The sequence below is a fragment of the Gymnoscopelus braueri genome (genome assembly GCF_963280865.1).
Source record: "Gymnoscopelus braueri genome assembly, chromosome: 23".
Lineage (NCBI taxonomy): Eukaryota > Metazoa > Chordata > Actinopteri > Myctophiformes > Myctophidae > Gymnoscopelus > Gymnoscopelus braueri.
In genome coordinates this window covers 30,667,407-30,811,585 of record NC_137625.1, presented here as the reverse complement: position 1 = coordinate 30,811,585, position 144,179 = coordinate 30,667,407, and positions in this window count along the sequence as shown.

The following is a 144,179-nucleotide window of genomic DNA, read 5'->3' as shown; positions in this document are numbered from 1 at the left end:
GTCCAGTCTCCTGGACACCCCCTGTGAGTTACGCCATGTGGGACCATCCATTCGAGGGGCGACAACCCTCCCCCCATCCACCAACTTGAATAGTCTAAGCATGGACTCCAGCTTTCTCACACTTGTGTCCCCCCCTCCCCCCAACTCACAATTGAAATCCCCCCCCACAATAATCGGTCTATTCGTCATAAGAAATGGGATCAAGACATCAAAACATTCCCCCCTCTCCACCACCCCCTGCGGACCATAGACCCCAAAAACCCTTAACTTCCACCCCCTGTACTCTATGTCCGCCCCCACCACCCTCCCCTGCACAACCACAAAAACCTCTTCCACCCTCACCTCCCTGCTCCCAAACAAAATCCCCACCCCAGAAGAATGCACCCCCCCAACACTCCAAACAGATTCCCCCCAAACCCACTCCCTGCCAAATGCCACCACATCTCCCCGGTCCTTCAGGTGCACCTCTTGCAAAAAACAAATCATACATTTTTGTTGCCCCACAAAATCAAACACCCCTCTTCTCTTCACGTTGCCTCTCAGTCCCCTCACATTAAAAGACCCCACTTTAAACTCCGCCATGAGTTCCACCACCAAATAGCATTGCCGACCCGCCCGACGCCTCTTCTGGCACGGGCGAATCTGCCCACTCCCCAATCCCCTCCACTTCACTGTCCGAGGGGTCTGGGGACAAGTCCAAATCTTCCCCAAGTGAAATGTCTGTCACCACCTCTCCCTGCCCCACAAAGTCCCCAACATCCCCACCGTCCCCCCTCCCCTTGCTACCCTCCACCCCCACCTCCATACCTCCCCCACCCTCAACCACCCCCTCCCCTCCTCCCCCTCCATTCTGAGACTCCCCCTTCACCACCTCCACCCCCTCCTCCACCCCCTCTACCTCCTCCTCCCCTACCTCCCTCGACCCCTGCACCCTGGCCCTCTTCAACGCCTCCCTTCCGTTCCCCTGTGTGTCCCCTGCGGCCCTCTCCGCCTTCCTCGCCTCGCTCACCGCCTTTTTCCGGGATTTCTTTGAACTCTTCGCGGCAGGTGGGGAGTGTGGTGGGGAGTTTGGCGCCGATGTGAAATGCTCCTCCTCCCCCCCCACACCCCCGACCCGTCCGCTCACCTCTACTGCAGGCTGCTCCCCTGTGTCCTCCACCACCTCTTCTGCGTCTGGTCCGGGTCTGGATACAGGTCCAGGCTCTCCTCCTTCCCCCGGTCCACTGCTCACGAACGTTGCAACCGCCTGGGCATAGGACCTCCTCCCCACCGTACAGTCCTTTCTCAGGTGCCCCACCTTCCCACAGGTGTCACATGACTTTGGGAAAGGGCAGGCCGCGGTTTCATGCCCGTAAGCCGTGCAGACTTGGCACCAAACAAAACCGCATGCTCCATCTTTATGGCCGTGCCGCTTACACTTTCGGCAGTAAGGCGGTTGTCTCGGATAAAACAGAAAGCCCCTGTCTGCCCCTAAGTTGAACTGGGCCGGAGGGTGTGCCAGTCCCTCAAACCCCTCTGGGTCCTCCTTCAACAGTACCTGAAATTGGGTCCTGCCCGTCCAAATTCCCAAAGTGTCCAACAATTTCCTATTCCCAGCCAGCACCTCCCCATAAACAGACAGGAAAGACATTATCTGGCCTTGTGCTACCCAGGGGTTATACATTTGCACAGTAACCACTCTAAAGCTAGGCCGGTCCAAGTTAATCACTTCAAAGTCTATTAGAGGCTTCTCACCCGCTTTCCTCCTTGCCAACTCCATCACTTCCTCTGCCACTGTTGCCGTAATGAAGCTAACATCGTAGCTCCTCTCCTGCATGTTCGCCTGGTTGCAGTACACGTGCTCCGCCCTCCGCTTCAGCAGCCCCATCAGGATGTTTCTGGTGAAAGACTCCCTCTGCAGTATTGGCACTGTCCTCCTTATCCATCGGAATCGAACCGTATTCCTCAGTCCTGCCTTCGGCGTATTTAATCCATCAATGGTAGCCATGGCCCAGCAGCCTGCAGGCTCCACTCCTCTCAAAACCGTTTTTTTTGCTTTTATAGCTTTTTTCGCTTTATGTTGTAACTGATAAGAACAGATACTACACTTGATCTTAGCCAAAAGGCCGAGAAGCGATAACCCCTCAGCTGACTGCCTGAACGATCGCAATCTCCGCTGATTCCATCCTCACCCGGCCTGACACCCACTAGTCCCCTCCTTTTGGACTCATGAAGCTGTGGGCGTGGCTTATCGGCTGGGGGCGGGGGGGGTGGTCCTTGAATCGATTTCATAGACATAAGTGTGGTTTGAAGCTGTGGGCGTGGCTCGTAGATCTGATATCTTCCCTGCTTGCCTTCCTGCGGCAAATCATACTTTGTCAGCTACTGTAAAGTAGCTACAACGAGACGATAAGGCCACATAGTGACACAAATGCGCTCGCGCCTGACTTGACCTCAAACGTGCCCACGTACCACCGCTCGCCTTCTCATTTCCTTCAACAGCTGAGTTGGCCTTGTCCAAAGGGCAAGAGCCTCCAAAAATATGCATAACTCATGAGTGTCCCTCTCCACGGAAGTCTTTAGTAAAAGGCGAAAGGCTTATTCGTCATGAAGAGAGACCCGAGTAATTCTGACCTCCCACCGCCGTGGCCGGCAAAGGCACCAGCCACGCCGATCAACCATTTAGCGGCGCACGCTCTTAGCTTTCTGGCAACATGGCAATATCCCCCCCCTCTGTGAGTCAAGTTATTCATTTCATTAGAAATAGGGGGAGTAGGCCTCGTTCAAATGTTCACAAAGTGAGTGCTCTTAAGTGCATCTGGTGATCTCACCTGTTTTTTTTTTTTTTTTTTCTCTCCTAAGGAAAGCATCCCTGAAAAAAAAAAAAAAAAAAAAAAGTTAAATATCGGACACTTTGGAGAAGCACCAGGGGGCGCTACAGCGTAGAAAGCTCAGGTGGGCTGCGGAACACGGAACTAGGCATGACTTTGGTTACACCTGGCAGAGTGCTGTCCTCTTAAGGGGCCCCGGTTTGGCGTGGGGGGCCCCGCAAAACTGCATCTTCTGCAGTTTCGACTTAGAAGAATTCGGGGATATAAATGGATTTGTACCCCCCTGTCCCCGGGCCGAAATTGGCTTATACTCCCCTGTCCCCGGGCAACTAGCGCCCGCGGCTGTGGGTCCAGACTCCGGGGGGGGTGCTTAAGAGTGGGTCCCCGGGTTCGGATGGAGAGCCAGGTAGAGGACTTAGCTGGGCTCTGGCTGGGCACCCCGGTGGGGGCCGGAGGCTCCCCGGGGCCGCGTGGAGAGCCGGGCAAAACCCCATCTTTTGCCGTTTTGACTTCTGGACATAGTCATTTTCACAGATTTTGACTTCTGGACATAGTCATTTGGAGACATTTTCCAGAATCCAAGCCATAGAGGCTGCATTGATCGATCGATCGATCGATTGATCGGTTTGATCGGTCGAACACTTAACCCCGCCCCCCGGGCCCTCCCCTCCCCGCTCTGTGGGCGTGGCCTATCGCTCCGGGGGGTGTGGTTTGAAGCCGGGGGCGTGGCCTATCGGTGAGGAGGGAGTGGTTTGGAGCTGTGGGCGTGTCCTATCACCCGGGGGGGGGGGTGGTTTGGAGCTGTGGGCGTGGCCTGTCGGCTTGGGGGCGTGGCCTATCACCTTGGATTGGGGTTTTAAGCCGTGTGCTTGTCCTCTATCGGCGAGGGGGGTGTGGTTTGAAGCTGGGGGCGTGGCCTATCACCATGGGGGCGTGTTTTGGAGCTGTGGGCGTGGCCTGTCGGCCTGGGGGCGTGGCCTATCACCTTGGATTGGGGTTTTAAGCCGTGTGCTTGTCCTCTATCGGCGAGGGGGGTGTGGTTTGAAGCTGGGGGCGTGGCCTATCACCATGGGGGCGTGTTTTGGAGCTGTGGGCGTGGCCTATCGGCCTGGGGGCGTGGCCTATCACCTTGGATTGTGGTTTAAAGCCGTGTGCTCGTCCTCTATCGGCGAGGGGGGTGTGGTTTGAAGCTGGGGGCGTGGCCTATCACCATGGGGGCGTGTTTTGGAGCTGTGGGCGTGGCTTATCGGCCTGGGGGCGTGGCCTATCACCTTGGATTGGGGTTTTAAGCCGTGTGCTTGTCCTCTATCGGCGAGGGGGGTGTGGTTTGAAGCTGGGGGCGTGGCCTAACACCATGGGGGCATGTTTTGGAGCTGTGGGCGTGGCCTATCGGCCTGGGGGCGTGGCCTATCACCTTGGATTGGGGTTTAAAGCCGTGTGCTCGTCCTCTATCGGCGAGGGGGGTGTGGTTTGAAGCTGGGGGCGTGGCCTATCACCATGGGGGCGTGGTTTGGAGCTGTGGGCGTGGCTTATCGGCCTGGGGGCGTGGCCTATCACCTTGGATTGTGGTTTAAAGCCGTGTGCTTGTCCTCTATCGGCGAGGGGGGTGTGGTTTGAAGCTGGGGGCGTGGCCTATCACCATGGGGGCGTGGTTTGGAGCTATGGGCGTGGCCTATCACCTTGGGGGGCCACTTGGGGGGACTTTGAAGCATTAAAAAATGTCTAAAAATAATTTTAAAAAATCTAAAATATTTTTTTTTTCTCTATTTCCTCAAAATAGTTAAAAATGAGGAACGCTTCACGAATTTGCGTGTCATCCTTGCGCAGGGGCCATGCTAATCTTCTCTGTATCGTTCCAATTTTAGTATATGTGCAGCAGAAGCTGACACAGGAGCACCCTGCCTTGACCACAGATATATAGGTCTCAGTTTAGCATCTTGGATTTACACGGTTGCGGTTTTATACGCGATAAAACACGTGCGTCAGAATATAAATGCTTGTAAAATGTCTGTGTGGATGCACAGTTTCATGCTGTTGTCGGCTTCTGTAAAGTAGCTACAACAACACGTTAAGGCCACAGCTTGTGCAAAACTCACTCACAGGTATTTGATTTTCAACACTTCATCGGGGGAGAGCGCGAACGCAGTCCCCCACTACCAGAAATTATGCAGTCGAGATTCCCACATTTGGGGAATTCGCACGGGTCAGCAAAGCACGGAGTGCAATGGCTGAGCCTCGCCGTGGGTGAACCACCTTCGTGATCATGGTGTCTCCCCTGCCAGGTAAGTATGCCTCGCCATCGCGTGGCGTGGAGGCAAGGACCCACACACGTACACGTCGCCTCGACGGTTCATACAACACACGCTCAACCACAAACTACTATGTTAACGTACACACATTTTATGAACCTCGTTGATGATAGCTAGCTGTTGATTGTTGGGTTGGAGGAAAATGGCTACGTTTTGACTTGTACATGCATTGTTTTTTGCAAGTGGAACCCTGTACTTTGGAAACACTTTGAAAAACAATGTGTCACCCACCTCTATACCAGGAGCAAAGTGTGGTTATTTACTCACGTGTTCTTTCGACAAGGCGATAGGAGGTGCACCGTTCCCGGCGGCACTGCAGTGCCGGGTCAATGCGCGGAGTGAACGGAGCAAGCCCCTGTTTCAACTCCCGAGTTCAAAAATCCGTTTAATATGTAGTCCCCATATAGGGGACATATCAGATATTAAACTGATAAGAACATATTTTTTTTTATTATTATTATAAACTTCAGAAATATTACATTTTACATTCTTTCTCTCAAAACATATATCTTCAAAACATCAACAACAAATGCCTCAAAAAATCATGTTCTAAACCTTTCAATACTACAACAAATGCCTCAATCTAATCAAATCATACATTTTCAAGTCCATTTCAATACAAATAAAAAAACACTAGTTACTTCGGTTCTCCATTTTCCACTCTCTCTGCCCATGTCGGTGTCCCACTTTCAGAGTCCGGCGCAACAGGGCCGAAAAGGCAGACGGGCAGGCCAGAGGCGAAACTCAATGCCGCCACCGCCTCCCCCTCTGTCCGATCCAACCCCCCACCAGTCATTTCCATTCCACTCCCTTGAGAGTCCATCTCCTCCACTCGCTCTCCTTCCTTCTTCTGTTTCTTTTCAATGACTACCCGAGTCGAGCCCCCTGCCCCGTTGAAAGCTTCAGAGCCCGTCCTCGCTCCTCCCTTTCCTTTTTCCAAATCCGTAGAGGCCTTTGGTGAGGCCTCCTGCCCCCCACCTTTCTGTGGGCCTTTCCCTTCTCCCCCAGGCCCGCCACCACCTGCTTTACCCCTCCCGGGGCAGTCCTTGGACAGGTGGTCCCTGGACGCGCAGGTGTGGCACGCCTTGGGTCGTGGACAGTTCTTTGCCACGTGATCTTTAGCCAGGCAGAATCTGCACCTTGTTCCGTAATCACACGTCTCCTCCTTGTGCCCATTCCCCCTGCACTTCTTGCAAAAAGGCGGCTGCCGATAATAATGCAGATAGCCTCTATCAGCACCTATTGCAAAGAAGGCAGGGGGTTGGACTAGTCCGTCATATCCTGTCGCATCTGGCCTCAAACGCAATGGGTAATGCCTCTTTCCTGTCCAATACCCAGATTCGTCCAACACTTTTGTGGGTTGAAGTATCACATTTGCATACAATTTCAAAAAATCCCTAATCACCACTTCAGTCACGTGTGGATTGTACAAATGCACTGTCACCAGCCTATAATTCATCTCGTGCAAATTCAGTACATTGAAGCTCTTCATGGGCTCCTCACCTTTCGCCCGGTTCCAAATCTTCTCCACCTTCAGGACCATTCCTGGTGCACGGAAAGTGACGTCATATGCATTCTCCACCGGATTGTCCTGCAGACAAAAAATCTCTTCCACTTTCAGTCCGAAAACCTTGACCAGTATTTCCTCCCCAAACTTCTTCCTCTCCATCAGCGGCAACTCTTTGTTCGTCCAAATAAATCTTGACGTGTCCTTTATTCCATTCTTCGGGATCCCCATTTTCTCGTCTTGATTGTCCTCCGTTCAATTTTCAATTACATCCACCACTCAGCCACTTGATCTTAGCCAAAAGGCCGAGAAGCGATAACCCCTCAGCTGACTGCCTGAACGATCGCAATCTCCGCTGATTCCATCCTCACCCGGCCTGACACCCACTAGTCCCCTCCTTTTGGACTCAGGAAGCTGTGGGCGTGGCTTATCGGCTGGGGGCGGGGGGGGTGGTCCTTGAATCGATTTCATAGACATAAGTGTGGTTTGAAGCTGTGGGCGTGGCTCGTAGATCTGATATCTTCCCTGCTTGCCTTCCTGCGGCAAATCATACTTTGTCAGCTACTGTAAAGTAGCTACAACGAGACGATAAGGCCACATAGTGACACAAATGCGCTCGCGCCTGACTTGACCTCAAACGTGCCCACGTACCACCGCTCGCCTTCTCATTTCCTTCAACAGCTGAGTTGGCCTTGTCCAAAGGGCAAGAGCCTCCAAAAATATGCATAACTCATGAGTGTCCCTCTCCACGGAAGTCTTTAGTAAAAGGCGAAAGGCTTATTCGTCATGAAGAGAGACCCGAGTAATTCTGACCTCCCACCGCCGTGGCCGGCAAAGGCACCAGCCACGCCGATCAACCATTTAGCGGCGCACGCTCTTAGCTTTCTGGCAACATGGCAATATCCCCCCCCTCTGTGAGTCAAGTTATTCATTTCATTAGAAATAGGGGGAGTAGGCCTCGTTCAAATGTTCACAAAGTGAGTGCTCTTAAGTGCATCTGGTGATCTCACCTGTTTTTTTTTTTTGTTTTTTTTCTCCTAAGGAAAGCATCCCTGAAAATTTATGTTTGAAAGCCTGGGGGCCTGGCTGAACAAGGGCAAAATAAAGTAATAGTGCTATGTGTTAATTCAAAAAGCAAGTCCACACGCACATACATAATGATCTATAACAATATGTCCCATCTAGTTGTTTCTGTGGCATTTCCCATGTGGATTTTATCCATCCTTATTTTTTTGGCTCCATCTAGACTAGAGGATGGCCAAGTGTATTCAACAGCCCCACATCCTCCACAGTACATGAACCTGGCTGAAATTCTGATCTGCACAGTAAATCCACTCTCCCAATATATATAATTTACCTTATAAACCCAGCCCGGCTAGCTCCTGCTCAGTCGCTATAGACTGAGCGTGAGACTCTTTTAATCTCAGGGTCGTGGGTTCGAACAAGAGCAGACTAAGTACAGAGTGATAGTTTACTAAGTATCGACGGTTTAAGTGGTTAAATGTGTTAAAATACACAGTAACATGAATCCAACATCTATGAAAAAGGTTTAATCTGCAACACAATTTGGTTTTGTATTTTGTTCAAATGTGTGTTTGTAATTCTGAGACAGGAGGAGCCACCTTCCGAGCCTTCTCTAGATGGGGCTGTTTACCACATGCAAGCAGCCCGGCTAGCTCAGTCGGTAGAGCATGAGACTCTTAATCTCAGGGTCGTGGGTTCGAGCCCCACGTTGGGCTCAACATTTATGTTTGAAAGCCAGAGAGACTGGGGACCTGGCTGAACAAGGGCAAAAGAAAGAATGGAATGCAGAAATGCTCGCTCTATCTCAATGATATCAGTTCCAAACATTGGAACTATAGCCCTTGTGGTCCGCTTTGCGGCGAGATCAAAGCGTGTCATAACTCTCTCTCTCTATGGGTGTGGGCCTATCATGGTATGGTTAACAGCCCCCCCTAGCAGTTAATGTAAGCTTCGTTTGAGTCCCAATCCAAGGTTGTTGTGTTGGTTTTGGGGGAAAGTCATTTTTTATCATGATCATTGTTGTTGTTTAGTTTAGTTTAGTTTAGTTTAGTTTGTTTGGTGGTTTTGTGTTTTGTTCAAATGTGTGTTTGTAATTCTGAGACCGGAGGAGCCACCTTCCGAGGCGGCTCTAGATGGGGCTGTTTACCACAGTCAGCCCGGCTAGCTCAGTCGGTAGAGCATGAGACTCTTAATCTCAGGGTCGTGGGTTCGAGCCCCACGTTGGGCGCAACATTTATGTTTGAAAGCCAGAGAGACTGGGGGCCTGGCTGAACAAGGGCAAAATAAAGTAATAGTGCTATGTGTTAATTCAAAAAGCAAGTCCACACGCACATACATAATGATCTATAACAATATGTCCCATCTAGTTGTTTCTGTGGCATTTCCCATGTGGATTTTATCCATCCTTATTTTTTTGGCTCCATCTAGACTAGAGGATGGCCAAGTGTATTCAACAGCCCCACATCCTCCACAGTACATGAACCTGGCTGAAATTCTGATCTGCACAGTAAATCCACTCTCCCAATATATATAATTTACCTTATAAACCCAGCCCGGCTAGCTCCTGCTCAGTCGCTATAGACTGAGCGTGAGACTCTTTTAATCTCAGGGTCGTGGGTTCGAACAAGAGCAGACTAAGTACAGAGTGATAGTTTACTAAGTATCGACGGTTTAAGTGGTTAAATGTGTGAAAATACACAGTAACATGAATCCAACATCTATGAAAAAGGTTTAATCTGCAACACAATTTGGTTTTGTATTTTGTTCAAATGTGTGTTTGTAATTCTGAGACAGGAGGAGCCACCTTCCGAGCCGCCTCTAGATGGGGCTGTTTACCATATGCAAGCAGCCCGGCTAGCTCAGTCGGTAGAGCATGAGACTCTTAATCTCAGGGTCGTGGGTTCGAGCCCCACGTTGGGCTCAACATTTGTGTTTGAAAGCCAGAGAGACTGGGGACCTGGCTGATCAAGGGCAAAAGAAAGAATGGAATGCAGAAATGCTCGCTTTATCTCAATGATATCAGTTCCAAACATTGGAACTATAGCCCTTGTGTTCCGCTTTGCGGCGAGATCAAAGCGTGTCATAACTCTCTCTCGCTATGGGTGTGGGCCTATCATGGTATGGTTAACAGCCCCCCCTACTAGTTAATGTAAGCTTCGTTTGAGTCCCAATCCAAGGTTGTTGTGTTGGTTTTGGGGGAAAGTCATTTTTTATCATGATCATTGTTGTTGTTTAGTTTAGTTTAGTTTAGTTTAGTTTAGTTTGTTTGGTGGTTTTGTGTTTTGTTCAAATGTGTGTTTGTAATTCTGAGACCGGAGGAGCCACCTTCCGAGGCGGCTCTAGATGGGGCTGTTTACCACAGTCAGCCCGGCTAGCTCAGTCGGTAGAGCATGAGACTCTTAATCTCAGGGTCGTGGGTTCGAGCCCCACGTTGGGCGCAACATTTATGTTTGAAAGCCAGAGAGACTGGGGGCCTGGCTGAACAAGGGCAAAATAAAGTAATAGTGCTATGTGTTAATTCAAAAAGCAAGTCCACACGCACATACATAATGATCTATAACAATATGTCCCATCTAGTTATTTCTGTGGCATTTCCCATGTGGATTTTATCCATCCTTATTTTTTTGGCTCCATCTAGACTAGAGGATGGCCAAGTGTATTCAACAGCCCCGCATCCTCCACAGTACATGAACCTGGCTGAAATTCTGATCTGCACAGTAAATCCACTCTCCCAATATATATAATTTACCTTATAAACCCAGCCCGGCTAGCTCCTGCTCAGTCGCTATAGACTGAGCGTGAGACTCTTTTAATCTCAGGGTCGTGGGTTCGAACAAGAGCAGACTAAGTACAGAGTGATAGTTTACTAAGTATCGACGGTTTAAGTGGTTAAATGTGTGAAAATACACAGTAACATGAATCCAACATCTATGAAAAAGGTTTAATCTGCAACACAATTTGGTTTTGTATTTTGTTCAAATGTGTGTTTGTAATTCTGAGACAGGAGGAGCCACCTTCCGAGGCAGCTCTAGATGGGGCTGTTTACCACAGTCAGCCCGGCTAGCTCAGTCGGTAGAGCATGAGACTCTTAATCTCAGGGTCGTGGGTTCGAGCCCCACGTTAGGCGCAACATTTATGTTTGAAAGCCAGAGAGACTGGGGGCCTGGCTGAACAAGGGCAAAATAAAGTAATAGTGCTATGTGTTAATTCAAAAAGCAAGTCCACACGCACATACATAATGATCTATAACAATATGTCCCATCTAGTTGTTTCTGTGGCATTTCCCATGTGGATTTTATCCATCCTTATTTTTTTGGCTCCATCTAGACTAGAGGATGGCCAAGTGTATTCAACAGCCCCACATCCTCCACAGTACATGAACCTGGCTGAAATTCTGATCTGCACAGTAAATCCACTCTCCCAATATATATAATTTACCTTATAAACCCAGCCCGGCTAGCTCCTGCTCAGTCGCTATAGACTGAGCGTGAGACTCTTTTAATCTCAGGGTCGTGGGTTCGAACAAGAGCAGACTAAGTACAGAGTGATAGTTTACTAAGTATCGACGGTTTAAGTGGTTAAATGTGTGAAAATACACAGTAACATGAATCCAACATCTATGAAAAAGGTTTAATCTGCAACACAATTTGGTTTTGTATTTTGTTCAAATGTGTGTTTGTAATTCTGAGACAGGAGGAGCCACCTTCCGAGGCGGCTCTAGATGGGGCTGTTTACCACAGTCAGCCCGGCTAGCTCAGTCGGTAGAGCATGAGACTCTTAATCTCAGGGTCGTGGGTTCGAGCCCCACGTTAGGCGCAACATTTATGTTTGAAAGCCAGAGAGACTGGGGGCCTGGCTGAACAAGGGCAAAATAAAGTAATACTGCTATGTGTTAATTCAAAAAGCAAGTCCACACGCACATACATAATGATCTATAACAATATGTCCCATCTAGTTGTTTCTGTGGCATTTCCCATGTGGATTTTATCCATCCTTATTTTTTTGGCTCCATCTAGACTAGAGGATGGCCAAGTGTATTCAACAGCCCCACATCCTCCACAGTACATGAACCTGGCTGAAATTCTGATCTGCACAGTAAATCCACTCTCCCAATATATATAATTTACCTTATAAACCCAGCCCGGCTAGCTCCTGCTCAGTCGCTATAGACTGAGCGTGAGACTCTTTTAATCTCAGGGTCGTGGGTTCGAACAAGAGCAGACTAAGTACAGAGTGATAGTTTACTAAGTATCGACGGTTTAAGTGGTTAAATGTGTGAAAATACACAGTAACATGAATCCAACATCTATGAAAAAGGTTTAATCTGCAACACAATTTGGTTTTGTATTTTGTTCAAATGTGTGTTTGTAATTCTGAGACAGGAGGAGCCACCTTCCGAGCCGCCTCTAGATGGGGCTGTTTACCACATGCAAGCAGCCCGGCTAGCTCAGTCGGTAGAGCATGAGACTCTTAATCTCAGGGTCGTGGGTTCGAGCCCCACGTTGGGCTCAACATTTGTGTTTGAAAGCCAGAGAGACTGGGGACCTGGCTGAACAAGGGCAAAAGAAAGAATGGAATGCAGAAATGCTCGCTCTATCTCAATGATATCAGTTCCAAACATTGGAACTATAGCCCTTGTGGTCCGCTTTGCGGCGAGATCAAAGCGTGTCATAACTCTCTCTCTCTATGGGTGTGGGCCTATCATGGTATGGTTAACAGCCCCCCCTAGCAGTTAATGTAAGCTTCGTTTGAGTCCCAATCCAAGGTTGTTGTGTTGGTTTTGGGGGAAAGTCATTTTTTATCATGATCATTGTTGTTGTTTAGTTTAGTTTAGTTTAGTTTAGTTTAGTTTAGTTTGTTTGGTGGTTTTGTGTTTTGTTCAAATGTGTGTTTGTAATTCTGAGACCGGAGGAGCCACCTTCCGAGGCGCCTCTAGATGGGGCTGTTTACCACAGTCAGCCCGGCTAGCTCAGTCGGTAGAGCATGAGACTCTTAATCTCAGGGTCGTGGGTTCGAGCCCCACGTTGGGCGCAACATTTATGTTTGAAAGCCAGAGAGACTGGGGGCCTGGCTGAACAAGGGCAAAATAAAGTAATAGTGCTACGTGTTCATTCAAAAAGCAAGTCCACACGCACATACATAATGATCTATAACAATATGTCCCATCTAGTTGTTTCTGTGGCATTTCCCATGTGGATTTTATCCATCCTTATTTTTTTGGCTCCATCTAGACTAGAGGATGGCCAAGTGTATTCAACAGCCCCACATCCTCCACAGTACATGAACCTGGCTGAAATTCTGATCTGCACAGTAAATCCACTCTCCCAATATATATAATTTACCTTATAAACCCAGCCCGGCTAGCTCCTGCTCAGTCGCTATAGACTGAGCGTGAGACTCTTTTAATCTCAGGGTCGTGGGTTCGAACAAGAGCAGACTAAGTACAGAGTGATAGTTTACTAAGTATCGACGGTTTAAGTGGTTAAATGTGTGAAAATACACAGTAACATGAATCCAACATCTATGAAAAAGGTTTAATCTGCAACACAATTTGGTTTTGTATTTTGTTCAAATGTGTGTTTGTAATTCTGAGACAGGAGGAGCCACCTTCCGAGCCGCCTCTAGATGGGGCTGTTTACCACATGCAAGCAGCCCGGCTAGCTCAGTCGGTAGAGCATGAGACTCTTAATCTCAGGGTCGTGGGTTCGAGCCCCACGTTGGGCTCAACATTTATGTTTGAAAGCCAGAGAGACTGGGGACCTGGCTGAACAAGGGCAAAAGAAAGAATGGAATGCAGAAATGCTCGCTCTATCTCAATGATATCAGTTCCAAACATTGGAACTATAGCCCTTGTGGTCCGCTTTGCGGCGAGATCAAAGCGTGTCATAACTCTCTCTCTCTATGGGTGTGGGCCTATCATGGTATGGTTAACAGCCCCCCCTAGCAGTTAATGTAAGCTTCGTTTGAGTCCCAATCCAAGGTTGTTGTGTTGGTTTTGGGGGAAAGTCATTTTTTATCATGATCATTGTTGTTGTTTAGTTTAGTTTAGTTTAGTTTAGTTTAGTTTAGTTTAGTTTGTTTGGTGGTTTTGTGTTTTGTTCAAATGTGTGTTTGTAATTCTGAGACCGGAGGAGCCACCTTCCGAGGCGCCTCTAGATGGGGCTGTTTACCACAGTCAGCCCGGCTAGCTCAGTCGGTAGAGCATGAGACTCTTAATCTCAGGGTCGTGGGTTCGAGCCCCACGTTGGGCGCAACATTTATGTTTGAAAGCCAGAGAGACTGGGGGCCTGGCTGAACAAGGGCAAAATAAAGTAATAGTGCTACGTGTTCATTCAAAAAGCAAGTCCACACGCACATACATAATGATCTATAACAATATGTCCCATCTAGTTGTTTCTGTGGCATTTCCCATGTGGATTTTATCCATCCTTATTTTTTTGGCTCCATCTAGACTAGAGGATGGCCAAGTGTATTCAACAGCCCCACATCCTCCACAGTACATGAACCTGGCTGAAATTCTGATCTGCACAGTAAATCCACTCTCCCAATATATATAATTTACCTTATAAACCCAGCCCGGCTAGCTCCTGCTCAGTCGCTATAGACTGAGCGTGAGACTCTTTTAATCTCAGGGTCGTGGGTTCGAACAAGAGCAGACTAAGTACAGAGTGATAGTTTACTAAGTATCGACGGTTTAAGTGGTTAAATGTGTGAAAATACACAGTAACATGAATCCAACATCTATGAAAAAGGTTTAATCTGCAACACAATTTGGTTTTGTATTTTGTTCAAATGTGTGTTTGTAATTCTGAGACAGGAGGAGCCACCTTCCGAGCCGCCTCTAGATGGGGCTGTTTACCACATGCAAGCAGCCCGGCTAGCTCAGTCGGTAGAGCATGAGACTCTTAATCTCAGGGTCGTGGGTTCGAGCCCCACGTTGGGCTCAACATTTGTGTTTGAAAGCCAGAGAGACTGGGGACCTGGCTGAACAAGGGCAAAAGAAAGAATGGAATGCATAAATGCTCGCTCTATCTCAATGATATCAGTTCCAAACATTGGAACTATAGCCCTTGTGGTCCGCTTTGCGGCGAGATCAAAGCGTGTCATAACTCTCTCTCTCTATGGGTGTGGGCCTATCATGGTATGGTTAACAGCCCCCCCTAGCAGTTAATGTAAGCTTCGTTTGAGTCCCAATCCAAGGTTGTTGTGTTGGTTTTGGGGGAAAGTCATTTTTTATCATGATCATTGTTTAGTTTAGTTTAGTTTAGTTTAGTTTAGTTTAGTTTAGTTTAGTTTAGTTTAGTTTAGTTTGTTTGGTGGTTTTGTGTTTTGTTCAAATGTGTGTTTGTAATTCTGAGACCGGAGGAGCCACCTTCCGAGGCGGCTCTAGATGGGGCTGTTTACCACAGTCAGCCCGGCTAGCTCAGTCGGTAGAGCATGAGACTCTTAATCTCAGGGTCGTGGGTTCGAGCCCCACGTTGGGCGCAACATTTATGTTTGAAAGCCAGAGAGACTGGGGGCCTGGCTGAACAAGGGCAAAATAAAGTAATAGTGCTATGTGTTAATTCAAAAAGCAAGTCCACACGCACATACATAATGATCTATAACAATATGTCCCATCTAGTTGTTTCTGTGGCATTTCCCATGTGGATTTTATCCATCCTTATTTTTTTGGCTCCATCTAGACTAGAGGATGGCCAAGTGTATTCAACAGCCCCACATCCTCCACAGTACATGAACCTGGCTGAAATTCTGATCTGCACAGTAAATCCACTCTCCCAATATATATAATTTACCTTATAAACCCAGCCCGGCTAGCTCCTGCTCAGTCGCTATAGACTGAGCGTGAGACTCTTTTAATCTCAGGGTCGTGGGTTCGAACAAGAGCAGACTAAGTACAGAGTGATAGTTTACTAAGTATCGACGGTTTAAGTGGTTAAATGTGTGAAAATACACAGTAACATGAATCCAACATCTATGAAAAAGGTTTAATCTGCAACACAATTTGGTTTTGTATTTTGTTCAAATGTGTGTTTGTAATTCTGAGACAGGAGGAGCCACCTTCCGAGCCGCCTCTAGATGGGGCTGTTTACCACATGCAAGCAGCCCGGCTAGCTCAGTCGGTAGAGCATGAGACTCTTAATCTCAGGGTCGTGGGTTCGAGCCCCACGTTGGGCTCAACATTTGTGTTTGAAAGCCAGAGAGACTGGGGACCTGGCTGAACAAGGGCAAAAGAAAGAATGGAATGCAGAAATGCTCGCTCTATCTCAATGATATCAGTTCCAAACATTGGAACTATAGCCCTTGTGGTCCGCTTTGCGGCGAGATCAAAGCGTGTCATAACTCTCTCTCTCTATGGGTGTGGGCCTATCATGGTATGGTTAACAGCCCCCCCTAGCAGTTAATGTAAGCTTCGTTTGAGTCCCAATCCAAGGTTGTTGTGTTGGTTTTGGGGGAAAGTCATTTTTTATCATGATCATTGTTGTTGTTTAGTTTAGTTTAGTTTAGTTTAGTTTAGTTTAGTTTGTTTGGTGGTTTTGTGTTTTGTTCAAATGTGTGTTTGTAATTCTGAGACCGGAGGAGCCACCTTCCGAGGCGCCTCTAGATGGGGCTGTTTACCACAGTCAGCCCGGCTAGCTCAGTCGGTAGAGCATGAGACTCTTAATCTCAGGGTCGTGGGTTCGAGCCCCACGTTGGGCGCAACATTTATGTTTGAAAGCCAGAGAGACTGGGGGCCTGGCTGAACAAGGGCAAAATAAAGTAATAGTGCTACGTGTTCATTCAAAAAGCAAGTCCACACGCACATACATAATGATCTATAACAATATGTCCCATCTAGTTGTTTCTGTGGCATTTCCCATGTGGATTTTATCCATCCTTATTTTTTTGGCTCCATCTAGACTAGAGGATGGCCAAGTGTATTCAACAGCCCCACATCCTCCACAGTACATGAACCTGGCTGAAATTCTGATCTGCACAGTAAATCCACTCTCCCAATATATATAATTTACCTTATAAACCCAGCCCGGCTAGCTCCTGCTCAGTCGCTATAGACTGAGCGTGAGACTCTTTTAATCTCAGGGTCGTGGGTTCGAACAAGAGCAGACTAAGTACAGAGTGATAGTTTACTAAGTATCGACGGTTTAAGTGGTTAAATGTGTGAAAATACACAGTAACATGAATCCAACATCTATGAAAAAGGTTTAATCTGCAACACAATTTGGTTTTGTATTTTGTTCAAATGTGTGTTTGTAATTCTGAGACAGGAGGAGCCACCTTCCGAGGCGGCTCTAGATGGGGCTGTTTACCACAGTCAGCCCGGCTAGCTCAGTCGGTAGAGCATGAGACTCTTAATCTCAGGGTCGTGGGTTCGAGCCCCACGTTAGGCGCAACATTTATGTTTGAAAGCCAGAGAGACTGGGGGCCTGGCTGAACAAGGGCAAAATAAAGTAATAGTGCTATGTGTTAATTCAAAAAGCAAGTCCACACGCACATACATAATGATCTATAACAATATGTCCCATCTAGTTGTTTCTGTGGCATTTCCCATGTGGATTTTATCCATCCTTATTTTTTTGGCTCCATCTAGACTAGAGGATGGCCAAGTGTATTCAACAGCCCCACATCCTCCACAGTACATGAACCTGGCTGAAATTCTGATCTGCACAGTAAATCCACTCTCCCAATATATATAATTTACCTTATAAACCCAGCCCGGCTAGCTCCTGCTCAGTCGCTATAGACTGAGCGTGAGACTCTTTTAATCTCAGGGTCGTGGGTTCGAACAAGAGCAGACTAAGTACAGAGTGATAGTTTACTAAGTATCGACGGTTTAAGTGGTTAAATGTGTGAAAATACACAGTAACATGAATCCAACATCTATGAAAAAGGTTTAATCTGCAACACAATTTGGTTTTGTATTTTGTTCAAATGTGTGTTTGTAATTCTGAGACAGGAGGAGCCACCTTCCGAGCCGCCTCTAGATGGGGCTGTTTACCACATGCAAGCAGCCCGGCTAGCTCAGTCGGTAGAGCATGAGACTCTTAATCTCAGGGTCGTGGGTTCGAGCCCCACGTTGGGCTCAACATTTGTGTTTGAAAGCCAGAGAGACTGGGGACCTGGCTGAACAAGGGCAAAAGAAAGAATGGAATGCAGAAATGCTCGCTCTATCTCAATGATATCAGTTCCAAACATTGGAACTATAGCCCTTGTGGTCCGCTTTGCGGCGAGATCAAAGTGTGTCATAACTCTCTCTCTCTATGGGTGTGGGCCTATCATGGTATGGTTAACAGCCCCCCCTAGCAGTTAATGTAAGCTTCGTTTGAGTCCCAATCCAAGGTTGTTGTGTTGGTTTTGGGGGAAAGTCATTTTTTATCATGATCATTGTTGTTGTTTAGTTTAGTTTAGTTTAGTTTAGTTTAGTTTAGTTTGTTTGGTGGTTTTGTGTTTTGTTCAAATGTGTGTTTGTAATTCTGAGACCGGAGGAGCCACCTTCCGAGGCGCCTCTAGATGGGGCTGTTTACCACAGTCAGCCCGGCTAGCTCAGTCGGTAGAGCATGAGACTCTTAATCTCAGGGTCGTGGGTTCGAGCCCCACGTTGGGCGCAACATTTATGTTTGAAAGCCAGAGAGACTGGGGGCCTGGCTGAACAAGGGCAAAATAAAGTAATAGTGCTACGTGTTCATTCAAAAAGCAAGTCCACACGCACATACATAATGATCTATAACAATATGTCCCATCTAGTTGTTTCTGTGGCATTTCCCATGTGGATTTTATCCATCCTTATTTTTTTGGCTCCATCTAGACTAGAGGATGGCCAAGTGTATTCAACAGCCCCACATCCTCCACAGTACATGAACCTGGCTGAAATTCTGATCTGCACAGTAAATCCACTCTCCCAATATATATAATTTACCTTATAAACCCAGCCCGGCTAGCTCCTGCTCAGTCGCTATAGACTGAGCGTGAGACTCTTTTAATCTCAGGGTCGTGGGTTCGAACAAGAGCAGACTAAGTACAGAGTGATAGTTTACTAAGTATCGACGGTTTAAGTGGTTAAATGTGTGAAAATACACAGTAACATGAATCCAACATCTATGAAAAAGGTTTAATCTGCAACACAATTTGGTTTTGTATTTTGTTCAAATGTGTGTTTGTAATTCTGAGACAGGAGGAGCCACCTTCCGAGCCGCCTCTAGATGGGGCTGTTTACCACATGCAAGCAGCCCGGCTAGCTCAGTCGGTAGAGCATGAGACTCTTAATCTCAGGGTCGTGGGTTCGAGCCCCACGTTGGGCTCAACATTTATGTTTGAAAGCCAGAGAGACTGGGGACCTGGCTGAACAAGGGCAAAAGAAAGAATGGAATGCATAAATGCTCGCTCTATCTCAATGATATCAGTTCCAAACATTGGAACTATAGCCCTTGTGGTCCGCTTTGCGGCGAGATCAAAGCGTGTCATAACTCTCTCTCTCTATGGGTGTGGGCCTATCATGGTATGGTTAACAGCCCCCCCTAGCAGTTAATGTAAGCTTCGTTTGAGTCCCAATCCAAGGTTGTTGTGTTGGTTTTGGGGGAAAGTCATTTTTTATCATGATCATTGTTGTTGTTTAGTTTAGTTTAGTTTAGTTTAGTTTAGTTTAGTTTAGTTTAGTTTAGTTTAGTTTAGTTTAGTTTAGTTTAGTTTAGTTTAGTTTAGTTTAGTTTAGTTTGTTTGGTGGTTTTGTGTTTTGTTCAAATGTGTGTTTGTAATTCTGAGACCGGAGGAGCCACCTTCCGAGGCGGCTCTAGATGGGGCTGTTTACCACAGTCAGCCCGGCTAGCTCAGTCGGTAGAGCATGAGACTCTTAATCTCAGGGTCGTGGGTTCGAGCCCCACGTTGGGCGCAACATTTATGTTTGAAAGCCAGAGAGACTGGGGGCCTGGCTGAACAAGGGCAAAATAAAGTAATAGTGCTATGTGTTAATTCAAAAAGCAAGTCCACACGCACATACATAATGATCTATAACAATATGTCCCATCTAGTTGTTTCTGTGGCATTTCCCATGTGGATTTTATCCATCCTTATTTTTTTGGCTCCATCTAGACTAGAGGATGGCCAAGTGTATTCAACAGCCCCACATCCTCCACAGTACATGAACCTGGCTGAAATTCTGATCTGCACAGTAAATCCACTCTCCCAATATATATAATTTACCTTATAAACCCAGCCCGGCTAGCTCCTGCTCAGTCGCTATAGACTGAGCGTGAGACTCTTTTAATCTCAGGGTCGTGGGTTCGAACAAGAGCAGACTAAGTACAGAGTGATAGTTTACTAAGTATCGACGGTTTAAGTGGTTAAATGTGTGAAAATACACAGTAACATGAATCCAACATCTATGAAAAAGGTTTAATCTGCAACACAATTTGGTTTTGTATTTTGTTCAAATGTGTGTTTGTAATTCTGAGACAGGAGGAGCCACCTTCCGAGCCGCCTCTAGATGGGGCTGTTTACCACATGCAAGCAGCCCGGCTAGCTCAGTCGGTAGAGCATGAGACTCTTAATCTCAGGGTCGTGGGTTCGAGCCCCACGTTGGGCTCAACATTTGTGTTTGAAAGCCAGAGAGACTGGGGACCTGGCTGAACAAGGGCAAAAGAAAGAATGGAATGCAGAAATGCTCGCTCTATCTCAATGATATCAGTTCCAAACATTGGAACTATAGCCCTTGTGGTCCGCTTTGCGGCGAGATCAAAGCGTGTCATAACTCTCTCTCTCTATGGGTGTGGGCCTATCATGGTATGGTTAACAGCCCCCCCTAGCAGTTAATGTAAGCTTCGTTTGAGTCCCAATCCAAGGTTGTTGTGTTGGTTTTGGGGGAAAGTCATTTTTTATCATGATCATTGTTGTTGTTTAGTTTAGTTTAGTTTAGTTTAGTTTAGTTTAGTTTAGTTTGTTTGGTGGTTTTGTGTTTTGTTCAAATGTGTGTTTGTAATTCTGAGACCGGAGGAGCCACCTTCCGAGGCGCCTCTAGATGGGGCTGTTTACCACAGTCAGCCCGGCTAGCTCAGTCGGTAGAGCATGAGACTCTTAATCTCAGGGTCGTGGGTTCGAGCCCCACGTTGGGCGCAACATTTATGTTTGAAAGCCAGAGAGACTGGGGGCCTGGCTGAACAAGGGCAAAATAAAGTAATAGTGCTACGTGTTCATTCAAAAAGCAAGTCCACACGCACATACATAATGATCTATAACAATATGTCCCATCTAGTTGTTTCTGTGGCATTTCCCATGTGGATTTTATCCATCCTTATTTTTTTGGCTCCATCTAGACTAGAGGATGGCCAAGTGTATTCAACAGCCCCACATCCTCCACAGTACATGAACCTGGCTGAAATTCTGATCTGCACAGTAAATCCACTCTCCCAATATATATAATTTACCTTATAAACCCAGCCCGGCTAGCTCCTGCTCAGTCGCTATAGACTGAGCGTGAGACTCTTTTAATCTCAGGGTCGTGGGTTCGAACAAGAGCAGACTAAGTACAGAGTGATAGTTTACTAAGTATCGACGGTTTAAGTGGTTAAATGTGTGAAAATACACAGTAACATGAATCCAACATCTATGAAAAAGGTTTAATCTGCAACACAATTTGGTTTTGTATTTTGTTCAAATGTGTGTTTGTAATTCTGAGACAGGAGGAGCCACCTTCCGAGCCGCCTCTAGATGGGGCTGTTTACCACATGCAAGCAGCCCGGCTAGCTCAGTCGGTAGAGCATGAGACTCTTAATCTCAGGGTCGTGGGTTCGAGCCCCACGTTGGGCTCAACATTTATGTTTGAAAGCCAGAGAGACTGGGGACCTGGCTGAACAAGGGCAAAAGAAAGAATGGAATGCAGAAATGCTCGCTCTATCTCAATGATATCAGTTCCAAACATTGGAACTATAGCCCTTGTGGTCCGCTTTGCGGCGAGATCAAAGCGTGTCATAACTCTCTCTCTCTATGGGTGTGGGCCTATCATGGTATGGTTAACAGCCCCCCCTAGCAGTTAATGTAAGCTTCGTTTGAGTCCCAATCCAAGGTTGTTGTGTTGGTTTTGGGGGAAAGTCATTTTTTATCATGATCATTGTTGTTGTTTAGTTTAGTTTAGTTTAGTTTAGTTTAGTTTAGTTTAGTTTAGTTTAGTTTAGTTTAGTTTAGTTTAGTTTAGTTTAGTTTGTTTGGTGGTTTTGTGTTTTGTTCAAATGTGTGTTTGTAATTCTGAGACCGGAGGAGCCACCTTCCGAGGCGGCTCTAGATGGGGCTGTTTACCACAGTCAGCCCGGCTAGCTCAGTCGGTAGAGCATGAGACTCTTAATCTCAGGGTCGTGGGTTCGAGCCCCACGTTGGGCGCAACATTTATGTTTGAAAGCCAGAGAGACTGGGGGCCTGGCTGAACAAGGGCAAAATAAAGTAATAGTGCTATGTGTTAATTCAAAAAGCAAGTCCACACGCACATACATAATGATCTATAACAATATATCCCATCTAGTTGTTTCTGTGGCATTTCCCATGTGGATTTTATCCATCCTTATTTTTTTGGCTCCATCTAGACTAGAGGATGGCCAAGTGTATTCAACAGCCCCACATCCTCCACAGTACATGAACCTGGCTGAAATTCTGATCTGCACAGTAAATCCACTCTCCCAATATATATAATTTACCTTATAAACCCAGCCCGGCTAGCTCCTGCTCAGTCGCTATAGACTGAGCGTGAGACTCTTTTAATCTCAGGGTCGTGGGTTCGAACAAGAGCAGACTAAGTACAGAGTGATAGTTTACTAAGTATCGACGGTTTAAGTGGTTAAATGTGTGAAAATACACAGTAACATGAATCCAACATCTATGAAAAAGGTTTAATCTGCAACACAATTTGGTTTTGTATTTTGTTCAAATGTGTGTTTGTAATTCTGAGACAGGAGGAGCCACCTTCCGAGCCGCCTCTAGATGGGGCTGTTTACCACATGCAAGCAGCCCGGCTAGCTCAGTCGGTAGAGCATGAGACTCTTAATCTCAGGGTCGTGGGTTCGAGCCCCACGTTGGGCTCAACATTTGTGTTTGAAAGCCAGAGAGACTGGGGACCTGGCTGAACAAGGGCAAAAGAAAGAATGGAATGCAGAAATGCTCGCTCTATCTCAATGATATCAGTTCCAAACATTGGAACTGTAGCCCTTGTGGTCCGCTTTGCGGCGAGATCAAAGCGTGTCATAACTCTCTCTCTCTATGGGTGTGGGCCTATCATGGTATGGTTAACAGCCCCCCCTAGCAGTTAATGTAAGCTTCGTTTGAGTCCCAATCCAAGGTTGTTGTGTTGGTTTTGGGGGAAAGTCATTTTTTATCATGATCATTGTTGTTGTTTAGTTTAGTTTAGTTTAGTTTAGTTTAGTTTAGTTTAGTTTGTTTGGTGGTTTTGTGTTTTGTTCAAATGTGTGTTTGTAATTCTGAGACCGGAGGAGCCACCTTCCGAGGCGCCTCTAGATGGGGCTGTTTACCACAGTCAGCCCGGCTAGCTCAGTCGGTAGAGCATGAGACTCTTAATCTCAGGGTCGTGGGTTCGAGCCCCACGTTGGGCGCAACATTTATGTTTGAAAGCCAGAGAGACTGGGGGCCTGGCTGAACAAGGGCAAAATAAAGTAATAGTGCTACGTGTTCATTCAAAAAGCAAGTCCACACGCACATACATAATGATCTATAACAATATGTCCCATCTAGTTGTTTCTGTGGCATTTCCCATGTGGATTTTATCCATCCTTATTTTTTTGGCTCCATCTAGACTAGAGGATGGCCAAGTGTATTCAACAGCCCCACATCCTCCACAGTACATGAACCTGGCTGAAATTCTGATCTGCACAGTAAATCCACTCTCCCAATATATATAATTTACCTTATAAACCCAGCCCGGCTAGCTCCTGCTCAGTCGCTATAGACTGAGCGTGAGACTCTTTTAATCTCAGGGTCGTGGGTTCGAACAAGAGCAGACTAAGTACAGAGTGATAGTTTACTAAGTATCGACGGTTTAAGTGGTTAAATGTGTGAAAATACACAGTAACATGAATCCAACATCTATGAAAAAGGTTTAATCTGCAACACAATTTGGTTTTGTATTTTGTTCAAATGTGTGTTTGTAATTCTGAGACAGGAGGAGCCACCTTCCGAGCCGCCTCTAGATGGGGCTGTTTACCACATGCAAGCAGCCCGGCTAGCTCAGTCGGTAGAGCATGAGACTCTTAATCTCAGGGTCGTGGGTTCGAGCCCCACGTTGGGCTCAACATTTATGTTTGAAAGCCAGAGAGACTGGGGACCTGGCTGAACAAGGGCAAAAGAAAGAATGGAATGCATAAATGCTCGCTCTATCTCAATGATATCAGTTCCAAACATTGGAACTATAGCCCTTGTGGTCCGCTTTGCGGCGAGATCAAAGCGTGTCATAACTCTCTCTCTCTATGGGTGTGGGCCTATCATGGTATGGTTAACAGCCCCCCCTAGCAGTTAATGTAAGCTTCGTTTGAGTCCCAATCCAAGGTTGTTGTGTTGGTTTTGGGGGAAAGTCATTTTTTATCATGATCATTGTTTAGTTTAGTTTAGTTTAGTTTAGTTTAGTTTAGTTTAGTTTAGTTTAGTTTAGTTTAGTTTAGTTTGTTTGGTGGTTTTTTGTTTTGTTCAAATGTGTGTTTGTAATTCTGAGACCGGAGGAGCCACCTTCCGAGGCGGCTCTAGATGGGGCTGTTTACCACAGTCAGCCCGGCTAGCTCAGTCGGTAGAGCATGAGACTCTTAATCTCAGGGTCGTGGGTTCGAGCCCCACGTTGGGCGCAACATTTATGTTTGAAAGCCAGAGAGACTGGGGGCCTGGCTGAACAAGGGCAAAATAAAGTAATAGTGCTATGTGTTAATTCAAAAAGCAAGTCCACACGCACATACATAATGATCTATAACAATATGTCCCATCTAGTTGTTTCTGTGGCATTTCCCATGTGGATTTTATCCATCCTTATTTTTTTGGCTCCATCTAGACTAGAGGATGGCCAAGTGTATTCAACAGCCCCACATCCTCCACAGTACATGAACCTGGCTGAAATTCTGATCTGCACAGTAAATCCACTCTCCCAATATATATAATTTACCTTATAAACCCAGCCCGGCTAGCTCCTGCTCAGTCGCTATAGACTGAGCGTGAGACTCTTTTAATCTCAGGGTCGTGGGTTCGAACAAGAGCAGACTAAGTACAGAGTGATAGTTTACTAAGTATCGACGGTTTAAGTGGTTAAATGTGTGAAAATACACAGTAACATGAATCCAACATCTATGAAAAAGGTTTAATCTGCAACACAATTTGGTTTTGTATTTTGTTCAAATGTGTGTTTGTAATTCTGAGACAGGAGGAGCCACCTTCCGAGCCGCCTCTAGATGGGGCTGTTTACCACATGCAAGCAGCCCGGCTAGCTCAGTCGGTAGAGCATGAGACTCTTAATCTCAGGGTCGTGGGTTCGAGCCCCACGTTGGGCTCAACATTTGTGTTTGAAAGCCAGAGAGACTGGGGACCTGGCTGAACAAGGGCAAAAGAAAGAATGGAATGCAGAAATGCTCGCTCTATCTCAATGATATCAGTTCCAAACATTGGAACTATAGCCCTTGTGGTCCGCTTTGCGGCGAGATCAAAGCGTGTCATAACTCTCTCTCTCTATGGGTGTGGGCCTATCATGGTATGGTTAACAGCCCCCCCTAGCAGTTAATGTAAGCTTCGTTTGAGTCCCAATCCAAGGTTGTTGTGTTGGTTTTGGGGGAAAGTCATTTTTTATCATGATCATTGTTGTTGTTTAGTTTAGTTTAGTTTAGTTTAGTTTAGTTTAGTTTGTTTGGTGGTTTTGTGTTTTGTTCAAATGTGTGTTTGTAATTCTGAGACCGGAGGAGCCACCTTCCGAGGCGCCTCTAGATGGGGCTGTTTACCACAGTCAGCCCGGCTAGCTCAGTCGGTAGAGCATGAGACTCTTAATCTCAGGGTCGTGGGTTCGAGCCCCACGTTGGGCGCAACATTTATGTTTGAAAGCCAGAGAGACTGGGGGCCTGGCTGAACAAGGGCAAAATAAAGTAATAGTGCTACGTGTTCATTCAAAAAGCAAGTCCACACGCACATACATAATGATCTATAACAATATGTCCCATCTAGTTGTTTCTGTGGCATTTCCCATGTGGATTTTATCCATCCTTATTTTTTTGGCTCCATCTAGACTAGAGGATGGCCAAGTGTATTCAACAGCCCCACATCCTCCACAGTACATGAACCTGGCTGAAATTCTGATCTGCACAGTAAATCCACTCTCCCAATATATATAATTTACCTTATAAACCCAGCCCGGCTAGCTCCTGCTCAGTCGCTATAGACTGAGCGTGAGACTCTTTTAATCTCAGGGTCGTGGGTTCGAACAAGAGCAGACTAAGTACAGAGTGATAGTTTACTAAGTATCGACGGTTTAAGTGGTTAAATGTGTGAAAATACACAGTAACATGAATCCAACATCTATGAAAAAGGTTTAATCTGCAACACAATTTGGTTTTGTATTTTGTTCAAATGTGTGTTTGTAATTCTGAGACAGGAGGAGCCACCTTCCGAGGCGGCTCTAGATGGGGCTGTTTACCACAGTCAGCCCGGCTAGCTCAGTCGGTAGAGCATGAGACTCTTAATCTCAGGGTCGTGGGTTCGAGCCCCACGTTGGGCGCAACATTTATGTTTGAAAGCCAGAGAGACTGGGGGCCTGGCTGAACAAGGGCAAAATAAAGTAATAGTGCTATGTGTTAATTCAAAAAGCAAGTCCACACGCACATACATAATGATCTATAACAATATGTCCCATCTAGTTGTTTCTGTGGCATTTCCCATGTGGATTTTATCCATCCTTATTTTTTTGGCTCCATCTAGACTAGAGGATGGCCAAGTGTATTCAACAGCCCCACATCCTCCACAGTACATGAACCTGGCTGAAATTCTGATCTGCACAGTAAATCCACTCTCCCAATATATATAATTTACCTTATAAACCCAGCCCGGCTAGCTCCTGCTCAGTCGCTATAGACTGAGCGTGAGACTCTTTTAATCTCAGGGTCGTGGGTTCGAACAAGAGCAGACTAAGTACAGAGTGATAGTTTACTAAGTATCGACGGTTTAAGTGGTTAAATGTGTGAAAATACACAGTAACATGAATCCAACATCTATGAAAAAGGTTTAATCTGCAACACAATTTGGTTTTGTATTTTGTTCAAATGTGTGTTTGTAATTCTGAGACAGGAGGAGCCACCTTCCGAGCCGCCTCTAGATGGGGCTGTTTACCACATGCAAGCAGCCCGGCTAGCTCAGTCGGTAGAGCATGAGACTCTTAATCTCAGGGTCGTGGGTTCGAGCCCCACGTTGGGCTCAACATTTGTGTTTGAAAGCCAGAGAGACTGGGGACCTGGCTGAACAAGGGCAAAAGAAAGAATGGAATGCAGAAATGCTCGCTCTATCTCAATGATATCAGTTCCAAACATTGGAACTATAGCCCTTGTGGTCCGCTTTGCGGCGAGATCAAAGCGTGTCATAACTCTCTCTCTCTATGGGTGTGGGCCTATCATGGTATGGTTAACAGCCCCCCCTAGCAGTTAATGTAAGCTTCGTTTGAGTCCCAATCCAAGGTTGTTGTGTTGGTTTTGGGGGAAAGTCATTTTTTATCATGATCATTGTTGTTGTTTAGTTTAGTTTAGTTTAGTTTAGTTTAGTTTAGTTTGTTTGGTGGTTTTGTGTTTTGTTCAAATGTGTGTTTGTAATTCTGAGACCGGAGGAGCCACCTTCCGAGGCGCCTCTAGATGGGGCTGTTTACCACAGTCAGCCCGGCTAGCTCAGTCGGTAGAGCATGAGACTCTTAATCTCAGGGTCGTGGGTTCGAGCCCCACGTTGGGCGCAACATTTATGTTTGAAAGCCAGAGAGACTGGGGGCCTGGCTGAACAAGGGCAAAATAAAGTAATAGTGCTACGTGTTCATTCAAAAAGCAAGTCCACACGCACATACATAATGATCTATAACAATATGTCCCATCTAGTTGTTTCTGTGGCATTTCCCATGTGGATTTTATCCATCCTTATTTTTTTGGCTCCATCTAGACTAGAGGATGGCCAAGTGTATTCAACAGCCCCACATCCTCCACAGTACATGAACCTGGCTGAAATTCTGATCTGCACAGTAAATCCACTCTCCCAATATATATAATTTACCTTATAAACCCAGCCCGGCTAGCTCCTGCTCAGTCGCTATAGACTGAGCGTGAGACTCTTTTAATCTCAGGGTCGTGGGTTCGAACAAGAGCAGACTAAGTACAGAGTGATAGTTTACTAAGTATCGACGGTTTAAGTGGTTAAATGTGTGAAAATACACAGTAACATGAATCCAACATCTATGAAAAAGGTTTAATCTGCAACACAATTTGGTTTTGTATTTTGTTCAAATGTGTGTTTGTAATTCTGAGACAGGAGGAGCCACCTTCCGAGGCGGCTCTAGATGGGGCTGTTTACCACAGTCAGCCCGGCTAGCTCAGTCGGTAGAGCATGAGACTCTTAATCTCAGGGTCGTGGGTTCGAGCCCCACGTTGGGCGCAACATTTATGTTTGAAAGCCAGAGAGACTGGGGGCCTGGCTGAACAAGGGCAAAATAAAGTAATAGTGCTATGTGTTAATTCAAAAAGCAAGTCCACACGCACATACATAATGATCTATAACAATATGTCCCATCTAGTTGTTTCTGTGGCATTTCCCATGTGGATTTTATCCATCCTTATTTTTTTGGCTCCATCTAGACTAGAGGATGGCCAAGTGTATTCAACAGCCCCACATCCTCCACAGTACATGAACCTGGCTGAAATTCTGATCTGCACAGTAAATCCACTCTCCCAATATATATAATTTACCTTATAAACCCAGCCCGGCTAGCTCCTGCTCAGTCGCTATAGACTGAGCGTGAGACTCTTTTAATCTCAGGGTCGTGGGTTCGAACAAGAGCAGACTAAGTACAGAGTGATAGTTTACTAAGTATCGACGGTTTAAGTGGTTAAATGTGTGAAAATACACAGTAACATGAATCCAACATCTATGAAAAAGGTTTAATCTGCAACACAATTTGGTTTTGTATTTTGTTCAAATGTGTGTTTGTAATTCTGAGACAGGAGGAGCCACCTTCCGAGCCGCCTCTAGATGGGGCTGTTTACCACATGCAAGCAGCCCGGCTAGCTCAGTCGGTAGAGCATGAGACTCTTAATCTCAGGGTCGTGGGTTCGAGCCCCACGTTGGGCTCAACATTTGTGTTTGAAAGCCAGAGAGACTGGGGACCTGGCTGAACAAGGGCAAAAGAAAGAATGGAATGCAGAAATGCTCGCTCTATCTCAATGATATCAGTTCCAAACATTGGAACTATAGCCCTTGTGGTCCGCTTTGCGGCGAGATCAAAGTGTGTCATAACTCTCTCTCTCTATGGGTGTGGGCCTATCATGGTATGGTTAACAGCCCCCCCTAGCAGTTAATGTAAGCTTCGTTTGAGTCCCAATCCAAGGTTGTTGTGTTGGTTTTGGGGGAAAGTCATTTTTTATCATGATCATTGTTGTTGTTTAGTTTAGTTTAGTTTAGTTTAGTTTAGTTTAGTTTGTTTGGTGGTTTTGTGTTTTGTTCAAATGTGTGTTTGTAATTCTGAGACCGGAGGAGCCACCTTCCGAGGCGCCTCTAGATGGGGCTGTTTACCACAGTCAGCCCGGCTAGCTCAGTCGGTAGAGCATGAGACTCTTAATCTCAGGGTCGTGGGTTCGAGCCCCACGTTGGGCGCAACATTTATGTTTGAAAGCCAGAGAGACTGGGGGCCTGGCTGAACAAGGGCAAAATAAAGTAATAGTGCTACGTGTTCATTCAAAAAGCAAGTCCACACGCACATACATAATGATCTATAACAATATGTCCCATCTAGTTGTTTCTGTGGCATTTCCCATGTGGATTTTATCCATCCTTATTTTTTTGGCTCCATCTAGACTAGAGGATGGCCAAGTGTATTCAACAGCCCCACATCCTCCACAGTACATGAACCTGGCTGAAATTCTGATCTGCACAGTAAATCCACTCTCCCAATATATATAATTTACCTTATAAACCCAGCCCGGCTAGCTCCTGCTCAGTCGCTATAGACTGAGCGTGAGACTCTTTTAATCTCAGGGTCGTGGGTTCGAACAAGAGCAGACTAAGTACAGAGTGATAGTTTACTAAGTATCGACGGTTTAAGTGGTTAAATGTGTGAAAATACACAGTAACATGAATCCAACATCTATGAAAAAGGTTTAATCTGCAACACAATTTGGTTTTGTATTTTGTTCAAATGTGTGTTTGTAATTCTGAGACAGGAGGAGCCACCTTCCGAGCCGCCTCTAGATGGGGCTGTTTACCACATGCAAGCAGCCCGGCTAGCTCAGTCGGTAGAGCATGAGACTCTTAATCTCAGGGTCGTGGGTTCGAGCCCCACGTTGGGCTCAACATTTATGTTTGAAAGCCAGAGAGACTGGGGACCTGGCTGAACAAGGGCAAAAGAAAGAATGGAATGCATAAATGCTCGCTCTATCTCAATGATATCAGTTCCAAACATTGGAACTATAGCCCTTGTGGTCCGCTTTGCGGCGAGATCAAAGCGTGTCATAACTCTCTCTCTCTATGGGTGTGGGCCTATCATGGTATGGTTAACAGCCCCCCCTAGCAGTTAATGTAAGCTTCGTTTGAGTCCCAATCCAAGGTTGTTGTGTTGGTTTTGGGGGAAAGTCATTTTTTATCATGATCATTGTTGTTGTTTAGTTTAGTTTAGTTTAGTTTAGTTTAGTTTAGTTTAGTTTAGTTTAGTTTAGTTTAGTTTAGTTTAGTTTAGTTTAGTTTAGTTTAGTTTAGTTTAGTTTAGTTTAGTTTAGTTTGTTTGGTGGTTTTGTGTTTTGTTCAAATGTGTGTTTGTAATTCTGAGACCGGAGGAGCCACCTTCCGAGGCGGCTCTAGATGGGGCTGTTTACCACAGTCAGCCCGGCTAGCTCAGTCGGTAGAGCATGAGACTCTTAATCTCAGGGTCGTGGGTTCGAGCCCCACGTTGGGCGCAACATTTATGTTTGAAAGCCAGAGAGACTGGGGGCCTGGCTGAACAAGGGCAAAATAAAGTAATAGTGCTATGTGTTAATTCAAAAAGCAAGTCCACACGCACATACATAATGATCTATAACAATATGTCCCATCTAGTTGTTTCTGTGGCATTTCCCATGTGGATTTTATCCATCCTTATTTTTTTGGCTCCATCTAGACTAGAGGATGGCCAAGTGTATTCAACAGCCCCACATCCTCCACAGTACATGAACCTGGCTGAAATTCTGATCTGCACAGTAAATCCACTCTCCCAATATATATAATTTACCTTATAAACCCAGCCCGGCTAGCTCCTGCTCAGTCGCTATAGACTGAGCGTGAGACTCTTTTAATCTCAGGGTCGTGGGTTCGAACAAGAGCAGACTAAGTACAGAGTGATAGTTTACTAAGTATCGACGGTTTAAGTGGTTAAATGTGTGAAAATACACAGTAACATGAATCCAACATCTATGAAAAAGGTTTAATCTGCAACACAATTTGGTTTTGTATTTTGTTCAAATGTGTGTTTGTAATTCTGAGACAGGAGGAGCCACCTTCCGAGCCGCCTCTAGATGGGGCTGTTTACCACATGCAAGCAGCCCGGCTAGCTCAGTCGGTAGAGCATGAGACTCTTAATCTCAGGGTCGTGGGTTCGAGCCCCACGTTGGGCTCAACATTTGTGTTTGAAAGCCAGAGAGACTGGGGACCTGGCTGAACAAGGGCAAAAGAAAGAATGGAATGCAGAAATGCTCGCTCTATCTCAATGATATCAGTTCCAAACATTGGAACTATAGCCCTTGTGGTCCGCTTTGCGGCGAGATCAAAGCGTGTCATAACTCTCTCTCTCTATGGGTGTGGGCCTATCATGGTATGGTTAACAGCCCCCCCTAGCAGTTAATGTAAGCTTCGTTTGAGTCCCAATCCAAGGTTGTTGTGTTGGTTTTGGGGGAAAGTCATTTTTTATCATGATCATTGTTGTTGTTTAGTTTAGTTTAGTTTAGTTTAGTTTAGTTTAGTTTAGTTTGTTTGGTGGTTTTGTGTTTTGTTCAAATGTGTGTTTGTAATTCTGAGACCGGAGGAGCCACCTTCCGAGGCGCCTCTAGATGGGGCTGTTTACCACAGTCAGCCCGGCTAGCTCAGTCGGTAGAGCATGAGACTCTTAATCTCAGGGTCGTGGGTTCGAGCCCCACGTTGGGCGCAACATTTATGTTTGAAAGCCAGAGAGACTGGGGGCCTGGCTGAACAAGGGCAAAATAAAGTAATAGTGCTACGTGTTCATTCAAAAAGCAAGTCCACACGCACATACATAATGATCTATAACAATATGTCCCATCTAGTTGTTTCTGTGGCATTTCCCATGTGGATTTTATCCATCCTTATTTTTTTGGCTCCATCTAGACTAGAGGATGGCCAAGTGTATTCAACAGCCCCACATCCTCCACAGTACATGAACCTGGCTGAAATTCTGATCTGCACAGTAAATCCACTCTCCCAATATATATAATTTACCTTATAAACCCAGCCCGGCTAGCTCCTGCTCAGTCGCTATAGACTGAGCGTGAGACTCTTTTAATCTCAGGGTCGTGGGTTCGAACAAGAGCAGACTAAGTACAGAGTGATAGTTTACTAAGTATCGACGGTTTAAGTGGTTAAATGTGTGAAAATACACAGTAACATGAATCCAACATCTATGAAAAAGGTTTAATCTGCAACACAATTTGGTTTTGTATTTTGTTCAAATGTGTGTTTGTAATTCTGAGACAGGAGGAGCCACCTTCCGAGCCGCCTCTAGATGGGGCTGTTTACCACATGCAAGCAGCCCGGCTAGCTCAGTCGGTAGAGCATGAGACTCTTAATCTCAGGGTCGTGGGTTCGAGCCCCACGTTGGGCTCAACATTTATGTTTGAAAGCCAGAGAGACTGGGGACCTGGCTGAACAAGGGCAAAAGAAAGAATGGAATGCATAAATGCTCGCTCTATCTCAATGATATCAGTTCCAAACATTGGAACTATAGCCTTTGTGGTCCGCTTTGCGGCGAGATCAAAGCGTGTCATAACTCTCTCTCTCTATGGGTGTGGGCCTATCATGGTATGGTTAACAGCCCCCCCTAGCAGTTAATGTAAGCTTCGTTTGAGTCCCAATCCAAGGTTGTTGTGTTGGTTTTGGGGGAAAGTCATTTTTTATCATGATCATTGTTGTTGTTTAGTTTAGTTTAGTTTAGTTTAGTTTAGTTTAGTTTAGTTTAGTTTAGTTTAGTTTAGTTTGTTTGGTGGTTTTGTGTTTTGTTCAAATGTGTGTTTGTAATTCTGAGACCGGAGGAGCCACCTTCCGAGGCGGCTCTAGATGGGGCTGTTTACCACATTCAGCCCGGCTAGCTCAGTCGGTAGAGCATGAGACTCTTAATCTCAGGGTCGTGGGTTCGAGCCCCACGTTGGGCGCAACATTTATGTTTGAAAGCCAGAGAGACTGGGGGCCTGGCTGAACAAGGGCAAAATAAAGTAATAGTGCTATGTGTTAATTCAAAAAGCAAGTCCACACGCACATACATAATGATCTATAACAATATGTCCCATCTAGTTGTTTCTGTGGCATTTCCCATGTGGATTTTATCCATCCTTATTTTTTTGGCTCCATCTAGACTAGAGGATGGCCAAGTGTATTCAACAGCCCCACATCCTCCACAGTACATGAACCTGGCTGAAATTCTGATCTGCACAGTAAATCCACTCTCCAAATATATATAATTTACCTTATAAACCCAGCCCGGCTAGCTCCTGCTCAGTCGCTATAGACTGAGCGTGAGACTCTTTTAATCTCAGGGTCGTGGGTTCGAACAAGAGCAGACTAAGTACAGAGTGATAGTTTACTAAGTATCGACGGTTTAAGTGGTTAAATGTGTGAAAATACACAGTAACATGAATCCAACATCTATGAAAAAGGTTTAATCTGCAACACAATTTGGTTTTGTATTTTGTTCAAATGTGTGTTTGTAATTCTGAGACAGGAGGAGCCACCTTCCGAGCCGCCTCTAGATGGGGCTGTTTACCACATGCAAGCAGCCCGGCTAGCTCAGTCGGTAGAGCATGAGACTCTTAATCTCAGGGTCGTGGGTTCGAGCCCCACGTTGGGCTCAACATTTATGTTTGAAAGCCAGAGAGACTGGGGACCTGGCTGAACAAGGGCAAAATAAAGTAATAGTGCTATGTGTTAATTCAAAAAGCAAGTCCACACGCGCATACATAATGATCTATAACAATATGTCCCATCTAGTTGTTTCTGTGGCATTTCCCATGTGGATTTTATCCATCCTTATTTTTTTGGCTCCATCTAGACTAGAGGATGGCCAAGTGTATTCAACAGCCCCACATCCTCCACAGTACATGAACCTGGCTGAAATTCTGATCTGCACAGTAAATCCACTCTCCCAATATATATAATTTACCTTATAAACCCAGCCCGGCTAGCTCCTGCTCAGTCGCTATAGACTGAGCGTGAGACTCTTTTAATCTCAGGGTCGTGGGTTCGAACAAGAGCAGACTAAGTACAGAGTGATAGTTTACTAAGTATCGACGGTTTAAGTGGTTAAATGTGTGAAAATACACAGTAACATGAATCCAACATCTATGAAAAAGGTTTAATCTGCAACACAATTTGGTTTTGTATTTTGTTCAAATGTGTGTTTGTAATTCTGAGACAGGAGGAGCCACCTTCCGAGGCGGCTCTAGATGGGGCTGTTTACCACAGTCAGCCCGGCTAGCTCAGTCGGTAGAGCATGAGACTCTTAATCTCAGGGTCGTGGGTTCGAGCCCCACGTTGGGTGCAACATTTATGTTTGAAAGCCAGAGAGACTGGGGGCCTGGCTGAACAAGGGCAAAAGAAAGAATGGAATGCAGAAATGCTCGCTCTATCTCAATGATATCAGTTCCAAACATTGGAACTATAGCCCTTGTGGTCCGCTTTGCGGCGAGATCAAAGCGTGTCATAACTCTCTCTCTCTATGGGTGTGGGCCTATCATGGTATGGTTAACAGCCCCCCCTAGCAGTTAATGTAAGCTTCGTTTGAGTCCCAATCCAAGGTTGTTGTGTTGGTTTTGGGGGAAAGTCATTTTTTATCATGATCATTGTTGTTGTTTAGTTTAGTTTAGTTTAGTTTAGTTTAGTTTAGTTTGTTTGGTGGTTTTGTGTTTTGTTCAAATGTGTGTTTGTAATTCTGAGACCGGAGGAGCCACCTTCCGAGGCGCCTCTAGATGGGGCTGTTTACCACAGTCAGCCCGGCTAGCTCAGTCGGTAGAGCATGAGACTCTTAATCTCAGGGTCGTGGTTTCGAGCCCCACGTTGGGCGCAACATTTATGTTTGAAAGCCAGAGAGACTGGGGGCCTGGCTGAACAAGGGCAAAATAAAGTAATAGTGCTACGTGTTAATTCAAAAAGCAAGTCCACACGCACATACATAATGATCTATAACAATATGTCCCATCTAGTTGTTTCTGTGGCATTTCCCATGTGGATTTTATCCATCCTTATTTTTTTGGCTCCATCTAGACTAGAGGATGGCCAAGTGTATTCAACAGCCCCACATCCTCCACAGTACATGAACCTGGCTGAAATTCTGATCTGCACAGTAAATCCACTCTCCCAATATATATAATTTACCTTATAAACCCAGCCCGGCTAGCTCCTGCTCAGTCGCTATAGACTGAGCGTGAGACTCTTTTAATCTCAGGGTCGTGGGTTCGAACAAGAGCAGACTAAGTACAGAGTGATAGTTTACTAAGTATCGACGGTTTAAGTGGTTAAATGTGTGAAAATACACAGTAACATGAATCCAACATCTATGAAAAAGGTTTAATCTGCAACACAATTTGGTTTTGTATTTTGTTCAAATGTGTGTTTGTAATTCTGAGACAGGAGGAGCCACCTTCCGAGCCGCCTCTAGATGGGGCTGTTTACCACATGCAAGCAGCCCGGCTAGCTCAGTCGGTAGAGCATGAGACTCTTAATCTCAGGGTCGTGGGTTCGAGCCCCACGTTGGGCTCAACATTTATGTTTGAAAGCCAGAGAGACTGGGGACCTGGCTGAACAAGGGCAAAAGAAAGAATGGAATGCAGAAATGCTCGCTCTATCTCAATGATATCAGTTCCAAACATTGGAACTATAGCCCTTGTGGTCCGCTTTGCGGCGAGATCAAAGCGTGTCATAACTCTCTCTCTCTATGGGTGTGGGCCTATCATGGTATGGTTAACAGCCCCCCCTAGCAGTTAATGTAAGCTTCGTTTGAGTCCCAATCCAAGGTTGTTGTGTTGGTTTTGGGGGAAAGTCATTTTTTATCATGATCATTGTTGTTGTTTAGTTTAGTTTAGTTTAGTTTAGTTTAGTTTGTTTGGTGGTTTTGTGTTTTGTTCAAATGTGTGTTTGTAATTCTGAGACCGGAGGAGCCACCTTCCGAGGCGGCTCTAGATGGGGCTGTTTACCACAGTCAGCCCGGCTAGCTCAGTCGGTAGAGCATGAGACTCTTAATCTCAGGGTCGTGGGTTCGAGCCCCACGTTGGGCGCAACATTTATGTTTGAAAGCCTGGGGGCCTGGCTGAACAAGGGCAAAATAAAGTAATAGTGCTATGTGTTAATTCAAAAAGCAAGTCCACACGCACATACATAATGATCTATAACAATATGTCCCATCTAGTTGTTTCTGTGGCATTTCCCATGTGGATTTTATCCATCCTTATTTTTTTGGCTCCATCTAGACTAGAGGATGGCCAAGTGTATTCAACAGCCCCACATCCTCCACAGTACATGAACCTGGCTGAAATTCTGATCTGCACAGTAAATCCACTCTCCCAATATATATAATTTACCTTATAAACCCAGCCCGGCTAGCTCCTGCTCAGTCGCTATAGACTGAGCGTGAGACTCTTTTAATCTCAGGGTCGTGGGTTCGAACAAGAGCAGACTAAGTACAGAGTGATAGTTTACTAAGTATCGACGGTTTAAGTGGTTAAATGTGTGAAAATACACAGTAACATGAATCCAACATCTATGAAAAAGGTTTAATCTGCAACACAATTTGGTTTTGTATTTTGTTCAAATGTGTGTTTGTAATTCTGAGACAGGAGGAGCCACCTTCCGAGCCGCCTCTAGATGGGGCTGTTTACCACATGCAAGCAGCCCGGCTAGCTCAGTCGGTAGAGCATGAGACTCTTAATCTCAGGGTCGTGGGTTCGAGCCCCACGTTGGGCTCAACATTTATGTTTGAAAGCCAGAGAGACTGGGGACCTGGCTGAACAAGGGCAAAAGAAAGAATGGAATTCATAAATGCTCGCTCTATCTCAATGATATCAGTTCCAAACATTGGAACTATAGCCCTTGTGGTCCGCTTTGCGGCGAGATCAAAGCGTGTCATAACTCTCTCTCTCTATGGGTGTGGGCCTATCATGGTATGGTTAACAGCCCCCCCTAGCAGTTAATGTAAGCTTCGTTTGAGTCCCAATCCAAGGTTGTTGTGTTGGTTTTGGGGGAAAGTCATTTTTTATCATGATCATTGTTGTTGTTTAGTTTAGTTTAGTTTAGTTTAGTTTAGTTTAGTTTAGTTTAGTTTAGTTTGTTTGGTGGTTTTGTGTTTTGTTCAAATGTGTGTTTGTAATTCTGAGACCGGAGGAGCCACCTTCCGAGGCGGCTCTAGATGGGGCTGTTTACCACAGTCAGCCCGGCTAGCTCAGTCGGTAGAGCATGAGACTCTTAATCTCAGGGTCGTGGGTTCGAGCCCCACGTTGGGCGCAACATTTATGTTTGAAAGCCAGAGAGACTGGGGGCCTGGCTGAACAAGGGCAAAATAAAGTAATAGTGCTATGTGTTAATTCAAAAAGCAAGTCCACACGCACATACATAATGATCTATAACAATATGTCCCATCTAGTTGTTTCTGTGGCATTTCCCATGTGGATTTTATCCATCCTTATTTTTTTGGCTCCATCTAGACTAGAGGATGGCCAAGTGTATTCAACAGCCCCACATCCTCCACAGTACATGAACCTGGCTGAAATTCTGATCTGCACAGTAAATCCACTCTCCAAATATATATAATTTACCTTATAAACCCAGCCCGGCTAGCTCCTGCTCAGTCGCTATAGACTGAGCGTGAGACTCTTTTAATCTCAGGGTCGTGGGTTCGAACAAGAGCAGACTAAGTACAGAGTGATAGTTTACTAAGTATCGACGGTTTAAGTGGTTAAATGTGTGAAAATACACAGTAACATGAATCCAACATCTATGAAAAAGGTTTAATCTGCAACACAATTTGGTTTTGTATTTTGTTCAAATGTGTGTTTGTAATTCTGAGACAGGAGGAGCCACCTTCCGAGCCGCCTCTAGATGGGGCTGTTTACCACATGCAAGCAGCCCGGCTGGCGCCTGCAGTAACTTCTTCGTCTCTTCTGGGCAGCCAATCACGGTCCTGCAGTCACTGCTTGTGGTCCTTAACTCCCTGCTGGATTTACTGTTTCACTACCAGTTAAATCTTTCCCCCAACTCCCGGACCCGCCCCCGTCAGCAGCGGCAAATCTCGGTCCTGTATTTATTGTTTCACTCAAATTCACTGACCTGTTAAATCTTTCCCTCAACTCCCAGACTCCATTCCTAGACAAGGAAGAAGGAGGAGCATGGTAGGAGAAACAGCACAGAAAGCATTAAATAAAAATAAAGATTGATTTGATTGATTTGTACACTTTGTCAGCTTGTTCTTTTGTCATTCCATGGTACATCATGATCTAGTAATTGTATTCGTTTTTTTTACATAACCTGCAGTCCATTTGGAAATTAGTTGGCTGTTCATTGCAAGAGGAAGTTACAATCTTTTCTATTTTGATTATCTTACTGCCTTCAAAGTACCCAGGCTGTGCTCCAGTATTTTATTTATTGTGGGTAATGTATTTGAGAACAGCAAAACCGATCATGTATGAGTTTATAGCCCTGAAACATGACTGTCATATCGTGACCGACCGTCATGGATGAGCTCAACTTGGTATTTAAACTTTCTCCCTTTTTGGTCCGTACATCTACATGAACGTTCATATTCCAAATATAAAGTGCTTACCCCATGGCTACGGATTTTACAACTATGTACGTTTCCTCAGAAGTACCCGAATATTTTGAATTGTTAAATAAAAAAGCATTTTAATCCGATTGGTGGCCATTTTCCCCTTATTTTCTTCATATGCTTTCAACTACGTGACCCTATCGGCTGGGAGGTGTATTGCACTCTGGTGCATTATAACTCTATGAGAAAATGGCCACCGATCGGATATTTTAATCCGATCGGTGGCTTTTTATTGAATAATACGGAAAATACGGGTACTTATTGAGGGCCCGTACATAATTGTAACATGTGTGGCCATGAGCTAAGCACTTTATTTTTGAAATTTCAACGTGTATATAGATGTATGGAGCAAAAAGGGAGAAAGTGCAAACACCAGGTTGAAGTTCATCCATGACCGACAGACGACCGTCATATGATCCATGACTGGCGTTTGTTTTCCAAGTATTTGCAATTTTCAGTACTTTTACTTCTACTCCACTAAATCTGATCTCAGAGGCAAATATTATACTTGTACTCCACTACAATTATTTGAAAACTTAAGTTAAGTTGTAGATTTGGATTATTATTACAGAACATACATTAACCACTTCAGCCCTATATACATATTTTCAGCCATTTGAAAATAGCAAATCTATAAGCTCTCAATGATGTAGGTAGACTATCACTACATAACTAAAAGAGTTTATGAGTTAGGGTATCAACAATATATTAGGGTGACATGCTATGGTTTAAAACTGTTCTAAACCATAGCCATATGTTAACCTAGAACAGGGGTCTTAAGGGGGTCCTCATAGTTACTACAGTACAGGGGGTCCGCCAAATCTATTTGAGATTTTCTCTCTTTTTTCCATTTTTTTTTCACTATAACCAGCATCTGGGGGTACATTCACTGAAAATAGCCGATCTACAAGCTGACAACGCGTCATGCTGCGATCTGCTGTTTGTGGTAGGCTAAGTAAGACCGCATGGCTCATTTGCATATCCTCGTGAATTTTAAGTAGCCATGCGGTCTTCATTTACTTGTAATAGAGTATTTCTGTATTGCGGTATTGATACTTTTACTTAAGTAAAAAGTTTGAGTACTTTTTCCACCACTGATTACTAGCAATAACTTGGATAACAATGACACATTGCAAAATGTCGGCTATTTATTACAGTTACATTATTAGGTTAAGGGAAACAAGAGTTCGTCATAGTGTCAACATTATATTAAGCGAAATATAATGTAGGCTATACCTATAGAGTCACTTAGACAGGCAAGACAGAGTTAACAAAATAAATTGCCGTCTGATATGATGTAAAAACGGAGGTCCGGGACCCCTAGGCCCTAGGGGGTCCTCGTAGTTACTACAGGGGGTCCGCCAAATCCATGTGATATAGAACAGTTTATCTCTCTTTTTTTCTTCTTTTTTTTTACCAGCATCCCTATTTTGCGGGGTAACCTACATTCACTGAAAATAGCCGATCTATACAAGCTGACAATGCATCATGCTGTGACAGCTAGAACCAACTGTACACCAACAAGGACAAAACAATAATAATAATTATTAGTATTATAATATTAGCATCAATTCGTTCACCATAATAAAGAATAGGATGGACGCACACTGTCGCACAGGCTATTATATCGCATAATCCAAGTAAATCCACCGTGCGTAAAGGTGAGTATATAGGCTCTCATAAGGATGTCATTGTGGGAATAACATAAGGATCTCATGCGCACACTTTATTAAGACGATTGAACGACACGGGAAAGCGTTCACAATCACACTCTACAATTTTATTACACTTCTTCTTCTTATCACATATAGCCAAAATATAATGTAGGCTATACACTTAATAGAAAATTGGACAATGTTTAGCTGTATGTCGGAAAGAAACCATGCAGGAATTAAGTCAGCCAGTAAAAGCTCACGTTCTGCTTTGATCAGGTTAATGTTAATGTTATATTATCGGCTGCCTACAAGCATCGTTGAACTCGTGGCTCAACGTGCCCTCGGTGGCTCATGGTAATTATTAATGCTTTGATCATCTCATCAATTGTAAGTCTAGAATGACAACCGCAATGAATACAAGCGTATGTTACATTATATGTACAGTATATATGCTACAAGCAAGCAGAGCCACAGTTGAAGAAAGTTGGCTCGGGCAGGAGTCGATCCCGTCCTCCCAGTGCGTGTGCTTTTCTTTGATTGGCCGAACGTTCATATTATAGCGCTCCGACCTCGACAAGCAGGCGATGTCTTTGGCGCAGTCGGTAGAGCATGAGACTCTTAATCTCAGGGTCGTGGGTTCGAGCCCCACGTTGGGCTCAACATTTATGTTTGAAAGCCAGAGAGACTGGGGACCTGGCTGAACAAGGGCAAAAGAAAGAATGGAATGCAGAAATGCTCGCTCTATCTCAATGATATCAGTTCCAAACATTGGAACTATAGCCCTTGTGGTCCGCTTTGCGGCGAGATCAAAGCGTGTCATAACTCTCTCTCTCTATGGGTGTGGGCCTATCATGGTATGGTTAACAGCCCCCCCTAGCAGTTAATGTAAGCTTCGTTTGAGTCCCAATCCAAGGTTGTTGTGTTGGTTTTGGGGGAAAGTCATTTTTTATCATGATCATTGTTGTTGTTTAGTTTAGTTTAGTTTAGTTTAGTTTAGTTTAGTTTGTTTGGTGGTTTTGTGTTTTGTTCAAATGTGTGTTTGTAATTCTGAGACCGGAGGAGCCACCTTCCGAGGCGGCTCTAGATGGGGCTGTTTACCACAGTCAGCCCGGCTAGCTCAGTCGGTAGAGCATGAGACTCTTAATCTCAGGGTCGTGGGTTCGAGCCCCACGTTGGGCGCAACATTTATGTTTGAAAGCCAGAGAGACTGGGGGCCTGGCTGAACAAGGGCAAAATAAAGTAATAGTGCTATGTGTTAATTCAAAAAGCAAGTCCACACGCACATACATAATGATCTATAACAATATGTCCCATCTAGTTGTTTCTGTGGCATTTCCCATGTGGATTTTATCCATCCTTATTTTTTTGGCTCCATCTAGACTAGAGGATGGCCAAGTGTATTCAACAGCCCCACATCCTCCACAGTACATGAACCTGGCTGAAATTCTGATCTGCACAGTAAATCCACTCTCCCAATATATATAATTTACCTTATAAACCCAGCCCGGCTAGCTCCTGCTCAGTCGCTATAGACTGAGCGTGAGACTCTTTTAATCTCAGGGTCGTGGGTTCGAACAAGAGCAGACTAAGTACAGAGTGATAGTTTACTAAGTATCGACGGTTTAAGTGGTTAAATGTGTGAAAATACACAGTAACATGAATCCAACATCTATGAAAAAGGTTTAATCTGCAACACAATTTGGTTTTGTATTTTGTTCAAATGTGTGTTTGTAATTCTGAGACAGGAGGAGCCACCTTCCGAGCCGCCTCTAGATGGGGCTGTTTACCACATGCAAGCAGCCCGGCTAGCTCAGTCGGTAGAGCATGAGACTCTTAATCTCAGGGTCGTGGGTTCGAGCCCCACGTTGGGCTCAACATTTATGTTTGAAAGCCAGAGAGACTGGGGACCTGGCTGAACAAGGGCAAAAGAAAGAATGGAATGCAGAAATGCTCGCTCTATCTCAATGATATCAGTTCCAAACATTGGAACTATAGCCCTTGTGGTCCGCTTTGCGGCGAGATCAAAGCGTGTCATAACTCTCTCTCTCTATGGGTGTGGGCCTATCATGGTATGGTTAACAGCCCCCCCTAGCAGTTAATGTAAGCTTCGTTTGAGTCCCAATCCAAGGTTGTTGTGTTGGTTTTGGGGGAAAGTCATTTTTTATCATGATCATTGTTGTTGTTTAGTTTAGTTTAGTTTAGTTTAGTTTAGTTTGTTTGGTGGTTTTGTGTTTTGTTCAAATGTGTGTTTGTAATTCTGAGACCGGAGGAGCCACCTTCCGAGGCGGCTCTAGATGGGGCTGTTTACCACAGTCAGCCCGGCTAGCTCAGTCGGTAGAGCATGAGACTCTTAATCTCAGGGTCGTGGGTTCGAGCCCCACGTTGGGCGCAACATTTATGTTTGAAAGCCTGGGGGCCTGGCTGAACAAGGGCAAAATAAAGTAATAGTGCTATGTGTTAATTCAAAAAGCAAGTCCACACGCACATACATAATGATCTATAACAATATGTCCCATCTAGTTGTTTCTGTGGCATTTCCCATGTGGATTTTATCCATCCTTATTTTTTTGGCTCCATCTAGACTAGAGGATGGCCAAGTGTATTCAACAGCCCCACATCCTCCACAGTACATGAACCTGGCTGAAATTCTGATCTGCACAGTAAATCCACTCTCCAAATATATATAATTTACCTTATAAACCCAGCCCGGCTAGCTCCTGCTCAGTCGCTATAGACTGAGCGTGAGACTCTTTTAATCTCAGGGTCGTGGGTTCGAACAAGAGCAGACTAAGTACAGAGTGATAGTTTACTAAGTATCGACGGTTTAAGTGGTTAAATGTGTGAAAATACACAGTAACATGAATCCAACATCTATGAAAAAGGTTTAATCTGCAACACAATTTGGTTTTGTATTTTGTTCAAATGTGTGTTTGTAATTCTGAGACAGGAGGAGCCACCTTCCGAGCCGCCTCTAGATGGGGCTGTTTACCACATGCAAGCAGCCCGGCTGGCGCCTGCAGTAACTTCTTCGTCTCTTCTGGGCAGCCAATCACGGTCCTGCAGTCACTGCTTGTGGTCCTTAACTCCCTGCTGGATTTACTGTTTCACTACCAGTTAAATCTTTCCCCCAACTCCCGGACCCGCCCCCGTCAGCAGCGGCAAATCTCGGTCCTGTATTTATTGTTTCACTCAAATTCACTGACCTGTTAAATCTTTCCCTCAACTCCCAGACTCCATTCCTAGACAAGGAAGAAGGAGGAGCATGGTAGGAGAAACAGCACAGAAAGCATTAAATAAAAATAAAGATTGATTTGATTGATTTGTACACTTTGTCAGCTTGTTCTTTTGTCATTCCATGGTACATCATGATCTAGTAATTGTATTCGTTTTTTTTACATAACCTGCAGTCCATTTGGAAATTAGTTGGCTGTTCATTGCAAGAGGAAGTTACAATCTTTTCTATTTTGATTATCTTACTGCCTTCAAAGTACCCAGGCTGTGCTCCAGTATTTTATTTATTGTGGGTAATGTATTTGAGAACAGCAAAACCGATCATGTATGAGTTTATAGCCCTGAAACATGACTGTCATATCGTGACCGACCGTCATGGATGAGCTCAACTTGGTATTTAAACTTTCTCCCTTTTTGGTCCGTACATCTACATGAACGTTCATATTCCAAATATAAAGTGCTTACCCCATGGCTACGGATTTTACAACTATGTACGTTTCCTCAGAAGTACCCGAATATTTTGAATTGTTAAATAAAAAGCATTTTAATCCGATTGGTGGCCATTTTCCCCTTATTTTCTTCATATGCTTTCAACTACGTGACCCTATCGGCTGGGAGGTGTATTGCACTCTGGTGCATTATAACTCTATGAGAAAATGGCCACCGATCGGATATTTTAATCCGATCGGTGGCTTTTTATTGAATAATACGGAAAATACGGGTACTTATTGAGGGCCCGTACATAATTGTAACATGTGTGGCCATGAGCTAAGCACTTTATTTTTGAAATTTCAACGTGTATATAGATGTATGGAGCAAAAAGGGAGAAAGTGCAAACACCAGGTTGAAGTTCATCCATGACCGACAGACGACCGTCATATGATCCATGACTGGCGTTTGTTTTCCAAGTATTTGCAATTTTCAGTACTTTTACTTCTACTCCACTAAATCTGATCTCAGAGGCAAATATTATACTTGTACTCCACTACAATTATTTGAAAACTTAAGTTAAGTTGTAGATTTGGATTATTATTACAGAACATACATTAACCACTTCAGCCCTATATACATATTTTCAGCCATTTGAAAATAGCAAATCTATAAGCTCTCAATGATGTAGGTAGACTATCACTACATAACTAAAAGAGTTTATGAGTTAGGGTATCAACAATATATTAGGGTGACATGCTATGGTTTAAAACTGTTCTAAACCATAGCCATATGTTAACCTAGAACAGGGGTCTTAAGGGGGTCCTCATAGTTACTACAGTACAGGGGGTCCGCCAAATCTATTTGAGATTTTCTCTCTTTTTTCCATTTTTTTTTCACTATAACCAGCATCTGGGGGTACATTCACTGAAAATAGCCGATCTACAAGCTGACAACGCGTCATGCTGCGATCTGCTGTTTGTGGTAGGCTAAGTAAGACCGCATGGCTCATTTGCATATCCTCGTGAATTTTAAGTAGCCATGCGGTCTTCATTTACTTGTAATAGAGTATTTCTGTATTGCGGTATTGATACTTTTACTTAAGTAAAAAGTTTGAGTACTTTTTCCACCACTGATTACTAGCAATAACTTGGATAACAATGACACATTGCAAAATGTCGGCTATTTATTACAGTTACATTATTAGGTTAAGGGAAACAAGAGTTCGTCATAGTGTCAACATTATATTAAGCGAAATATAATGTAGGCTATACCTATAGAGTCACTTAGACAGGCAAGACAGAGTTAACAAAATAAATTGCCGTCTGATATGATGTAAAAACGGAGGTCCGGGACCCCTAGGCCCTAGGGGGTCCTCGTAGTTACTACAGGGGGTCCGCCAAATCCATGTGATATAGAACAGTTTATCTCTCTTTTTTTCTTCTTTTTTTTTACCAGCATCCCTATTTTGCGGGGTAACCTACATTCACTGAAAATAGCCGATCTATACAAGCTGACAATGCATCATGCTGTGACAGCTAGAACCAACTGTACACCAACAAGGACAAAACAATAATAATAATTATTAGTATTATAATATTAGCATCAATTCGTTCACCATAATAAAGAATAGGATGGACGCACACTGTCGCACAGGCTATTATATCGCATAATCCAAGTAAATCCACCGTGCGTAAAGGTGAGTATATAGGCTCTCATAAGGATGTCATTGTGGGAATAACATAAGGATCTCATGCGCACACTTTATTAAGACGTTTGAACGACACGGGAAAGCGTTCACAATCACACTCTACAATTTTATTACACTTCTTCTTCTTATCACATATAGCCAAAATATAATGTAGGCTATACACTTAATAGAAAATTGGACAATGTTTAGCTGTATGTCGGAAAGAAACCATGCAGGAATTAAGTCAGCCAGTAAAAGCTCACGTTCTGCTTTGATCAGGTTAATGTTAATGTTATATTATCGGCTGCCTACAAGCATCGTTGAACTCGTGGCTCAACGTGCCCTCGGTGGCTCATGGTAATTATTAATGCTTTGATCATCTCATCAATTGTAAGTCTAGAATGACAGACGCAATGAATACAAGCGTATGTTACATTATATGTACAGTATATATGCTACAAGCAAGCAGAGCCACAGTTGAAGAAAGTTGGCTCGGGCAGGAGTCGATCCCGTCCTCCCAGTGCGTGTGCTTTTCTTTGATTGGCCGAACGTTCATATTATAGCGCTCCGACCTCGACAAGCAGGCGATGTCTTTGGCGCAGTCGGTAGAGCATGAGACTCTTAATCTCAGGGTCGTGGGTTCGAGCCCCACGTTGGGCTCAACATTTATGTTTGAAAGCCAGAGAGACTGGGGACCTGGCTGAACAAGGGCAAAAGAAAGAATGGAATGCAGAAATGCTCGCTCTATCTCAATGATATCAGTTCCAAACATTGGAACTATAGCCCTTGTGGTCCGCTTTGCGGCGAGATCAAAGCGTGTCATAACTCTCTCTCTCTATGGGTGTGGGCCTATCATGGTATGGTTAACAGCCCCCCCTAGCAGTTAATGTAAGCTTCGTTTGAGTCCCAATCCAAGGTTGTTGTGTTGGTTTTGGGGGAAAGTCATTTTTTATCATGATCATTGTTGTTGTTTAGTTTAGTTTAGTTTAGTTTAGTTTAGTTTGTTTGGTGGTTTTGTGTTTTGTTCAAATGTGTGTTTGTAATTCTGAGACCGGAGGAGCCACCTTCCGAGGCGGCTCTAGATGGGGCTGTTTACCACAGTCAGCCCGGCTAGCTCAGTCGGTAGAGCATGAGACTCTTAATCTCAGGGTCGTGGGTTCGAGCCCCACGTTGGGCGCAACATTTATGTTTGAAAGCCTGGGGGCCTGGCTGAACAAGGGCAAAATAAAGTAATAGTGCTATGTGTTAATTCAAAAAGCAAGTCCACACGCACATACATAATGATCTATAACAATATGTCCCATCTAGTTGTTTCTGTGGCATTTCCCATGTGGATTTTATCCATCCTTATTTTTTTGGCTCCATCTAGACTAGAGGATGGCCAAGTGTATTCAACAGCCCCACATCCTCCACAGTACATGAACCTGGCTGAAATTCTGATCTGCACAGTAAATCCACTCTCCCAATATATATAATTTACCTTATAAACCCAGCCCGGCTAGCTCCTGCTCAGTCGCTATAGACTGAGCGTGAGACTCCTTTAATCTCAGGGTCGTGGGTTCGAACAAGAGCAGACTAAGTACAGAGTGATAGTTTACTAAGTATCGACGGTTTAAGTGGTTAAATGTGTGAAAATACACAGTAACATGAATCCAACATCTATGAAAAAGGTTTAATCTGCAACACAATTTGGTTTTGTATTTTGTTCAAATGTGTGTTTGTAATTCTGAGACAGGAGGAGCCACCTTCCGAGCCGCCTCTAGATGGGGCTGTTTACCACATGCAAGCAGCCCGGCTAGCTCAGTCGGTAGAGCATGAGACTCTTAATCTCAGGGTCGTGGGTTCGAGCCCCACGTTGGGCTCAACATTTATGTTTGAAAGCCAGAGAGACTGGGGACCTGGCTGAACAAGGGCAAAAGAAAGAATGGAATGCAGAAATGCTCGCTCTATCTCAATGATATCAGTTCCAAACATTGGAACTATAGCCCTTGTGGTCCGCTTTGCGGCGAGATCAAAGCGTGTCATAACTCTCTCTCTCTATGGGTGTGGGCCTATCATGGTATGGTTAACAGCCCCCCCTAGCAGTTAATGTAAGCTTCGTTTGAGTCCCAATCCAAGGTTGTTGTGTTGGTTTTGGGGGAAAGTCATTTTTTATCATGATCATTGTTGTTGTTTAGTTTAGTTTAGTTTAGTTTAGTTTAGTTTAGTTTGTTTGGTGGTTTTGTGTTTTGTTCAAATGTGTGTTTGTAATTCTGAGACCGGAGGAGCCACCTTCCGAGGCGGCTCTAGATGGGGCTGTTTACTACAGTCAGCCCGGCTAGCTCAGTCGGTAGAGCATGAGACTCTTAATCTCAGGGTCGTGGGTTCGAGCCCCACGTTGGGCGCAACATTTATGTTTGAAAGCCAGAGAGACTGGGGGCCTGGCTGAACAAGGGCAAAATAAAGTAATAGTGCTATGTGTTAATTCAAAAAGCAAGTCCACACGCACATACATAATGATCTATAACAATATGTCCCATCTAGTTGTTTCTGTGGCATTTCCCATGTGGATTTTATCCATCCTTATTTTTTTGGCTCCATCTAGACTAGAGGATGGCCAAGTGTATTCAACAGCCCCACATCCTCCACAGTACATGAACCTGGCTGAAATTCTGATCTGCACAGTAAATCCACTCTCCCAATATATATAATTTACCTTATAAACCCAGCCCGGCTAGCTCCTGCTCAGTCGCTATAGACTGAGCGTGAGACTCTTTTAATCTCAGGGTCGTGGGTTCGAACAAGAGCAGACTAAGTACAGAGTGATAGTTTACTAAGTATCGACGGTTTAAGTGGTTAAATGTGTGAAAATACACAGTAACATGAATCCAACATCTATGAAAAAGGTTTAATCTGCAACACAATTTGGTTTTGTATTTTGTTCAAATGTGTGTTTGTAATTCTGAGACAGGAGGAGCCACCTTCCGAGCCGCCTCTAGATGGGGCTGTTTACCACATGCAAGCAGCCCGGCTAGCTCAGTCGGTAGAGCATGAGACTCTTAATCTCAGGGTCGTGGGTTCGAGCCCCACGTTGGGCTCAACATTTATGTTTGAAAGCCAGAGAGACTGGGGACCTGGCTGAACAAGGGCAAAAGAAAGAATGGAATGCAGAAATGCTCGCTCTATCTCAATGATATCAGTTCCAAACATTGGAACTATAGCCCTTGTGGTCCGCTTTGCGGCGAGATCAAAGCGTGTCATAACTCTCTCTCTCTATGGGTGTGGGCCTATCATGGTATGGTTAACAGCCCCCCCTAGCAGTTAATGTAAGCTTCGTTTGAGTCCCAATCCAAGGTTGTTGTGTTGGTTTTGGGGGAAAGTCATTTTTTATCATGATCATTGTTGTTGTTTAGTTTAGTTTAGTTTAGTTTAGTTTAGTTTGTTTGGTGGTTTTGTGTTTTGTTCAAATGTGTGTTTGTAATTCTGAGACCGGAGGAGCCACCTTCCGAGGCGGCTCTAGATGGGGCTGTTTACCACAGTCAGCCCGGCTAGCTCAGTCGGTAGAGCATGAGACTCTTAATCTCAGGGTCGTGGGTTCGAGCCCCACGTTGGGCGCAACATTTATGTTTGAAAGCCTGGGGGCCTGGCTGAACAAGGGCAAAATAAAGTAATAGTGCTATGTGTTAATTCAAAAAGCAAGTCCACACGCACATACATAATGATCTATAACAATATGTCCCATCTAGTTGTTTCTGTGGCATTTCCCATGTGGATTTTATCCATCCTTATTTTTTTGGCTCCATCTAGACTAGAGGATGGCCAAGTGTATTCAACAGCCCCACATCCTCCACAGTACATGAACCTGGCTGAAATTCTGATCTGCACAGTAAATCCACTCTCCCAATATATATAATTTACCTTATAAACCCAGCCCGGCTAGCTCCTGCTCAGTCGCTATAGACTGAGCGTGAGACTCCTTTAATCTCAGGGTCGTGGGTTCGAACAAGAGCAGACTAAGTACAGAGTGATAGTTTACTAAGTATCGACGGTTTAAGTGGTTAAATGTGTGAAAATACACAGTAACATGAATCCAACATCTATGAAAAAGGTTTAATCTGCAACACAATTTGGTTTTGTATTTTGTTCAAATGTGTGTTTGTAATTCTGAGACAGGAGGAGCCACCTTCCGAGCCGCCTCTAGATGGGGCTGTTTACCACATGCAAGCAGCCCGGCTAGCTCAGTCGGTAGAGCATGAGACTCTTAATCTCAGGGTCGTGGGTTCGAGCCCCACGTTGGGCTCAACATTTATGTTTGAAAGCCAGAGAGACTGGGGACCTGGCTGAACAAGGGCAAAAGAAAGAATGGAATGCAGAAATGCTCGCTCTATCTCAATGATATCAGTTCCAAACATTGGAACTATAGCCCTTGTGGTCCGCTTTGCGGCGAGATCAAAGCGTGTCATAACTCTCTCTCTCTATGGGTGTGGGCCTATCATGGTATGGTTAACAGCCCCCCCTAGCAGTTAATGTAAGCTTCGTTTGAGTCCCAATCCAAGGTTGTTGTGTTGGTTTTGGGGGAAAGTCATTTTTTATCATGATCATTGTTGTTGTTTAGTTTAGTTTAGTTTAGTTTAGTTTAGTTTAGTTTAGTTTGTTTGGTGGTTTTGTGTTTTGTTCAAATGTGTGTTTGTAATTCTGAGACCGGAGGAGCCACCTTCCGAGGCGGCTCTAGATGGGGCTGTTTACTACAGTCAGCCCGGCTAGCTCAGTCGGTAGAGCATGAGACTCTTAATCTCAGGGTCGTGGGTTCGAGCCCCACGTTGGGCGCAACATTTATGTTTGAAAGCCAGAGAGACTGGGGGCCTGGCTGAACAAGGGCAAAATAAAGTAATAGTGCTATGTGTTAATTCAAAAAGCAAGTCCACACGCACATACATAATGATCTATAACAATATGTCCCATCTAGTTGTTTCTGTGGCATTTCCCATGTGGATTTTATCCATCCTTATTTTTTTGGCTCCATCTAGACTAGAGGATGGCCAAGTGTATTCAACAGCCCCACATCCTCCACAGTACATGAACCTGGCTGAAATTCTGATCTGCACAGTAAATCCACTCTCCCAATATATATAATTTACCTTATAAACCCAGCCCGGCTAGCTCCTGCTCAGTCGCTATAGACTGAGCGTGAGACTCTTTTAATCTCAGGGTCGTGGGTTCGAACAAGAGCAGACTAAGTACAGAGTGATAGTTTACTAAGTATCGACGGTTTAAGTGGTTAAATGTGTGAAAATACACAGTAACATGAATCCAACATCTATGAAAAAGGTTTAATCTGCAACACAATTTGGTTTTGTATTTTGTTCAAATGTGTGTTTGTAATTCTGAGACAGGAGGAGCCACCTTCCGAGCCGCCTCTAGATGGGGCTGTTTACCACATGCAAGCAGCCCGGCTAGCTCAGTCGGTAGAGCATGAGACTCTTAATCTCAGGGTCGTGGGTTCGAGCCCCACGTTGGGCTCAACATTTATGTTTGAAAGCCAGAGAGACTGGGGACCTGGCTGAACAAGGGCAAAAGAAAGAATGGAATGCAGAAATGCTCGCTCTATCTCAATGATATCAGTTCCAAACATTGGAACTATAGCCCTTGTGGTCCGCTTTGCGGCGAGATCAAAGCGTGTCATAACTCTCTCTCTCTATGGGTGTGGGCCTATCATGGTATGGTTAACAGCCCCCCCTAGCAGTTAATGTAAGCTTCGTTTGAGTCCCAATCCAAGGTTGTTGTGTTGGTTTTGGGGGAAAGTCATTTTTTATCATGATCATTGTTGTTGTTTAGTTTAGTTTAGTTTAGTTTAGTTTAGTTTGTTTGGTGGTTTTGTGTTTTGTTCAAATGTGTGTTTGTAATTCTGAGACCGGAGGAGCCACCTTCCGAGGCGGCTCTAGATGGGGCTGTTTACCACAGTCAGCCCGGCTAGCTCAGTCGGTAGAGCATGAGACTCTTAATCTCAGGGTCGTGGGTTCGAGCCCCACGTTGGGCGCAACATTTATGTTTGAAAGCCTGGGGGCCTGGCTGAACAAGGGCAAAATAAAGTAATAGTGCTATGTGTTAATTCAAAAAGCAAGTCCACACGCACATACATAATGATCTATAACAATATGTCCCATCTAGTTGTTTCTGTGGCATTTCCCATGTGGATTTTATCCATCCTTATTTTTTTGGCTCCATCTAGACTAGAGGATGGCCAAGTGTATTCAACAGCCCCACATCCTCCACAGTACATGAACCTGGCTGAAATTCTGATCTGCACAGTAAATCCACTCTCCCAATATATATAATTTACCTTATAAACCCAGCCCGGCTAGCTCCTGCTCAGTCGCTATAGACTGAGCGTGAGACTCTTTTAATCTCAGGGTCGTGGGTTCGAACAAGAGCAGACTAAGTACAGAGTGATAGTTTACTAAGTATCGACGGTTTAAGTGGTTAAATGTGTGAAAATACACAGTAACATGAATCCAACATCTATGAAAAAGGTTTAATCTGCAACACAATTTGGTTTTGTATTTTGTTCAAATGTGTGTTTGTAATTCTGAGACAGGAGGAGCCACCTTCCGAGCCGCCTCTAGATGGGGCTGTTTACCACATGCAAGCAGCCCGGCTAGCTCAGTCGGTAGAGCATGAGACTCTTAATCTCAGGGTCGTGGGTTCGAGCCCCACGTTGGGCTCAACATTTATGTTTGAAAGCCAGAGAGACTGGGGACCTGGCTGAACAAGGGCAAAAGAAAGAATGGAATGCAGAAATGCTCGCTCTATCTCAATGATATCAGTTCCAAACATTGGAACTATAGCCCTTGTGGTCCGCTTTGCGGCGAGATCAAAGCGTGTCATAACTCTCTCTCTCTATGGGTGTGGGCCTATCATGGTATGGTTAACAGCCCCCCCTAGCAGTTAATGTAAGCTTCGTTTGAGTCCCAATCCAAGGTTGTTGTGTTGGTTTTGGGGGAAAGTCATTTTTTATCATGATCATTGTTGTTGTTTAGTTTAGTTTAGTTTAGTTTAGTTTAGTTTGTTTGGTGGTTTTGTGTTTTGTTCAAATGTGTGTTTGTAATTCTGAGACCGGAGGAGCCACCTTCCGAGGCGGCTCTAGATGGGGCTGTTTACCACAGTCAGCCCGGCTAGCTCAGTCGGTAGAGCATGAGACTCTTAATCTCAGGGTCGTGGGTTCGAGCCCCACGTTGGGCGCAACATTTATGTTTGAAAGCCTGGGGGCCTGGCTGAACAAGGGCAAAATAAAGTAATAGTGCTATGTGTTAATTCAAAAAGCAAGTCCACACGCGCATACATAATGATCTATAACAATATGTCCCATCTAGTTGTTTCTGTGGCATTTCCCATGTGGATTTTATCCATCCTTATTTTTTTGGCTCCATCTAGACTAGAGGATGGCCAAGTGTATTCAACAGCCCCACATCCTCCACAGTACATGAACCTGGCTGAAATTCTGATCTGCACAGTAAATCCACTCTCCCAATATATATAATTTACCTTATAAACCCAGCCCGGCTAGCTCCTGCTCAGTCGCTATAGACTGAGCGTGAGACTCTTTTAATCTCAGGGTCGTGGGTTCGAACAAGAGCAGACTAAGTACAGAGTGATAGTTTACTAAGTATCGACGGTTTAAGTGGTTAAATGTGTGAAAATACACAGTAACATGAATCCAACATCTATGAAAAAGGTTTAATCTGCAACACAATTTGGTTTTGTATTTTGTTCAAATGTGTGTTTGTAATTCTGAGACAGGAGGAGCCACCTTCCGAGCCGCCTCTAGATGGGGCTGTTTACCACATGCAAGCAGCCCGGCTAGCTCAGTCGGTAGAGCATGAGACTCTTAATCTCAGGGTCGTGGGTTCGAGCCCCACGTTGGGCTCAACATTTATGTTTGAAAGCCAGAGAGACTGGGGACCTGGCTGAACAAGGGCAAAAGAAAGAATGGAATGCAGAAATGCTCGCTCTATCTCAATGATATCAGTTCCAAACATTGGAACTATAGCCCTTGTGGTCCGCTTTGCGGCGAGATCAAAGCGTGTCATAACTCTCTCTCTCTATGGGTGTGGGCCTATCATGGTATGGTTAACAGCCCCCCCTAGCAGTTAATGTAAGCTTCGTTTGAGTCCCAATCCAAGGTTGTTGTGTTGGTTTTGGGGGAAAGTCATTTTTTATCATGATCATTGTTGTTGTTTAGTTTAGTTTAGTTTAGTTTAGTTTAGTTTGTTTGGTGGTTTTGTGTTTTGTTCAAATGTGTGTTTGTAATTCTGAGACCGGAGGAGCCACCTTCCGAGGCGGCTCTAGATGGGGCTGTTTACCACAGTCAGCCCGGCTAGCTCAGTCGGTAGAGCATGAGACTCTTAATCTCAGGGTCGTGGGTTCGAGCCCCACGTTGGGCGCAACATTTATGTTTGAAAGCCTGGGGGCCTGGCTGAACAAGGGCAAAATAAAGTAATAGTGCTATGTGTTAATTCAAAAAGCAAGTCCACACGCACATACATAATGATCTATAACAATATGTCCCATCTAGTTGTTTCTGTGGCATTTCCCATGTGGATTTTATCCATCCTTATTTTTTTGGCTCCATCTAGACTAGAGGATGGCCAAGTGTATTCAACAGCCCCACATCCTCCACAGTACATGAACCTGGCTGAAATTCTGATCTGCACAGTAAATCCACTCTCCCAATATATATAATTTACCTTATAAACCCAGCCCGGCTAGCTCCTGCTCAGTCGCTATAGACTGAGCGTGAGACTCTTTTAATCTCAGGGTCGTGGGTTCGAACAAGAGCAGACTAAGTACAGAGTGATAGTTTACTAAGTATCGACGGTTTAAGTGGTTAAATGTGTGAAAATACACAGTAACATGAATCCAACATCTATGAAAAAGGTTTAATCTGCAACACAATTTGGTTTTGTATTTTGTTCAAATGTGTGTTTGTAATTCTGAGACAGGAGGAGCCACCTTCCGAGCCGCCTCTAGATGGGGCTGTTTACCACATGCAAGCAGCCCGGCTAGCTCAGTCGGTAGAGCATGAGACTCTTAATCTCAGGGTCGTGGGTTCGAGCCCCACGTTGGGCTCAACATTTATGTTTGAAAGCCAGAGAGACTGGGGACCTGGCTGAACAAGGGCAAAAGAAAGAATGGAATGCAGAAATGCTCGCTCTATCTCAATGATATCAGTTCCAAACATTGGAACTATAGCCCTTGTGGTCCGCTTTGCGGCGAGATCAAAGCGTGTCATAACTCTCTCTCTCTATGGGTGTGGGCCTATCATGGTATGGTTAACAGCCCCCCCTAGCAGTTAATGTAAGCTTCGTTTGAGTCCCAATCCAAGGTTGTTGTGTTGGTTTTGGGGGAAAGTCATTTTTTATCATGATCATTGTTGTTGTTTAGTTTAGTTTAGTTTAGTTTAGTTTAGTTTGTTTGGTGGTTTTGTGTTTTGTTCAAATGTGTGTTTGTAATTCTGAGACCGGAGGAGCCACCTTCCGAGGCGGCTCTAGATGGGGCTGTTTACCACAGTCAGCCCGGCTAGCTCAGTCGGTAGAGCATGAGACTCTTAATCTCAGGGTCGTGGGTTCGAGCCCCACGTTGGGCGCAACATTTATGTTTGAAAGCCTGGGGGCCTGGCTGAACAAGGGCAAAATAAAGTAATAGTGCTATGTGTTAATTCAAAAAGCAAGTCCACACGCACATACATAATGATCTATAACAATATGTCCCATCTAGTTGTTTCTGTGGCATTTCCCATGTGGATTTTATCCATCCTTATTTTTTTGGCTCCATCTAGACTAGAGGATGGCCAAGTGTATTCAACAGCCCCACATCCTCCACAGTACATGAACCTGGCTGAAATTCTGATCTGCACAGTAAATCCACTCTCCCAATATATATAATTTACCTTATAAACCCAGCCCGGCTAGCTCCTGCTCAGTCGCTATAGACTGAGCGTGAGACTCTTTTAATCTCAGGGTCGTGGGTTCGAACAAGAGCAGACTAAGTACAGAGTGATAGTTTACTAAGTATCGACGGTTTAAGTGGTTAAATGTGTGAAAATACACAGTAACATGAATCCAACATCTATGAAAAAGGTTTAATCTGCAACACAATTTGGTTTTGTATTTTGTTCAAATGTGTGTTTGTAATTCTGAGACAGGAGGAGCCACCTTCCGAGCCGCCTCTAGATGGGGCTGTTTACCACATGCAAGCAGCCCGGCTAGCTCAGTCGGTAGAGCATGAGACTCTTAATCTCAGGGTCGTGGGTTCGAGCCCCACGTTGGGCTCAACATTTATGTTTGAAAGCCAGAGAGACTGGGGACCTGGCTGAACAAGGGCAAAAGAAAGAATGGAATGCAGAAATGCTCGCTCTATCTCAATGATATCAGTTCCAAACATTGGAACTATAGCCCTTGTGGTCCGCTTTGCGGCGAGATCAAAGCGTGTCATAACTCTCTCTCTCTATGGGTGTGGGCCTATCATGGTATGGTTAACAGCCCCCCCTAGCAGTTAATGTAAGCTTCGTTTGAGTCCCAATCCAAGGTTGTTGTGTTGGTTTTGGGGGAAAGTCATTTTTTATCATGATCATTGTTGTTGTTTAGTTTAGTTTAGTTTAGTTTAGTTTAGTTTGTTTGGTGGTTTTGTGTTTTGTTCAAATGTGTGTTTGTAATTCTGAGACCGGAGGAGCCACCTTCCGAGGCGGCTCTAGATGGGGCTGTTTACCACAGTCAGCCCGGCTAGCTCAGTCGGTAGAGCATGAGACTCTTAATCTCAGGGTCGTGGGTTCGAGCCCCACGTTGGGCGCAACATTTATGTTTGAAAGCCTGGGGGCCTGGCTGAACAAGGGCAAAATAAAGTAATAGTGCTATGTGTTAATTCAAAAAGCAAGTCCACACGCACATACATAATGATCTATAACAATATGTCCCATCTAGTTGTTTCTGTGGCATTTCCCATGTGGATTTTATCCATCCTTATTTTTTTGGCTCCATCTAGACTAGAGGATGGCCAAGTGTATTCAACAGCCCCACATCCTCCACAGTACATGAACCTGGCTGAAATTCTGATCTGCACAGTAAATCCACTCTCCCAATATATATAATTTACCTTATAAACCCAGCCCGGCTAGCTCCTGCTCAGTCGCTATAGACTGAGCGTGAGACTCTTTTAATCTCAGGGTCGTGGGTTCGAACAAGAGCAGACTAAGTACAGAGTGATAGTTTACTAAGTATCGACGGTTTAAGTGGTTAAATGTGTGAAAATACACAGTAACATGAATCCAACATCTATGAAAAAGGTTTAATCTGCAACACAATTTGGTTTTGTATTTTGTTCAAATGTGTGTTTGTAATTCTGAGACAGGAGGAGCCACCTTCCGAGCCGCCTCTAGATGGGGCTGTTTACCACATGCAAGCAGCCCGGCTAGCTCAGTCGGTAGAGCATGAGACTCTTAATCTCAGGGTCGTGGGTTCGAGCCCCACGTTGGGCTCAACATTTATGTTTGAAAGCCAGAGAGACTGGGGACCTGGCTGAACAAGGGCAAAAGAAAGAATGGAATGCAGAAATGCTCGCTCTATCTCAATGATATCAGTTCCAAACATTGGAACTATAGCCCTTGTGGTCCGCTTTGCGGCGAGATCAAAGCGTGTCATAACTCTCTCTCTCTATGGGTGTGGGCCTATCATGGTATGGTTAACAGCCCCCCCTAGCAGTTAATGTAAGCTTCGTTTGAGTCCCAATCCAAGGTTGTTGTGTTGGTTTTGGGGGAAAGTCATTTTTTATCATGATCATTGTTGTTGTTTAGTTTAGTTTAGTTTAGTTTAGTTTAGTTTGTTTGGTGGTTTTGTGTTTTGTTCAAATGTGTGTTTGTAATTCTGAGACCGGAGGAGCCACCTTCCGAGGCGGCTCTAGATGGGGCTGTTTACCACAGTCAGCCCGGCTAGCTCAGTCGGTAGAGCATGAGACTCTTAATCTCAGGGTCGTGGGTTCGAGCCCCACGTTGGGCGCAACATTTATGTTTGAAAGCCTGGGGGCCTGGCTGAACAAGGGCAAAATAAAGTAATAGTGCTATGTGTTAATTCAAAAAGCAAGTCCACACGCACATACATAATGATCTATAACAATATGTCCCATCTAGTTGTTTCTGTGGCATTTCCCATGTGGATTTTATCCATCCTTATTTTTTTGGCTCCATCTAGACTAGAGGATGGCCAAGTGTATTCAACAGCCCCACATCCTCCACAGTACATGAACCTGGCTGAAATTCTGATCTGCACAGTAAATCCACTCTCCCAATATATATAATTTACCTTATAAACCCAGCCCGGCTAGCTCCTGCTCAGTCGCTATAGACTGAGCGTGAGACTCTTTTAATCTCAGGGTCGTGGGTTCGAACAAGAGCAGACTAAGTACAGAGTGATAGTTTACTAAGTATCGACGGTTTAAGTGGTTAAATGTGTGAAAATACACAGTAACATGAATCCAACATCTATGAAAAAGGTTTAATCTGCAACACAATTTGGTTTTGTATTTTGTTCAAATGTGTGTTTGTAATTCTGAGACAGGAGGAGCCACCTTCCGAGCCGCCTCTAGATGGGGCTGTTTACCACATGCAAGCAGCCCGGCTGGCGCCTGCAGTAACTTCTTCGTCTCTTCTGGGCAGCCAATCACGGTCCTGCAGTCACTGCTTGTGGTCCTTAACTCACTGCTGGATTTACTGTTTCACTACCAGTTAAATCTTTCCCCCAACTCCCGGACCCGCCCCCGTCAGCAGCGGCAAATCTCGGTCCTGTATTTATTGTTTCACTCAAATTCACTGACCTGTTAAATCTTTCCCTCAACTCCCAGACTCCATTCCTAGACAAGGAAGAAGGAGGAGCATGGTAGGAGAAACAGCACAGAAAGCATTAAATAAAAATAAAGATTGATTTGATTGATTTGTACACTTTGTCAGCTTGTTCTTTTGTCATTCCATGGTACATCATGATCTAGTAATTGTATTCGTTTTTTTTACATAACCTGCAGTCCATTTGGAAATTAGTTGGCTGTTCATTGCAAGAGGAAGTTACAATCTTTTCTATTTTGATTATCTTACTGCCTTCAAAGTACCCAGGCTGTGCTCCAGTATTTTATTTATTGTGGGTAATGTATTTGAGAACAGCAAAACCGATCATGTATGAGTTTATAGCCCTGAAACATGACTGTCATATCGTGACCGACCGTCATGGATGAGCTCAACTTGGTATTTAAACTTTCTCCCTTTTTGGTCCGTACATCTACATGAACGTTCATATTCCAAATATAAAGTGCTTACCCCATGGCTACGGATTTTACAACTATGTACGTTTCCTCAGAAGTACCCGAATATTTTGAATTGTTAAATAAAAAGCATTTTAATCCGATTGGTGGCCATTTTCCCCTTATTTTCTTCATATGCTTTCAACTACGTGACCCTATCGGCTGGGAGGTGTATTGCACTCTGGTGCATTATAACTCTATGAGAAAATGGCCACCGATCGGATATTTTAATCCGATCGGTGGCTTTTTATTGAATAATACGGAAAATACGGGTACTTATTGAGGGCCCGTACATAATTGTAACATGTGTGGCCATGAGCTAAGCACTTTATTTTTGAAATTTCAACGTGTATATAGATGTATGGAGCAAAAAGGGAGAAAGTGCAAACACCAGGTTGAAGTTCATCCATGACCGACAGACGACCGTCATATGATCCATGACTGGCGTTTGTTTTCCAAGTATTTGCAATTTTCAGTACTTTTACTTCTACTCCACTAAATCTGATCTCAGAGGCAAATATTATACTTGTACTCCACTACAATTATTTGAAAACTTAAGTTAAGTTGTAGATTTGGATTATTATTACAGAACATACATTAACCACTTCAGCCCTATATACATATTTTCAGCCATTTGAAAATAGCAAATCTATAAGCTCTCAATGATGTAGGTAGACTATCACTACATAACTAAAAGAGTTTATGAGTTAGGGTATCAACAATATATTAGGGTGACATGCTATGGTTTAAAACTGTTCTAAACCATAGCCATATGTTAACCTAGAACAGGGGTCTTAAGGGGGTCCTCATAGTTACTACAGTACAGGGGGTCCGCCAAATCTATTTGAGATTTTCTCTCTTTTTTCCATTTTTTTTTCACTATAACCAGCATCTGGGGGTACATTCACTGAAAATAGCCGATCTACAAGCTGACAACGCGTCATGCTGCGATCTGCTGTTTGTGGTAGGCTAAGTAAGACCGCATGGCTCATTTGCATATCCTCGTGAATTTTAAGTAGCCATGCGGTCTTCATTTACTTGTAATAGAGTATTTCTGTATTGCGGTATTGATACTTTTACTTAAGTAAAAAGTTTGAGTACTTTTTCCACCACTGATTACTAGCAATAACTTGGATAACAATGACACATTGCAAAATGTCGGCTATTTATTACAGTTACATTATTAGGTTAAGGGAAACAAGAGTTCGTCATAGTGTCAACATTATATTAAGCGAAATATAATGTAGGCTATACCTATAGAGTCACTTAGACAGGCAAGACAGAGTTAACAAAATAAATTGCCGTCTGATATGATGTAAAAACGGAGGTCCGGGACCCCTAGGCCCTAGGGGGTCCTCGTAGTTACTACAGGGGGTCCGCCAAATCCATGTGATATAGAACAGTTTATCTCTCTTTTTTTCTTCTTTTTTTTTACCAGCATCCCTATTTTGCGGGGTAACCTACATTCACTGAAAATAGCCGATCTATACAAGCTGACAATGCATCATGCTGTGACAGCTAGAACCAACTGTACACCAACAAGGACAAAACAATAATAATAATTATTAGTATTATAATATTAGCATCAATTCGTTCACCATAATAAAGAATAGGATGGACGCACACTGTCGCACAGGCTATTATATCGCATAATCCAAGTAAATCCACCGTGCGTAAAGGTGAGTATATAGGCTCTCATAAGGATGTCATTGTGGGAATAACATAAGGATCTCATGCGCACACTTTATTAAGACGTTTGAACGACACGGGAAAGCGTTCACAATCACACTCTACAATTTTATTACACTTCTTCTTCTTATCACATATAGCCAAAATATAATGTAGGCTATACACTTAATAGAAAATTGGACAATGTTTAGCTGTATGTCGGAAAGAAACCATGCAGGAATTAAGTCAGCCAGTAAAAGCTCACGTTCTGCTTTGATCAGGTTAATGTTAATGTTATATTATCGGCTGCCTACAAGCATCGTTGAACTCGTGGCTCAACGTGCCCTCGGTGGCTCATGGTAATTATTAATGCTTTGATCATCTCATCAATTGTAAGTCTAGAATGACAGACGCAATGAATACAAGCGTATGTTACATTATATGTACAGTATATATGCTACAAGCAAGCAGAGCCACAGTTGAAGAAAGTTGGCTCGGGCAGGAGTCGATCCCGTCCTCCCAGTGCGTGTGCTTTTCTTTGATTGGCCGAACGTTCATATTATAGCGCTCCGACCTCGACAAGCAGGCGATGTCTTTGGCGCAGTCGGTAGAGCATGAGACTCTTAATCTCAGGGTCGTGGGTTCGAGCCCCACGTTGGGCTCAACATTTATGTTTGAAAGCCAGAGAGACTGGGGACCTGGCTGAACAAGGGCAAAAGAAAGAATGGAATGCAGAAATGCTCGCTCTATCTCAATGATATCAGTTCCAAACATTGGAACTATAGCCCTTGTGGTCCGCTTTGCGGCGAGATCAAAGCGTGTCATAACTCTCTCTCTCTATGGGTGTGGGCCTATCATGGTATGGTTAACAGCCCCCCCTAGCAGTTAATGTAAGCTTCGTTTGAGTCCCAATCCAAGGTTGTTGTGTTGGTTTTGGGGGAAAGTCATTTTTTATCATGATCATTGTTGTTGTTTAGTTTAGTTTAGTTTAGTTTAGTTTAGTTTGTTTGGTGGTTTTGTGTTTTGTTCAAATGTGTGTTTGTAATTCTGAGACCGGAGGAGCCACCTTCCGAGGCGGCTCTAGATGGGGCTGTTTACCACAGTCAGCCCGGCTAGCTCAGTCGGTAGAGCATGAGACTCTTAATCTCAGGGTCGTGGGTTCGAGCCCCACGTTGGGCGCAACATTTATGTTTGAAAGCCTGGGGGCCTGGCTGAACAAGGGCAAAATAAAGTAATAGTGCTATGTGTTAATTCAAAAAGCAAGTCCACACGCGCATACATAATGATCTATAACAATATGTCCCATCTAGTTGTTTCTGTGGCATTTCCCATGTGGATTTTATCCATCCTTATTTTTTTGTCTCCATCTAGACTAGAGGATGGCCAAGTGTATTCAACAGCCCCACATCCTCCACAGTACATGAACCTGGCTGAAATTCTGATCTGCACAGTAAATCCACTCTCCCAATATATATAATTTACCTTATAAACCCAGCCCGGCTAGCTCCTGCTCAGTCGCTATAGACTGAGCGTGAGACTCTTTTAATCTCAGGGTCGTGGGTTCGAACAAGAGCAGACTAAGTACAGAGTGATAGTTTACTAAGTATCGACGGTTTAAGTGGTTAAATGTGTGAAAATACACAGTAACATGAATCCAACATCTATGAAAAAGGTTTAATCTGCAACACAATTTGGTTTTGTATTTTGTTCAAATGTGTGTTTGTAATTCTGAGACAGGAGGAGCCACCTTCCGAGCCGCCTCTAGATGGGGCTGTTTACCACATGCAAGCAGCCCGGCTAGCTCAGTCGGTAGAGCATGAGACTCTTAATCTCAGGGTCGTGGGTTCGAGCCCCACGTTGGGCTCAACATTTATGTTTGAAAGCCAGAGAGACTGGGGACCTGGCTGAACAAGGGCAAAAGAAAGAATGGAATGCAGAAATGCTCGCTCTATCTCAATGATATCAGTTCCAAACATTGGAACTATAGCCCTTGTGGTCCGCTTTGCGGCGAGATCAAAGCGTGTCATAACTCTCTCTCTCTATGGGTGTGGGCCTATCATGGTATGGTTAACAGCCCCCCCTAGCAGTTAATGTAAGCTTCGTTTGAGTCCCAATCCAAGGTTGTTGTGTTGGTTTTGGGGGAAAGTCATTTTTTATCATGATCATTGTTGTTGTTTAGTTTAGTTTAGTTTAGTTTAGTTTAGTTTGTTTGGTGGTTTTGTGTTTTGTTCAAATGTGTGTTTGTAATTCTGAGACCGGAGGAGCCACCTTCCGAGGCGGCTCTAGATGGGGCTGTTTACCACAGTCAGCCCGGCTAGCTCAGTCGGTAGAGCATGAGACTCTTAATCTCAGGGTCGTGGGTTCGAGCCCCACGTTGGGCGCAACATTTATGTTTGAAAGCCTGGGGGCCTGGCTGAACAAGGGCAAAATAAAGTAATAGTGCTATGTGTTAATTCAAAAAGCAAGTCCACACGCACATACATAATGATCTATAACAATATGTCCCATCTAGTTGTTTCTGTGGCATTTCCCATGTGGATTTTATCCATCCTTATTTTTTTGGCTCCATCTAGACTAGAGGATGGCCAAGTGTATTCAACAGCCCCACATCCTCCACAGTACATGAACCTGGCTGAAATTCTGATCTGCACAGTAAATCCACTCTCCCAATATATATAATTTACCTTATAAACCCAGCCCGGCTAGCTCCTGCTCAGTCGCTATAGACTGAGCGTGAGACTCTTTTAATCTCAGGGTCGTGGGTTCGAACAAGAGCAGACTAAGTACAGAGTGATAGTTTACTAAGTATCGACGGTTTAAGTGGTTAAATGTGTGAAAATACACAGTAACATGAATCCAACATCTATGAAAAAGGTTTAATCTGCAACACAATTTGGTTTTGTATTTTGTTCAAATGTGTGTTTGTAATTCTGAGACAGGAGGAGCCACCTTCCGAGCCGCCTCTAGATGGGGCTGTTTACCACATGCAAGCAGCCCGGCTGGCGCCTGCAGTAACTTCTTCGTCTCTTCTGGGCAGCCAATCACGGTCCTGCAGTCACTGCTTGTGGTCCTTAACTCACTGCTGGATTTACTGTTTCACTACCAGTTAAATCTTTCCCCCAACTCCCGGACCCGCCCCCGTCAGCAGCGGCAAATCTCGGTCCTGTATTTATTGTTTCACTCAAATTCACTGACCTGTTAAATCTTTCCCTCAACTCCCAGACTCCATTCCTAGACAAGGAAGAAGGAGGAGCATGGTAGGAGAAACAGCACAGAAAGCATTAAATAAAAATAAAGATTGATTTGATTGATTTGTACACTTTGTCAGCTTGTTCTTTTGTCATTCCATGGTACATCATGATCTAGTAATTGTATTCGTTTTTTTTACATAACCTGCAGTCCATTTGGAAATTAGTTGGCTGTTCATTGCAAGAGGAAGTTACAATCTTTTCTATTTTGATTATCTTACTGCCTTCAAAGTACCCAGGCTGTGCTCCAGTATTTTATTTATTGTGGGTAATGTATTTGAGAACAGCAAAACCGATCATGTATGAGTTTATAGCCCTGAAACATGACTGTCATATCGTGACCGACCGTCATGGATGAGCTCAACTTGGTATTTAAACTTTCTCCCTTTTTGGTCCGTACATCTACATGAACGTTCATATTCCAAATATAAAGTGCTTACCCCATGGCTACGGATTTTACAACTATGTACGTTTCCTCAGAAGTACCCGAATATTTTGAATTGTTAAATAAAAAGCATTTTAATCCGATTGGTGGCCATTTTCCCCTTATTTTCTTCATATGCTTTCAACTACGTGACCCTATCGGCTGGGAGGTGTATTGCACTCTGGTGCATTATAACTCTATGAGAAAATGGCCACCGATCGGATATTTTAATCCGATCGGTGGCTTTTTATTGAATAATACGGAAAATACGGGTACTTATTGAGGGCCCGTACATAATTGTAACATGTGTGGCCATGAGCTAAGCACTTTATTTTTGAAATTTCAACGTGTATATAGATGTATGGAGCAAAAAGGGAGAAAGTGCAAACACCAGGTTGAAGTTCATCCATGACCGACAGACGACCGTCATATGATCCATGACTGGCGTTTGTTTTCCAAGTATTTGCAATTTTCAGTACTTTTACTTCTACTCCACTAAATCTGATCTCAGAGGCAAATATTATACTTGTACTCCACTACAATTATTTGAAAACTTAAGTTAAGTTGTAGATTTGGATTATTATTACAGAACATACATTAACCACTTCAGCCCTATATACATATTTTCAGCCATTTGAAAATAGCAAATCTATAAGCTCTCAATGATGTAGGTAGACTATCACTACATAACTAAAAGAGTTTATGAGTTAGGGTATCAACAATATATTAGGGTGACATGCTATGGTTTAAAACTGTTCTAAACCATAGCCATATGTTAACCTAGAACAGGGGTCTTAAGGGGGTCCTCATAGTTACTACAGTACAGGGGGTCCGCCAAATCTATTTGAGATTTTCTCTCTTTTTTCCATTTTTTTTTCACTATAACCAGCATCTGGGGGTACATTCACTGAAAATAGCCGATCTACAAGCTGACAACGCGTCATGCTGCGATCTGCTGTTTGTGGTAGGCTAAGTAAGACCGCATGGCTCATTTGCATATCCTCGTGAATTTTAAGTAGCCATGCGGTCTTCATTTACTTGTAATAGAGTATTTCTGTATTGCGGTATTGATACTTTTACTTAAGTAAAAAGTTTGAGTACTTTTTCCACCACTGATTACTAGCAATAACTTGGATAACAATGACACATTGCAAAATGTCGGCTATTTATTACAGTTACATTATTAGGTTAAGGGAAACAAGAGTTCGTCATAGTGTCAACATTATATTAAGCGAAATATAATGTAGGCTATACCTATAGAGTCACTTAGACAGGCAAGACAGAGTTAACAAAATAAATTGCCGTCTGATATGATGTAAAAACGGAGGTCCGGGACCCCTAGGCCCTAGGGGGTCCTCGTAGTTACTACAGGGGGTCCGCCAAATCCATGTGATATAGAACAGTTTATCTCTCTTTTTTTCTTCTTTTTTTTTACCAGCATCCCTATTTTGCGGGGTAACCTACATTCACTGAAAATAGCCGATCTATACAAGCTGACAATGCATCATGCTGTGACAGCTAGAACCAACTGTACACCAACAAGGACAAAACAATAATAATAATTATTAGTATTATAATATTAGCATCAATTCGTTCACCATAATAAAGAATAGGATGGACGCACACTGTCGCACAGGCTATTATATCGCATAATCCAAGTAAATCCACCGTGCGTAAAGGTGAGTATATAGGCTCTCATAAGGATGTCATTGTGGGAATAACATAAGGATCTCATGCGCACACTTTATTAAGACGTTTGAACGACACGGGAAAGCGTTCACAATCACACTCTACAATTTTATTACACTTCTTCTTCTTATCACATATAGCCAAAATATAATGTAGGCTATACACTTAATAGAAAATTGGACAATGTTTAGCTGTATGTCGGAAAGAAACCATGCAGGAATTAAGTCAGCCAGTAAAAGCTCACGTTCTGCTTTGATCAGGTTAATGTTAATGTTATATTATCGGCTGCCTACAAGCATCGTTGAACTCGTGGCTCAACGTGCCCTCGGTGGCTCATGGTAATTATTAATGCTTTGATCATCTCATCAATTGTAAGTCTAGAATGACAGACGCAATGAATACAAGCGTATGTTACATTATATGTACAGTATATATGCTACAAGCAAGCAGAGCCACAGTTGAAGAAAGTTGGCTCGGGCAGGAGTCGATCCCGTCCTCCCAGTGCGTGTGCTTTTCTTTGATTGGCCGAACGTTCATATTATAGCGCTCCGACCTCGACAAGCAGGCGATGTCTTTGGCGCAGTCGGTAGAGCATGAGACTCTTAATCTCAGGGTCGTGGGTTCGAGCCCCACGTTGGGCTCAACATTTATGTTTGAAAGCCAGAGAGACTGGGGACCTGGCTGAACAAGGGCAAAAGAAAGAATGGAATGCAGAAATGCTCGCTCTATCTCAATGATATCAGTTCCAAACATTGGAACTATAGCCCTTGTGGTCCGCTTTGCGGCGAGATCAAAGCGTGTCATAACTCTCTCTCTCTATGGGTGTGGGCCTATCATGGTATGGTTAACAGCCCCCCCTAGCAGTTAATGTAAGCTTCGTTTGAGTCCCAATCCAAGGTTGTTGTGTTGGTTTTGGGGGAAAGTCATTTTTTATCATGATCATTGTTGTTGTTTAGTTTAGTTTAGTTTAGTTTAGTTTAGTTTGTTTGGTGGTTTTGTGTTTTGTTCAAATGTGTGTTTGTAATTCTGAGACCGGAGGAGCCACCTTCCGAGGCGGCTCTAGATGGGGCTGTTTACCACAGTCAGCCCGGCTAGCTCAGTCGGTAGAGCATGAGACTCTTAATCTCAGGGTCGTGGGTTCGAGCCCCACGTTGGGCGCAACATTTATGTTTGAAAGCCTGGGGGCCTGGCTGAACAAGGGCAAAATAAAGTAATAGTGCTATGTGTTAATTCAAAAAGCAAGTCCACACGCGCATACATAATGATCTATAACAATATGTCCCATCTAGTTGTTTCTGTGGCATTTCCCATGTGGATTTTATCCATCCTTATTTTTTTGTCTCCATCTAGACTAGAGGATGGCCAAGTGTATTCAACAGCCCCACATCCTCCACAGTACATGAACCTGGCTGAAATTCTGATCTGCACAGTAAATCCACTCTCCCAATATATATAATTTACCTTATAAACCCAGCCCGGCTAGCTCCTGCTCAGTCGCTATAGACTGAGCGTGAGACTCTTTTAATCTCAGGGTCGTGGGTTCGAACAAGAGCAGACTAAGTACAGAGTGATAGTTTACTAAGTATCGACGGTTTAAGTGGTTAAATGTGTGAAAATACACAGTAACATGAATCCAACATCTATGAAAAAGGTTTAATCTGCAACACAATTTGGTTTTGTATTTTGTTCAAATGTGTGTTTGTAATTCTGAGACAGGAGGAGCCACCTTCCGAGCCGCCTCTAGATGGGGCTGTTTACCACATGCAAGCAGCCCGGCTAGCTCAGTCGGTAGAGCATGAGACTCTTAATCTCAGGGTCGTGGGTTCGAGCCCCACGTTGGGCTCAACATTTATGTTTGAAAGCCAGAGAGACTGGGGACCTGGCTGAACAAGGGCAAAAGAAAGAATGGAATGCAGAAATGCTCGCTCTATCTCAATGATATCAGTTCCAAACATTGGAACTATAGCCCTTGTGGTCCGCTTTGCGGCGAGATCAAAGCGTGTCATAACTCTCTCTCTCTATGGGTGTGGGCCTATCATGGTATGGTTAACAGCCCCCCCTAGCAGTTAATGTAAGCTTCGTTTGAGTCCCAATCCAAGGTTGTTGTGTTGGTTTTGGGGGAAAGTCATTTTTTATCATGATCATTGTTGTTGTTTAGTTTAGTTTAGTTTAGTTTAGTTTAGTTTAGTTTGTTTGGTGGTTTTGTGTTTTGTTCAAATGTGTGTTTGTAATTCTGAGACCGGAGGAGCCACCTTCCGAGGCGGCTCTAGATGGGGCTGTTTACCACAGTCAGCCCGGCTAGCTCAGTCGGTAGAGCATGAGACTCTTAATCTCAGGGTCGTGGGTTCGAGCCCCACGTTGGGCGCAACATTTATGTTTGAAAGCCAGAGAGACTGGGGGCCTGGCTGAACAAGGGCAAAATAAAGTAATAGTGCTATGTGTTAATTCAAAAAGCAAGTCCACACGCACATACATAATGATCTATAACAATATGTCCCATCTAGTTGTTTCTGTGGCATTTCCCATGTGGATTTTATCCATCCTTATTTTTTTGGCTCCATCTAGACTAGAGGATGGCCAAGTGTATTCAACAGCCCCACATCCTCCACAGTACATGAACCTGGCTGAAATTCTGATCTGCACAGTAAATCCACTCTCCAAATATATATAATTTACCTTATAAACCCAGCCCGGCTAGCTCCTGCTCAGTCGCTATAGACTGAGCGTGAGACTCTTTTAATCTCAGGGTCGTGGGTTCGAACAAGAGCAGACTAAGTACAGAGTGATAGTTTACTAAGTATCGACGGTTTAAGTGGTTAAATGTGTGAAAATACACAGTAACATGAATCCAACATCTATGAAAAAGGTTTAATCTGCAACACAATTTGGTTTTGTATTTTGTTCAAATGTGTGTTTGTAATTCTGAGACAGGAGGAGCCACCTTCCGAGCCGCCTCTAGATGGGGCTGTTTACCACATGCAAGCAGCCCGGCTGGCGCCTGCAGTAACTTCTTCGTCTCTTCTGGGCAGCCAATCACGGTCCTGCAGTCACTGCTTGTGGTCCTTAACTCCCTGCTGGATTTACTGTTTCACTACCAGTTAAATCTTTCCCCCAACTCCCGGACCCGCCCCCGTCAGCAGCGGCAAATCTCGGTCCTGTATTTATTGTTTCACTCAAATTCACTGACCTGTTAAATCTTTCCCTCAACTCCCAGACTCCATTCCTAGACAAGGAAGAAGGAGGAGCATGGTAGGAGAAACAGCACAGAAAGCATTAAATAAAAATAAAGATTGATTTGATTGATTTGTACACTTTGTCAGCTTGTTCTTTTGTCATTCCATGGTACATCATGATCTAGTAATTGTATTCGTTTTTTTTACATAACCTGCAGTCCATTTGGAAATTAGTTGGCTGTTCATTGCAAGAGGAAGTTACAATCTTTTCTATTTTGATTATCTTACTGCCTTCAAAGTACCCAGGCTGTGCTCCAGTATTTTATTTATTGTGGGTAATGTATTTGAGAACAGCAAAACCGATCATGTATGAGTTTATAGCCCTGAAACATGACTGTCATATCGTGACCGACCGTCATGGATGAGCTCAACTTGGTATTTAAACTTTCTCCCTTTTTGGTCCGTACATCTACATGAACGTTCATATTCCAAATATAAAGTGCTTACCCCATGGCTACGGATTTTACAACTATGTACGTTTCCTCAGAAGTACCCGAATATTTTGAATTGTTAAATAAAAAAGCATTTTAATCCGATTGGTGGCCATTTTCCCCTTATTTTCTTCATATGCTTTCAACTACGTGACCCTATCGGCTGGGAGGTGTATTGCACTCTGGTGCATTATAACTCTATGAGAAAATGGCCACCGATCGGATATTTTAATCCGATCGGTGGCTTTTTATTGAATAATACGGAAAATACGGGTACTTATTGAGGGCCCGTACATAATTGCAACATGTGTGGCCATGAGCTAAGCACTTTATTTTTGAAATTTCAACGTGTATATAGATGTATGGAGCAAAAAGGGAGAAAGTGCAAACACCAGGTTGAAGTTCATCCATGACCGACAGACGACCGTCATATGATCCATGACTGGCGTTTGTTTTCCAAGTATTTGCAATTTTCAGTACTTTTACTTCTACTCCACTAAATCTGATCTCAGAGGCAAATATTATACTTGTACTCCACTACAATTATTTGAAAACTTAAGTTAAGTTGTAGATTTGGATTATTATTACAGAACATACATTAACCACTTCAGCCCTATATACATATTTTCAGCCATTTGAAAATAGCAAATCTATAAGCTCTCAATGATGTAGGTAGACTATCACTACATAACTAAAAGAGTTTATGAGTTAGGGTATCAACAATATATTAGGGTGACATGCTATGGTTTAAAACTGTTCTAAACCATAGCCATATGTTAACCTAGAACAGGGGTCTTAAGGGGGTCCTCATAGTTACTACAGTACAGGGGGTCCGCCAAATCTATTTGAGATTTTCTCTCTTTTTTCCATTTTTTTTTCACTATAACCAGCATCTGGGGGTACATTCACTGAAAATAGCCGATCTACAAGCTGACAACGCGTCATGCTGCGATCTGCTGTTTGTGGTAGGCTAAGTAAGACCGCATGGCTCATTTGCATATCCTCGTGAATTTTAAGTAGCCATGCGGTCTTCATTTACTTGTAATAGAGTATTTCTGTATTGCGGTATTGATACTTTTACTTAAGTAAAAAGTTTGAGTACTTTTTCCACCACTGATTACTAGCAATAACTTGGATAACAATGACACATTGCAAAATGTCGGCTATTTATTACAGTTACATTATTAGGTTAAGGGAAACAAGAGTTCGTCATAGTGTCAACATTATATTAAGCGAAATATAATGTAGGCTATACCTATAGAGTCACTTAGACAGGCAAGACAGAGTTAACAAAATAAATTGCCGTCTGATATGATGTAAAAACGGAGGTCCGGGACCCCTAGGCCCTAGGGGGTCCTCGTAGTTACTACAGGGGGTCCGCCAAATCCATGTGATATAGAACAGTTTATCTCTCTTTTTTTCTTCTTTTTTTTTACCAGCATCCCTATTTTGCGGGGTAACCTACATTCACTGAAAATAGCCGATCTATACAAGCTGACAATGCATCATGCTGTGACAGCTAGAACCAACTGTACACCAACAAGGACAAAACAATAATAATAATTATTAGTATTATAATATTAGCATCAATTCGTTCACCATAATAAAGAATAGGATGGACGCACACTGTCGCACAGGCTATTATATCGCATAATCCAAGTAAATCCACCGTGCGTAAAGGTGAGTATATAGGCTCTCATAAGGATGTCATTGTGGGAATAACATAAGGATCTCATGCGCACACTTTATTAAGACGATTGAACGACACGGGAAAGCGTTCACAATCACACTCTACAATTTTATTACACTTCTTCTTCTTATCACATATAGCCAAAATATAATGTAGGCTATACACTTAATAGAAAATTGGACAATGTTTAGCTGTATGTCGGAAAGAAACCATGCAGGAATTAAGTCAGCCAGTAAAAGCTCACGTTCTGCTTTGATCAGGTTAATGTTAATGTTATATTATCGGCTGCCTACAAGCATCGTTGAACTCGTGGCTCAACGTGCCCTCGGTGGCTCATGGTAATTATTAATGCTTTGATCATCTCATCAATTGTAAGTCTAGAATGACAACCGCAATGAATACAAGCGTATGTTACATTATATGTACAGTATATATGCTACAAGCAAGCAGAGCCACAGTTGAAGAAAGTTGGCTCGGGCAGGAGTCGATCCCGTCCTCCCAGTGCGTGTGCTTTTCTTTGATTGGCCGAACGTTCATATTATAGCGCTCCGACCTCGACAAGCAGGCGATGTCTTTGGCGCAGTCGGTAGAGCATGAGACTCTTAATCTCAGGGTCGTGGGTTCGAGCCCCACGTTGGGCTCAACATTTATGTTTGAAAGCCAGAGAGACTGGGGACCTGGCTGAACAAGGGCAAAAGAAAGAATGGAATGCAGAAATGCTCGCTCTATCTCAATGATATCAGTTCCAAACATTGGAACTATAGCCCTTGTGGTCCGCTTTGCGGCGAGATCAAAGCGTGTCATAACTCTCTCTCTCTATGGGTGTGGGCCTATCATGGTATGGTTAACAGCCCCCCCTAGCAGTTAATGTAAGCTTCGTTTGAGTCCCAATCCAAGGTTGTTGTGTTGGTTTTGGGGGAAAGTCATTTTTTATCATGATCATTGTTGTTGTTTAGTTTAGTTTAGTTTAGTTTAGTTTAGTTTAGTTTAGTTTAGTTTAGTTTAGTTTAGTTTAGTTTAGTTTAGTTTGTTTGGTGGTTTTGTGTTTTGTTCAAATGTGTGTTTGTAATTCTGAGACCGGAGGAGCCACCTTCCGAGGCGGCTCTAGATGGGGCTGTTTACCACAGTCAGCCCGGCTAGCTCAGTCGGTAGAGCATGAGACTCTTAATCTCAGGGTCGTGGGTTCGAGCCCCACGTTGGGCGCAACATTTATGTTTGAAAGCCAGAGAGACTGGGGGCCTGGCTGAACAAGGGCAAAATAAAGTAATAGTGCTATGTGTTAATTCAAAAAGCAAGTCCACACGCACATACATAATGATCTATAACAATATGTCCCATCTAGTTGTTTCTGTGGCATTTCCCATGTGGATTTTATCCATCCTTATTTTTTTGGCTCCATCTAGACTAGAGGATGGCCAAGTGTATTCAACAGCCCCACATCCTCCACAGTACATGAACCTGGCTGAAATTCTGATCTGCACAGTAAATCCACTCTCCCAATATATATAATTTACCTTTTAAACCCAGCCCGGCTAGCTCCTGCTCAGTCGCTATAGACTGAGCGTGAGACTCTTTTAATCTCATCGTCGTGGGTTCGAACAAGAGCAGACTAAGTACAGAGTGATAGTTTACTAAGTATCGACGGTTTAAGTGGTTAAATGTGTGAAAATACACAGTAACATGAATCCAACATCTATGAAAAAGGTTTAATCTGCAACACAATTTGGTTTTGTATTTTGTTCAAATGTGTGTTTGTAATTCTGAGACAGGAGGAGCCACCTTCCGAGCCGCCTCTAGATGGGGCTGTTTACCACATGCAAGCAGCCCGGCTAGCTCAGTCGGTAGAGCATGAGACTCTTAATCTCAGGGTCGTGGGTTCGAGCCCCACGTTGGGCTCAACATTTATGTTTGAAAGCCAGAGAGACTGGGGACCTGGCTGAACAAGGGCAAAAGAAAGAATGGAATGCAGAAATGCTCGCTCTATCTCAATGATATCAGTTCCAAACATTGGAACTATAGCCCTTGTGGTCCGCTTTGCGGCGAAATCAAAGCGTGTCATAACTCTCTCTCTCTATGGGTGTGGGCCTATCATGGTATGGTTAACAGCCCCCCCTAGCAGTTAATGTAAGCTTCGTTTGAGTCCCAATCCAAGGTTGTTGTGTTGGTTTTGGGGGAAAGTCATTTTTTATCATGATCATTGTTGTTGTTTAGTTTAGTTTAGTTTAGTTTAGTTTAGTTTAGTTTAGTTTAGTTTGTTTGGTGGTTTTGTGTTTTGTTCAAATGTGTGTTTGTAATTCTGAGACCGGAGGAGCTACCTTCCGAGTCGGCTCTAGATGGGGCTGTTTACCACAGTCAGCCCGGCTAGCTCAGTCGGTAGAGCATGAGACTCTTAATCTCAGGGTCGTGGGTTCGAGCCCCACGTTGGGCGCAACATTTATGTTTGAAAGCCTGGGGGCCTGGCTGAACAAGGGCAAAATAAAGTAATAGTGCTATGTGTTAATTCAAAAAGCAAGTCCACACGCACATACATAATGATCTATAACAATATGTCCCATCTAGTTGTTTCTGTGGCATTTCCCATGTGGATTTTATCCATCCTTATTTTTTTGGCTCCATCTAGACTAGAGGATGGCCAAGTGTATTCAACAGCCCCACATCCTCCACAGTACATGAACCTGGCTGAAATTCTGATCTGCACAGTAAATCCACTCTCCCAATATATATAATTTACCTTATAAACCCAGCCCGGCTAGCTCCTGCTCAGTCGCTATAGACTGAGCGTGAGACTCCTTTAATCTCAGGGTCGTGGGTTCGAACAAGAGCAGACTAAGTACAGAGTGATAGTTTACTAAGTATCGACGGTTTAAGTGGTTAAATGTGTGAAAATACACAGTAACATGAATCCAACATCTATGAAAAAGGTTTAATCTGCAACACAATTTGGTTTTGTATTTTGTTCAAATGTGTGTTTGTAATTCTGAGACAGGAGGAGCCACCTTCCGAGCCGCCTCTAGATGGGGCTGTTTACCACATGCAAGCAGCCCGGCTAGCTCAGTCGGTAGAGCATGAGACTCTTAATCTCAGGGTCGTGGGTTCGAGCCCCACGTTGGGCTCAACATTTATGTTTGAAAGCCAGAGAGACTGGGGACCTGGCTGAACAAGGGCAAAATAAAGTAATAGTGCTATGTGTTAATTCAAAAAGCAAGTCCACACGCGCATACATAATGATCTATAACAATATGTCCCATCTAGTTGTTTCTGTGGCATTTCCCATGTGGATTTTATCCATCCTTATTTTTTTGGCTCCATCTAGACTAGAGGATGGCCAAGTGTATTCAACAGCCCCACATCCTCCACAGTACATGAACCTGGCTGAAATTCTGATCTGCACAGTAAATCCACTCTCCCAATATATATAATTTACCTTATAAACCCAGCCCGGCTAGCTCCTGCTCAGTCGCTATAGACTGAGCGTGAGACTCTTTTAATCTCAGGGTCGTGGGTTCGAACAAGAGCAGACTAAGTACAGAGTGATAGTTTACTAAGTATCGACGGTTTAAGTGGTTAAATGTGTGAAAATACACAGTAACATGAATCCAACATCTATGAAAAAGGTTTAATCTGCAACACAATTTGGTTTTGTATTTTGTTCAAATGTGTGTTTGTAATTCTGAGACAGGAGGAGCCACCTTCCGAGCCGCCTCTAGATGGGGCTGTTTACCACATGCAAGCAGCCCGGCTAGCTCAGTCGGTAGAGCATGAGACTCTTAATCTCAGGGTCGTGGGTTCGAGCCCCACGTTGGGCTCAACATTTATGTTTGAAAGCCAGAGAGACTGGGGACCTGGCTGAACAAGGGCAAAAGAAAGAATGGAATGCAGAAATGCTCGCTCTATCTCAATGATATCAGTTCCAAACATTGGAACTATAGCCCTTGTGGTCCGCTTTGCGGCGAGATCAAAGCGTGTCATAACTCTCTCTCTCTATGGGTGTGGGCCTATCATGGTATGGTTAACAGCCCCCCCTAGCAGTTAATGTAAGCTTCGTTTGAGTCCCAATCCAAGGTTGTTGTGTTGGTTTTGGGGGAAAGTCATTTTTTATCATGATCATTGTTGTTGTTTAGTTTAGTTTAGTTTAGTTTAGTTTAGTTTGTTTGGTGGTTTTGTGTTTTGTTCAAATGTGTGTTTGTAATTCTGAGACCGGAGGAGCCACCTTCCGAGGCGGCTCTAGATGGGGCTGTTTACCACAGTCAGCCCGGCTAGCTCAGTCGGTAGAGCATGAGACTCTTAATCTCAGGGTCGTGGGTTCGAGCCCCACGTTGGGCGCAACATTTATGTTTGAAAGCCTGGGGGCCTGGCTGAACAAGGGCAAAATAAAGTAATAGTGCTATGTGTTAATTCAAAAAGCAAGTCCACACGCACATACATAATGATCTATAACAATATGTCCCATCTAGTTGTTTCTGTGGCATTTCCCATGTGGATTTTATCCATCCTTATTTTTTTGGCTCCATCTAGACTAGAGGATGGCCAAGTGTATTCAACAGCCCCACATCCTCCACAGTACATGAACCTGGCTGAAATTCTGATCTGCACAGTAAATCCACTCTCCCAATATATATAATTTACCTTATAAACCCAGCCCGGCTAGCTCCTGCTCAGTCGCTATAGACTGAGCGTGAGACTCTTTTAATCTCAGGGTCGTGGGTTCGAACAAGAGCAGACTAAGTACAGAGTGATAGTTTACTAAGTATCGACGGTTTAAGTGGTTAAATGTGTGAAAATACACAGTAACATGAATCCAACATCTATGAAAAAGGTTTAATCTGCAACACAATTTGGTTTTGTATTTTGTTCAAATGTGTGTTTGTAATTCTGAGACAGGAGGAGCCACCTTCCGAGCCGCCTCTAGATGGGGCTGTTTACCACATGCAAGCAGCCCGGCTAGCTCAGTCGGTAGAGCATGAGACTCTTAATCTCAGGGTCGTGGGTTCGAGCCCCACGTTGGGCTCAACATTTATGTTTGAAAGCCAGAGAGACTGGGGACCTGGCTGAACAAGGGCAAAAGAAAGAATGGAATGCAGAAATGCTCGCTCTATCTCAATGATATCAGTTCCAAACATTGGAACTATAGCCCTTGTGGTCCGCTTTGCGGCGAGATCAAAGCGTGTCATAACTCTCTCTCTCTATGGGTGTGGGCCTATCATGGTATGGTTAACAGCCCCCCCTAGCAGTTAATGTAAGCTTCGTTTGAGTCCCAATCCAAGGTTGTTGTGTTGGTTTTGGGGGAAAGTCATTTTTTATCATGATCATTGTTGTTGTTTAGTTTAGTTTAGTTTAGTTTAGTTTAGTTTAGTTTAGTTTAGTTTGTTTGGTGGTTTTGTGTTTTGTTCAAATGTGTGTTTGTAATTCTGAGACCGGAGGAGCCACCTTCCGAGGCGGCTCTAGATGGGGCTGTTTACCACAGTCAGCCCGGCTAGCTCAGTCGGTAGAGCATGAGACTCTTAATCTCAGGGTCGTGGGTTCGAGCCCCACGTTGGGCGCAACATTTATGTTTGAAAGCCTGGGGGCCTGGCTGAACAAGGGCAAAATAAAGTAATAGTGCTATGTGTTAATTCAAAAAGCAAGTCCACACGCACATACATAATGATCTATAACAATATGTCCCATCTAGTTGTTTCTGTGGCATTTCCCATGTGGATTTTATCCATCCTTATTTTTTTGGCTCCATCTAGACTAGAGGATGGCCAAGTGTATTCAACAGCCCCACATCCTCCACAGTACATGAACCTGGCTGAAATTCTGATCTGCACAGTAAATCCACTCTCCCAATATATATAATTTACCTTATAAACCCAGCCCGGCTAGCTCCTGCTCAGTCGCTATAGACTGAGCGTGAGACTCCTTTAATCTCAGGGTCGTGGGTTCGAACAAGAGCAGACTAAGTACAGAGTGATAGTTTACTAAGTATCGACGGTTTAAGTGGTTAAATGTGTGAAAATACACAGTAACATGAATCCAACATCTATGAAAAAGGTTTAATCTGCAACACAATTTGGTTTTGTATTTTGTTCAAATGTGTGTTTGTAATTCTGAGACAGGAGGAGCCACCTTCCGAGCCGCCTCTAGATGGGGCTGTTTACCACATGCAAGCAGCCCGGCTAGCTCAGTCGGTAGAGCATGAGACTCTTAATCTCAGGGTAGTGGGTTCGAGCCCCACGTTGGGCTCAACATTTATGTTTGAAAGCCAGAGAGACTGGGGACCTGGCTGAACAAGGGCAAAATAAAGTAATAGTGCTATGTGTTAATTCAAAAAGCAAGTCCACACGCGCATACATAATGATCTATAACAATATGTCCCATCTAGTTGTTTCTGTGGCATTTCCCATGTGGATTTTATCCATCCTTATTTTTTTGGCTCCATCTAGACTAGAGGATGGCCAAGTGTATTCAACAGCCCCACATCCTCCACAGTACATGAACCTGGCTGAAATTCTGATCTGCACAGTAAATCCACTCTCCCAATATATATAATTTACCTTATAAACCCAGCCCGGCTAGCTCCTGCTCAGTCGCTATAGACTGAGCGTGAGACTCTTTTAATCTCAGGGTCGTGGGTTCGAACAAGAGCAGACTAAGTACAGAGTGATAGTTTACTAAGTATCGACGGTTTAAGTGGTTAAATGTGTGAAAATACACAGTAACATGAATCCAACATCTATGAAAAAGGTTTAATCTGCAACACAATTTGGTTTTGTATTTTGTTCAAATGTGTGTTTGTAATTCTGAGACAGGAGGAGCCACCTTCCGAGCCGCCTCTAGATGGGGCTGTTTACCACATGCAAGCAGCCCGGCTAGCTCAGTCGGTAGAGCATGAGACTCTTAATCTCAGGGTCGTGGGTTCGAGCCCCACGTTGGGCTCAACATTTATGTTTGAAAGCCAGAGAGACTGGGGACCTGGCTGAACAAGGGCAAAAGAAAGAATGGAATGCAGAAATGCTCGCTCTATCTCAATGATATCAGTTCCAAACATTGGAACTATAGCCCTTGTGGTCCGCTTTGCGGCGAGATCAAAGCGTGTCATAACTCTCTCTCTCTATGGGTGTGGGCCTATCATGGTATGGTTAACAGCCCCCCCTAGCAGTTAATGTAAGCTTCGTTTGAGTCCCAATCCAAGGTTGTTGTGTTGGTTTTGGGGGAAAGTCATTTTTTATCATGATCATTGTTGTTGTTTAGTTTAGTTTAGTTTAGTTTAGTTTAGTTTGTTTGGTGGTTTTGTGTTTTGTTCAAATGTGTGTTTGTAATTCTGAGACCGGAGGAGCCACCTTCCGAGGCGGCTCTAGATGGGGCTGTTTACCACAGTCAGCCCGGCTAGCTCAGTCGGTAGAGCATGAGACTCTTAATCTCAGGGTCGTGGGTTCGAGCCCCACGTTGGGCGCAACATTTATGTTTGAAAGCCAGAGAGACTGGGGGCCTGGCTGAACAAGGGCAAAATAAAGTAATAGTGCTATGTGTTAATTCAAAAAGCAAGTCCACACGCACATACATAATGATCTATAACAATATGTCCCATCTAGTTGTTTCTGTGGCATTTCCCATGTGGATTTTATCCATCCTTATTTTTTTGGCTCCATCTAGACTAGAGGATGGCCAAGTGTATTCAACAGCCCCACATCCTCCACAGTACATGAACCTGGCTGAAATTCTGATCTGCACAGTAAATCCACTCTCCCAATATATATAATTTACCTTATAAACCCAGCCCGGCTAGCTCCTGCTCAGTCGCTATAGACTGAGCGTGAGACTCTTTTAATCTCAGGGTCGTGGGTTCGAACAAGAGCAGACTAAGTACAGAGTGATAGTTTACTAAGTATCGACGGTTTAAGTGGTTAAATGTGTGAAAATACACAGTAACATGAATCCAACATCTATGAAAAAGGTTTAATCTGCAACACAATTTGGTTTTGTATTTTGTTCAAATGTGTGTTTGTAATTCTGAGACAGGAGGAGCCACCTTCCGAGCCGCCTCTAGATGGGGCTGTTTACCACATGCAAGCAGCCCGGCTAGCTCAGTCGGTAGAGCATGAGACTCTTAATCTCAGGGTCGTGGGTTCGAGCCCCACGTTGGGCTCAACATTTATGTTTGAAAGCCAGAGAGACTGGGGACCTGGCTGAACAAGGGCAAAAGAAAGAATGGAATGCAGAAATGCTCGCTCTATCTCAATGATATCAGTTCCAAACATTGGAACTATAGCCCTTGTGGTCCGCTTTGCGGCGAGATCAAAGCGTGTCATAACTCTCTCTCTCTATGGGTGTGGGCCTATCATGGTATGGTTAACAGCCCCCCCTAGCAGTTAATGTAAGCTTCGTTTGAGTCCCAATCCAAGGTTGTTGTGTTGGTTTTGGGGGAAAGTCATTTTTTATCATGATCATTGTTGTTGTTTAGTTTAGTTTAGTTTAGTTTAGTTTGTTTGGTGGTTTTGTGTTTTGTTCAAATGTGTGTTTGTAATTCTGAGACCGGAGGAGCCACCTTCCGAGGCGGCTCTAGATGGGGCTGTTTACCACAGTCAGCCCGGCTAGCTCAGTCGGTAGAGCATGAGACTCTTAATCTCAGGGTCGTGGGTTCGAGCCCCACGTTGGGCGCAAAATTTATGTTTGGAAGCCAGAGAGACTGGGGGCCTGGCTGAACAAGGGCAAAATAAAGTAATAGTGCTATGTGTTAATTCAAAAAGCAAGTCCACACGCACATACATAATGATCTATAACAATATGTCCCATCTAGTTGTTTCTGTGGCATTTCCCATGTGGATTTTATCCATCCTTATTTTTTTGGCTCCATCTAGACTAGAGGATGGCCAAGTGTATTCAACAGCCCCACATCCTCCACAGTACATGAACCTGGCTGAAATTCTGATCTGCACAGTAAATCCACTCTCCCAATATATATAATTTACCTTATAAACCCAGCCCGGCTAGCTCCTGCTCAGTCGCTATAGACTGAGCGTGAGACTCTTTTAATCTCAGGGTCGTGGGTTCGAACAAGAGCAGACTAAGTACAGAGTGATAGTTTACTAAGTATCGACGGTTTAAGTGGTTAAATGTGTGAAAATACACAGTAACATGAATCCAACATCTATGAAAAAGGTTTAATCTGCAACACAATTTGGTTTTGTATTTTGTTCAAATGTGTGTTTGTAATTCTGAGACAGGAGGAGCCACCTTCCGAGCCGCCTCTAGATGGGGCTGTTTACCACATGCAAGCAGCCCGGCTAGCTCAGTCGGTAGAGCATGAGACTCTTAATCTCAGGGTCGTGGGTTCGAGCCCCACGTTGGGCTCAACATTTATGTTTGAAAGCCAGAGAGACTGGGGACCTGGCTGAACAAGGGCAAAAGAAAGAATGGAATGCAGAAATGCTCGCTCTATCTCAATGATATCAGTTCCAAACATTGGAACTATAGCCCTTGTGGTCCGCTTTGCGGCGAGATCAAAGCGTGTCATAACTCTCTCTCTCTATGGGTGTGGGCCTATCATGGTATGGTTAACAGCCCCCCCTAGCAGTTAATGTAAGCTTCGTTTGAGTCCCAATCCAAGGTTGTTGTGTTGGTTTTGGGGGAAAGTCATTTTTTATCATGATCATTGTTGTTGTTTAGTTTAGTTTAGTTTAGTTTAGTTTAGTTTGTTTGGTGGTTTTGTGTTTTGTTCAAATGTGTGTTTGTAATTCTGAGACCGGAGGAGCCACCTTCCGAGGCGGCTCTAGATGGGGCTGTTTACCACAGTCAGCCCGGCTAGCTCAGTCGGTACAGCATGAGACTCTTAATCTCAGGGTCGTGGGTTCGAGCCCCACGTTGGGCGCAACATTTATGTTTGGAAGCCAGAGAGACTGGGGGCCTGGCTGAACAAGGGCAAAATAAAGTAATAGTGCTATGTGTTAATTCAAAAAGCAAGTCCACACGCACATACATAATGATCTATAACAATATGTCCCATCTAGTTGTTTCTGTGGCATTTCCCATGTGGATTTTATCCATCCTTATTTTTTTGGCTCCATCTAGACTAGAGGATGGCCAAGTGTATTCAACAGCCCCACATCCTCCACAGTACATGAACCTGGCTGAAATTCTGATCTGCACAGTAAATCCACTCTCCCAATATATATAATTTACCTTATAAACCCAGCCCGGCTAGCTCCTGCTCAGTCGCTATAGACTGAGCGTGAGACTCTTTTAATCTCAGGGTCGTGGGTTCGAACAAGAGCAGACTAAGTACAGAGTGATAGTTTACTAAGTATCGACGGTTTAAGTGGTTAAATGTGTGAAAATACACAGTAACATGAATCCAACATCTATGAAAAAGGTTTAATCTGCAACACAATTTGGTTTTGTATTTTGTTCAAATGTGTGTTTGTAATTCTGAGACAGGAGGAGCCACCTTCGAGCCGCCTCTAGATGGGGCTGTTTACCACATGCAAGCAGCCCGGCTAGCTCAGTCGGTAGAGCATGAGACTCTTAATCTCAGGGTCGTGGGTTCGAGCCCCACGTTGGGCTCAACATTTATGTTTGAAAGCCAGAGAGACTGGGGACCTGGCTGAACAAGGGCAAAAGAAAGAATGGAATGCAGAAATGCTCGCTCTATCTCAATGATATCAGTTCCAAACATTGGAACTATAGCCCTTGTGGTCCGCTTTGCGGTGAGATCAAAGCGTGTCATAACTCTCTCTCTCTATGGGTGTGGGCCTATCATGGTATGGTTAACAGCCCCCCCTAGCAGTTAATGTAAGCTTCGTTTGAGTCCCAATCCAAGGTTGTTGTGTTGGTTTTGGGGGAAAGTCATTTTTTATCATGATCATTGTTGTTGTTTAGTTTAGTTTAGTTTAGTTTAGTTTAGTTTAGTTTGTTTGGTGGTTTTGTGTTTTGTTCAAATGTGTGTTTGTAATTCTGAGACCGGAGGAGCCACCTTCCGAGGCGGCTCTAGATGGGGCTGTTTACCACAGTCAGCCCGGCTAGCTCAGTCGGTAGAGCATGAGACTCTTAATCTCAGGGTCGTGGGTTCGAGCCCCACGTTGTGCGCAACATTTATGTTTGGAAGCCAGAGAGACTGGGGGCCTGGTTGAACAAGGGCAAAATAAAGTAATAGTGCTATGTGTTAATTCAAAAAGCAAGTCCACACGCACATACATAATGATCTATAACAATATGTCCCATCTAGTTGTTTCTGTGGCATTTCCCATGTGGATTTTATCCATCCTTATTTTTTTGGCTCCATCTAGACTAGAGGATGGCCAAGTGTATTCAACAGCCCCACATCCTCCACAGTACATGAACCTGGCTGAAATTCTGATCTGCACAGTAAATCCACTCTCCCAATATATATAATTTACCTTATAAACCCAGCCCGGCTAGCTCCTGCTCAGTCGCTATAGACTGAGCGTGAGACTCTTTTAATCTCAGGGTCGTGGGTTCGAACAAGAGCAGACTAAGTACAGAGTGATAGTTTACTAAGTATCGACGGTTTAAGTGGTTAAATGTGTGAAAATACACAGTAACATGAATCCAACATCTATGAAAAAGGTTTAATCTGCAACACAATTTGGTTTTGTATTTTGTTCAAATGTGTGTTTGTAATTCTGAGACAGGAGGAGCCACCTTCCGAGCCGCCTCTAGATGGGGCTGTTTACCACATGCAAGCAGCCCGGCTAGCTCAGTCGGTAGAGCATGAGACTCTTAATCTCAGGGTCGTGGGTTCGAGCCCCACGTTGGGCTCAACATTTATGTTTGAAAGCCAGAGAGACTGGGGACCTGGCTGAACAAGGGCAAAAGAAAGAATGGAATGCAGAAATGCTCGCTCTATCTCAATGATATCAGTTCCAAACATTGGAACTATAGCCCTTGTGGTCCGCTTTGCGGTGAGATCAAAGCGTGTCATAACTCTCTCTCTCTATGGGTGTGGGCCTATCATGGTATGGTTAACAGCCCCCCCTAGCAGTTAATGTAAGCTTCGTTTGAGTCCCAATCCAAGGTTGTTGTGTTGGTTTTGGGGGAAAGTCATTTTTTATCATGATCATTGTTGTTGTTTAGTTTAGTTTAGTTTAGTTTAGTTTAGTTTAGTTTGTTTGGTGGTTTTGTGTTTTGTTCAAATGTGTGTTTGTAATTCTGAGACCGGAGGAGCCACCTTCCGAGGCGGCTCTAGATGGGGCTGTTTACCACAGTCAGCCCGGCTAGCTCAGTCGGTAGAGCATGAGACTCTTAATCTCAGGGTCGTGGGTTCGAGCCCCACGTTGTGCGCAACATTTATGTTTGGAAGCCAGAGAGACTGGGGGCCTGGCTGAACAAGGGCAAAATAAAGTAATAGTGCTATGTGTTAATTCAAAAAGCAAGTCCACACGCACATACATAATGATCTATAACAATATGTCCCATCTAGTTGTTTCTGTGGCATTTCCCATGTGGATTTTATCCATCCTTATTTTTTTGGCTCCATCTAGACTAGAGGATGGCCAAGTGTATTCAACAGCCCCACATCCTCCACAGTACATGAACCTGGCTGAAATTCTGATCTGCACAGTAAATCCACTCTCCCAATATATATAATTTACCTTATAAACCCAGCCCGGCTAGCTCCTGCTCAGTCGCTATAGACTGAGCGTGAGACTCTTTTAATCTCAGGGTCGTGGTTTCGAACAAGAGCAGACTAAGTACAGAGTGATAGTTTACTAAGTATCGACGGTTTAAGTGGTTAAATGTGTGAAAATACACAGTAACATGAATCCAACATCTATGAAAAAGGTTTAATCTGCAACACAATTTGGTTTTGTATTTTGTTCAAATGTGTGTTTGTAATTCTGAGACAGGAGGAGCCACCTTCCGAGCCGCCTCTAGATGGGGTTGTTTACCACATGCAAGCAGCCCGGCTAGCTCAGTCGGTAGAGCATGAGACTCTTAATCTCAGGGTCGTGGGTTCGAGCCCCACGTTGGGCTCAACATTTATGTTTGAAAGCCAGAGAGACTGGGGACCTGGCTGAACAAGGGCAAAAGAAAGAATGGAATGCAGAAATGCTCGCTCTATCTCAATGATATCAGTTCCAAACATTGGAACTATAGCCCTTGTGGTCCGCTTTGCGGTGAGATCAAAGCGTGTCATAACTCTCTCTCTCTATGGGTGTGGGCCTATCATGGTATGGTTAACAGCCCCCCCTAGCAGTTAATGTAAGCTTCGTTTGAGTCCCAATCCAAGGTTGTTGTGTTGGTTTTGGGGGAAAGTCATTTTTTATCATGATCATTGTTGTTGTTTAGTTTAGTTTAGTTTAGTTTGTTTGGTGGTTTTGTGTTTTGTTCAAATGTGTGTTTGTAATTCTGAGACCGGAGGAGCCACCTTCCGAGGCGGCTCTAGATGGGGCTGTTTACCACAGTCAGCCCGGCTAGCTCAGTCGGTACAGCATGAGACTCTTAATCTCAGGGTCGTGGGTTCGAGCCCCACGTTGGGCGCAACATTTATGTTTGGAAGCCAGAGAGACTGGGGGCCTGGCTGAACAAGGGCAAAATAAAGTAATAGTGCTATGTGTTAATTCAAAAAGCAAGTCCACACGCACATACATAATGATCTATAACAATATGTCCCATCTAGTTGTTTCTGTGGCATTTCCCATGTGGATTTTATCCATCCTTATTTTTTTGGCTCCATCTAGACTAGAGGATGGCCAAGTGTATTCAACAGCCCCACATCCTCCACAGTACATGAACCTGGCTGAAATTCTGATCTGCACAGTAAATCCACTCTCCCAATATATATAATTTACCTTATAAACCCAGCCCGGCTAGCTCCTGCTCAGTCGCTATAGACTGAGCGTGAGACTCTTTTAATCTCAGGGTCGTGGGTTCGAACAAGAGCAGACTAAGTACAGAGTGATAGTTTACTAAGTATCGACGGTTTAAGTGGTTAAATGTGTGAAAATACACAGTAACATGAATCCAACATCTATGAAAAAGGTTTAATCTGCAACACAATTTGGTTTTGTATTTTGTTCAAATGTGTGTTTGTAATTCTGAGACAGGAGGAGCCACCTTCCGAGCCGCCTCTAGATGGGGCTGTTTACCACATGCAAGCAGCCCGGCTAGCTCAGTCGGTAGAGCATGAGACTCTTAATCTCAGGGTCGTGGGTTCGAGCCCCACGTTGGGCTCAACATTTATGTTTGAAAGCCAGAGAGACTGGGGACCTGGCTGAACAAGGGCAAAAGAAAGAATGGAATGCAGAAATGCTCGCTCTATCTCAATGATATCAGTTCCAAACATTGGAACTATAGCCCTTGTGGTCCGCTTTGCGGCGAGATCAAAGCGTGTCATAACTCTCTCTCTCTATGGGTGTGGGCCTATCATGGTATGGTTAACAGCCCCCCCTAGCAGTTAATGTAAGCTTCGTTTGAGTCCCAATCCAAGGTTGTTGTGTTGGTTTTGGGGGAAAGTCATTTTTTATCATGATCATTGTTGTTGTTTAGTTTAGTTTAGTTTAGTTTAGTTTAGTTTGTTTGGTGGTTTTGTGTTTTGTTCAAATGTGTGTTTGTAATTCTGAGACCGGAGGAGCCACCTTCCGAGGCGGCTCTAGATGGGGCTGTTTACCACAGTCAGCCCGGCTAGCTCAGTCGGTACAGCATGAGACTCTTAATCTCAGGGTCGTGGGTTCGAGCCCCACGTTGGGCGCAACATTTATGTTTGGAAGCCAGAGAGACTGGGGGCCTGGCTGAACAAGGGCAAAATAAAGTAATAGTGCTATGTGTTAATTCAAAAAGCAAGTCCACACGCACATACATAATGATCTATAACAATATGTCCCATCTAGTTGTTTCTGTGGCATTTCCCATGTGGATTTTATCCATCCTTATTTTTTTGGCTCCATCTAGACTAGAGGATGGCCAAGTGTATTCAACAGCCCCACATCCTCCACAGTACATGAACCTGGCTGAAATTCTGATCTGCACAGTAAATCCACTCTCCCAATATATATAATTTACCTTATAAACCCAGCCCGGCTAGCTCCTGCTCAGTCGCTATAGACTGAGCGTGAGACTCTTTTAATCTCAGGGTCGTGGGTTCGAACAAGAGCAGACTAAGTACAGAGTGATAGTTTACTAAGTATCGACGGTTTAAGTGGTTAAATGTGTGAAAATACACAGTAACATGAATCCAACATCTATGAAAAAGGTTTAATCTGCAACACAATTTGGTTTTGTATTTTGTTCAAATGTGTGTTTGTAATTCTGAGACAGGAGGAGCCACCTTCCGAGCCGCCTCTAGATGGGGCTGTTTACCACATGCAAGCAGCCCGGCTAGCTCAGTCGGTAGAGCATGAGACTCTTAATCTCAGGGTCGTGGGTTCGAGCCCCACGTTGGGCTCAACATTTATGTTTGAAAGCCAGAGAGACTGGGGACCTGGCTGAACAAGGGCAAAAGAAAGAATGGAATGCAGAAATGCTCGCTCTATCTCAATGATATCAGTTCCAAACATTGGAACTATAGCCCTTGTGGTCCGCTTTGCGGTGAGATCAAAGCGTGTCATAACTCTCTCTCTCTATGGGTGTGGGCCTATCATGGTATGGTTAACAGCCCCCCCTAGCAGTTAATGTAAGCTTCGTTTGAGTCCCAATCCAAGGTTGTTGTGTTGGTTTTGGGGGAAAGTCATTTTTTATCATGATCATTGTTGTTGTTTAGTTTAGTTTAGTTTAGTTTAGTTTAGTTTGTTTGGTGGTTTTGTGTTTTGTTCAAATGTGTGTTTGTAATTCTGAGACCGGAGGAGCCACCTTCCGAGGCGGCTCTAGATGGGGCTGTTTACCACAGTCAGCCCGGCTAGCTCAGTCGGTAGAGCATGAGACTCTTAATCTCAGGGTCGTGGGTTCGAGCCCCACGTTGGGCGCAACATTTATGTTTGGAAGCCAGAGAGACTGGGGGCCTGGCTGAACAAGGGCAAAATAAAGTAATAGTGCTATGTGTTAATTCAAAAAGCAAGTCCACACGCACATACATAATGATCTATAACAATATGTCCCATCTAGTTGTTTCTGTGGCATTTCCCATGTGGATTTTATCCATCCTTATTTTTTTGGCTCCATCTAGACTAGAGGATGGCCAAGTGTATTCAACAGCCCCACATCCTCCACAGTACATGAACCTGGCTGAAATTCTGATCTGCACAGTAAATCCACTCTCCCAATATATATAATTTACCTTATAAACCCAGCCCGGCTAGCTCCTGCTCAGTCGCTATAGACTGAGCGTGAGACTCTTTTAATCTCAGGGTCGTGGTTTCGAACAAGAGCAGACTAAGTACAGAGTGATAGTTTACTAAGTATCGACGGTTTAAGTGGTTAAATGTGTGAAAATACACAGTAACATGAATCCAACATCTATGAAAAAGGTTTAATCTGCAACACAATTTGGTTTTGTATTTTGTTCAAATGTGTGTTTGTAATTCTGAGACAGGAGGAGCCACCTTCCGAGCCGCCTCTAGATGGGGCTGTTTACCACATGCAAGCAGCCCGGCTAGCTCAGTCGGTAGAGCATGAGACTCTTAATCTCAGGGTCGTGGGTTCGAGCCCCACGTTGGGCTCAACATTTATGTTTGAAAGCCAGAGAGACTGGGGACCTGGCTGAACAAGGGCAAAAGAAAGAATGGAATGCAGAAATGCTCGCTCTATCTCAATGATATCAGTTCCAAACATTGGAACTATAGCCCTTGTGGTCCGCTTTGCGGCGAGATCAAAGCGTGTCATAACTCTCTCTCTCTATGGGTGTGGGCCTATCATGGTATGGTTAACAGCCCCCCCTAGCAGTTAATGTAAGCTTCGTTTGAGTCCCAATCCAAGGTTGTTGTGTTGGTTTTGGGGGAAAGTCATTTTTTATCATGATCATTGTTGTTGTTTAGTTTAGTTTAGTTTAGTTTAGTTTGTTTGGTGGTTTTGTGTTTTGTTCAAATGTGTGTTTGTAATTCTGAGACCGGAGGAGCCACCTTCCGAGGCGGCTCTAGATGGGGCTGTTTACCACAGTCAGCCCGGCTAGCTCAGTCGGTACAGCATGAGACTCTTAATCTCAGGGTCGTGGGTTCGAGCCCCACGTTGGGCGCAACATTTATGTTTGGAAGCCAGAGAGACTGGGGGCCTGGCTGAACAAGGGCAAAATAAAGTAATAGTGCTATGTGTTAATTCAAAAAGCAAGTCCACACGCACATACATAATGATCTATAACAATATGTCCCATCTAGTTGTTTCTGTGGCATTTCCCATGTGGATTTTATCCATCCTTATTTTTTTGGCTCCATCTAGACTAGAGGATGGCCAAGTGTATTCAACAGCCCCACATCCTCCACAGTACATGAACCTGGCTGAAATTCTGATCTGCACAGTAAATCCACTCTCCCAATATATATAATTTACCTTATAAACCCAGCCCGGCTAGCTCCTGCTCAGTCGCTATAGACTGAGCGTGAGACTCTTTTAATCTCAGGGTCGTGGGTTCGAACAAGAGCAGACTAAGTACAGAGTGATAGTTTACTAAGTATCGACGGTTTAAGTGGTTAAATGTGTGAAAATACACAGTAACATGAATCCAACATCTATGAAAAAGGTTTAATCTGCAACACAATTTGGTTTTGTATTTTGTTCAAATGTGTGTTTGTAATTCTGAGACAGGAGGAGCCACCTTCCGAGCCGCCTCTAGATGGGGCTGTTTACCACATGCAAGCAGCCCGGCTAGCTCAGTCGGTAGAGCATGAGACTCTTAATCTCAGGGTCGTGGGTTCGAGCCCCACGTTGGGCTCAACATTTATGTTTGAAAGCCAGAGAGACTGGGGACCTGGCTGAACAAGGGCAAAAGAAAGAATGGAATGCAGAAATGCTCGCTCTATCTCAATGATATCAGTTCCAAACATTGGAACTATAGCCCTTGTGGTCCGCTTTGCGGTGAGATCAAAGCGTGTCATAACTCTCTCTCTCTATGGGTGTGGGCCTATCATGGTATGGTTAACAGCCCCCCCTAGCAGTTAATGTAAGCTTCGTTTGAGTCCCAATCCAAGGTTGTTGTGTTGGTTTTGGGGGAAAGTCATTTTTTATCATGATCATTGTTGTTGTTTAGTTTAGTTTAGTTTAGTTTAGTTTAGTTTGTTTGGTGGTTTTGTGTTTTGTTCAAATGTGTGTTTGTAATTCTGAGACCGGAGGAGCCACCTTCCGAGGCGGCTCTAGATGGGGCTGTTTACCACAGTCAGCCCGGCTAGCTCAGTCGGTAGAGCATGAGACTCTTAATCTCAGGGTCGTGGGTTCGAGCCCCACGTTGTGCGCAACATTTATGTTTGGAAGCCAGAGAGACTGGGGGCCTGGCTGAACAAGGGCAAAATAAAGTAATAGTGCTATGTGTTAATTCAAAAAGCAAGTCCACACGCACATACATAATGATCTATAACAATATGTCCCATCTAGTTGTTTCTGTGGCATTTCCCATGTGGATTTTATCCATCCTTATTTTTTTGGCTCCATCTAGACTAGAGGATGGCCAAGTGTATTCAACAGCCCCACATCCTCCACAGTACATGAACCTGGCTGAAATTCTGATCTGCACAGTAAATCCACTCTCCCAATATATATAATTTACCTTATAAACCCAGCCCGGCTAGCTCCTGCTCAGTCGCTATAGACTGAGCGTGAGACTCTTTTAATCTCAGGGTCGTGGTTTCGAACAAGAGCAGACTAAGTACAGAGTGATAGTTTACTAAGTATCGACGGTTTAAGTGGTTAAATGTGTGAAAATACACAGTAACATGAATCCAACATCTATGAAAAAGGTTTAATCTGCAACACAATTTGGTTTTGTATTTTGTTCAAATGTGTGTTTGTAATTCTGAGACAGGAGGAGCCACCTTCCGAGCCGCCTCTAGATGGGGTTGTTTACCACATGCAAGCAGCCCGGCTAGCTCAGTCGGTAGAGCATGAGACTCTTAATCTCAGGGTCGTGGGTTCGAGCCCCACGTTGGGCTCAACATTTATGTTTGAAAGCCAGAGAGACTGGGGACCTGGCTGAACAAGGGCAAAAGAAAGAATGGAATGCAGAAATGCTCGCTCTATCTCAATGATATCAGTTCCAAACATTGGAACTATAGCCCTTGTGGTCCGCTTTGCGGCGAGATCAAAGCGTGTCATAACTCTCTCTCTCTATGGGTGTGGGCCTATCATGGTATGGTTAACAGCCCCCCCTAGCAGTTAATGTAAGCTTCGTTTGAGTCCCAATCCAAGGTTGTTGTGTTGGTTTTGGGGGAAAGTCATTTTTTATCATGATCATTGTTGTTGTTTAGTTTAGTTTAGTTTAGTTTGTTTGGTGGTTTTGTGTTTTGTTCAAATGTGTGTTTGTAATTCTGAGACCGGAGGAGCCACCTTCCGAGGCGGCTCTAGATGGGGCTGTTTACCACAGTCAGCCCGGCTAGCTCAGTCGGTACAGCATGAGACTCTTAATCTCAGGGTCGTGGGTTCGAGCCCCACGTTGGGCGCAACATTTATGTTTGGAAGCCAGAGAGACTGGGGGCCTGGCTGAACAAGGGCAAAATAAAGTAATAGTGCTATGTGTTAATTCAAAAAGCAAGTCCACACGCACATACATAATGATCTATAACAATATGTCCCATCTAGTTGTTTCTGTGGCATTTCCCATGTGGATTTTATCCATCCTTATTTTTTTGGCTCCATCTAGACTAGAGGATGGCCAAGTGTATTCAACAGCCCCACATCCTCCACAGTACATGAACCTGGCTGAAATTCTGATCTGCACAGTAAATCCACTCTCCCAATATATATAATTTACCTTATAAACCCAGCCCGGCTAGCTCCTGCTCAGTCGCTATAGACTGAGCGTGAGACTCTTTTAATCTCAGGGTCGTGGGTTCGAACAAGAGCAGACTAAGTACAGAGTGATAGTTTACTAAGTATCGACGGTTTAAGTGGTTAAATGTGTGAAAATACACAGTAACATGAATCCAACATCTATGAAAAAGGTTTAATCTGCAACACAATTTGGTTTTGTATTTTGTTCAAATGTGTGTTTGTAATTCTGAGACAGGAGGAGCCACCTTCCGAGCCGCCTCTAGATGGGGCTGTTTACCACATGCAAGCAGCCCGGCTAGCTCAGTCGGTAGAGCATGAGACTCTTAATCTCAGGGTCGTGGGTTCGAGCCCCACGTTGGGCTCAACATTTATGTTTGAAAGCCAGAGAGACTGGGGACCTGGCTGAACAAGGGCAAAAGAAAGAATGGAATGCAGAAATGCTCGCTCTATCTCAATGATATCAGTTCCAAACATTGGAACTATAGCCCTTGTGGTCCGCTTTGCGGTGAGATCAAAGCGTGTCATAACTCTCTCTCTCTATGGGTGTGGGCCTATCATGGTATGGTTAACAGCCCCCCCTAGCAGTTAATGTAAGCTTCGTTTGAGTCCCAATCCAAGGTTGTTGTGTTGGTTTTGGGGGAAAGTCATTTTTTATCATGATCATTGTTGTTGTTTAGTTTAGTTTAGTTTAGTTTAGTTTAGTTTGTTTGGTGGTTTTGTGTTTTGTTCAAATGTGTGTTTGTAATTCTGAGACCGGAGGAGCCACCTTCCGAGGCGGCTCTAGATGGGGCTGTTTACCACAGTCAGCCCGGCTAGCTCAGTCGGTAGAGCATGAGACTCTTAATCTCAGGGTCGTGGGTTCGAGCCCCACGTTGGGCGCAACATTTATGTTTGGAAGCCAGAGAGACTGGGGGCCTGGCTGAACAAGGGCAAAATAAAGTAATAGTGCTATGTGTTCATTCAAAAAGCAAGTCCACACGCACATACATAATGATCTATAACAATATGTCCCATCTAGTTGTTTCTGTGGCATTTCCCATGTGGATTTTATCCATCCTTATTTTTTTGGCTCCATCTAGACTAGAGGATGGCCAAGTGTATTCAACAGCCCCACATCCTCCACAGTACATGAACCTGGCTGAAATTCTGATCTGCACAGTAAATCCACTCTCCCAATATATATAATTTACCTTATAAACCCAGCCCGGCTAGCTCCTGCTCAGTCGCTATAGACTGAGCGTGAGACTCTTTTAATCTCAGGGTCGTGGTTTCGAACAAGAGCAGACTAAGTACAGAGTGATAGTTTACTAAGTATCGACGGTTTAAGTGGTTAAATGTGTGAAAATACACAGTAACATGAATCCAACATCTATGAAAAAGGTTTAATCTGCAACACAATTTGGTTTTGTATTTTGTTCAAATGTGTGTTTGTAATTCTGAGACAGGAGGAGCCACCTTCCGAGCCGCCTCTAGATGGGGCTGTTTACCACATGCAAGCAGCCCGGCTAGCTCAGTCGGTAGAGCATGAGACTCTTAATCTCAGGGTCGTGGGTTCGAGCCCCACGTTGGGCTCAACATTTATGTTTGAAAGCCAGAGAGACTGGGGACCTGGCTGAACAAGGGCAAAAGAAAGAATGGAATGCAGAAATGCTCGCTCTATCTCAATGATATCAGTTCCAAACATTGGAACTATAGCCCTTGTGGTCCGCTTTGCGGCGAGATCAAAGCGTGTCATAACTCTCTCTCTCTATGGGTGTGGGCCTATCATGGTATGGTTAACAGCCCCCCCTAGCAGTTAATGTAAGCTTCGTTTGAGTCCCAATCCAAGGTTGTTGTGTTGGTTTTGGGGGAAAGTCATTTTTTATCATGATCATTGTTGTTGTTTAGTTTAGTTTAGTTTAGTTTAGTTTGTTTGGTGGTTTTGTGTTTTGTTCAAATGTGTGTTTGTAATTCTGAGACCGGAGGAGCCACCTTCCGAGGCGGCTCTAGATGGGGCTGTTTACCACAGTCAGCCCGGCTAGCTCAGTCGGTACAGCATGAGACTCTTAATCTCAGGGTCGTGGGTTCGAGCCCCACGTTGGGCGCAACATTTATGTTTGGAAGCCAGAGAGACTGGGGGCCTGGCTGAACAAGGGCAAAATAAAGTAATAGTGCTATGTGTTAATTCAAAAAGCAAGTCCACACGCACATACATAATGATCTATAACAATATGTCCCATCTAGTTGTTTCTGTGGCATTTCCCATGTGGATTTTATCCATCCTTATTTTTTTGGCTCCATCTAGACTAGAGGATGGCCAAGTGTATTCAACAGCCCCACATCCTCCACAGTACATGAACCTGGCTGAAATTCTGATCTGCACAGTAAATCCACTCTCCCAATATATATAATTTACCTTATAAACCCAGCCCGGCTAGCTCCTGCTCAGTCGCTATAGACTGAGCGTGAGACTCTTTTAATCTCAGGGTCGTGGGTTCGAACAAGAGCAGACTAAGTACAGAGTGATAGTTTACTAAGTATCGACGGTTTAAGTGGTTAAATGTGTGAAAATACACAGTAACATGAATCCAACATCTATGAAAAAGGTTTAATCTGCAACACAATTTGGTTTTGTATTTTGTTCAAATGTGTGTTTGTAATTCTGAGACAGGAGGAGCCACCTTCCGAGCCGCCTCTAGATGGGGCTGTTTACCACATGCAAGCAGCCCGGCTAGCTCAGTCGGTAGAGCATGAGACTCTTAATCTCAGGGTCGTGGGTTCGAGCCCCACGTTGGGCTCAACATTTATGTTTGAAAGCCAGAGAGACTGGGGACCTGGCTGAACAAGGGCAAAAGAAAGAATGGAATGCAGAAATGCTCGCTCTATCTCAATGATATCAGTTCCAAACATTGGAACTATAGCCCTTGTGGTCCGCTTTGCGGCGAGATCAAAGCGTGTCATAACTCTCTCTCTCTATGGGTGTGGGCCTATCATGGTATGGTTAACAGCCCCCCCTAGCAGTTAATGTAAGCTTCGTTTGAGTCCCAATCCAAGGTTGTTGTGTTGGTTTTGGGGGAAAGTCATTTTTTATCATGATCATTGTTGTTGTTTAGTTTAGTTTAGTTTAGTTTAGTTTGTTTGGTGGTTTTGTGTTTTGTTCAAATGTGTGTTTGTAATTCTGAGACCGGAGGAGCCACCTTCCGAGGCGGCTCTAGATGGGGCTGTTTACCACAGTCAGCCCGGCTAGCTCAGTCGGTACAGCATGAGACTCTTAATCTCAGGGTCGTGGGTTCGAGCCCCACGTTGGGCGCAACATTTATGTTTGGAAGCCAGAGAGACTGGGGGCCTGGCTGAACAAGGGCAAAATAAAGTAATAGTGCTATGTGTTAATTCAAAAAGCAAGTCCACACGCACATACATAATGATCTATAACAATATGTCCCATCTAGTTGTTTCTGTGGCATTTCCCATGTGGATTTTATCCATCCTTATTTTTTTGGCTCCATCTAGACTAGAGGATGGCCAAGTGTATTCAACAGCCCCACATCCTCCACAGTACATGAACCTGGCTGAAATTCTGATCTGCACAGTAAATCCACTCTCCCAATATATATAATTTACCTTATAAACCCAGCCCGGCTAGCTCCTGCTCAGTCGCTATAGACTGAGCGTGAGACTCTTTTAATCTCAGGGTCGTGGGTTCGAACAAGAGCAGACTAAGTACAGAGTGATAGTTTACTAAGTATCGACGGTTTAAGTGGTTAAATGTGTGAAAATACACAGTAACATGAATCCAACATCTATGAAAAAGGTTTAATCTGCAACACAATTTGGTTTTGTATTTTGTTCAAATGTGTGTTTGTAATTCTGAGACAGGAGGAGCCACCTTCCGAGCCGCCTCTAGATGGGGCTGTTTACCACATGCAAGCAGCCCGGCTAGCTCAGTCGGTAGAGCATGAGACTCTTAATCTCAGGGTCGTGGGTTCGAGCCCCACGTTGGGCTCAACATTTATGTTTGAAAGCCAGAGAGACTGGGGACCTGGCTGAACAAGGGCAAAAGAAAGAATGGAATGCAGAAATGCTCGCTCTATCTCAATGATATCAGTTCCAAACATTGGAACTATAGCCCTTGTGGTCCGCTTTGCGGTGAGATCAAAGCGTGTCATAACTCTCTCTCTCTATGGGTGTGGGCCTATCATGGTATGGTTAACAGCCCCCCCTAGCAGTTAATGTAAGCTTCGTTTGAGTCCCAATCCAAGGTTGTTGTGTTGGTTTTGGGGGAAAGTCATTTTTTATCATGATCATTGTTGTTGTTTAGTTTAGTTTAGTTTAGTTTAGTTTAGTTTGTTTGGTGGTTTTGTGTTTTGTTCAAATGTGTGTTTGTAATTCTGAGACCGGAGGAGCCACCTTCCGAGGCGGCTCTAGATGGGGCTGTTTACCACAGTCAGCCCGGCTAGCTCAGTCGGTAGAGCATGAGACTCTTAATCTCAGGGTCGTGGGTTCGAGCCCCACGTTGTGCGCAACATTTATGTTTGGAAGCCAGAGAGACTGGGGGCCTGGCTGAACAAGGGCAAAATAAAGTAATAGTGCTATGTGTTAATTCAAAAAGCAAGTCCACACGCACATACATAATGATCTATAACAATATGTCCCATCTAGTTGTTTCTGTGGCATTTCCCATGTGGATTTTATCCATCCTTATTTTTTTGGCTCCATCTAGACTAGAGGATGGCCAAGTGTATTCAACAGCCCCACATCCTCCACAGTACATGAACCTGGCTGAAATTCTGATCTGCACAGTAAATCCACTCTCCCAATATATATAATTTACCTTATAAACCCAGCCCGGCTAGCTCCTGCTCAGTCGCTATAGACTGAGCGTGAGACTCTTTTAATCTCAGGGTCGTGGTTTCGAACAAGAGCAGACTAAGTACAGAGTGATAGTTTACTAAGTATCGACGGTTTAAGTGGTTAAATGTGTGAAAATACACAGTAACATGAATCCAACATCTATGAAAAAGGTTTAATCTGCAACACAATTTGGTTTTGTATTTTGTTCAAATGTGTGTTTGTAATTCTGAGACAGGAGGAGCCACCTTCCGAGCCGCCTCTAGATGGGGTTGTTTACCACATGCAAGCAGCCCGGCTAGCTCAGTCGGTAGAGCATGAGACTCTTAATCTCAGGGTCGTGGGTTCGAGCCCCACGTTGGGCTCAACATTTATGTTTGAAAGCCAGAGAGACTGGGGACCTGGCTGAACAAGGGCAAAAGAAAGAATGGAATGCAGAAATGCTCGCTCTATCTCAATGATATCAGTTCCAAACATTGGAACTATAGCCCTTGTGGTCCGCTTTGCGGCGAGATCAAAGCGTGTCATAACTCTCTCTCTCTATGGGTGTGGGCCTATCATGGTATGGTTAACAGCCCCCCCTAGCAGTTAATGTAAGCTTCGTTTGAGTCCCAATCCAAGGTTGTTGTGTTGGTTTTGGGGGAAAGTCATTTTTTATCATGATCATTGTTGTTGTTTAGTTTAGTTTAGTTTAGTTTGTTTGGTGGTTTTGTGTTTTGTTCAAATGTGTGTTTGTAATTCTGAGACCGGAGGAGCCACCTTCCGAGGCGGCTCTAGATGGGGCTGTTTACCACAGTCAGCCCGGCTAGCTCAGTCGGTACAGCATGAGACTCTTAATCTCAGGGTCGTGGGTTCGAGCCCCACGTTGGGCGCAACATTTATGTTTGGAAGCCAGAGAGACTGGGGGCCTGGCTGAACAAGGGCAAAATAAAGTAATAGTGCTATGTGTTAATTCAAAAAGCAAGTCCACACGCACATACATAATGATCTATAACAATATGTCCCATCTAGTTGTTTCTGTGGCATTTCCCATGTGGATTTTATCCATCCTTATTTTTTTGGCTCCATCTAGACTAGAGGATGGCCAAGTGTATTCAACAGCCCCACATCCTCCACAGTACATGAACCTGGCTGAAATTCTGATCTGCACAGTAAATCCACTCTCCCAATATATATAATTTACCTTATAAACCCAGCCCGGCTAGCTCCTGCTCAGTCGCTATAGACTGAGCGTGAGACTCTTTTAATCTCAGGGTCGTGGGTTCGAACAAGAGCAGACTAAGTACAGAGTGATAGTTTACTAAGTATCGACGGTTTAAGTGGTTAAATGTGTGAAAATACACAGTAACATGAATCCAACATCTATGAAAAAGGTTTAATCTGCAACACAATTTGGTTTTGTATTTTGTTCAAATGTGTGTTTGTAATTCTGAGACAGGAGGAGCCACCTTCCGAGCCGCCTCTAGATGGGGCTGTTTACCACATGCAAGCAGCCCGGCTAGCTCAGTCGGTAGAGCATGAGACTCTTAATCTCAGGGTCGTGGGTTCGAGCCCCACGTTGGGCTCAACATTTATGTTTGAAAGCCAGAGAGACTGGGGACCTGGCTGAACAAGGGCAAAAGAAAGAATGGAATGCAGAAATGCTCGCTCTATCTCAATGATATCAGTTCCAAACATTGGAACTATAGCCCTTGTGGTCCGCTTTGCGGCGAGATCAAAGCGTGTCATAACTCTCTCTCTCTATGGGTGTGGGCCTATCATGGTATGGTTAACAGCCCCCCCTAGCAGTTAATGTAAGCTTCGTTTGAGTCCCAATCCAAGGTTGTTGTGTTGGTTTTGGGGGAAAGTCATTTTTTATCATGATCATTGTTGTTGTTTAGTTTAGTTTAGTTTAGTTTAGTTTGTTTGGTGGTTTTGTGTTTTGTTCAAATGTGTGTTTGTAATTCTGAGACCGGAGGAGCCACCTTCCGAGGCGGCTCTAGATGGGGCTGTTTACCACAGTCAGCCCGGCTAGCTCAGTCGGTAGAGCATGAGACTCTTAATCTCAGGGTCGTGGGTTCGAGCCCCACGTTGGGCGCAACATTTATGTTTGGAAGCCAGAGAGACTGGGGGCCTGGCTGAACAAGGGCAAAATAAAGTAATAGTGCTATGTGTTAATTCAAAAAGCAAGTCCACACGCACATACATAATGATCTATAACAATATGTCCCATCTAGTTGTTTCTGTGGCATTTCCCATGTGGATTTTATCCATCCTTATTTTTTTGGCTCCATCTAGACTAGAGGATGGCCAAGTGTATTCAACAGCCCCACATCCTCCACAGTACATGAACCTGGCTGAAATTCTGATCTGCACAGTAAATCCACTCTCCCAATATATATAATTTACCTTATAAACCCAGCCCGGCTAGCTCCTGCTCAGTCGCTATAGACTGAGCGTGAGACTCTTTTAATCTCAGGGTCGTGGGTTCGAACAAGAGCAGACTAAGTACAGAGTGATAGTTTACTAAGTATCGACGGTTTAAGTGGTTAAATGTGTGAAAATACACAGTAACATGAATCCAACATCTATGAAAAAGGTTTAATCTGCAACACAATTTGGTTTTGTATTTTGTTCAAATGTGTGTTTGTAATTCTGAGACAGGAGGAGCCACCTTCCGAGCCGCCTCTAGATGGGGCTGTTTACCACATGCAAGCAGCCCGGCTAGCTCAGTCGGTAGAGCATGAGACTCTTAATCTCAGGGTCGTGGGTTCGAGCCCCACGTTGGGCTCAACATTTATGTTTGAAAGCCAGAGAGACTGGGGACCTGGCTGAACAAGGGCAAAAGAAAGAATGGAATGCAGAAATGCTCGCTCTATCTCAATGATATCAGTTCCAAACATTGGAACTATAGCCCTTGTGGTCCGCTTTGCGGCGAGATCAAAGCGTGTCATAACTCTCTCTCTCTATGGGTGTGGGCCTATCATGGTATGGTTAACAGCCCCCCCTAGCAGTTAATGTAAGCTTCGTTTGAGTCCCAATCCAAGGTTGTTGTGTTGGTTTTGGGGGAAAGTCATTTTTTATCATGATCATTGTTGTTGTTTAGTTTAGTTTAGTTTAGTTTAGTTTGTTTGGTGGTTTTGTGTTTTGTTCAAATGTGTGTTTGTAATTCTGAGACCGGAGGAGCCACCTTCCGAGGCGGCTCTAGATGGGGCTGTTTACCACAGTCAGCCCGGCTAGCTCAGTCGGTAGAGCATGAGACTCTTAATCTCAGGGTCGTGGGTTCGAGCCCCACGTTGGGCGCAACATTTATGTTTGGAAGCCAGAGAGACTGGGGGCCTGGCTGAACAAGGGCAAAATAAAGTAATAGTGCTATGTGTTAATTCAAAAAGCAAGTCCACACGCACATACATAATGATCTATAACAATATGTCCCATCTAGTTGTTTCTGTGGCATTTCCCATGTGGATTTTATCCATCCTTATTTTTTTGGCTCCATCTAGACTAGAGGATGGCCAAGTGTATTCAACAGCCCCACATCCTCCACAGTACATGAACCTGGCTGAAATTCTGATCTGCACAGTAAATCCACTCTCCCAATATATATAATTTACCTTATAAACCCAGCCCGGCTAGCTCCTGCTCAGTCGCTATAGACTGAGCGTGAGACTCTTTTAATCTCAGGGTCGTGGGTTCGAACAAGAGCAGACTAAGTACAGAGTGATAGTTTACTAAGTATCGACGGTTTAAGTGGTTAAATGTGTGAAAATACACAGTAACATGAATCCAACATCTATGAAAAAGGTTTAATCTGCAACACAATTTGGTTTTGTATTTTGTTCAAATGTGTGTTTGTAATTCTGAGACAGGAGGAGCCACCTTCCGAGCCGCCTCTAGATGGGGCTGTTTACCACATGCAAGCAGCCCGGCTAGCTCAGTCGGTAGAGCATGAGACTCTTAATCTCAGGGTCGTGGGTTCGAGCCCCACGTTGGGCTCAACATTTGTGTTTGAAAGCCAGAGAGACTGGGGACCTGGCTGAACAAGGGCAAAAGAAAGAATGGAATGCAGAAATGCTCGCTCTATCTCAATGATATCAGTTCCAAACATTGGAACTATAGCCCTTGTGGTCCGCTTTGCGGCGAGATCAAAGCGTGTCATAACTCTCTCTCTCTATGGGTGTGGGCCTATCATGGTATGGTTAACAGCCCCCCCTAGCAGTTAATGTAAGCTTCGTTTGAGTCCCAATCCAAGGTTGTTGTGTTGGTTTTGGGGGAAAGTCATTTTTTATCATGATCATTGTTGTTGTTTAGTTTAGTTTAGTTTAGTTTAGTTTAGTTTAGTTTAGTTTAGTTTAGTTTAGTTTGGTGGTTTTGTGTTTTGTTCAAATGTGTGTTTGTAATTCTGAGACCGGAGGAGCCACCTTCCGAGGCGGCTCTAGATGGGGCTGTTTACCACAGTCAGCCCGGCTAGCTCAGTCGGTAGAGCATGAGACTCTTAATCTCAGGGTCGTGGGTTCGAGCCCCACGTTGGGCGCAACATTTATGTTTGGAAGCCAGAGAGACTGGGGGCCTGGCTGAACAAGGGCAAAATAAAGTAATAGTGCTATGTGTTAATTCAAAAAGCAAGTCCACACGCACATACATAATGATCTATAACAATATGTCCCATCTAGTTGTTTCTGTGGCATTTCCCATGTGGATTTTATCCATCCTTATTTTTTTGGCTCCATCTAGACTAGAGGATGGCCAAGTGTATTCAACAGCCCCACATCCTCCACAGTACATGAACCTGGCTGAAATTCTGATCTGCACAGTAAATCCACTCTCCCAATATATATAATTTACCTTATAAACCCAGCCCGGCTAGCTCCTGCTCAGTCGCTATAGACTGAGCGTGAGACTCTTTTAATCTCAGGGTCGTGGTTTCGAACAAGAGCAGACTAAGTACAGAGTGATAGTTTACTAAGTATCGACGGTTTAAGTGGTTAAATGTGTGAAAATACACAGTAACATGAATCCAACATCTATGAAAAAGGTTTAATCTGCAACACAATTTGGTTTTGTATTTTGTTCAAATGTGTGTTTGTAATTCTGAGACAGGAGGAGCCACCTTCCGAGCCGCCTCTAGATGGGGCTGTTTACCACATGCAAGCAGCCCGGCTAGCTCAGTCGGTAGAGCATGAGACTCTTAATCTCAGGGTCGTGGGTTCGAGCCCCACGTTGGGCTCAACATTTATGTTTGAAAGCCAGAGAGACTGGGGACCTGGCTGAACAAGGGCAAAAGAAAGAATGGAATGCAGAAATGCTCGCTCTATCTCAATGATATCAGTTCCAAACATTGGAACTATAGCCCTTGTGGTCCGCTTTGCGGCGAGATCAAAGCGTGTCATAACTCTCTCTCTCTATGGGTGTGGGCCTATCATGGTATGGTTAACAGCCCCCCCTAGCAGTTAATGTAAGCTTCGTTTGAGTCCCAATCCAAGGTTGTTGTGTTGGTTTTGGGGGAAAGTCATTTTTTATCATGATCATTGTTGTTGTTTAGTTTAGTTTAGTTTAGTTTAGTTTAGTTTGTTTGGTGGTTTTGTGTTTTGTTCAAATGTGTGTTTGTAATTCTGAGACCGGAGGAGCCACCTTCCGAGGCGGCTCTAGATGGGGCTGTTTACCACAGTCAGCCCGGCTAGCTCAGTCGGTAGAGCATGAGACTCTTAATCTCAGGGTCGTGGGTTCGAGCCCCACGTTGGGCGCAACATTTATGTTTGGAAGCCAGAGAGACTGGGGGCCTGGCTGAACAAGGGCAAAATAAAGTAATAGTGCTATGTGTTAATTCAAAAAGCAAGTCCACACGCACATACATAATGATCTATAACAATATGTCCCATCTAGTTGTTTCTGTGGCATTTCCCATGTGGATTTTATCCATCCTTATTTTTTTGGCTCCATCTAGACTAGAGGATGGCCAAGTGTATTCAACAGCCCCACATCCTCCACAGTACATGAACCTGGCTGAAATTCTGATCTGCACAGTAAATCCACTCTCCCAATATATATAATTTACCTTATAAACCCAGCCCGGCTAGCTCCTGCTCAGTCGCTATAGACTGAGCGTGAGACTCTTTTAATCTCAGGGTCGTGGGTTCGAACAAGAGCAGACTAAGTACAGAGTGATAGTTTACTAAGTATCGACGGTTTAAGTGGTTAAATGTGTGAAAATACACAGTAACATGAATCCAACATCTATGAAAAAGGTTTAATCTGCAACACAATTTGGTTTTGTATTTTGTTCAAATGTGTGTTTGTAATTCTGAGACAGGAGGAGCCACCTTCCGAGCCGCCTCTAGATGGGGCTGTTTACCACATGCAAGCAGCCCGGCTAGCTCAGTCGGTAGAGCATGAGACTCTTAATCTCAGGGTCGTGGGTTCGAGCCCCACGTTGGGCTCAACATTTATGTTTGAAAGCCAGAGAGACTGGGGACCTGGCTGAACAAGGGCAAAAGAAAGAATGGAATGCAGAAATGCTCGCTCTATCTCAATGATATCAGTTCCAAACATTGGAACTATAGCCCTTGTGGTCCGCTTTGCGGCGAGATCAAAGCGTGTCATAACTCTCTCTCTCTATGGGTGTGGGCCTATCATGGTATGGTTAACAGCCCCCCCTAGCAGTTAATGTAAGCTTCGTTTGAGTCCCAATCCAAGGTTGTTGTGTTGGTTTTGGGGGAAAGTCATTTTTTATCATGATCATTGTTGTTGTTTAGTTTAGTTTAGTTTAGTTTAGTTTAGTTTAGTTTAGTTTAGTTTGTTTGGTGGTTTTGTGTTTTGTTCAAATGTGTGTTTGTAATTCTGAGACCGGAGGAGCCACCTTCCGAGGCGCCTCTAGATGGGGCTGTTTACCACAGTCAGCCCGGCTAGCTCAGTCGGTAGAGCATGAGACTCTTAATCTCAGGGTCGTGGGTTCGAGCCCCACGTTGGGCGCAACATTTATGTTTGAAAGCCAGAGAGACTGGGGGCCTGGCTGAACAAGGGCAAAATAAAGTAATAGTGCTACGTGTTAATTCAAAAAGCAAGTCCACACGCACATACATAATGATCTATAACAATATGTCCCATCTAGTTGTTTCTGTGGCATTTCCCATGTGGATTTTATCCATCCTTATTTTTTTGGCTCCATCTAGACTAGAGGATGGCCAAGTGTATTCAACAGCCCCACATCCTCCACAGTACATGAACCTGGCTGAAATTCTGATCTGCACAGTAAATCCACTCTCCAAATATATATAATTTACCTTATAAACCCAGCCCGGCTAGCTCCTGCTCAGTCGCTATAGACTGAGCGTGAGACTCTTTTAATCTCAGGGTCGTGGGTTCGAACAAGAGCAGACTAAGTACAGAGTGATAGTTTACTAAGTATCGACGGTTTAAGTGGTTAAATGTGTGAAAATACACAGTAACATGAATCCAACATCTATGAAAAAGGTTTAATCTGCAACACAATTTGGTTTTGTATTTTGTTCAAATGTGTGTTTGTAATTCTGAGACAGGAGGAGCCACCTTCCGAGCCGCCTCTAGATGGGGCTGTTTACCACATGCAAGCAGCCCGGCTAGCTCAGTCGGTAGAGCATGAGACTCTTAATCTCAGGGTCGTGGGTTCGAGCCCCACGTTGGGCTCAACATTTATGTTTGAAAGCCAGAGAGACTGGGGACCTGGCTGAACAAGGGCAAAAGAAAGAATGGAATGCAGAAATGCTCGCTCTATCTCAATGATATCAGTTCCAAACATTGGAACTATAGCCCTTGTGGTCCGCTTTGCGGCGAGATCAAAGCGTGTCATAACTCTCTCTCTCTATGGGTGTGGGCCTATCATGGTATGGTTAACAGCCCCCCCTAGCAGTTAATGTAAGCTTCGTTTGAGTCCCAATCCAAGGTTGTTGTGTTGGTTTTGGGGGAAAGTCATTTTTTATCATGATCATTGTTGTTGTTTAGTTTAGTTTAGTTTAGTTTAGTTTAGTTTGTTTGGTGGTTTTGTGTGTTGTTCAAATGTGTGTTTGTAATTCTGAGACCGGAGTAGCCACCTTCCGAGGCGGCTCTAGATGGGGCTGTTTACCACAGTCAGCCCGGCTAGCTCAGTCGGTAGAGCATGAGACTCTTAATCTCAGGGTCGTGGGTTCGAGCCCCACGTTGGGTTCAACATTTATGTTTGAAAGCCAGAGAGACTGGGGACCTGGCTGAACAAGGGCAAAAGAAAGAATGGAATGCAGAAATGCTCGCTCTATCTCAATGATATCAGTTCCAAACATTGGAACTATAGCCCTTGTGGTCCGCTTTGCGGCGAGATCAAAGCGTGTCATAACTCTCTCTCTCTATGGGTGTGGGCCTATCATGGTATGGTTAACAGCCCCCTAGCAGTTAATGTAAGCTTCGTTTGAGTCCCAATCCAAGGTTGTTGTGTTGGTTTTGGGGGAAAGTCATTTTTTTTTTTTTTTTTTTTTTACTAAATTTTTATCCCGCGATTTTGTAACCCTATTTTTTACACCCAGTGCTAATTGTCTATGTAATCCTGGGCACTACCTTCCCTCTGCCAACCTAGGGAGGCCAGGGCCGAGCTCATGCCTCCTTCAATGCATGAGAGCCAACTGACCTTCTTGTCACCTGACAGGGGAGAGTTTCCCTGGTTGGACGTAGCGCGTGGAAGGAACACGTTATTCCAACCAGTTCCCTTCCCCTCCATCAGGCGCCCCGGCTGGCCAGGGGGAGGCAGTATAGTGACCAGGATTACTGCATGTTTTTGTGAGGGTACCTACCCTAGGAGACACGGGGAGAACATACAAACTCCACACAGAAAGGCCCTTTCGCCAACCCCACCTAGGGTATGGGCACTGATGACGCGGAGGAGAGAACACGCCCCCAGCGCCCACAGCTTCCCCTGCGGGAATCGAACCCAGGACCTTCTAGCTGTGAGGCGACAGCACTACCGACTGTGCCACCGTGCCCCGGAAAGTCATTTTTTATCATGATCATTGTTGTTGTTTAGTTTAGTTTAGTTTAGTTTAGTTTAGTTTAGTTTGGTGGTTTTGTGTTTTGTTCAAATGTGTGTTTGTAATTCTGAGACCGGAGGAGCCACCTTCCGAGGCGGCTCTAGATGGGGCTGTTTACCACAGTCAGCCCGGCTAGCTCAGTCGGTAGAGCATGAGACTCTTAATCTCAGGGTCGTGGGTTCGAGCCCCACGTTGGGCGCAACATTTATGTTTGAAAGCCTGGGGGCCTGGCTGAACAAGGGCAAAATAAAGTAATAGTGCTATGTGTTAATTCAAAAAGCAAGTCCACACGCACATACATAATGATCTATAACAATATGTCCCATCTAGTTGTTTCTGTGGCATTTCCCATGTGGATTTTATCCATCCTTATTTTTTTGGCTCCATCTAGACTAGAGGATGGCCAAGTGTATTCAACAGCCCCACATCCTCCACAGTACATGAACCTGGCTGAAATTCTGATCTGCACAGTAAATCCACTCTCCCAATATATATAATTTACCTTATAAACCCAGCCCGGCTAGCTCCTGCTCAGTCGCTATAGACTGAGCGTGAGACTCTTTTAATCTCAGGGTCGTGGGTTCGAACAAGAGCAGACTAAGTACAGAGTGATAGTTTACTAAGTATCGACGGTTTAAGTGGTTAAATGTGTGAAAATACACAGTAACATGAATCCAACATCTATGAAAAAGGTTTAATCTGCAACACAATTTGGTTTTGTATTTTGTTCAAATGTGTGTTTGTAATTCTGAGACAGGAGGAGCCACCTTCCGAGCCGCCTCTAGATGGGGCTGTTTACCACATGCAAGCAGCCCGGCTAGCTCAGTCGGTAGAGCATGAGACTCTTAATCTCAGGGTCGTGGGTTCGAGCCCCACGTTGGGCTCAACATTTATGTTTGAAAGCCAGAGAGACTGGGGACCTGGCTGAACAAGGGCAAAAGAAAGAATGGAATGCAGAAATGCTCGCTCTATCTCAATGATATCAGTTCCAAACATTGGAACTATAGCCCTTGTGGTCCGCTTTGCGGCGAGATCAAAGCGTGTCATAACTCTCTCTCTCTATGGGTGTGGGCCTATCATGGTATGGTTAACAGCCCCCCCTAGCAGTTAATGTAAGCTTCGTTTGAGTCCCAATCCAAGGTTGTTGTGTTGGTTTTGGGGGAAAGTCATTTTTTATCATGATCATTGTTGTTGTTTAGTTTAGTTTAGTTTAGTTTAGTTTGTTTGGTGGTTTTGTGTTTTGTTCAAATGTGTGTTTGTAATTCTGAGACCGGAGGAGCCACCTTCCGAGGCGGCTCTAGATGGGGCTGTTTACCACAGTCAGCCCGGCTAGCTCAGTCGGTACAGCATGAGACTCTTAATCTCAGGGTCGTGGGTTCGAGCCCCACGTTGGGCGCAACATTTATGTTTGGAAGCCAGAGAGACTGGGGGCCTGGCTGAACAAGGGCAAAATAAAGTAATAGTGCTATGTGTTAATTCAAAAAGCAAGTCCACACGCACATACATAATGATCTATAACAATATGTCCCATCTAGTTGTTTCTGTGGCATTTCCCATGTGGATTTTATCCATCCTTATTTTTTTGGCTCCATCTAGACTAGAGGATGGCCAAGTGTATTCAACAGCCCCACATCCTCCACAGTACATGAACCTGGCTGAAATTCTGATCTGCACAGTAAATCCACTCTCCCAATATATATAATTTACCTTATAAACCCAGCCCGGCTAGCTCCTGCTCAGTCGCTATAGACTGAGCGTGAGACTCTTTTAATCTCAGGGTCGTGGGTTCGAACAAGAGCAGACTAAGTACAGAGTGATAGTTTACTAAGTATCGACGGTTTAAGTGGTTAAATGTGTGAAAATACACAGTAACATGAATCCAACATCTATGAAAAAGGTTTAATCTGCAACACAATTTGGTTTTGTATTTTGTTCAAATGTGTGTTTGTAATTCTGAGACAGGAGGAGCCACCTTCCGAGCCGCCTCTAGATGGGGCTGTTTACCACATGCAAGCAGCCCGGCTAGCTCAGTCGGTAGAGCATGAGACTCTTAATCTCAGGGTCGTGGGTTCGAGCCCCACGTTGGGCTCAACATTTATGTTTGAAAGCCAGAGAGACTGGGGACCTGGCTGAACAAGGGCAAAAGAAAGAATGGAATGCAGAAATGCTCGCTCTATCTCAATGATATCAGTTCCAAACATTGGAACTATAGCCCTTGTGGTCCGCTTTGCGGTGAGATCAAAGCGTGTCATAACTCTCTCTCTCTATGGGTGTGGGCCTATCATGGTATGGTTAACAGCCCCCCCTAGCAGTTAATGTAAGCTTCGTTTGAGTCCCAATCCAAGGTTGTTGTGTTGGTTTTGGGGGAAAGTCATTTTTTATCATGATCATTGTTGTTGTTTAGTTTAGTTTAGTTTAGTTTAGTTTAGTTTAGTTTGTTTGGTGGTTTTGTGTTTTGTTCAAATGTGTGTTTGTAATTCTGAGACCGGAGGAGCCACCTTCCGAGGCGGCTCTAGATGGGGCTGTTTACCACAGTCAGCCCGGCTAGCTCAGTCGGTAGAGCATGAGACTCTTAATCTCAGGGTCGTGGGTTCGAGCCCCACGTTGGGCGCAACATTTATGTTTGGAAGCCAGAGAGACTGGGGGCCTGGCTGAACAAGGGCAAAATAAAGTAATAGTGCTATGTGTTAATTCAAAAAGCAAGTCCACACGCACATACATAATGATCTATAACAATATGTCCCATCTAGTTGTTTCTGTGGCATTTCCCATGTGGATTTTATCCATCCTTATTTTTTTGGCTCCATCTAGACTAGAGGATGGCCAAGTGTATTCAACAGCCCCACATCCTCCACAGTACATGAACCTGGCTGAAATTCTGATCTGCACAGTAAATCCACTCTCCCAATATATATAATTTACCTTATAAACCCAGCCCGGCTAGCTCCTGCTCAGTCGCTATAGACTGAGCGTGAGACTCTTTTAATCTCAGGGTCGTGGGTTCGAACAAGAGCAGACTAAGTACAGAGTGATAGTTTACTAAGTATCGACGGTTTAAGTGGTTAAATGTGTGAAAATACACAGTAACATGAATCCAACATCTATGAAAAAGGTTTAATCTGCAACACAATTTGGTTTTGTATTTTGTTCAAATGTGTGTTTGTAATTCTGAGACAGGAGGAGCCACCTTCCGAGCCGCCTCTAGATGGGGCTGTTTACCACATGCAAGCAGCCCGGCTAGCTCAGTCGGTAGAGCATGAGACTCTTAATCTAAGGGTCGTGGGTTCGAGCCCCACGTTGGGCTCAACATTTGTGTTTGAAAGCCAGAGAGACTGGGGACCTGGCTGAACAAGGGCAAAAGAAAGAATGGAATGCAGAAATGCTCGCTCTATCTCAATGATATCAGTTCCAAACATTGGAACTATAGCCCTTGTGGTCCGCTTTGCGGCGAGATCAAAGCGTGTCATAACTCTCTCTCTCTATGGGTGTGGGCCTATCATGGTATGGTTAACAGCCCCCCCTAGCAGTTAATGTAAGCTTCGTTTGAGTCCCAATCCAAGGTTGTTGTTTTGGTTTTGGGGGAAAGTCATTTTTTATCATGATCATTGTTGTTGTTTAGTTTAGTTTAGTTTAGTTTAGTTTAGTTTGTTTGGTGGTTTTGTGTGTTGTTCAAATGTGTGTTTGTAATTCTGAGACCGGAGTAGCCACCTTCCGAGGCGGCTCTAGATGGGGCTGTTTACCACAGTCAGCCCGGCTAGCTCAGTCGGTAGAGCATGAGACTCTTAATCTCAGGGTCGTGGGTTCGAGCCCCACGTTGGGTTCAACATTTATGTTTGAAAGCCAGAGAGACTGGGGACCTGGCTGAACAAGGGCAAAAGAAAGAATGGAATGCAGAAATGCTCGCTCTATCTCAATGATATCAGTTCCAAACATTGGAACTATAGCCCTTGTGGTCCGCTTTGCGGCGAGATCAAAGCGTGTCATAACTCTCTCTCTCTATGGGTGTGGGCCTATCATGGTATGGTTAACAGCCCCCTAGCAGTTAATGTAAGCTTCGTTTGAGTCCCAATCCAAGGTTGTTGTGTTGGTTTTGGGGGAAAGTCATTTTTTATCATGATCATTGTTGTTGTTTAGTTTAGTTTAGTTTAGTTTAGTTTAGTTTGGTGGTTTTGTGTTTTGTTCAAATGTGTGTTTGTAATTCTGAGACCGGAGGAGCCACCTTCCGAGGCGGCTCTAGATGGGGCTGTTTACCACAGTCAGCCCGGCTAGCTCAGTCGGTAGAGCATGAGACTCTTAATCTCAGGGTCGTGGGTTCGAGCCCCACGTTGGGCGCAACATTTATGTTTGAAAGCCTGGGGGCCTGGCTGAACAAGGGCAAAATAAAGTAATAGTGCTATGTGTTAATTCAAAAAGCAAGTCCACACGCACATACATAATGATCTATAACAATATGTCCCATCTAGTTGTTTCTGTGGCATTTCCCATGTGGATTTTATCCATCCTTATTTTTTTGGCTCCATCTAGACTAGAGGATGGCCAAGTGTATTCAACAGCCCCACATCCTCCACAGTACATGAACCTGGCTGAAATTCTGATCTGCACAGTAAATCCACTCTCCCAATATATATAATTTACCTTATAAACCCAGCCCGGCTAGCTCCTGCTCAGTCGCTATAGACTGAGCGTGAGACTCTTTTAATCTCAGGGTCGTGGGTTCGAACAAGAGCAGACTAAGTACAGAGTGATAGTTTACTAAGTATCGACGGTTTAAGTGGTTAAATGTGTGAAAATACACAGTAACATGAATCCAACATCTATGAAAAAGGTTTAATCTGCAACACAATTTGGTTTTGTATTTTGTTCAAATGTGTGTTTGTAATTCTGAGACAGGAGGAGCCACCTTCCGAGCCGCCTCTAGATGGGGCTGTTTACCACATGCAAGCAGCCCGGCTAGCACAGTCGGTAGAGCATGAGACTCTTAATCTCAGGGTCGTGGGTTCGAGCCCCACGTTGGGCTCAACATTTATGTTTGAAAGCCAGAGAGACTGGGGACCTGGCTGAACAAGGGCAAAATAAAGTAATAGTGCTATGTGTTAATTCAAAAAGCAAGTCCACACGCGCATACATAATGATCTATAACAATATGTCCCATCTAGTTGTTTCTGTGGCATTTCCCATGTGGATTTTATCCATCCTTATTTTTTTGGCTCCATCTAGACTAGAGGATGGCCAAGTGTATTCAACAGCCCCACATCCTCCACAGTACATGAACCTGGCTGAAATTCTGATCTGCACAGTAAATCCACTCTCCCAATATATATAATTTACCTTATAAACCCAGCCCGGCTAGCTCCTGCTCAGTCGCTATAGACTGAGCGTGAGACTCTTTTAATCTCAGGGTCGTGGGTTCGAACAAGAGCAGACTAAGTACAGAGTGATAGTTTACTAAGTATCGACGGTTTAAGTGGTTAAATGTGTTAAAATACACAGTAACATGAATCCAACATCTATGAAAAAGGTTTAATCTGCAACACAATTTGGTTTTGTATTTTGTTCAAATGTGTGTTTGTAATTCTGAGACAGGAGGAGCCACCTTCCGAGCCGCCTCTAGATGGGGCTGTTTACCACATGCAAGCAGCCCGGCTAGCTCAGTCGGTAGAGCATGAGACTCTTAATCTCAGGGTCGTGGGTTCGAGCCCCACGTTGGGCTCAACATTTATGTTTGAAAGCCAGAGAGACTGGGGACCTGGCTGAACAAGGGCAAAAGAAAGAATGGAATGCAGAAATGCTCGCTCTATCTCAATGATATCAGTTCCAAACATTGGAACTATAGCCCTTGTGGTCCGCTTTGCGGCGAGATCAAAGCGTGTCATAACTCTCTCTCTCTATGGGTGTGGGCCTATCATGGTATGGTTAACAGCCCCCCCTAGCAGTTAATGTAAGCTTCGTTTGAGTCCCAATCCAAGGTTGTTGTGTTGGTTTTGGGGGAAAGTCATTTTTTATCATGATCATTGTTGTTGTTTAGTTTAGTTTAGTTTAGTTTAGTTTAGTTTGTTTGGTGGTTTTGTGTTTTGTTCAAATGTGTGTTTGTAATTCTGAGACCGGAGGAGCCACCTTCCGAGGCGGCTCTAGATGGGGCTGTTTACCACAGTCAGCCCGGCTAGCTCAGTCGGTACAGCATGAGACTCTTAATCTCAGGGTCGTGGGTTCGAGCCCCACGTTGGGCGCAACATTTATGTTTGGAAGCCAGAGAGACTGGGGGCCTGGCTGAACAAGGGCAAAATAAAGTAATAGTGCTATGTGTTAATTCAAAAAGCAAGTCCACACGCACATACATAATGATCTATAACAATATGTCCCATCTAGTTGTTTCTGTGGCATTTCCCATGTGGATTTTATCCATCCTTATTTTTTTGGCTCCATCTAGACTAGAGGATGGCCAAGTGTATTCAACAGCCCCACATCCTCCACAGTACATGAACCTGGCTGAAATTCTGATCTGCACAGTAAATCCACTCTCCCAATATATATAATTTACCTTATAAACCCAGCCCGGCTAGCTCCTGCTCAGTCGCTATAGACTGAGCGTGAGACTCTTTTAATCTCAGGGTCGTGGGTTCGAACAAGAGCAGACTAAGTACAGAGTGATAGTTTACTAAGTATCGACGGTTTAAGTGGTTAAATGTGTGAAAATACACAGTAACATGAATCCAACATCTATGAAAAAGGTTTAATCTGCAACACAATTTGGTTTTGTATTTTGTTCAAATGTGTGTTTGTAATTCTGAGACAGGAGGAGCCACCTTCCGAGCCGCCTCTAGATGGGGCTGTTTACCACATGCAAGCAGCCCGGCTAGCTCAGTCGGTAGAGCATGAGACTCTTAATCTCAGGGTCGTGGGTTCGAGCCCCACGTTGGGCTCAACATTTATGTTTGAAAGCCAGAGAGACTGGGGACCTGGCTGAACAAGGGCAAAAGAAAGAATGGAATGCAGAAATGCTCGCTCTATCTCAATGATATCAGTTCCAAACATTGGAACTATAGCCCTTGTGGTCCGCTTTGCGGCGAGATCAAAGCGTGTCATAACTCTCTCTCTCTATGGGTGTGGGCCTATCATGGTATGGTTAACAGCCCCCCCTAGCAGTTAATGTAAGCTTCGTTTGAGTCCCAATCCAAGGTTGTTGTGTTGGTTTTGGGGGAAAGTCATTTTTTATCATGATCATTGTTGTTGTTTAGTTTAGTTTAGTTTAGTTTAGTTTGTTTGGTGGTTTTGTGTTTTGTTCAAATGTGTGTTTGTAATTCTGAGACCGGAGGAGCCACCTTCCGAGGCGGCTCTAGATGGGGCTGTTTACCACAGTCAGCCCGGCTAGCTCAGTCGGTAGAGCATGAGACTCTTAATCTCAGGGTCGTGGGTTCGAGCCCCACGTTGGGCGCAACATTTATGTTTGGAAGCCAGAGAGACTGGGGGCCTGGCTGAACAAGGGCAAAATAAAGTAATAGTGCTATGTGTTAATTCAAAAAGCAAGTCCACACGCACATACATAATGATCTATAACAATATGTCCCATCTAGTTGTTTCTGTGGCATTTCCCATGTGGATTTTATCCATCCTTATTTTTTTGGCTCCATCTAGACTAGAGGATGGCCAAGTGTATTCAACAGCCCCACATCCTCCACAGTACATGAACCTGGCTGAAATTCTGATCTGCACAGTAAATCCACTCTCCCAATATATATAATTTACCTTATAAACCCAGCCCGGCTAGCTCCTGCTCAGTCGCTATAGACTGAGCGTGAGACTCTTTTAATCTCAGGGTCGTGGGTTCGAACAAGAGCAGACTAAGTACAGAGTGATAGTTTACTAAGTATCGACGGTTTAAGTGGTTAAATGTGTGAAAATACACAGTAACATGAATCCAACATCTATGAAAAAGGTTTAATCTGCAACACAATTTGGTTTTGTATTTTGTTCAAATGTGTGTTTGTAATTCTGAGACAGGAGGAGCCACCTTCCGAGCCGCCTCTAGATGGGGCTGTTTACCACATGCAAGCAGCCCGGCTAGCTCAGTCGGTAGAGCATGAGACTCTTAATCTCAGGGTCGTGGGTTCGAGCCCCACGTTGGGCTCAACATTTATGTTTGAAAGCCAGAGAGACTGGGGACCTGGCTGAACAAGGGCAAAAGAAAGAATGGAATGCAGAAATGCTCGCTCTATCTCAATGATATCAGTTCCAAACATTGGAACTATAGCCCTTGTGGTCCGCTTTGCGGCGAGATCAAAGCGTGTCATAACTCTCTCTCTCTATGGGTGTGGGCCTATCATGGTATGGTTAACAGCCCCCCCTAGCAGTTAATGTAAGCTTCGTTTGAGTCCCAATCCAAGGTTGTTGTGTTGGTTTTGGGGGAAAGTCATTTTTTATCATGATCATTGTTGTTGTTTAGTTTAGTTTAGTTTAGTTTAGTTTGTTTGGTGGTTTTGTGTTTTGTTCAAATGTGTGTTTGTAATTCTGAGACCGGAGGAGCCACCTTCCGAGGCGGCTCTAGATGGGGCTGTTTACCACAGTCAGCCCGGCTAGCTCAGTCGGTACAGCATGAGACTCTTAATCTCAGGGTCGTGGGTTCGAGCCCCACGTTGGGCGCAACATTTATGTTTGGAAGCCAGAGAGACTGGGGGCCTGGCTGAACAAGGGCAAAATAAAGTAATAGTGCTATGTGTTAATTCAAAAAGCAAGTCCACACGCACATACATAATGATCTATAACAATATGTCCCATCTAGTTGTTTCTGTGGCATTTCCCATGTGGATTTTATCCATCCTTATTTTTTTGGCTCCATCTAGACTAGAGGATGGCCAAGTGTATTCAACAGCCCCACATCCTCCACAGTACATGAACCTGGCTGAAATTCTGATCTGCACAGTAAATCCACTCTCCCAATATATATAATTTACCTTATAAACCCAGCCCGGCTAGCTCCTGCTCAGTCGCTATAGACTGAGCGTGAGACTCTTTTAATCTCAGGGTCGTGGGTTCGAACAAGAGCAGACTAAGTACAGAGTGATAGTTTACTAAGTATCGACGGTTTAAGTGGTTAAATGTGTGAAAATACACAGTAACATGAATCCAACATCTATGAAAAAGGTTTAATCTGCAACACAATTTGGTTTTGTATTTTGTTCAAATGTGTGTTTGTAATTCTGAGACAGGAGGAGCCACCTTCCGAGCCGCCTCTAGATGGGGCTGTTTACCACATGCAAGCAGCCCGGCTAGCTCAGTCGGTAGAGCATGAGACTCTTAATCTCAGGGTCGTGGGTTCGAGCCCCACGTTGGGCTCAACATTTATGTTTGAAAGCCAGAGAGACTGGGGACCTGGCTGAACAAGGGCAAAAGAAAGAATGGAATGCAGAAATGCTCGCTCTATCTCAATGATATCAGTTCCAAACATTGGAACTATAGCCCTTGTGGTCCGCTTTGCGGTGAGATCAAAGCGTGTCATAACTCTCTCTCTCTATGGGTGTGGGCCTATCATGGTATGGTTAACAGCCCCCCCTAGCAGTTAATGTAAGCTTCGTTTGAGTCCCAATCCAAGGTTGTTGTGTTGGTTTTGGGGGAAAGTCATTTTTTATCATGATCATTGTTGTTGTTTAGTTTAGTTTAGTTTAGTTTAGTTTAGTTTGTTTGGTGGTTTTGTGTTTTGTTCAAATGTGTGTTTGTAATTCTGAGACCGGAGGAGCCACCTTCCGAGGCGGCTCTAGATGGGGCTGTTTACCACAGTCAGCCCGGCTAGCTCAGTCGGTAGAGCATGAGACTCTTAATCTCAGGGTCGTGGGTTCGAGCCCCACGTTGTGCGCAACATTTATGTTTGGAAGCCAGAGAGACTGGGGGCCTGGCTGAACAAGGGCAAAATAAAGTAATAGTGCTATGTGTTAATTCAAAAAGCAAGTCCACACGCACATACATAATGATCTATAACAATATGTCCCATCTAGTTGTTTCTGTGGCATTTCCCATGTGGATTTTATCCATCCTTATTTTTTTGGCTCCATCTAGACTAGAGGATGGCCAAGTGTATTCAACAGCCCCACATCCTCCACAGTACATGAACCTGGCTGAAATTCTGATCTGCACAGTAAATCCACTCTCCCAATATATATAATTTACCTTATAAACCCAGCCCGGCTAGCTCCTGCTCAGTCGCTATAGACTGAGCGTGAGACTCTTTTAATCTCAGGGTCGTGGTTTCGAACAAGAGCAGACTAAGTACAGAGTGATAGTTTACTAAGTATCGACGGTTTAAGTGGTTAAATGTGTGAAAATACACAGTAACATGAATCCAACATCTATGAAAAAGGTTTAATCTGCAACACAATTTGGTTTTGTATTTTGTTCAAATGTGTGTTTGTAATTCTGAGACAGGAGGAGCCACCTTCCGAGCCGCCTCTAGATGGGGTTGTTTACCACATGCAAGCAGCCCGGCTAGCTCAGTCGGTAGAGCATGAGACTCTTAATCTCAGGGTCGTGGGTTCGAGCCCCACGTTGGGCTCAACATTTATGTTTGAAAGCCAGAGAGACTGGGGACCTGGCTGAACAAGGGCAAAAGAAAGAATGGAATGCAGAAATGCTCGCTCTATCTCAATGATATCAGTTCCAAACATTGGAACTATAGCCCTTGTGGTCCGCTTTGCGGCGAGATCAAAGCGTGTCATAACTCTCTCTCTCTATGGGTGTGGGCCTATCATGGTATGGTTAACAGCCCCCCCTAGCAGTTAATGTAAGCTTCGTTTGAGTCCCAATCCAAGGTTGTTGTGTTGGTTTTGGGGGAAAGTCATTTTTTATCATGATCATTGTTGTTGTTTAGTTTAGTTTAGTTTAGTTTGTTTGGTGGTTTTGTGTTTTGTTCAAATGTGTGTTTGTAATTCTGAGACCGGAGGAGCCACCTTCCGAGGCGGCTCTAGATGGGGCTGTTTACCACAGTCAGCCCGGCTAGCTCAGTCGGTACAGCATGAGACTCTTAATCTCAGGGTCGTGGGTTCGAGCCCCACGTTGGGCGCAACATTTATGTTTGGAAGCCAGAGAGACTGGGGGCCTGGCTGAACAAGGGCAAAATAAAGTAATAGTGCTATGTGTTAATTCAAAAAGCAAGTCCACACGCACATACATAATGATCTATAACAATATGTCCCATCTAGTTGTTTCTGTGGCATTTCCCATGTGGATTTTATCCATCCTTATTTTTTTGGCTCCATCTAGACTAGAGGATGGCCAAGTGTATTCAACAGCCCCACATCCTCCACAGTACATGAACCTGGCTGAAATTCTGATCTGCACAGTAAATCCACTCTCCCAATATATATAATTTACCTTATAAACCCAGCCCGGCTAGCTCCTGCTCAGTCGCTATAGACTGAGCGTGAGACTCTTTTAATCTCAGGGTCGTGGGTTCGAACAAGAGCAGACTAAGTACAGAGTGATAGTTTACTAAGTATCGACGGTTTAAGTGGTTAAATGTGTGAAAATACACAGTAACATGAATCCAACATCTATGAAAAAGGTTTAATCTGCAACACAATTTGGTTTTGTATTTTGTTCAAATGTGTGTTTGTAATTCTGAGACAGGAGGAGCCACCTTCCGAGCCGCCTCTAGATGGGGCTGTTTACCACATGCAAGCAGCCCGGCTAGCTCAGTCGGTAGAGCATGAGACTCTTAATCTCAGGGTCGTGGGTTCGAGCCCCACGTTGGGCTCAACATTTATGTTTGAAAGCCAGAGAGACTGGGGACCTGGCTGAACAAGGGCAAAAGAAAGAATGGAATGCAGAAATGCTCGCTCTATCTCAATGATATCAGTTCCAAACATTGGAACTATAGCCCTTGTGGTCCGCTTTGCGGCGAGATCAAAGCGTGTCATAACTCTCTCTCTCTATGGGTGTGGGCCTATCATGGTATGGTTAACAGCCCCCCCTAGCAGTTAATGTAAGCTTCGTTTGAGTCCCAATCCAAGGTTGTTGTGTTGGTTTTGGGGGAAAGTCATTTTTTATCATGATCATTGTTGTTGTTTAGTTTAGTTTAGTTTAGTTTAGTTTGTTTGGTGGTTTTGTGTTTTGTTCAAATGTGTGTTTGTAATTCTGAGACCGGAGGAGCCACCTTCCGAGGCGGCTCTAGATGGGGCTGTTTACCACAGTCAGCCCGGCTAGCTCAGTCGGTACAGCATGAGACTCTTAATCTCAGGGTCGTGGGTTCGAGCCCCACGTTGGGCGCAACATTTATGTTTGGAAGCCAGAGAGACTGGGGGCCTGGCTGAACAAGGGCAAAATAAAGTAATAGTGCTATGTGTTAATTCAAAAAGCAAGTCCACACGCACATACATAATGATCTATAACAATATGTCCCATCTAGTTGTTTCTGTGGCATTTCCCATGTGGATTTTATCCATCCTTATTTTTTTGGCTCCATCTAGACTAGAGGATGGCCAAGTGTATTCAACAGCCCCACATCCTCCACAGTACATGAACCTGGCTGAAATTCTGATCTGCACAGTAAATCCACTCTCCCAATATATATAATTTACCTTATAAACCCAGCCCGGCTAGCTCCTGCTCAGTCGCTATAGACTGAGCGTGAGACTCTTTTAATCTCAGGGTCGTGGGTTCGAACAAGAGCAGACTAAGTACAGAGTGATAGTTTACTAAGTATCGACGGTTTAAGTGGTTAAATGTGTGAAAATACACAGTAACATGAATCCAACATCTATGAAAAAGGTTTAATCTGCAACACAATTTGGTTTTGTATTTTGTTCAAATGTGTGTTTGTAATTCTGAGACAGGAGGAGCCACCTTCCGAGCCGCCTCTAGATGGGGCTGTTTACCACATGCAAGCAGCCCGGCTAGCTCAGTCGGTAGAGCATGAGACTCTTAATCTCAGGGTCGTGGGTTCGAGCCCCACGTTGGGCTCAACATTTATGTTTGAAAGCCAGAGAGACTGGGGACCTGGCTGAACAAGGGCAAAAGAAAGAATGGAATGCAGAAATGCTCGCTCTATCTCAATGATATCAGTTCCAAACATTGGAACTATAGCCCTTGTGGTCCGCTTTGCGGTGAGATCAAAGCGTGTCATAACTCTCTCTCTCTATGGGTGTGGGCCTATCATGGTATGGTTAACAGCCCCCCCTAGCAGTTAATGTAAGCTTCGTTTGAGTCCCAATCCAAGGTTGTTGTGTTGGTTTTGGGGGAAAGTCATTTTTTATCATGATCATTGTTGTTGTTTAGTTTAGTTTAGTTTAGTTTAGTTTAGTTTGTTTGGTGGTTTTGTGTTTTGTTCAAATGTGTGTTTGTAATTCTGAGACCGGAGGAGCCACCTTCCGAGGCGGCTCTAGATGGGGCTGTTTACCACAGTCAGCCCGGCTAGCTCAGTCGGTAGAGCATGAGACTCTTAATCTCAGGGTCGTGGGTTCGAGCCCCACGTTGTGCGCAACATTTATGTTTGGAAGCCAGAGAGACTGGGGGCCTGGCTGAACAAGGGCAAAATAAAGTAATAGTGCTATGTGTTAATTCAAAAAGCAAGTCCACACGCACATACATAATGATCTATAACAATATGTCCCATCTAGTTGTTTCTGTGGCATTTCCCATGTGGATTTTATCCATCCTTATTTTTTTGGCTCCATCTAGACTAGAGGATGGCCAAGTGTATTCAACAGCCCCACATCCTCCACAGTACATGAACCTGGCTGAAATTCTGATCTGCACAGTAAATCCACTCTCCCAATATATATAATTTACCTTATAAACCCAGCCCGGCTAGCTCCTGCTCAGTCGCTATAGACTGAGCGTGAGACTCTTTTAATCTCAGGGTCGTGGTTTCGAACAAGAGCAGACTAAGTACAGAGTGATAGTTTACTAAGTATCGACGGTTTAAGTGGTTAAATGTGTGAAAATACACAGTAACATGAATCCAACATCTATGAAAAAGGTTTAATCTGCAACACAATTTGGTTTTGTATTTTGTTCAAATGTGTGTTTGTAATTCTGAGACAGGAGGAGCCACCTTCCGAGCCGCCTCTAGATGGGGTTGTTTACCACATGCAAGCAGCCCGGCTAGCTCAGTCGGTAGAGCATGAGACTCTTAATCTCAGGGTCGTGGGTTCGAGCCCCACGTTGGGCTCAACATTTATGTTTGAAAGCCAGAGAGACTGGGGACCTGGCTGAACAAGGGCAAAAGAAAGAATGGAATGCAGAAATGCTCGCTCTATCTCAATGATATCAGTTCCAAACATTGGAACTATAGCCCTTGTGGTCCGCTTTGCGGCGAGATCAAAGCGTGTCATAACTCTCTCTCTCTATGGGTGTGGGCCTATCATGGTATGGTTAACAGCCCCCCCTAGCAGTTAATGTAAGCTTCGTTTGAGTCCCAATCCAAGGTTGTTGTGTTGGTTTTGGGGGAAAGTCATTTTTTATCATGATCATTGTTGTTGTTTAGTTTAGTTTAGTTTAGTTTGTTTGGTGGTTTTGTGTTTTGTTCAAATGTGTGTTTGTAATTCTGAGACCGGAGGAGCCACCTTCCGAGGCGGCTCTAGATGGGGCTGTTTACCACAGTCAGCCCGGCTAGCTCAGTCGGTACAGCATGAGACTCTTAATCTCAGGGTCGTGGGTTCGAGCCCCACGTTGGGCGCAACATTTATGTTTGGAAGCCAGAGAGACTGGGGGCCTGGCTGAACAAGGGCAAAATAAAGTAATAGTGCTATGTGTTAATTCAAAAAGCAAGTCCACACGCACATACATAATGATCTATAACAATATGTCCCATCTAGTTGTTTCTGTGGCATTTCCCATGTGGATTTTATCCATCCTTATTTTTTTGGCTCCATCTAGACTAGAGGATGGCCAAGTGTATTCAACAGCCCCACATCCTCCACAGTACATGAACCTGGCTGAAATTCTGATCTGCACAGTAAATCCACTCTCCCAATATATATAATTTACCTTATAAACCCAGCCCGGCTAGCTCCTGCTCAGTCGCTATAGACTGAGCGTGAGACTCTTTTAATCTCAGGGTCGTGGGTTCGAACAAGAGCAGACTAAGTACAGAGTGATAGTTTACTAAGTATCGACGGTTTAAGTGGTTAAATGTGTGAAAATACACAGTAACATGAATCCAACATCTATGAAAAAGGTTTAATCTGCAACACAATTTGGTTTTGTATTTTGTTCAAATGTGTGTTTGTAATTCTGAGACAGGAGGAGCCACCTTCCGAGCCGCCTCTAGATGGGGCTGTTTACCACATGCAAGCAGCCCGGCTAGCTCAGTCGGTAGAGCATGAGACTCTTAATCTCAGGGTCGTGGGTTCGAGCCCCACGTTGGGCTCAACATTTATGTTTGAAAGCCAGAGAGACTGGGGACCTGGCTGAACAAGGGCAAAAGAAAGAATGGAATGCAGAAATGCTCGCTCTATCTCAATGATATCAGTTCCAAACATTGGAACTATAGCCCTTGTGGTCCGCTTTGCGGCGAGATCAAAGCGTGTCATAACTCTCTCTCTCTATGGGTGTGGGCCTATCATGGTATGGTTAACAGCCCCCCCTAGCAGTTAATGTAAGCTTCGTTTGAGTCCCAATCCAAGGTTGTTGTGTTGGTTTTGGGGGAAAGTCATTTTTTATCATGATCATTGTTGTTGTTTAGTTTAGTTTAGTTTAGTTTAGTTTGTTTGGTGGTTTTGTGTTTTGTTCAAATGTGTGTTTGTAATTCTGAGACCGGAGGAGCCACCTTCCGAGGCGGCTCTAGATGGGGCTGTTTACCACAGTCAGCCCGGCTAGCTCAGTCGGTAGAGCATGAGACTCTTAATCTCAGGGTCGTGGGTTCGAGCCCCACGTTGGGCGCAACATTTATGTTTGGAAGCCAGAGAGACTGGGGGCCTGGCTGAACAAGGGCAAAATAAAGTAATAGTGCTATGTGTTAATTCAAAAAGCAAGTCCACACGCACATACATAATGATCTATAACAATATGTCCCATCTAGTTGTTTCTGTGGCATTTCCCATGTGGATTTTATCCATCCTTATTTTTTTGGCTCCATCTAGACTAGAGGATGGCCAAGTGTATTCAACAGCCCCACATCCTCCACAGTACATGAACCTGGCTGAAATTCTGATCTGCACAGTAAATCCACTCTCCCAATATATATAATTTACCTTATAAACCCAGCCCGGCTAGCTCCTGCTCAGTCGCTATAGACTGAGCGTGAGACTCTTTTAATCTCAGGGTCGTGGGTTCGAACAAGAGCAGACTAAGTACAGAGTGATAGTTTACTAAGTATCGACGGTTTAAGTGGTTAAATGTGTGAAAATACACAGTAACATGAATCCAACATCTATGAAAAAGGTTTAATCTGCAACACAATTTGGTTTTGTATTTTGTTCAAATGTGTGTTTGTAATTCTGAGACAGGAGGAGCCACCTTCCGAGCCGCCTCTAGATGGGGCTGTTTACCACATGCAAGCAGCCCGGCTAGCTCAGTCGGTAGAGCATGAGACTCTTAATCTCAGGGTCGTGGGTTCGAGCCCCACGTTGGGCTCAACATTTATGTTTGAAAGCCAGAGAGACTGGGGACCTGGCTGAACAAGGGCAAAAGAAAGAATGGAATGCAGAAATGCTCGCTCTATCTCAATGATATCAGTTCCAAACATTGGAACTATAGCCCTTGTGGTCCGCTTTGCGGCGAGATCAAAGCGTGTCATAACTCTCTCTCTCTATGGGTGTGGGCCTATCATGGTATGGTTAACAGCCCCCCCTAGCAGTTAATGTAAGCTTCGTTTGAGTCCCAATCCAAGGTTGTTGTGTTGGTTTTGGGGGAAAGTCATTTTTTATCATGATCATTGTTGTTGTTTAGTTTAGTTTAGTTTAGTTTAGTTTGTTTGGTGGTTTTGTGTTTTGTTCAAATGTGTGTTTGTAATTCTGAGACCGGAGGAGCCACCTTCCGAGGCGGCTCTAGATGGGGCTGTTTACCACAGTCAGCCAGGCTAGCTCAGTCGGTAGAGCATGAGACTCTTAATCTCAGGGTCGTGGGTTCGAGCCCCACGTTGGGCGCAACATTTATGTTTGGAAGCCAGAGAGACTGGGGGCCTGGCTGAACAAGGGCAAAATAAAGTAATAGTGCTATGTGTTAATTCAAAAAGCAAGTCCACACGCACATACATAATGATCTATAACAATATGTCCCATCTAGTTGTTTCTGTGGCATTTCCCATGTGGATTTTATCCATCCTTATTTTTTTGGCTCCATCTAGACTAGAGGATGGCCAAGTGTATTCAACAGCCCCACATCCTCCACAGTACATGAACCTGGCTGAAATTCTGATCTGCACAGTAAATCCACTCTCCCAATATATATAATTTACCTTATAAACCCAGCCCGGCTAGCTCCTGCTCAGTCGCTATAGACTGAGCGTGAGACTCTTTTAATCTCAGGGTCGTGGGTTCGAACAAGAGCAGACTAAGTACAGAGTGATAGTTTACTAAGTATCGACGGTTTAAGTGGTTAAATGTGTGAAAATACACAGTAACATGAATCCAACATCTATGAAAAAGGTTTAATCTGCAACACAATTTGGTTTTGTATTTTGTTCAAATGTGTGTTTGTAATTCTGAGACAGGAGGAGCCACCTTCCGAGCCGCCTCTAGATGGGGCTGTTTACCACATGCAAGCAGCCCGGCTAGCTCAGTCGGTAGAGCATGAGACTCTTAATCTCAGGGTCGTGGGTTCGAGCCCCACGTTGGGCTCAACATTTATGTTTGAAAGCCAGAGAGACTGGGGACCTGGCTGAACAAGGGCAAAAGAAAGAATGGAATGCAGAAATGCTCGCTCTATCTCAATGATATCAGTTCCAAACATTGGAACTATAGCCCTTGTGGTCCGCTTTGCGGCGAGATCAAAGCGTGTCATAACTCTCTCTCTCTATGGGTGTGGGCCTATCATGGTATGGTTAACAGCCCCCCCTAGCAGTTAATGTAAGCTTCGTTTGAGTCCCAATCCAAGGTTGTTGTGTTGGTTTTGGGGGAAAGTCATTTTTTATCATGATCATTGTTGTTGTTTAGTTTAGTTTAGTTTAGTTTAGTTTGTTTGGTGGTTTTGTGTTTTGTTCAAATGTGTGTTTGTAATTCTGAGACCGGAGGAGCCACCTTCCGAGGCGGCTCTAGATGGGGCTGTTTACCACAGTCAGCCCGGCTAGCTCAGTCGGTAGAGCATGAGACTCTTAATCTCAGGGTCGTGGGTTCGAGCCCCACGTTGGGCGCAACATTTATGTTTGGAAGCCAGAGAGACTGGGGGCCTGGCTGAACAAGGGCAAAATAAAGTAATAGTGCTATGTGTTAATTCAAAAAGCAAGTCCACACGCACATACATAATGATCTATAACAATATGTCCCATCTAGTTGTTTCTGTGGCATTTCCCATGTGGATTTTATCCATCCTTATTTTTTTGGCTCCATCTAGACTAGAGGATGGCCAAGTGTATTCAACAGCCCCACATCCTCCACAGTACATGAACCTGGCTGAAATTCTGATCTGCACAGTAAATCCACTCTCCCAATATATATAATTTACCTTATAAACCCAGCCCGGCTAGCTCCTGCTCAGTCGCTATAGACTGAGCGTGAGACTCTTTTAATCTCAGGGTCGTGGGTTCGAACAAGAGCAGACTAAGTACAGAGTGATAGTTTACTAAGTATCGACGGTTTAAGTGGTTAAATGTGTGAAAATACACAGTAACATGAATCCAACATCTATGAAAAAGGTTTAATCTGCAACACAATTTGGTTTTGTATTTTGTTCAAATGTGTGTTTGTAATTCTGAGACAGGAGGAGCCACCTTCCGAGCCGCCTCTAGATGGGGCTGTTTACCACATGCAAGCAGCCCGGCTAGCTCAGTCGGTAGAGCATGAGACTCTTAATCTCAGGGTCGTGGGTTCGAGCCCCACGTTGGGCTCAACATTTGTGTTTGAAAGCCAGAGAGACTGGGGACCTGGCTGAACAAGGGCAAAAGAAAGAATGGAATGCAGAAATGCTCGCTCTATCTCAATGATATCAGTTCCAAACATTGGAACTATAGCCCTTGTGGTCCGCTTTGCGGCGAGATCAAAGCGTGTCATAACTCTCTCTCTCTATGGGTGTGGGCCTATCATGGTATGGTTAACAGCCCCCCCTAGCAGTTAATGTAAGCTTCGTTTGAGTCCCAATCCAAGGTTGTTGTGTTGGTTTTGGGGGAAAGTCATTTTTTATCATGATCATTGTTGTTGTTTAGTTTAGTTTAGTTTAGTTTAGTTTAGTTTAGTTTAGTTTGGTGGTTTTGTGTTTTGTTCAAATGTGTGTTTGTAATTCTGAGACCGGAGGAGCCACCTTCCGAGGCGGCTCTAGATGGGGCTGTTTACCACAGTCAGCCCGGCTAGCTCAGTCGGTAGAGCATGAGACTCTTAATCTCAGGGTCGTGGGTTCGAGCCCCACGTTGGGCGCAACATTTATGTTTGGAAGCCAGAGAGACTGGGGGCCTGGCTGAACAAGGGCAAAATAAAGTAATAGTGCTATGTGTTAATTCAAAAAGCAAGTCCACACGCACATACATAATGATCTATAACAATATGTCCCATCTAGTTGTTTCTGTGGCATTTCCCATGTGGATTTTATCCATCCTTATTTTTTTGGCTCCATCTAGACTAGAGGATGGCCAAGTGTATTCAACAGCCCCACATCCTCCACAGTACATGAACCTGGCTGAAATTCTGATCTGCACAGTAAATCCACTCTCCCAATATATATAATTTACCTTATAAACCCAGCCCGGCTAGCTCCTGCTCAGTCGCTATAGACTGAGCGTGAGACTCTTTTAATCTCAGGGTCGTGGTTTCGAACAAGAGCAGACTAAGTACAGAGTGATAGTTTACTAAGTATCGACGGTTTAAGTGGTTAAATGTGTGAAAATACACAGTAACATGAATCCAACATCTATGAAAAAGGTTTAATCTGCAACACAATTTGGTTTTGTATTTTGTTCAAATGTGTGTTTGTAATTCTGAGACAGGAGGAGCCACCTTCCGAGCCGCCTCTAGATGGGGCTGTTTACCACATGCAAGCAGCCCGGCTAGCTCAGTCGGTAGAGCATGAGACTCTTAATCTCAGGGTCGTGGGTTCGAGCCCCACGTTGGGCTCAACATTTATGTTTGAAAGCCAGAGAGACTGGGGACCTGGCTGAACAAGGGCAAAAGAAAGAATGGAATGCAGAAATGCTCGCTCTATCTCAATGATATCAGTTCCAAACATTGGAACTATAGCCCTTGTGGTCCGCTTTGCGGCGAGATCAAAGCGTGTCATAACTCTCTCTCTCTATGGGTGTGGGCCTATCATGGTATGGTTAACAGCCCCCCCTAGCAGTTAATGTAAGCTTCGTTTGAGTCCCAATCCAAGGTTGTTGTGTTGGTTTTGGGGGAAAGTCATTTTTTATCATGATCATTGTTGTTGTTTAGTTTAGTTTAGTTTAGTTTAGTTTAGTTTAGTTTGTTTGGTGGTTTTGTGTTTTGTTCAAATGTGTGTTTGTAATTCTGAGACCGGAGGAGCCACCTTCCGAGGCGGCTCTAGATGGGGCTGTTTACCACAGTCAGCCCGGCTAGCTCAGTCGGTAGAGCATGAGACTCTTAATCTCAGGGTCGTGGGTTCGAGCCCCACGTTGGGCGCAACATTTATGTTTGGAAGCCAGAGAGACTGGGGGCCTGGCTGAACAAGGGCAAAATAAAGTAATAGTGCTATGTGTTAATTCAAAAAGCAAGTCCACACGCACATACATAATGATCTATAACAATATGTCCCATCTAGTTGTTTCTGTGGCATTTCCCATGTGGATTTTATCCATCCTTATTTTTTTGGCTCCATCTAGACTAGAGGATGGCCAAGTGTATTCAACAGCCCCACATCCTCCACAGTACATGAACCTGGCTGAAATTCTGATCTGCACAGTAAATCCACTCTCCCAATATATATAATTTACCTTATAAACCCAGCCCGGCTAGCTCCTGCTCAGTCGCTATAGACTGAGCGTGAGACTCTTTTAATCTCAGGGTCGTGGGTTCGAACAAGAGCAGACTAAGTACAGAGTGATAGTTTACTAAGTATCGACGGTTTAAGTGGTTAAATGTGTGAAAATACACAGTAACATGAATCCAACATCTATGAAAAAGGTTTAATCTGCAACACAATTTGGTTTTGTATTTTGTTCAAATGTGTGTTTGTAATTCTGAGACAGGAGGAGCCACCTTCCGAGCCGCCTCTAGATGGGGCTGTTTACCACATGCAAGCAGCCCGGCTAGCTCAGTCGGTAGAGCATGAGACTCTTAATCTCAGGGTCGTGGGTTCGAGCCCCACGTTGGGCTCAACATTTATGTTTGAAAGCCAGAGAGACTGGGGACCTGGCTGAACAAGGGCAAAAGAAAGAATGGAATGCAGAAATGCTCGCTCTATCTCAATGATATCAGTTCCAAACATTGGAACTATAGCCCTTGTGGTCCGCTTTGCGGCGAGATCAAAGCGTGTCATAACTCTCTCTCTCTATGGGTGTGGGCCTATCATGGTATGGTTAACAGCCCCCCCTAGCAGTTAATGTAAGCTTCGTTTGAGTCCCAATCCAAGGTTGTTGTGTTGGTTTTGGGGGAAAGTCATTTTTTATCATGATCATTGTTGTTGTTTAGTTTAGTTTAGTTTAGTTTAGTTTAGTTTAGTTTGTTTGGTGGTTTTGTGTTTTGTTCAAATGTGTGTTTGTAATTCTGAGACCGGAGGAGCCACCTTCCGAGGCGCCTCTAGATGGGGCTGTTTACCACAGTCAGCCCGGCTAGCTCAGTCGGTAGAGCATGAGACTCTTAATCTCAGGGTCGTGGGTTCGAGCCCCACGTTGGGCGCAACATTTATGTTTGAAAGCCAGAGAGACTGGGGGCCTGGCTGAACAAGGGCAAAATAAAGTAATAGTGCTACGTGTTAATTCAAAAAGCAAGTCCACACGCACATACATAATGATCTATAACAATATGTCCCATCTAGTTGTTTCTGTGGCATTTCCCATGTGGATTTTATCCATCCTTATTTTTTTGGCTCCATCTAGACTAGAGGATGGCCAAGTGTATTCAACAGCCCCACATCCTCCACAGTACATGAACCTGGCTGAAATTCTGATCTGCACAGTAAATCCACTCTCCAAATATATATAATTTACCTTATAAACCCAGCCCGGCTAGCTCCTGCTCAGTCGCTATAGACTGAGCGTGAGACTCTTTTAATCTCAGGGTCGTGGGTTCGAACAAGAGCAGACTAAGTACAGAGTGATAGTTTACTAAGTATCGACGGTTTAAGTGGTTAAATGTGTGAAAATACACAGTAACATGAATCCAACATCTATGAAAAAGGTTTAATCTGCAACACAATTTGGTTTTGTATTTTGTTCAAATGTGTGTTTGTAATTCTGAGACAGGAGGAGCCACCTTCCGAGCCGCCTCTAGATGGGGCTGTTTACCACATGCAAGCAGCCCGGCTAGCTCAGTCGGTAGAGCATGAGACTCTTAATCTCAGGGTCGTGGGTTCGAGCCCCACGTTGGGCTCAACATTTATGTTTGAAAGCCAGAGAGACTGGGGACCTGGCTGAACAAGGGCAAAAGAAAGAATGGAATGCAGAAATGCTCGCTCTATCTCAATGATATCAGTTCCAAACATTGGAACTATAGCCCTTGTGGTCCGCTTTGCGGCGAGATCAAAGCGTGTCATAACTCTCTCTCTCTATGGGTGTGGGCCTATCATGGTATGGTTAACAGCCCCCCCTAGCAGTTAATGTAAGCTTCGTTTGAGTCCCAATCCAAGGTTGTTGTGTTGGTTTTGGGGGAAAGTCATTTTTTATCATGATCATTGTTGTTGTTTAGTTTAGTTTAGTTTAGTTTAGTTTAGTTTGTTTGGTGGTTTTGTGTGTTGTTCAAATGTGTGTTTGTAATTCTGAGACCGGAGTAGCCACCTTCCGAGGCGGCTCTAGATGGGGCTGTTTACCACAGTCAGCCCGGCTAGCTCAGTCGGTAGAGCATGAGACTCTTAATCTCAGGGTCGTGGGTTCGAGCCCCACGTTGGGTTCAACATTTATGTTTGAAAGCCAGAGAGACTGGGGACCTGGCTGAACAAGGGCAAAAGAAAGAATGGAATGCAGAAATGCTCGCTCTATCTCAATGATATCAGTTCCAAACATTGGAACTATAGCCCTTGTGGTCCGCTTTGCGGCGAGATCAAAGCGTGTCATAACTCTCTCTCTCTATGGGTGTGGGCCTATCATGGTATGGTTAACAGCCCCCTAGCAGTTAATGTAAGCTTCGTTTGAGTCCCAATCCAAGGTTGTTGTGTTGGTTTTGGGGGAAAGTCATTTTTTTTTTTTTTTTTTTTTTACTAAATTTTTATCCCGCGATTTTGTAACCCTATTTTTTACACCCAGTGCTAATTGTCTATGTAATCCTGGGCACTACCTTCCCTCTGCCAACCTAGGGAGGCCAGGGCCGAGCTCATGCCTCCTTCAATGCATGAGAGCCAACTGACCTTCTTGTCACCTGACAGGGGAGAGTTTCCCTGGTTGGACGTAGCGCGTGGAAGGAACACGTTATTCCAACCAGTTCCCTTCCCCTCCATCAGGCGCCCCGGCTGGCCAGGGGGAGGCAGTATAGTGACCAGGATTACTGCATGTTTTTGTGAGGGTACCTACCCTAGGAGACACGGGGAGAACATACAAACTCCACACAGAAAGGCCCTTTCGCCAACCCCACCTAGGGTATGGGCACTGATGACGCGGAGGAGAGAACACGCCCCCAGCGCCCACAGCTTCCCCTGCGGGAATCGAACCCAGGACCTTCTAGCTGTGAGGCGACAGCACTACCGACTGTGCCACCGTGCCCCGGAAAGTCATTTTTTATCATGATCATTGTTGTTGTTTAGTTTAGTTTAGTTTAGTTTAGTTTAGTTTAGTTTAGTTTGGTGGTTTTGTGTTTTGTTCAAATGTGTGTTTGTAATTCTGAGACCGGAGGAGCCACCTTCCGAGGCGGCTCTAGATGGGGCTGTTTACCACAGTCAGCCCGGCTAGCTCAGTCGGTAGAGCATGAGACTCTTAATCTCAGGGTCGTGGGTTCGAGCCCCACGTTGGGCGCAACATTTATGTTTGAAAGCCTGGGGGCCTGGCTGAACAAGGGCAAAATAAAGTAATAGTGCTATGTGTTAATTCAAAAAGCAAGTCCACACGCACATACATAATGATCTATAACAATATGTCCCATCTAGTTGTTTCTGTGGCATTTCCCATGTGGATTTTATCCATCCTTATTTTTTTGGCTCCATCTAGACTAGAGGATGGCCAAGTGTATTCAACAGCCCCACATCCTCCACAGTACATGAACCTGGCTGAAATTCTGATCTGCACAGTAAATCCACTCTCCCAATATATATAATTTACCTTATAAACCCAGCCCGGCTAGCTCCTGCTCAGTCGCTATAGACTGAGCGTGAGACTCTTTTAATCTCAGGGTCGTGGGTTCGAACAAGAGCAGACTAAGTACAGAGTGATAGTTTACTAAGTATCGACGGTTTAAGTGGTTAAATGTGTGAAAATACACAGTAACATGAATCCAACATCTATGAAAAAGGTTTAATCTGCAACACAATTTGGTTTTGTATTTTGTTCAAATGTGTGTTTGTAATTCTGAGACAGGAGGAGCCACCTTCCGAGCCGCCTCTAGATGGGGCTGTTTACCACATGCAAGCAGCCCGGCTAGCTCAGTCGGTAGAGCATGAGACTCTTAATCTCAGGGTCGTGGGTTCGAGCCCCACGTTGGGCTCAACATTTATGTTTGAAAGCCAGAGAGACTGGGGACCTGGCTGAACAAGGGCAAAAGAAAGAATGGAATGCAGAAATGCTCGCTCTATCTCAATGATATCAGTTCCAAACATTGGAACTATAGCCCTTGTGGTCCGCTTTGCGGCGAGATCAAAGCGTGTCATAACTCTCTCTCTCTATGGGTGTGGGCCTATCATGGTATGGTTAACAGCCCCCCCTAGCAGTTAATGTAAGCTTCGTTTGAGTCCCAATCCAAGGTTGTTGTGTTGGTTTTGGGGGAAAGTCATTTTTTATCATGATCATTGTTGTTGTTTAGTTTAGTTTAGTTTAGTTTAGTTTGTTTGGTGGTTTTGTGTTTTGTTCAAATGTGTGTTTGTAATTCTGAGACCGGAGGAGCCACCTTCCGAGGCGGCTCTAGATGGGGCTGTTTACCACAGTCAGCCCGGCTAGCTCAGTCGGTAGAGCATGAGACTCTTAATCTCAGGGTCGTGGGTTCGAGCCCCACGTTGGGCGCAACATTTATGTTTGGAAGCCAGAGAGACTGGGGGCCTGGCTGAACAAGGGCAAAATAAAGTAATAGTGCTATGTGTTAATTCAAAAAGCAAGTCCACACGCACATACATAATGATCTATAACAATATGTCCCATCTAGTTGTTTCTGTGGCATTTCCCATGTGGATTTTATCCATCCTTATTTTTTTGGCTCCATCTAGACTAGAGGATGGCCAAGTGTATTCAACAGCCCCACATCCTCCACAGTACATGAACCTGGCTGAAATTCTGATCTGCACAGTAAATCCACTCTCCCAATATATATAATTTACCTTATAAACCCAGCCCGGCTAGCTCCTGCTCAGTCGCTATAGACTGAGCGTGAGACTCTTTTAATCTCAGGGTCGTGGGTTCGAACAAGAGCAGACTAAGTACAGAGTGATAGTTTACTAAGTATCGACGGTTTAAGTGGTTAAATGTGTGAAAATACACAGTAACATGAATCCAACATCTATGAAAAAGGTTTAATCTGCAACACAATTTGGTTTTGTATTTTGTTCAAATGTGTGTTTGTAATTCTGAGACAGGAGGAGCCACCTTCCGAGCCGCCTCTAGATGGGGCTGTTTACCACATGCAAGCAGCCCGGCTAGCTCAGTCGGTAGAGCATGAGACTCTTAATCTCAGGGTCGTGGGTTCGAGCCCCACGTTGGGCTCAACATTTATGTTTGAAAGCCAGAGAGACTGGGGACCTGGCTGAACAAGGGCAAAAGAAAGAATGGAATGCAGAAATGCTCGCTCTATCTCAATGATATCAGTTCCAAACATTGGAACTATAGCCCTTGTGGTCCGCTTTGCGGCGAGATCAAAGCGTGTCATAACTCTCTCTCTCTATGGGTGTGGGCCTATCATGGTATGGTTAACAGCCCCCCCTAGCAGTTAATGTAAGCTTCGTTTGAGTCCCAATCCAAGGTTGTTGTGTTGGTTTTGGGGGAAAGTCATTTTTTATCATGATCATTGTTGTTGTTTAGTTTAGTTTAGTTTAGTTTAGTTTGTTTGGTGGTTTTGTGTTTTGTTCAAATGTGTGTTTGTAATTCTGAGACCGGAGGAGCCACCTTCCGAGGCGGCTCTAGATGGGGCTGTTTACCACAGTCAGCCCGGCTAGCTCAGTCGGTAGAGCATGAGACTCTTAATCTCAGGGTCGTGGGTTCGAGCCCCACGTTGGGCGCAACATTTATGTTTGGAAGCCAGAGAGACTGGGGGCCTGGCTGAACAAGGGCAAAATAAAGTAATAGTGCTATGTGTTAATTCAAAAAGCAAGTCCACACGCACATACATAATGATCTATAACAATATGTCCCATCTAGTTGTTTCTGTGGCATTTCCCATGTGGATTTTATCCATCCTTATTTTTTTGGCTCCATCTAGACTAGAGGATGGCCAAGTGTATTCAACAGCCCCACATCCTCCACAGTACATGAACCTGGCTGAAATTCTGATCTGCACAGTAAATCCACTCTCCCAATATATATAATTTACCTTATAAACCCAGCCCGGCTAGCTCCTGCTCAGTCGCTATAGACTGAGCGTGAGACTCTTTTAATCTCAGGGTCGTGGGTTCGAACAAGAGCAGACTAAGTACAGAGTGATAGTTTACTAAGTATCGACGGTTTAAGTGGTTAAATGTGTGAAAATACACAGTAACATGAATCCAACATCTATGAAAAAGGTTTAATCTGCAACACAATTTGGTTTTGTATTTTGTTCAAATGTGTGTTTGTAATTCTGAGACAGGAGGAGCCACCTTCCGAGCCGCCTCTAGATGGGGCTGTTTACCACATGCAAGCAGCCCGGCTAGCTCAGTCGGTAGAGCATGAGACTCTTAATCTCAGGGTCGTGGGTTCGAGCCCCACGTTGGGCTCAACATTTATGTTTGAAAGCCAGAGAGACTGGGGACCTGGCTGAACAAGGGCAAAAGAAAGAATGGAATGCAGAAATGCTCGCTCTATCTCAATGATATCAGTTCCAAACATTGGAACTATAGCCCTTGTGGTCCGCTTTGCGGCGAGATCAAAGCGTGTCATAACTCTCTCTCTCTATGGGTGTGGGCCTATCATGGTATGGTTAACAGCCCCCCCTAGCAGTTAATGTAAGCTTCGTTTGAGTCCCAATCCAAGGTTGTTGTGTTGGTTTTGGGGGAAAGTCATTTTTTATCATGATCATTGTTGTTGTTTAGTTTAGTTTAGTTTAGTTTAGTTTAGTTTGTTTGGTGGTTTTGTGTTTTGTTCAAATGTGTGTTTGTAATTCTGAGACCGGAGGAGCCACCTTCCGAGGCGCCTCTAGATGGGGCTGTTTACCACAGTCAGCCCGGCTAGCTCAGTCGGTAGAGCATGAGACTCTTAATCTCAGGGTCGTGGGTTCGAGCCCCACGTTGGGCGCAACATTTATGTTTGAAAGCCAGAGAGACTGGGGGCCTGGCTGAACAAGGGCAAAATAAAGTAATAGTGCTACGTGTTAATTCAAAAAGCAAGTCCACACGCACATACATAATGATCTATAACAATATGTCCCATCTAGTTGTTTCTGTGGCATTTCCCATGTGGATTTTATCCATCCTTATTTTTTTGGCTCCATCTAGACTAGAGGATGGCCAAGTGTATTCAACAGCCCCACATCCTCCACAGTACATGAACCTGGCTGAAATTCTGATCTGCACAGTAAATCCACTCTCCAAATATATATAATTTACCTTATAAACCCAGCCCGGCTAGCTCCTGCTCAGTCGCTATAGACTGAGCGTGAGACTCTTTTAATCTCAGGGTCGTGGGTTCGAACAAGAGCAGACTAAGTACAGAGTGATAGTTTACTAAGTATCGACGGTTTAAGTGGTTAAATGTGTGAAAATACACAGTAACATGAATCCAACATCTATGAAAAAGGTTTAATCTGCAACACAATTTGGTTTTGTATTTTGTTCAAATGTGTGTTTGTAATTCTGAGACAGGAGGAGCCACCTTCCGAGCCGCCTCTAGATGGGGCTGTTTACCACATGCAAGCAGCCCGGCTAGCTCAGTCGGTAGAGCATGAGACTCTTAATCTAAGGGTCGTGGGTTCGAGCCCCACGTTGGGCTCAACATTTGTGTTTGAAAGCCAGAGAGACTGGGGACCTGGCTGAACAAGGGCAAAAGAAAGAATGGAATGCAGAAATGCTCGCTCTATCTCAATGATATCAGTTCCAAACATTGGAACTATAGCCCTTGTGGTCCGCTTTGCGGCGAGATCAAAGCGTGTCATAACTCTCTCTCTCTATGGGTGTGGGCCTATCATGGTATGGTTAACAGCCCCCCCTAGCAGTTAATGTAAGCTTCGTTTGAGTCCCAATCCAAGGTTGTTGTTTTGGTTTTGGGGGAAAGTCATTTTTTATCATGATCATTGTTGTTGTTTAGTTTAGTTTAGTTTAGTTTAGTTTAGTTTGTTTGGTGGTTTTGTGTGTTGTTCAAATGTGTGTTTGTAATTCTGAGACCGGAGGAGCCACCTTCCGAGGCGGCTCTAGATGGGGCTGTTTACCACAGTCAGCCCGGCTAGCTCAGTCGGTAGAGCATGAGACTCTTAATCTCAGGGTCGTGGGTTCGAGCCCCACATTGGGCGCAACATTTATGTTTGGAAGCCAGAGAGACTGGGGGCCTGGCTGAACAAGGGCAAAATAAAGTAATAGTGCTATGTGTTAATTCAAAAAGCAAGTCCACACGCACATACATAATGATCTATAACAATATGTCCCATCTAGTTGTTTCTGTGGCATTTCCCATGTGGATTTTATCCATCCTTATTTTTTTGGCTCCATCTAGACTAGAGGATGGCCAAGTGTATTCAACAGCCCCACATCCTCCACAGTACATGAACCTGGCTGAAATTCTGATCTGCACAGTAAATCCACTCTCCCAATATATATAATTTACCTTATAAACCCAGCCCGGCTAGCTCCTGCTCAGTCGCTATAGACTGAGCGTGAGACTCTTTTAATCTCAGGGTCGTGGGTTCGAACAAGAGCAGACTAAGTACAGAGTGATAGTTTACTAAGTATCGACGGTTTAAGTGGTTAAATGTGTGAAAATACACAGTAACATGAATCCAACATCTATGAAAAAGGTTTAATCTGCAACACAATTTGGTTTTGTATTTTGTTCAAATGTGTGTTTGTAATTCTGAGACAGGAGGAGCCACCTTCCGAGCCGCCTCTAGATGGGGCTGTTTACCACATGCAAGCAGCCCGGCTAGCTCAGTCGGTAGAGCATGAGACTCTTAATCTCAGGGTCGTGGGTTCGAGCCCCACGTTGGGCTCAACATTTATGTTTGAAAGCCAGAGAGACTGGGGACCTGGCTGAACAAGGGCAAAAGAAAGAATGCAATGCAGAAATGCTCGCTCTATCTCAATGATATCAGTTCCAAACATTGGAACTATAGCCCTTGTGGTCCGCTTTGCGGCGAGATCAAAGCGTGTCATAACTCTCTCTCTCTATGGGTGTGGGCCTATCATGGTATGGTTAACAGCCCCCCCTAGCAGTTAATGTAAGCTTCGTTTGAGTCCCAATCCAAGGTTGTTGTGTTGGTTTTGGGGGAAAGTCATTTTTTATCATGATCATTGTTGTTGTTTAGTTTAGTTTAGTTTAGTTTAGTTTAGTTTGTTTGGTGGTTTTGTGTTTTGTTCAAATGTGTGTTTGTAATTCTGAGACCGGAGGAGCCACCTTCCGAGGCGCCTCTAGATGGGGCTGTTTACCACAGTCAGCCCGGCTAGCTCAGTCGGTAGAGCATGAGACTCTTAATCTCAGGGTCGTGGGTTCGAGCCCCACGTTGGGCGCAACATTTATGTTTGAAAGCCAGAGAGACTGGGGGCCTGGCTGAACAAGGGCAAAATAAAGTAATAGTGCTACGTGTTAATTCAAAAAGCAAGTCCACACGCACATACATAATGATCTATAACAATATGTCCCATCTAGTTGTTTCTGTGGCATTTCCCATGTGGATTTTATCCATCCTTATTTTTTTGGCTCCATCTAGACTAGAGGATGGCCAAGTGTATTCAACAGCCCCACATCCTCCACAGTACATGAACCTGGCTGAAATTCTGATCTGCACAGTAAATCCACTCTCCAAATATATATAATTTACCTTATAAACCCAGCCCGGCTAGCTCCTGCTCAGTCGCTATAGACTGAGCGTGAGACTCTTTTAATCTCAGGGTCGTGGGTTCGAACAAGAGCAGACTAAGTACAGAGTGATAGTTTACTAAGTATCGACGGTTTAAGTGGTTAAATGTGTGAAAATACACAGTAACATGAATCCAACATCTATGAAAAAGGTTTAATCTGCAACACAATTTGGTTTTGTATTTTGTTCAAATGTGTGTTTGTAATTCTGAGACAGGAGGAGCCACCTTCCGAGCCGCCTCTAGATGGGGCTGTTTACCACATGCAAGCAGCCCGGCTAGCTCAGTCGGTAGAGCATGAGACTCTTAATCTAAGGGTCGTGGGTTCGAGCCCCACGTTGGGCTCAACATTTGTGTTTGAAAGCCAGAGAGACTGGGGACCTGGCTGAACAAGGGCAAAAGAAAGAATGGAATGCAGAAATGCTCGCTCTATCTCAATGATATCAGTTCCAAACATTGGAACTATAGCCCTTGTGGTCCGCTTTGCGGCGAGATCAAAGCGTGTCATAACTCTCTCTCTCTATGGGTGTGGGCCTATCATGGTATGGTTAACAGCCCCCCCTAGCAGTTAATGTAAGCTTCGTTTGAGTCCCAATCCAAGGTTGTTGTTTTGGTTTTGGGGGAAAGTCATTTTTTATCATGATCATTGTTGTTGTTTAGTTTAGTTTAGTTTAGTTTAGTTTAGTTTGTTTGGTGGTTTTGTGTGTTGTTCAAATGTGTGTTTGTAATTCTGAGACCGGAGTAGCCACCTTCCGAGGCGGCTCTAGATGGGGCTGTTTACCACAGTCAGCCCGGCTAGCTCAGTCGGTAGAGCATGAGACTCTTAATCTCAGGGTCGTGGGTTCGAGCCCCACGTTGGGTTCAACATTTATGTTTGAAAGCCAGAGAGACTGGGGACCTGGCTGAACAAGGGCAAAAGAAAGAATGGAATGCAGAAATGCTCGCTCTATCTCAATGATATCAGTTCCAAACATTGGAACTATAGCCCTTGTGGTCCGCTTTGCGGCGAGATCAAAGCGTGTCATAACTCTCTCTCTCTATGGGTGTGGTCCTATCATGGTATGGTTAACAGCCCCCCCTAGCAGTTAATGTAAGCTTCGTTTGAGTCCCAATCCAAGGTTGTTGTGTTGGTTTTGGGGGAAAGTCATTTTTTATCATGATCATTGTTGTTGTTTTGTTTAGTTTAGTTTAGTTTAGTTTAGTTTAGTTTGTTTGGTGGTTTTGTGTTTTGTTCAAATGTGTGTTTGTAATTCTGAGACCGGAGGAGCCACCTTCCGAGGCGCCTCTAGATGGGGCTGTTTACCACAGTCAGCCCGGCTAGCTCAGTCGGTAGAGCATGAGACTCTTAATCTCAGGGTCGTGGGTTCGAGCCCCACGTTGGGCGCAACATTTATGTTTGGAAGCCAGAGAGACTGGGGGCCTGGCTGAACAAGGGCAAAATAAAGTAATAGTGCTATGTGTTAATTCAAAAAGCAAGTCCACACGCACATACATAATGATCTATAACAATATGTCCCATCTAGTTGTTTCTGTGGCATTTCCCATGTGGATTTTATCCATCCTTATTTTTTTGGCTCCATCTAGACTAGAGGATGGCCAAGTGTATTCAACAGCCCCACATCCTCCACAGTACATGAACCTGGCTGAAATTCTGATCTGCACAGTAAATCCACTCTCCCAATATATATAATTTACCTTATAAACCCAGCCCGGCTAGCTCCTGCTCAGTCGCTATAGACTGAGCGTGAGACTCTTTTAATCTCAGGGTCGTGGGTTCGAACAAGAGCAGACTAAGTACAGAGTGATAGTTTACTAAGTATCGACGGTTTAAGTGGTTAAATGTGTGAAAATACACAGTAACATGAATCCAACATCTATGAAAAAGGTTTAATCTGCAACACAATTTGGTTTTGTATTTTGTTCAAATGTGTGTTTGTAATTCTGAGACAGGAGGAGCCACCTTCCGAGCCGCCTCTAGATGGGGCTGTTTACCACATGCAAGCAGCCCGGCTAGCTCAGTCGGTAGAGCATGAGACTCTTAATCTCAGGGTCGTGGGTTCGAGCCCCACGTTGGGCTCAACATTTATGTTTGAAAGCCAGAGAGACTGGGGACCTGGCTGAACAAGGGCAAAATAAAGTAATAGTGCTATGTGTTAATTCAAAAAGCAAGTCCACACGCGCATACATAATGATCTATAACAATATGTCCCATCTAGTTGTTTCTGTGGCATTTCCCATGTGGATTTTATCCATCCTTATTTTTTTGGCTCCATCTAGACTAGAGGATGGCCAAGTGTATTCAACAGCCCCACATCCTCCACAGTACATGAACCTGGCTGAAATTCTGATCTGCACAGTAAATCCACTCTCCCAATATATATAATTTACCTTATAAACCCAGCCCGGCTAGCTCCTGCTCAGTCGCTATAGACTGAGCGTGAGACTCTTTTAATCTCAGGGTCGTGGGTTCGAACAAGAGCAGACTAAGTACAGAGTGATAGTTTACTAAGTATCGACGGTTTAAGTGGTTAAATGTGTGAAAATACACAGTAACATGAATCCAACATCTATGAAAAAGGTTTAATCTGCAACACAATTTGGTTTTGTATTTTGTTCAAATGTGTGTTTGTAATTCTGAGACAGGAGGAGCCACCTTCCGAGCCGCCTCTAGATGGAGCTGTTTACCACATACAAGCAGCCCGGCTAGCTCAGTCGGTAGAGCATGAGACTCTTAATCTCAGGGTCGTGGGTTCGAGCCCCACGTTGGGCTCAACATTTATGTTTGAAAGCCAGAGAGACTGGGGACCTGGCTGAACAAGGGCAAAAGAAAGAATGGAATGCAGAAATGCTCGCTCTATCTCAATGATATCAGTTCCAAACATTGGAACTATAGCCCTTGTGGTCCGCTTTGCGGCGAGATCAAAGCGTGTCATAACTCTCTCTCTCTATGGGTGTGGGCCTATCATGGTATGGTTAACAGCCCCCCCTAGCAGTTAATGTAAGCTTCGTTTGAGTCCCAATCCAAGGTTGTTGTGTTGGTTTTGGGGGAAAGTAATTTTTTATCATGATCATTGTTGTTTAGTTTAGTTTAGTTTAGTTTAGTTTAGTTTAGTTTAGTTTAGTTTAGTTTAGTTTAGTTTGTTTGGTGGTTTTGTGTTTTGTTCAAATGTGTGTTTGTAATTCTGAGACCGGAGGAGCCACCTTCCGAGGCGGCTCTAGATGGGGCTGTTTACCACAGTCAGCCCGGCTAGCTCAGTCGGTAGAGCATGAGACTCTTAATCTCAGGGTCGTGGGTTCGAGCCCCACGTTGGGCGCAACATTTATGTTTGAAAGCCTGGGGGCCTGGCTGAACAAGGGCAAAATAAAGTAATAGTGCTATGTGTTAATTCAAAAAGCAAGTCCACACGCACATACATAATGATCTATAACAATATGTCCCATCTAGTTGTTTCTGTGGCATTTCCCATGTGGATTTTATCCATCCTTATTTTTTTGGCTCCATCTAGACTAGAGGATGGCCAAGTGTATTCAACAGCCCCACATCCTCCACAGTACATGAACCTGGCTGAAATTCTGATCTGCACAGTAAATCCACTCTCCCAATATATATAATTTACCTTATAAACCCAGCCCGGCTAGCTCCTGCTCAGTCGCTATAGACTGAGCGTGAGACTCCTTTAATCTCAGGGTCGTGGGTTCGAACAAGAGCAGACTAAGTACAGAGTGATAGTTTACTAAGTATCGACGGTTTAAGTGGTTAAATGTGTGAAAATACACAGTAACATGAATCCAACATCTATGAAAAAGGTTTAATCTGCAACACAATTTGGTTTTGTATTTTGTTCAAATGTGTGTTTGTAATTCTGAGACAGGAGGAGCCACCTTCCGAGCCGCGTCTAGATGGGGCTTTTTACCACATGCAAGCAGCCCGGCTAGCTCAGTCGGTAGAGCATGAGACTCTTAATCTCAGGGTCGTGGGTTCGAGCCCCACGTTGGGCTCAACATTTAGATTTGAAAGCCAGAGAGACTGGGGACCTGGCTGAACAAGGGCAAAATAAAGTAATAGTGCTATGTGTTAATTCAAAAAGCAAGTCCACACGCGCATACATAATGATCTATAACAATATGTCCCATCTAGTTGTTTCTGTGGCATTTCCCATGTGGATTTTATCCATCCTTATTTTTTTGGCTCCATCTAGACTAGAGGATGGCCAAGTGTATTCAACAGCCCCACATCCTCCACAGTACATGAACCTGGCTGAAATTCTGATCTGCACAGTAAATCCACTCTCCCAATATATATAATTTACCTTATAAACCCAGCCCGGCTAGCTCCTGCTCAGTCGCTATAGACTGAGCGTGAGACTCTTTTAATCTCAGGGTCATGGGTTCGAACAAGAGCAGACTAAGTACAGAGTGATAGTTTACTAAGTATCGACGGTTTAAGTGGTTAAATGTGTGAAAATACACAGTAACATGAATCCAACATCTATGAAAAAGGTTTAATCTGCAACACAATTTGGTTTTGTATTTTGTTCAAATGTGTGTTTGTAATTCTGAGACAGGAGGAGCCACCTTCCGAGGCGGCTCTAGATGGGGCTGTTTACCACAGTCAGCCCGGCTAGCTCAGTCGGTAGAGCATGAGACTCTTAATCTCAGGGTCGTGGGTTCGAGCCCCACGTTGGGCGCAACATTTATGTTTGAAAGCCTGGGGGCCTGGCTGAACAAGGGCAAAATAAAGTAATAGTGCTATGTGTTAATTCAAAAAGCAAGTCCACACGCACATACATAATGATCTATAACAATATGTCCCATCTAGTTGTTTCTGTGGCATTTCCCATGTGGATTTTATCCATCCTTATTTTTTTGGCTCCATCTAGACTAGAGGATGGCCAAGTGTATTCAACAGCCCCACATCCTCCACAGTACATGAACCTGGCTGAAATTCTGATCTGCACAGTAAATCCACTCTCCCAATATATATAATTTACCTTATAAACCCAGCCCGGCTAGCTCCTGCTCAGTCGCTATAGACTGAGCGTGAGACTCCTTTAATCTCAGGGTCGTGGGTTCGAACAAGAGCAGACTAAGTACAGAGTGATAGTTTACTAAGTATCGACGGTTTAAGTGGTTAAATGTGTGAAAATACACAGTAACATGAATCCAACATCTATGAAAAAGGTTTAATCTGCAACACAATTTGGTTTTGTATTTTGTTCAAATGTGTGTTTGTAATTCTGAGACAGGAGGAGCCACCTTCCGAGCCGCCTCTAGATGGGGCTGTTTACCACATGCAAGCAGCCCGGGTAGCTCAGTCGGTAGAGCATGAGACTCTTAATCTCAGGGTCGTGGGTTCGAGCCCCACGTTGGGCTCAACATTTATGTTTGAAAGCCAGAGAGACTGGGGACCTGGCTGAACAAGGGCAAAATAAAGTAATAGTGCTATGTGTTAATTCAAAAAGCAAGTCCACACGCGCATACATAATGATCTATAACAATATGTCCCATCTAGTTGTTTCTGTGGCATTTCCCATGTGGATTTTATCCATCCTTATTTTTTTGGCTCCATCTAGACTAGAGGATGGCCAAGTGTATTCAACAGCCCCACATCCTCCACAGTACATGAACCTGGCTGAAATTCTGATCTGCACAGTAAATCCACTCTCCCAATATATATAATTTACCTTATAAACCCAGCCCGGCTAGCTCCTGCTCAGTCGCTATAGACTGAGCGTGAGACTCTTTTAATCTCAGGGTCATGGGTTCGAACAAGAGCAGACTAAGTACAGAGTGATAGTTTACTAAGTATCGACGTTTTAAGTGGTTAAATGTGTGAAAATACACAGTAACATGAATCCAACATCTATGAAAAAGGTTTAATCTGCAACACAATTTGGTTTTGTATTTTGTTCAAATGTGTGTTTGTAATTCTGAGACAGGAGGAGCCACCTTCCGAGGCGGCTCTAGATGGGGCTGTTTACCACAGTCAGCCCGGCTAGCTCAGTCGGTAGAGCATGAGACTCTTAATCTCAGGGTCGTGGGTTCGAGCCCCACGTTGGGCTCAACATTTATGTTTGAAAGCCAGAGAGACTGGGGACCTGGCTGAACAAGGGCAAAATAAAGTAATAGTGCTATGTGTTAATTCAAAAAGCAAGTCCACACGCGCATACATAATGATCTATAACAATAATGTCCCATCTAGTTGTTTCTGTGGCATTTCCCATGTGGATTTTATCCATCCTTATTTTTTTGGCTCCATCTAGACTAGAGGATGGCCAAGTGTATTCAACAGCCCCACATCCTCCACAGTACATGAACCTGGCTGAAATTCTGATCTGCACAGTAAATCCACTCTCCCAATATATATAATTTACCTTATAAACCCAGCCCGGCTAGCTCCTGCTCAGTCGCTATAGACTGAGCGTGAGACTCTTTTAATCTCAGGGTCGTGGGTTCGAACAAGAGCAGACTAAGTACAGAGTGATAGTTTACTAAGTATCGACGGTTTAAGTGGTTAAATGTGTTAAAATACACAGTAACATGAATCCAACATCTATGAAAAAGGTTTAATCTGCAACACAATTTGGTTTTGTATTTTGTTCAAATGTGTGTTTGTAATTCTGAGACAGGAGGAGCCACCTTCCGAGCCGCCTCTAGATGGGGCTGTTTACCACATGCAAGCAGCCCGGCTAGCTCAGTCGGTAGAGCATGAGACTCTTAATCTCAGGGTCGTGGGTTCGAGCCCCACGTTGGGCTCAACATTTATGTTTGAAAGCCAGAGAGACTGGGGACCTGGCTGAACAAGGGCAAAAGAAAGAATGGAATGCAGAAATGCTCGCTCTATCTCAATGATATCAGTTCCAAACATTGGAACTATAGCCCTTGTGGTCCGCTTTGCGGCGAGATCAAAGCGTGTCATAACTCTCTCTCTCTATGGGTGTGGGCCTATCATGGTATGGTTAACAGCCCCCTAGCAGTTAATGTAAGCTTCGTTTGAGTCCCAATCCAAGGTTGTTGTGTTGGTTTTGGGGGAAAGTCATTTTTTATCATGATCATTGTTGTTGTTTAGTTTAGTTTAGTTTAGTTTAGTTTAGTTTGGTGGTTTTGTGTTTTGTTCAAATGTGTGTTTGTAATTCTGAGACCGGAGGAGCCACCTTCCGAGGCGGCTCTAGATGGGGCTGTTTACCACAGTCAGCCCGGCTAGCTCAGTCGGTAGAGCATGAGACTCTTAATCTCAGGGTCGTGGGTTCGAGCCCCACGTTGGGCGCAACATTTATGTTTGAAAGCCTGGGGGCCTGGCTGAACAAGGGCAAAATAAAGTAATAGTGCTATGTGTTAATTCAAAAAGCAAGTCCACACGCACATACATAATGATCTATAACAATATGTCCCATCTAGTTGTTTCTGTGGCATTTCCCATGTGGATTTTATCCATCCTTATTTTTTTGGCTCCATCTAGACTAGAGGATGGCCAAGTGTATTCAACAGCCCCACATCCTCCACAGTACATGAACCTGGCTGAAATTCTGATCTGCACAGTAAATCCACTCTCCCAATATATATAATTTACCTTATAAACCCAGCCCGGCTAGCTCCTGCTCAGTCGCTATAGACTGAGCGTGAGACTCTTTTAATCTCAGGGTCGTGGGTTCGAACAAGAGCAGACTAAGTACAGAGTGATAGTTTACTAAGTATCGACGGTTTAAGTGGTTAAATGTGTGAAAATACACAGTAACATGAATCCAACATCTATGAAAAAGGTTTAATCTGCAACACAATTTGGTTTTGTATTTTGTTCAAATGTGTGTTTGTAATTCTGAGACAGGAGGAGCCACCTTCCGAGCCGCCTCTAGATGGGGCTGTTTACCACATGCAAGCAGCCCGGCTAGCTCAGTCGGTAGAGCATGAGACTCTTAATCTCAGGGTCGTGGGTTCGAGCCCCACGTTGGGCTCAACATTTATGTTTGAAAGCCAGAGAGACTGGGGACCTGGCTGAACAAGGGCAAAAGAAAGAATGGAATGCAGAAATGCTCGCTCTATCTCAATGATATCAGTTCCAAACATTGGAACTATAGCCCTTGTGGTCCGCTTTGCGGCGAGATCAAAGCGTGTCATAACTCTCTCTCTCTATGGGTGTGGGCCTATCATGGTATGGTTAACAGCCCCCCCTAGCAGTTAATGTAAGCTTCGTTTGAGTCCCAATCCAAGGTTGTTGTGTTGGTTTTGGGGGAAAGTCATTTTTTATCATGATCATTGTTGTTGTTTAGTTTAGTTTAGTTTAGTTTAGTTTGTTTGGTGGTTTTGTGTTTTGTTCAAATGTGTG